We start from the raw sequence: 144179 nt of genomic DNA, 5'->3' as shown, positions 1-144179 counted from the left end.
GAAGATCTCTCACAGTCATTTCATTCATTGTTACCACATCATCTACTAATGCAGCATGAGTCTAGAAGAGACCTCATCAATTATATTACCCTAAAAATTGTGTGCTTTCTTTAATAATAAACAAAGGCATTCTGGAACTTGCTGGATTTCTTTCTCCTCTGCCATAACCAGTTGCATAGATACCAAGGCACCAATGAAAGCTAGGTACGAGTGGGTAGCATTCTGCCAAGGAAGGGCATGACTGGTTCATTTTAATGTGATCTGAGTAGTGAAATCGCCTTTCCACCATGAAGACTGCTGTTGAGATGTATAATCATTGTATGATGTCTCATACACTTGCAGTACCTGCCTTCTTAGGATGCCGTACTATAAGCCCCAGAGGCTGAGTCCACTTTCACTCACTCTGAGAAGGGCACAGAAGGTAGTGCCTATGGAACTTCCAACTGTCTGCAGCGGGTACTCCTCACTTTTTAACCCATAAGTTATTATGTTTGGATCTAAAACACTTGGACCCAGGTTTACTCAATTTTCACACAGTACAGCTCAACAGCCTAAAATGCTGTGTGAGAAGAAGCAAGCAGAAGAAGGCCTCATTTGCAGAGAAATTGTACTCTCCTTCCCTCTCCCGGGCGCCAGCAAAGACATTTGCTGCTGTGTGCCACGCAAACACCTTTGCACCATAGTGCAAGGTTGTTTGCATGAATCTAGCATAGGTTTTGTACTGAAATTATACCTTTCCAATACAAAATACTAATCTTAGACTAACTTTAAATCTGTCTGTGATAGCACCTATTTGAAATGGGTGCTGTTTTTGGACACAAAACCCTGTCTTCATGTTTTAGTTATTTTTTGTTTTTTAGAGTTTTGTGTCAAAAGCCATAGGTGGTCTCATGGGAGCGCCTATGCACCACCCATGGAACACTCCTGTGGCGATAAGTAATGCAAAGCAGCTCTATGCTCTGCTTTGCCTTACTTACAAGTGATTTTTCAGCTCAAAACAAGTTTTGCGCTGGAAAATAAATTGATGAAGAAAGATTTTTCATCGATTTGCATCACTTTTGTGATGCACACATGGCGCAATATCTTAGTAAATATACCCCTTAAGGTGGAAATCCATCTACAGTTATGGTCAATCACATCACCGATTTGTAGCAATTTTTGGGACGGCTGTAAATTAGTGGAAGGGGGCACCTCTGTCATGTTTTAAGTAGGAAATAGTCAACAAAAGCTTCAATCTTTCACAGTAGGGAAAGTGACTCATTCTTTATTAATTTGGGAAGAGATGCCTCTAACATATTAATTAAACACCATCCAGTTGGCTTACAAAACAGTTTACTTAGAAAACTCTGCTCAGCTCCTCGTAGCAATGACACAAGCAGCAGGCTTTCGCCCAGAGAAGGTAAGAACATGTTATGAAGCAAAATGTGACACAAATGGTTAAAACTGACTAACAGAATACGAGACAGGAATGTTAGAAGGAAATGTCAATAAATGCCTTTGTGCACAAGTATGGTATAAAGGTCACCTTTAGCCCATGTGTTAACCAAACAGCAGCCAAAAGCATTTACTCTAGATTCAAAAATTAAAACAAGAAATAATTACCAGCAAACAGTTATGTCTCAAAGAGGCTGGGAGGTCAAGGCAGGTGCCAAAACCATTTATCTTACATTTTTTTTTTTTTATACATTGTTTATTGGTTTTACATAGCAGATAACAGTACAAGCGTTAGTCAGAAATACTACAGGATCACATTTATCTGAATTAATTTTTCGTTTAAACAGCCAAACCCCCCCATTTACACACTTAACTAACCATATATCATTTACAATATTATTGTTTTCTGCTGCGTTGCACATAATGTTGGGCTTGAGCTGGTTATCGGAGAGGCTCCCCCTATGGTTGCTATGGGACATCTGCTGTTTATGATCGCTCCCCAGTGGGGACTTGAGGTGTACATTCTTGCGCTCGTTATAAGTAGGCAGTGGGAGTACCTGGTGTGCCCTGTGTTTTTACTATTTCTCCTATGTCGGTGTGCACACAAAGGTTGACCCCTTTTTAGGAGTGTGGGGATAAGCTCTTCATCACGGTGTGCTTGTCTTAGTCATAACCTTTACTGTTACGACTGGTTATGTTCCGGTGAGTGTGGTTTAAGTGGTGTAGGGGCCCCATCATGGAGGTTTGTCGTCGTTTTTTGCTTCGAGTTTGGATACCAGTGTTTCCCAGGTGTCGCACCCCGTGTGTGTCTGACCTTCTCGTGTCAGTTTTATGAGCACCTGGTGTTCTGTGCGGGCCCACTTCAGTGTGAGGGTATGCCAGGATTTCTGGTCCGGGGCGTTAGGTGCTTTCCAGTGCATTGCTAACAGCCTTTTATACATCACATAGGCTAGGTCTACAAATTTGTGTGTCTATGTTTTTTTGCCCTTGTCCTCATTCCCAATAAGCAAGATCTGGGGTCCGCTTCCAGCACTAGTCCCGTCCAGTCTGATAGTAGCTCCACCACCCTGTTCCATTCTATTTGCACCCGGGGGCATTCCCAGACCATGTGGTAAAAGTGGGCAGCTGATTCCGTGCATTAAGGGCATGTCGGTGCTGTGTCGGGGAACATGCGTTTCACTCTAGCCGGTGTCAGATACGTTTGGTGTATGTAGTTGAACTGGGTATACCGGAATCTGGGGTTCCTCGATATCCCCCGGGCGTGACTCAGTACTTTCGGCCAGTCTTCTTGAGGTATAGGGACGGGAAGAACAGTGTTCCACCTTTCCCTGGCTCTTTCTACGTAGGGTTTTGAAGATTTGCTTAGTATTTTGTATAGCCTAGAGATTGCTTTTGTTTGGGCGTCATCCTGTAGTATGTGGTGTATTGTGGGGGACGTCTCTGGTTCTAGGGCTCCTGTTCCCCAAGTTATTTTAATTACGTGGCATATAGTGTGATACGATAAAAATTGACCAGGGTTCACATCCGTAAGGGCTTGGATGGCCTCAAATGGCATTAGTTTGCCATCTTCAAAATACTCACCCACCAGCCGTATTCCCGCCTCTGACCACACTCGGGACGAGTGCAACGTTGGTGTCTGTTGGTCTAGGAGATATTCCAGTGGGACATACGGGGTGTATGGGACCGCCCGTGCCCTTTCTGGACATACCTCACTCAGCATGTATGTGCCACAGCCAGTAGTGGGTTGGTGGATTCATTTTTGGGGTATTTATTTGCCAGCCATGTTAACAGGTGAGCTCCTTTTATCTGATTCTGCATCCATACAGACTCAGCAGCCGATGGTCTGTGGAGCCATAACTGCAGCCACTGTAGTTGCGCTGCGGAGTAATAAAGCTAGAAGTTGGGGGCCCCCAGTCCGCCCATGTCCACCGGTAGCTGCAATGTAGATAGTGCCACCCGTGCTCTGCTACCCCCCCAAATGAGCTGCAGCAGCGTTGTATTTAGGTTACTAAAAAAGCTGCGTGGAAGGATGATTGGCAGTGCCACAAAGTAATATAGTAACCTAGGCAGAATCAGCAAGTTTGCGATCGCTACCCTGCCCGGTGGGGAGAGTGGTAGTTTGTTCCAGAAGCGTAAGGATCCTTTCATGGAGGCTAGTGCTCTCCCCAGGTTGCCATCTCTGAGGTCTTCCGAGCTGTGGTATATGTGAACCCCCAGATATTTAAATGTTTCAAAGCACCATTTCAGGCGCCCACATGGTGCCACCTCCTGCCTTACTAGTGGCAACTCGACAGTGGGAACACACATGATTTGTCCCAGTTTACTGCTAGGCCAGATATCCTACCGAACTCCGCTAGGAGTGCCATTATAGAGGATAACGACTCTGTGCCCTTCCGGGTATATATAAGAGCATCGTCTGCATATAGCGATATTGCGTGGTATGTTCCATTCCTGATTATTCCCCATTTATCTGCCATGGAGCGCACTTTGGCTGCTAGTGGCTCCATTGCGATCGCAAATAATAGCGGGGAGAAAGGGCAGCCCTATCTCGTGCCTCTTGAAACGGGGAAACTGTCAGAGATCACTGCACCCGTTTTCACTCTGGCTTGCGGGTTGGAGTATAGTGTACGGACCCAGCACACATAGTTAGGACCTATTCCCATCTGTCTCATTGTAGTCAAGAGGAAATCCCACTCCAGCGTATCGAACGCCTTTTCAATATCTAATGACATCACCATTTCGTTATATGCTTCAGGGGGGGTATCCCCTATTACACTCAAGAGACTTCGGATATTTAAAAAAGTGTTTCTCTTCGGGATGAAGCCGTTCTGGTCTTCATGGATTAGGGTATGAATGATGGGAGCGAGTCTATTGGCCAGTATTTTACCCAATATCTTACAGTCTAAGTTCAGAAGTGAGAGTGGTCTATAGGATTTGACGTCCGTGGGGCCGCGGCCCGGTTTAGGGAGTACCACTATCATGGCCTCCGTCTGGGAAGGGGGCAGCAATTCAGTGGTCCAGGCTTCCTCGAACACCTTCAGTAGTTGGGGTTTCAAGCGGGCGAGAATGTGGAGTAATACTCTATTGGGAGGCCGTCTATTCCGGGTGATTTATTCCTGGGCATCTGTGATAGAGCTAGGTCTATTTCCCCCGCTGTGAGGGGGGCTTCTAGTGTGTCCCTGTCTACTTGGGATAATTGCGGTAGAGGGGAGCCCCCTAAGAAAGACTCAAATTGTGTGGCTGTGCACAAGGTGCACTTGGTGTATAAATTCTTGTAGTAGTCTCTGAATTTTTCATTTATCTCTACTTGTGTGGTGGCCATGGTGTGGGCATCCACACGGATGGCTCCAATGGGAGAATGCTGTCTATCCTCACGGAGTAACCAAGCCAGCATTCTGCCCGCCCTGTCGCCCTCCGTTTGCAAGCGCATTAAGTGATAGTTGTAGTCGTGACACCGAAGTCTGCTGTCTGCTTCGTTATATTTTATGCGGATTGCTTTTAATGTTGTGTAGGGGGTTTCCCCCCGTGCAGTTGCTATTTCCGCCGATCTTAGATCCTTTTCAATTTTATTAATTTCCGTGTGAAGTGTGCGCCTTACTCCCCAGCTTGTATTGATGCACTGCCCTCTGATCACTGCTTTATGTGCGTCCCATTCCACGGCGCATGAGTTTGCAGTTAGATCGTTTGTTTCCCAGTACTGTCGTAGTGTGGTGTTTAACGTGTCCACAAAAGCCGGGTCCTGAAGCGCATCTACTTGTAATCGCCAGTTTGGGATCTCCCGTCGACTCCTGCCCCAGCCTAGTGATATTCTCAACGGTGAGTGGTCTGAAAGTGTTTTCGCTAGGTATTCCGTTCCAGTTACTAAGGCGACTATGTCCTGGGTGCCCCACATCATATCTATTCTAGTATGTGTTCTATGAGGGGCTGAGTAGAATGAATATTCCCTTTGGAGGGGGTGTCTTGTGCGCCATATATCATAAAGCCTCAGGTCGCCCTCCCAGTGTTGCAGTGGGGTTATGATGTTTCTCCTTGCTACTGCGCTCGCTTGAGCGCTGGATCTGTCCATACTGGTGTCTAGTATACTATTGAAATCCCAGCCCCAAACTGCCGGAGCTGATGGATTTGTTAGTAATGCCGGTGTGAGGGTGCCCAAAAATCCCACTGTGCCACCATTTGGGGCGTATATACCTATTATTGAAAGTTGTCTACCGTCTAGCTGGCCCTCCATCACCACAAATCTACCTCCTGAGTCTACTCTATGTGCTGTTTGGTGAAATGGGACTCTACTGCAATACATATCAATACTCCCCGTGCGAACGCAGAGTAAGTTGTGCCTACCAGTTGTCTGCCCCATTTCGCACGGAGCTCCTGCAAGTCTGGTTCAAGTAAGTGTGTCTCTTGGAGGATAGCAATGTGTGTTCCCAGTCGCTTGAGGCGTGCGTGGATGCGGGCTCTTTTATTTCTTGTGCCCATACCCCTCACATTCCATGTCATTATGTCGTATTGATTACTGTTGCGGTTATTTTGTGGTGTCATGAGAAAGCGTGGGGTGGGTCTACTTCTGTGCCTCGGTCTTGCTCGTTGGTCTTCCGATGGGTTGCCCCTCCGAATGTGCCATTGAGTATGTTTGCCTATCCCAGCAGTGCTTACATATTTGTGATGGATCTATGGTGTGTGTTTCTATTAATTTACTACTACCCTCCCCCCCAACTAATCCCCTCACACTCTTATCTACTGATATGAAACTACTTAACTCGTATATATATTAAAAAAAACTGTATCCTGCTGGATAACCATGGTGGTGTTATCATGACGGTCTAATGTGGCTCATTTGTGGGGCTCACATCAGACCGTAGACTTTGTCTGCTAATACTGGTGGGCGCCCCCGGAGTGTGTGTCACCCCCCGTTCCCCCCTCATGCCCAGCCACCACCCAGCCCGCAGCCCCGCCAAGCAAGGATGAGTTTATGCAAAAGATACACATTTGTTGAATAGGATGCTGCTTCTCCGGGGATCCGCATCGCGCCTAGGACCTCCGGAACGTCCGGCCGCATCTCCCCAGAGTAACAGAACAAAGATGGTGTCTTTGGGAGTGGTCAGAGATCATCCGCCGCTCTGGGGGTGACCCTCGGCCCTTTTGAGTCATCTATTATAGTAGAAGCAGAGCTGGTCGTGTCCGAGTCCAAGTTGATCTCAGGTAGTTCCCTGATTACTTCAAAGTTGCTTCGTGTCAGCAGGGGGGTTACTTTCAAGACTTTTGCTCTTTCTTCCGCTACCTGTTGGGCAGACGGCTGAACCCTAGTACGCCTTTTGGATCGTTTCCTTGATGTCGAGGTCAACCATTCTTCTCCCCCCTCCGCTTCGTCGGTCATGCGCGCCAGGCCTTTGGCATGTAACCACGTCCAAGCGTCTTCCGGGGAGTTAAATATGTGGGTGCGATCATCTGCTATCACTCTCAGCTTGGCATGAAAGAGTAATGCATATTTAATGTTGATTTCACGCAGGCGTTGTTTGACCTTGATGTATGAGTTGCGTTTTCTTTGCACCTCTTGGGTGAAATCTGGGTATGCATTGATGGTTGCTTCCTCATAGTTGAATGGGCTTTGTTGCGGAATTGTTGTAGAATTGCATCACGGTCTCGGAAGTTTAAGAATCTGGCGATCAATGGTCTGGGTGGTTGCCCAGGGAGCGGGGGCCTGCCCGGGATTCTGTGCACCCTTTCCACAGTGAATAACTTAGATGGGGCCTCGCCTAGCACCTCTTTGATTAGCCATTGTTCTAGGGATATTTCCATGCTTTGTTGTTGCATATTTTCGGGAAATCCCAGAAAGCGAATGTTATTCTGGCGCGTTCTACTCTCAACTTCTTCCGCTCGTTTCCATAGCGCCTTCAATTCCGCATCCATGCATTGAATCTGTTTTTGGTTATCCTGGGTCGTGGGAGATAGCTCGGTCAGTCCCTCCTCCACTGTTTTGACTCTTTCCGATAGCTTGCGGTGATCCACTCGAAGTAGGTTCAGGTCTTGCGATAACGCATCTATTCTACTTTCCAGGGAGGTTTTAGTGTCCATTATCGCTTGTAGTACCCTCTCCAATTGCACGGATTGTGACGCAAGTGTGCTCTCTAACGTTTGTAGAGTCGGATTTGGCTGTTGGTCGGTGGCCGCTGGGCTTTGCGTGGTTCGATCTTGATTCTTGGCTGATTTCAGCCTGTCCGCCATCGTGTACGCCCGGCGGGGGGCGCCGCGGGTCACAGGAAGGCACTCCTCAGTGTTGAATTGTGGCAGGCCTCCCCCCCTTTTGTCCCTCTTCGCCGGCTCAGATTATGGTTCCTTGTCGCCAGGTCTCGTGCCAGGGGGCAGGCTTTAGTTGGACCTAGTTTGCGAGCCTGATGTTCATGGCCTTCCCCTGTTGATTTTCGGGGCGCTGGGGGGGGGGGGGGGCATCCGGTCTCAGTTGCCCCCGGTGCAGGGGGGAAGATTCTGGTCCAGACTGGCTGGAGGCTAATTATGCCAGCTCTTGTTCCTGTAGTGCCCTAGTCCGTTCCCGCCGGCCCCCTGCTCCAGCGCGCATCCAAGGCGGGTCCGGCGCCAGGTGGGGCGCCCCACTGGGGGGGCGCGGGGGCAGGGGGGAGGGGGAGAGAGAGGGGAGGCGCGGGCCCGGCCCCTCTGCCTCACCCGTGGTTGGTAGGCCACGGCAAATTTTTCCAATCCCCCTCTTGTTGTCGCACCCCGTTATGCAGGACAGTCCGTCAGCCTGGAGGGGAGCAGGTCTTTAGGCATCTGCGCCCGCTTCAGCCAGGCAATTCTGCCCATACAGATATAGCGCCTCCGCAGTGGCCGCGTCCCCCACGGGTCCAGGTGGTGAGGGGAGCACCACCCGAGTCCAGAGCGGCACTTACTTTTTTTTTTTTTTTTTTTTGTATTTCTCCCCCGGGCTCCGAGCGGATGCGGGAACCCCCGCGGCGATCCCTCTCCTCGCAGGCTGGCCGTCAGCGCCCCTGGACTCCGGGCGCCGCCTGTAAGCTTATCGGCCCCGAGATGGTGCCCCCGTCCCCGATGCAGAGGGAGGGGGCGGGCTGCAACTCACTCGCTAGTGGCCGCTCCAGCCGGGAGGCGCTACCCAGCCCCGAAGCGCCGCGTTCTCCTGTGCTGCAAGGGTGCGGGAGGTCCCGCGGCAGCTCTCCAGGTCGCGGGCCGAACACTCGAACTCAAAATGGCGGGTGCTCCGCGCTCCGGCTCCCAGTCCGGGAGGAGAGCTCGGGTTGGAAGCTCTCCCCCGTCAATTCCAGGCTCCGTCGGGGTGCGACAGTCGAATCGAGGCCGCCACCGCGTCCCCATCACCCCGGGGGCGTCCTGCAGGATGTTTGTAGCAGATCCGGGATGGAGCGCTCGCACTGGGCGTCCATCCCGGTCGCCATCTTGGCTCCTCCCCCATTTATCTTACATGTTGGTGCACTCCAATGCTTCTAGTGGTCCTGGTGCTCCATGGAAGAGACAGAAGCTGGCAAAGCCCTCTGGCTGCCTGGGATGTGACTAGTTAGGGTCCTGGTGTCTCTCCATCTAGGGCTTCAACAGACTCCAGGGCAATCCACTCCTAACAGAGCAGCATGTTCTCCCACACAGTAAGGAGTCCTTCTTCAGCATTTTGCGCTCCCAAGGAAGTTAATGGGGTGCAGCCAGATTAACCTGGTAGGGTCCAAGAGTTTATGTGGAGAGTCAGGTACACCTTGGGCTTCATCACAGGTAGGTCCAGCAAGGTTCTTCCTTTTTTTCATGTTTCTTCCATGTCAAGCAATGTTTGGAGGAGCGGGTGTCAGGATGTCATTCCTTTCTAGTGTGTGAGCCAGTGAATGAGGATATCCTTCACCTAATTCCTCAACAGTCTCACCAAAGCACAACCTTTACTTTCAGGACGTCCTGTTGTGTTTGAACATAAACCTTCCCAGGGGGCAGAATGCAAAATGGCTGCTCTCAGGCTTCCCTTTAAGGAGCTCTAAGTCTCACCAAAGCGCTGTGGAAATGAGAAACCATCCCTCTTCCTGGTCTGGGAACAGCTTTCACTTCTGGTGTGGGCAGACAAATTCAGAGACACTTTTCCGGGTGAAAAGCATTCTGTCACTTGTCCCTCCTTATAGTATCTTCAAGTGAAAAAGAAGGCTGTTGCTCTCATGTTTTGGGATATTAGGTGTTAGGCCCTCCCACCCACCTCTCCCACCCCCAAATAGTTAACCCAGCTAAGTGTTAACCCAACAATAGTCTTGCCTTTAGAAATTGGTGTATTGTTTTCTGGCAGCACGATTTCACACCGAATTGAAATACCGATTACTGCCAGGAGAGGAAAGGAAAGACAGCAGAACTGGTTTAACTCTGTTTGGCTTCCAAAACTCACAAAGGATGATTTTTAAAAGTCATTTTTCTGGTACAGATGTCAAAAATGTACTTCCACAGCTCAACTTAAGTTTTGATAAATTACCAGAAAATACGTATTAGTAGGTTCCTTCATTTTCAAAGGCGAAATTGTGAAAATTGACTTTTTAATCACAAAGCAGGCCTTCTCACAGCAAATGCAACTTTACATTTATACTAACAAACAACATGTGATAACGGTACACTGTAGGGACAAGCTTTTCTTTAATAATGTGTACATTCGGGCTGCACACCAACTCCAAGAAAAGAAAACTGAAATACAGATTTGTGGCGCTGAGACTAATACTAGCAAGGAGGTATATCCAGTGGTGTAACAAAGGAGCTCCAGGTCGCCCCCTTAGCACAGTACACTGTGGTAGGCGTGGCTGAGTCCAGGGAGGAGGGGGGGCCACTGCAGGTACTTTGCATGGGAGGGGGGGGGCTCATGTTTCATTACATCACTGGGTATATTGCAATGCAATGAACCCAGAGGACCCAGACCTGAAATAACTAAGTGGGAATTAGCAGAGTGGGATAGTATGTCCATGGTTCATACAGCTGCCCAAGTGGCAGAGTATCTGTTGAACTGAGGCAGACTAACAGAGGAGTTCCTTAACCTGGGAACTGAGAATGAGGCAGAACAATTTAGGCACCTGACTTACAGTTAGAAACTATGGCCCTCATTATGAGTTTGGCGGCAAATACCGCCTACCGCCATGGCGACAGCCGCCAACATACCGTCGCCGTGGCTACCGACCGTCCATGGCATTATGACCGTAGATGGAATACCGCCAGAAGGCTGGCAGAATTCCATCAACGGTCATGGCAGCGGACAGCGGTAAGGTGGCGCAGCTGCTGGTTCCATGATACGGCCTGGCAGTGTTTTGCTGGCGGACGCTGCTGCTGGCAGCAGCGTCATGTCCCGTCTCCGGCCCGGAGGACCCCCTGAAAGCAGGTAAGTCGGGTTCTCCAACAGGAGAGGGGGGTGGAGGGTGTTGTGTGCGTGAGTGGGGGTGTGTGTGACTGTGTGTGAATGTGTGCATGCATGTGTAATGGGTGTGTGCATGAGTGGGTGTGAGTGTACGTGCATGATGTGTCGTGAGATTGCGTGTGTGCCTGGAAGTATGTTTGTGAGTGTTGCTGTGAGTGTGTATGAATGTATGAGTGTGTGAGTGTATGTCTGTATGCGTGTGTATGGGTGTGTATGTATGTGCGTGTATGTGTGTAAATGTGCGGGGGGTTGGGAGAGGGAGGGTGGGAGAGGATTCTTAGGAGGGCGGGGAGACCCCTATCAGTGCCAGGGAAGGAGTTCCCTGGCACTGATAGTGCCTATCGCCATGGTTTCAGTGGCGGTACCAAAACCACTGAAACCACGGCAGTGGGTGGGGTCATAATGCCTTGGGCGGCCTAGTGACGGCCGCCGGGCTGGAGACTGAAGTCTCCAGCCTGGCGGTCGTTACTGCTGTGGCGGTCGGTGTGGTACTTTGGCGGATTGGCTTTGGCTAAACCGCCATTGCCATAATAGTGGAGGTAGGTACCGCCAGCCTGTTGGGGGTAATACCTCCACTATACCACTGACCGCCAGGGTTGTAATGAGGGCCTATGCCTCACCACATCACCACACATATTAGTGCTTGATGGGTAGGAATATAAGCTCCTGTATGGTGATTATATTGCTAGTTACACTGCTCCCATGCTCACTTAAGAAGTATGTTGTTTTGATTTGTTACAAAACCAACAGAAATTGTTATAAACAAAAATGCTGATCGTATCCTACATTTATATAGTAAGTACCCACTGAGAGTGACCTAACTAACTTGTAAGAGTAGTTTTTTTCTATGTGGCACAGCACATTTTTGTTTTAAAATGCAGCCAGCCAGGACACAATGTTGTCCTCGGAAATATACATTTAGTCACACATTTGGGTGGTGTAAATAAACACTGTATGTCACATATTAAATTGTACTTCCATGCCACTGACGACAACCTACCTTGGCCTTGTTCATGTGCCAGCTTACCATGTTGGAAAGGTAAATAAGCTGATTGACGGTAACCAGTTTTACTTTATGTTTTTAGAGATAGACTATGTGGACTGTAAGACTGAATGACAGTCTCACACTACCCAATGTTCTGATATCCTGGAAAATCAAACTATAAAAATGTGACAAATCTATGGAGATCACACAGAAAAAAATGACGTCATCATATTAAGATTTTTTTTATAGAGAACGTTTACTTAGAACAATACTTTGGCCCATATTTATACTTTTTGATGCAAACCTGCATTAGAGCAGGTTTGCATCAAAAAGTATAGCGCCGGCTGGCGCCATTCCAAGACGCCAGCCAGTCGCCAAATTTAAGGAATGGCGCAAGCAGGCGCTAAGGCCCGGTTAGTGTCAAAATACATGACACTAACCGGGTAGGGGAGGCGTAGGGAAAACTGAAGGTTGTGTGGGAAAGAATGGTGCTAGTCAGGTTTGAGTCAAAGAAATCGACTCTAACCTTACTAGCGTCATTTTTCTGATGCACAACCCCCATGGATATGACTCCTGTCTTAGTAAAGACAGGAGTCATGCCCCCAGCCCAATGGCCATGCCCAGGGGACTTATGTCCCCTGGTCGTGGCCATTGGGCACAGTGCCAGGTAGGGGGGCCCAAGTAAGGCCCCCCTATGGCACTTTGCAACAAAAAAAAAAAAAATACTTACCTGGACTTACCTGGGATGAGCCCCCCATCCTTAGGTGTCCTACAGGGGTGTGTGGGCTGTTCCTGGGGGCAGGGTGGGTGGGGGTGTCCCTGGGGGCAGGGAAGGGCACCTGTGGGCTGTTCCCATTGTCTCTGACCATGGAAAAAGGCCCACAGGTCCCCTAACGCCTGCCCTGACCCAGGCGTTAAATAATGGTGCTAAGGAGGCTTAGAACCATTATTTAAGGCCCTCCTCCTCCCGTGCGTGATTTTTGCACAGGAGGATAAATAAGGCGCTAGGGCCTTTGAGTCATTTTTTGTGATGCAAGGGCTTAGTAATTCTGGCTCTTAGGCCCTTATTCCGACCCTGGCGGTCCAAGACCGCCGGGCCGCGGGCAATGGAAGCACCGCCAACAGGCTGGCGGTGCTTCATTGCCCATTCTGACCGCGGCGGTAAAGCCGCGGTCAGAAAAGGGGATCCAGCGGTTTCCCACCGGATTTCCCCTGGCTGGGCTGAACCTCCATGGTGGCGCTGCAAGCAGCGCCGCCATGGGGATTCTGACCCCCTTCCGCCAGCCTGTTTCTGGCGGTTTTTACAGCCAGGAACAGGATGGCGGGAACGGGTGTCGTTGGGCCCCTGGGGGCCCCTGCACTGCCCATGCCACTGGCATGGGCATTGCAGGGGCCCCCTAACAGGGCCCCAGCATGATTTTCACTGTCTGCATAGCAGACAGTGAAAATCGCGACGTGTGCTACTGCACCCGTCGCACACCTGCAACACCGCCTCTGTGTTGCAGGCCCTTTCCCGCTGGGCCGGCGGGCGCCCGCCGACCCAGCAGGAAAGTCAGAATGGCCCCCGCGGTCTTTTGACCGCGGGGCGGCCATTTGGCGGTTCCCGCCAGGCAGGCGGCGACCACCGCCCGCCCGGGTCAGAATGACCCTCTTAGTGTCCTTCTCAAGGACAGTCAAAACACAGGTTACCTCTCAGTCCCAAAGAGGTGCCCCTTGAACACTTCTGTTATCTTCCGTCAACTCTCATCTCTTCTCTTTCATTCCTTCATTGATACCTAGCAGGCCCCTCTCTCTCTTCCTACTCGCATCCCCCTCCTTCAGTCCCTAACCACTTGTTGTATGCCCCCCAGTAGTAATTCATTTTTTCAAATGTCTTGTTCTGAAATACGCTTACTTAGTACTTCTGGGTCCGAGCCCACTGCATGTCAATTGGACAGTTCACATGACCAACTTTCTAGCTCTTCCTATGCTGACAGTCAGTTCCACCTTTTCCCTGTAATCTTTTACCCCATCCACTTCAGACTAAAATGTTACTTCTTGTATGTCTAGCTATTCAGATTCAGACAGGAATATAAAAAGGAACAGTCTTCTACAACTAATAAATTAAATGCCCTCATCCAAGAGCCTGAACATCTCTTTGTCTTCTGCTGCCTTTTGGCTAGGTTGGCACAATCGAAATACCATATACATGTACATTTATGCACAAACATATATATCTCCTCACCATCTTGCATAAGTAATGAGGTTCAAACTACAACCAAACACTCATGTTCATCTGACTAGTTCCCAGGCTAGTAACTTTAAATTGCACAGTACTGAAGTCCTGAGAACTCCCATGCATCCAAGGAGTCCTTGCATCTTCCAAGTAGATTTCCCTTCCTATTCCCGTTCTCTCTGGAGCTAGAGAACGTTTCCCTCAAACCGAGAGAAGTGAGCAACTTAGACATGGTATTCATATCAAGCTTGATCCTCTCATATGACCAAGTTGCATAATAGAATCCTTTACTATAAGTTGTTTACTCCGCAACTGTAGATCTTCTATTTCTTATCACATTGAGTGTCATACTGTTCAGACATCCTATACCTTGATTTATTAATCCTTCCAGAAACCTGATTCAATGAAATACATGAATAACTAAGGTAAAAGTGGAATTGCATTGGTTTACAGGAACCCCGCCATTTGCAAACAAATCAGCACTGCAAATTAAGCCATGTTCCAATGCACAGTGGTCAAGATAAAATAATACCCTTTGCTTTCTACCAAACCCTTTGTCATCTGCCACCCCTTGCTGGCACTGAATAATTTGCTGACCAAAGCATTAATCATATGTCTCCCCAATTAATCCACTCAATTATTAACATCTTCTTTGGTGGCCTCAATTTCCGGTCGAGGGACTAGCTTGGCAACTTCTCCAAATGCACCTCTTCCTTCAAGAACAATGCCATAATTCACTGTTGTCCTAAACCTAACCACAAAGAAAGCTCCTTCTTGGATCTCATCACCTCAAAGACATTTTACGAATTGACTGAAGATCTCACTTTAAACCCCTTCTCTCTACCTTTTGGTAAAATCTTGCTCTCTGCCCAACACAAACATGACTCGATCTTTGTTTTCACTTTAAAAAACAGAACCTGAAGAGCAAGATTTGCAAATGTTCGTTACACCTGCCCAACACAAACATTGTCACAAATACTCATGTTTCTCTATAGCAATGTTGTGTCTAAACATCATTGATGATTATACCTCTTTCATTGGTTCTCTGAGGAAATTAATGATGAATAAAAAAAACTAGGATCATTGAGAGTAAATTGCATAAACATTACTCTGCTACTCTTCTGTACATCTAGGAGGAAATACGTCATTACAAAACCACATCTTCCAAGCCAAATCACCCTTTGTAATATCTCATTTATATTTAAGTACCATCCAATTAAACTGTTTAATCAACAAAACCCACTCCCATGGTCTCTCACATTTACCCCTTGTTTTATTGTGGAATTGCAACAATCACCAATGAGATATTGATGAGAGATTCTCCCGCCTTATGTAAGGTTACTTCTCCTCCTCAGTTCAAAATCATCAAACCGATTCCACTACTTCACAGACTATTACCTGTATTTATCCTACAAAACCTAGCAGCCACCACATTGGCCCCTTCTGGACAAATAGTTTTCACTCCTCCCCCAGTCCATGACTAATTTAATGGTGGTCATGGGAAACCAATCATAAACAAAAGCAAATGGAAATCTAAATGTAACAGCCACTGACCAATTAATGGTCTGCTGTTCCTGGACAAAATTATTCGGAGTGACATTACATACCAACATAGGACAACAATCTACTCAACATCTATAGGCCGATTTTCAGCCTAGAGCATTGAAATTACAGTGATACAAATTGTTCAAACTATCAGCTTTTTTGATTAAGGAAAATCACGCCTCCTCATTCTTCTTGATTTGCCCTCTTTTTTTGGCCGTACAGTCTTTCTTCATACACTTCAGAGCTACTTTTAAAGATGAGGCTAAGTGCTAAAAGGTTTATCCTCTTGTCTTAACAACTGCTACCAACTTGAAAAGTAAGGTGACTCATTAGCGCACCTCACACAGATTCCTTCGCCTTATATTTGTAGCTTTTAAGAGAACTACCTCATGAATCTAGCAGAAGGCTATCAGCAATACCCTGACAGCAAGCAGACATACCTGAAATAGCTTCTGAGTCTTTCTTCATTTTGACCCCCCAGCCATGCATAAGTTAAAATTCAAAAGACACTTCTCTTCTACTTCAAACTGAACACACATATTTATACTTTTTTAGCGCCGCATTTGCGTCGTTTTTTTGACGCGAAATCGGCACAAACATCCAAAATTCATTTGTATTTTGGATGTTTGTGCTGTTTTTGCGTCAAAAAATGACGCAAATGCGGCACTAAAAAAGTATAAATATGGGCCTTAATTCCTACTCGTCTTGATGTTTCCAATTCATCAGCCCAAACAAGGCTGACCTTCCCCACATTGTTCAGCTGTGCTCAAACTAGCACTGATAAGGGTAATCTTTTGGCCTTCATATTAGACAGTAGGTTAGTCCAGGAACCACACATGCACACTACGGCCAAAAATGCTCAGTTTCAGCTTAGAATATTGAAAGTCGTCAAAAAAACTCATTTTGGTAGACAAAATTGCTAACTTTTGTTTAAGCCTTACCTTGGATTACAGCAACTCCTTGCTGCTAGGTCTAGAGAGCCTAGAGGTCCCCATCAAAGCCTTGTTACGTGCAGTTGCTTGTTTTGACTACCAGTACATAACATTGTGATCACTGCTTTCCTCTACAATGCTCTCTGTAAGTTTGATACATGTGTAAAACGCCATGCTTCGTCCACAGAATCCTCCCCTCTCAATGCCCCCAGTGCCAGTCTCCACAGTACTGACGTACTGCACCTCGATACTTTTGCTTTCAACCAGCAGTACATCCTCTTAGATTTATTCACAGGTTTGCCCCAAGGATCTGGAATCTCTTTCCTCCATCTCTGTGAGTGGCCCCTGCTCCACTCTGCTTTCAAGAATGGTATTAAATAGCATCTACTCCAACTCCAGCCCACTCTTGCATGGTGTTTCAATTCTGGACAGTCCTTTGAACACCATGCATTCTTATTGTGAATCCTTCAAGAACCCTGTCTTTGTGGATTGTTTTGCTTTATCGTGCACTGATGTTGCATCGATGCACATTAGATTTGTATATTCCGAAAATTCTGTGATCCCCCCGTATTTGTATATTTGCCAAGGTATATTTTGAGCAGCATGAAGATGTATACTGTGTTTTCTGGGTTCTCGATCCTTTTACAGCACGCTATCATTTTAAGTCACAATTCATTTATTTAGGTCTGGCGCTGAACCATGGAGTTTTTAACACCAATGATTACGTAGATATTTTCTAGAAACAAATGTTAGCTAGCAGATCAAATGTTCAGGGTTATTTCTACATAAAACAATATGTTATTGTTCTACACAACAGGGAAAAAAAAATAATTTCTCATACAAGCATTGGCAAAAATAGCAGTTCTGGCCTTGGTAAACTTGTAATAATGTTTGCAAGCCTATACAATCAAAAGGAACATTTTAAAAGTAAAAACGTGGGGCGTTGCTGGGAGCTTGCAAAAATTCAGAAACAAGTAAAAAACAAAGCAAAAAAAAGTTAAATAAAAAAAGACGTTAAAAGAAAGATTGGCCTAACAGTCCCTGGCACTGAAGTGCACGACCTTTCAAGCAGATGTGTACCTGATCTGGCAAAAATACTATCACTCACAGTGCAAGACAGCCAGCCGCTGAAAAGGGCTGAGCCACTGCCCCCTTCTGTCCTGGAGGGAAGTTGAATGTGAATGGCAATTTACAGACAGATGAAGATGTCCGCCACAAAGCCCCGCTAAGTATGTATGCATCTATCCATGTATTTTTCATCATAAGTTGTATTAATACATGAGACTGGCAAGATAGCTGAACTCAAAAAAGCTCTCCTTCAGAACCACGAGGGCAGTACCTGGGGCATTGCGGTGTGTTCTGCTCCCATCAAATTGGCTCACCCTTGTGATAACCAGCCCGGAGAGGGGTGGAATCTGGATCTTAGTGAAGGCACAGAGCACACTGAAGTGACCTCTCCCCTTCGCCCGAGGTCTGCTCCGTCTTCCCCGTCAAGTCAGCAGCACACGACAGCCCGGTAGGCGAGACAGAAAAGGCTTGAGCCAGATGCTGAGGCCTGACTCAACTCGAGATCCTCTTGACTCTCAAAACCTAAACGAGCCAAGCCTTCCGTGCTTACACGTCATTCATGACCTCTCCATCAACTGCTGCCCCTTAATCTAAAATGTAAAACCCCAGTAAGCCAATTTGAACCGCCTTCTGTGTGCTGCTGAGCTCTGCACGTCGCCTTTGCCTCTGTGAACATCTTTAAACGCAGTGGGACACGCATTTGTTTAATAGTAGTACCTGTGGTTACTGAGGTGTTAAACCTCGCCTTATATTAGCCTCGCGGTGAAGTATGAGGAAGCCATTGACAGCAAATTAAAACAAGCACTGGCAAAGGCAATAGGTTTCGCCTTTGTTTTTCTTTTGCATTCTATCTTAGTATCTAACTGGATAATAAATATTACAAAAAGGTTATAATAATGTTTGTTTTAAATACCATAAACCGTTCATAGTTGTTTATGTTGTGATGTATATTTTGAATTAATAAACAACATCATAAACATCTATGAACGGTTTATCAATTTAAAAAAAACATTATTATAACCTTTTTATATTATTTATAATCCAATTCCAGAGTAAGATAGAATGCAAAAGAAAAAACAAACGTGATACCTATTGGCTTTGCCAACACTTTTTATTACAGAGTTGCCACTTAGTTTTAGTTTTTAATAGAGTTTTACATAAAATATTGCATATAAATTTGATTACTTGATCTTGTAGAGCCCCTGTGATGCTATATGCACAGCATAACATAAAACTCTCTATACACTTAAAGCAAACAATATTCCCGAACCATAGAAATTATCTTCCTAATTGGACCATCATGCAATGTGCCTGTCCGAAAAACCTGATTCCCAGTGTCAGCTGTAGCATAATCTAAAATCTATGTGCAGGAAAATGGCTCTTGTTGCAGTTATCCTCCCCCCTTTTTGCCTGATATTGATGCTGACTTGACTGAGAGTGTGCTGGGACCCTGCTAACTAGGCCCCAGCACCAGTGTTCTTTCACTAAAAATGTACCATTGTTTCCACAATTGGCACACTCCTGGCACACAGATAAGTCCCTTGTAAACGGTACCAGTGGTACCAAGGGCCTGTGACCAGGGAAGGTCCCTAAGGGCTGCAGCATGTGTTGTGCCACCCTAAGGGACCCATCACCTAACACATGCACACTGCCATTGCAGATTGTGTGCGATGGTGGGGAGAAAAAGGCAAAGTCGACATGGCATCCCCCTCAGCGTGCCATGCAGACAAAACACTGCCTGTGGCATAGGTAAGTCACCCCTCTAACAGGCCTTATAGCCCTAAGAAAGGGTGCACTATACCACAGGTGAGGACATAGCTGCATGAGCAATATGCCTCTACAGTGTCTAAGACCATTCTTAGACATTGTAAGTAGTGTGGCCATATTAAGTATATGGTCTGGGAGTTTGTCAAAACAAACTCCACAGTTCCATAATGGCTACACTGAATACTGGGAAGTTTGGTATCATACTTCTCAGAATAATAAACCCACACTGATGCCAGTGTTGGATTTATGAGAAAAGGCACACAGAGGGCTTCTTAGAGATGTCCCCTGTATTTTATCCAATCCTCTAGTGTAGGACTGACTGGTCTGTGCCAGCCTGCCACTAGCAGGCAAGTTTCTGACCCCCTGGAGTGAGAGCCTTTGTGCTCTCTTAGGCCAGAAACAAAGCCTGCACTGGGTGGAGGTGCTTCACACCTCCCCTCTGCAGGAACTGGAACACCTAGCGGTGAGCCTCAAAGGCTCAGGCTGTGTGGTACAATGCCCCAGGGCACTCCAGCTAGTGGAGATGCCCAGCTCCCGGACAAAGCCCCACTTTTGGCAGCAAGTCCAGAGGGATATTTAGGAAAAACAAAGAGGAGTCACCACCTCGGCCAGGACCACCCCTAAGGTGTCCAGAGCTGAAGTGACCCCCTCCTTGCAGAATCCTCCATCTTGGTTTGGAGGACAGGGACCAATAGGGTTAGGTATGTGACCCCTCCCCAAAGGAAGTGGGCACAGGAAGGGTGTAGCCACCCTCAGGGACAGTAGCCATTGGCTACTGCTCTCTAACCCCTAAAAACGCCCCTAAAGTTAGTATTTAAGGGCTCCCTGAACCAAGCTAGTCAGATCTCCGACGACCTCACAAGAAGAAGAAGGACTGCTCAGCGAAAACCCCAGCAGAGAAGGAAAGGAGACAACAACCTACTGGCCTGTTTCCTGCTTCAAAAAACCTGCAGAAGAAAAGCAACGCGTCCAACAGGTCCAGCGACTTCTGAAAAACCTCCAGAGGACTGCCTGCATCACAGAGGATCAAGAGCTCCCGTGGACAGCGGCCCTGTCCAAGGAAGAACTGAAGAAGAAACCTCTTCTGAGGGACTCCCACTTCACTCCAGAAGCGTGAGTCCTTACCACTCTGCACCTGATGCCCAGGGCCTGAGTCCAGGTGGCCCAACTGACTAGAGAGGACCCTCAGGTGACAGCGACCAAGTGCCCATCCTGGGTTGACCTCTCCACCCCTCCACGATGACGCCTGCAGAGGGAATCCCAAGGACACCCCTGACCGCGACTGCCCTGGACGAAGATAACCGACAGCAAAGGACCTCCTGCACCCACAGCCCACAGGTCTTTGAGAAATCGACACCCGGTGCAGCGACGATCAACAGGCGGCCCTCTTCCCTGTCTGACCGTTGGTGTGCCCGAGACATCCTCCCAGACCTCGCCTGCAGTGCCTGAGTGACCCCCGGGGTCCCCTCATAGACCTTCATTGGAAACCCGATGCCCTGTTTGCACCCTGCACCCGGCCACCCCAGTGCCACTGAGGGTGTGGGATTGGTGCCTACTTGGGGCCCCTCCAGTGCTGTTCTAATACCCCTGGTCTGCCCTCCGAGCCGCGGGTACTTACCTGCTGGCAGACCAAATTCCGAGTACCCCCATCTCCATAGGAGACCAAGTTAAAATTGCTAAACTTTGACCTCTGCACCCGGCTGGCCCTGTCTTGCTGGTGGTGGGTGTTTGGGGTTGACTTAAACCCCCCAACCGTGGACTACCTATAACCCGGAGACTGGAACTGGAAGTCATGTACTTACCTCTAAAACTGTACTTTATTTTCTTCTTCCAGGAACTGTTCTGAAAATGTAGTGTGTCCACTTTTGAAATAGATATTCTCTGTTTACTTAAAAAACTGTTTTCTTTGCTAAAGTGAAACAAAGTTACATTGATATCTATGTTGAGTACTTACCTGCAACAGTAATTATTTCTGAACTGAATCTTGTGGTTCTAGTCATAAAGTAACAAAATAATATTTTTCTATATAAAATCCTATTGGTCTGGAGTTAAGTCATTGAGTGTGTGTTTCGTCTGTTGCTTGTGTGTGTACAACAAATGCTTAACACTACTCTCTGATAAGCCTAACTGCTCGACCACACTACCACAAATAGAACATCAGTATTATCTATTACTACCTCTGTCAAGCCTCTTGGGGAACCCTTGGACTCTGTGCACACTATATCTCATTTTGATATAGTATGTACAGAGTCATCTTCCTACACTATGTACTTCAATCTCCACAGACAACTAGTTATGCAGTGAGTACTATTGACAGGGCCACTGAACTTATACAGCAGGGGATGACCAAATTATGCGGCAGAGTAGACTAAATTATTTGGCAAAAAAAGCAAATTATGCAGCACTTTTTGATAGTATCACTTCATTATTTTGTAACGTCTACACATAGTAATACCGCTAGGCAAAAAATTATCCTCATTAATACCAATTTAATAGCTAAATATATAAAACAGCAACTGAAAAATGACCAGTTAACATTTGGAAAGTGACCTTTAATGCGTGCAAAAACATATCCCCACTTTTTAGTAACTTATGATTATGCAGAAGATAATGGATTATGTGGCAAATGCACCAGATCCTTAATTAAGTTAAAAAATGCCACAGTCGCAGAATGACATAATTCCAGTGCCCCTGACTTTAGAAAACCCAACACATGTATACTGCACACCTAGAAACAAGCAATAGGGTATCTTCCTGCAATACCCCTCGGTATTGAGCAGCAGCAGTACTGGGGGAATGAGCAGTGATGGACAGGCCACCATATTCATAGGGAGAGCCGAGCCAAAGGTCTGCTTAGTCCTAAGAGCCAAAGCCCGAGCCTCGCCATCGTAAAGCCAAATTATCCCAGACATTCGCTGTTCACTTCCGCCTCTGTCAGAAAATCATTGCAGGGTCGTTGTCTGTCACAGGCCGAGGCTGCAGGCTGGTTAACCGATACTGGAGACCAGGGTAGAGTGTACCTGAGCCACCCGGGGCCTGCATGCAACACAATCTTTGTACTCGGGTATCACTTCTACCTATAAGAAGCGAAACCCTTCACCTAAATGTCTACAGTTCACCAGGGTGTAAGATATTGCTAAGGTCGGTGCTTCTAATATATGAAACTTCTGCAATATTGCCGCTTCAACTTATGTTTTGGTTCTGATATAAATACCTTGTTTCACCGACTGCAGGGGGACGGGTGCTGTGTAGAGTTTAATGGAGAATTTATATTTTGTACTGCTAAAGTCCAAAGGTTCAAAGCATATTGCTTTCAGTTTTTAACTCTGTACTCCTTTATGCGGTCTTTCACCCGAAAAGCCATAACAGCATCTTAACTTAAAAAACAGAATGCATATATAAATGCTCTAAAAGGCAACCCCAACACATCTCTTCTCCCCAGGACCATCGGGGTCATTTACTATGTTTCACCTAATCAATTATTCACCTGACACTAAAAGCACCAAATAAAATACTCTGACAACATTAACAGGAAGAAAAAAAAAACAAGGGAAGGAGAAAGCCCAAGGCCAGGGCAGCATATAAAGTTCCTAATGGCACGCATCGTCTGGAGTTCTACAGTGAAGACATAAGCAGGCAAGCAGGAATGAAGCAAGAAGACAGCAAAGAAAGAAGACAGACCGAAGACAAAAGACACCAGTGAACACAGAAGACGGCAAGCAGTAAAGAAGAAAGAAGACAGCAAAGACAGAAGACGGCATGCAGGAAGAAAAAAGAAGATGGACGGCAAAGAAGAAAGAAAACAGAGAAGAAGGCATCGAAGAAATAAGACGTCTGCTAAGAAAACATTTGGCATGCAGGAAGAAGAAAGAAGACAGCAATGAAAGAAGAAGACAGAGAAGATGGCAGCGAAGCAAGAAGACATCTGCGAAGAAAGAAGACGGCATGCAGGAAGAAAAAAGAAGTACCTTCAGTGTCGCAGCCAGCGGGAAGGACACTGGCCAGTGTCCAATGGGAAGTGACTAGAACGAGTACTTGATCCACAGGCAACTCGAGGGCAAGATCGGGGAAAAAGATGAAAACGCCGACAGGAAGAAGATGAAGACGCCCACAGGAAGTGTCATACAGACAACGTGCTGGCCTATTAGAAGCACATAAATCAGGGCAACATTCGGGTAAGCCAATGGTAAATTCAGGTACGTAAGGGGCTGGTTCTAAGCCCGCTTTAAGTTGTTTTTAATGACAAAAGATTTCACAAGCATGTGCTTAAGCGCAAGTGCAGGCAAAACCTAAAAAACATAGACTGCTCTACCTTGCTTTAACATTGATTTATTTCCAAAAGTACATTTAACTTTAACATGCGCATATTTAATATTCTGTAGTAATTTTGATCCTGAACAAAACCACAAAGCTTTGTCCGTCAAAGTTAAACAAAAGACAAAGGGCCTGATTACAACTTTGGAGGTGGTGTTAATCCGTCCCAAATGTGACGGATATACCACCAGCCGTATTACGAGTTCCATAGGATATAATGGACTCGTAATACGGCTGGTGGTATATCCGTCACTTTACCATCACTTTTGGGACGGATTAACACCTCCTCCAAAGTTGTAATCAGGTCCAATATGATGTCCATCTAGTAGTTAAATAAGCACAGTGTGTAACCAGGAAACTTGGGTTCAAAGCCCGGCTGCCCCTTGAACAAATTGTGTGAACCTGCACATCACTTTACTTCACTGCCCCTTAGTTTAATTGGAAGTCAAACCTGAGGAAACAAAGGGGCAAATTTATTAAAGGGCTCTGTCACTTTGCACCACACAATGGGTTGCAAGAGCGATGCAACCCTTAAAATGCAATTTATCAAGCCACACAAGGCCACCTTGCGTGGCCTTGAGTGGCTTAATAAATCCAGAGTTTTACAATGCAGCCCAAATCGCTGGATTGAGGGACTCTGCCCCAGGAAGGTATTCCATAGGTGGTGCATGGGTGTTACCACGCAACACCCATAGATTTTGACACATTCCCAGATTTACTGCACTGAGTAGACCTGGGAATGCAGCAAAACTGCTTTGCCTCCCTAGGTGAGGCATTACAAGGAGAAATATGTTTATTTCTCCTCCTTTTTTTCTTCTTTCTATGTGTTCTGCAGCACACATAGCAAGAGGAAAATACCTCCGGGGATTGTTTTTGTGTAGGAAGGTGCCCCTTCCTGCACAAAAACAATCCTGCCTACAACTCAGGTACTCTTGCACCATGGTGCAAGAGTGATTTGGTACTAGGCAGCACACTGTGTGCCAGCACTGGCAAAAGGCAGGAATGCACCATATAATGTAAGATAGGGCCAATCCTGCCCTTTCCCTGTCACGCAGCACACTGCAGCACAGCAAGGTGACTTACTGCGCTGTGTGACTTTTTAATAAATGTGCCCCCCAGTTCTGGATGTGGGCTATATAAAGATCTCCCTTACCTAAGGTTTAATAGACACTAAGGTTGCTCCACACAGTTATTGGCCGTATACAGCGCACATGGCAGACTGACATCTCTTGGTTTATTCATGGCAGTGTTGTCAGGGCATCGTAGGTGAAAACAAGTTCAGGATTTAAAATTGTTACTTTTAACTGCTCTCAACGCAGTGATATAATCTAATGTTCTATAGTGAATCACAAGTGTACAAGAAATAACCTATTTTTAAACTTGAACGAGTCTTAATCATATTGTTACTTGACATGTGCTGCTCCACTCACATGGCAAATCTTTTGATGACTCGACTCATTCTTTGGGTAGGGTTCAGCTGCCTCACCTTTACACCCTGGTGGCAGATGCTGATGCAGAGATGGGTATGCGTGCAAGTCACTGGCTCGCCAGGTACAGGAATCTGCTGGAGATGCACGCGGAGAAGGGCAGAGAGCTGTAGGAGTCTTGAAACATTCTCCTTAAATAGCCACTGGAAGAATACGCTGGTGCTTCAAGCTGCTTATTTGACTACGATTCTCACGATCCACTGCAAGAAAGCAAAATATTTGTGTAAAAAACACTTTCAAGGCACTGCATAACACTAGCTCAGTATAGGTCAACAATCGCATCTGTTTTCACAACCAGTCAAGACACATCAGCTCGTCCGGACTGCTACTTGCACAGATTCCATGCATACAAATCCAGATCCAGCCATTGACTCTTTTCTTGCATTTTCAAGTAGTCCCACTAGGCTGTAGGTTCGGCTAGACTCTCCTGGTCAGTGCCAGGATACCCTCCTGGGTGAAAATGCACTCTACAAATCTGCATAGCATATTAGGGATAGGCATTACAAAGAAATTGAGGCCTGCTGTTCAAAGATTAAATTAGCAAAAACTGGTTGCAAATTCTGCACTGACTTTTTGTGATCTGATTTTCCAAACTAATAGGACAGTTCACAAAATATGGAATAACAGGTGGGCACAGAGTGACCTCCCTAATTAATATTCATGAGGCCGGTCGTATTTGTCAACCCTATGTGATTGGTTACAAGCACAGGGATAGTAGCCTGGTGGCCTTCAGGGAACATCAGACTACCTTCCCTATCACTGCATTCCAAAATGCAACACTTTATATTATAAAGCAGCCCTTGTTCCTTAAAGGAACCAGCATGCTTTTGAAAAAACGGTTTTCCATTCCGGAAAACTTCAGGAGGACCTTGGGCTACTGCCTACACAATTCCCAAAGGGGAAGGAATCCTAACGGGACCTAACTCAAAGTTCAGTAAGTCATCACTGATTTGCAATTGAAGTTGCTGTCATAAACCGTTGATACAGACCTTTCTGAATCATATATAGGAGGATGCCCCTTTCCTGCCTCCTCCTATTTGTGATTCAGAAAGGATGTCAAAATTCCTTTAAAGAGGGACTCCTAAGAGTGGTTTAGTGGATTAAAAAAAGCCTTTTGCTGTCACAAATCCTGTAATTTTGGAAATGAAAGGGTTCGCAATCGCAAAAGGACTTTCTACATCAAGCCCTTTATCCGTAAATTCAACACAATATTTTGTTTAGGCTTCCAAATTGTCTTCTTTAGGAAGAATGTAGACATATTATAGATATTGAGTTCAAAGTCCAAAACAATCTAGGTTATCATTATTAGGCTATGCCAAGCAAAATGCTTAGTACAGAAATAAAACTTAATGCCGAAAATGATGCCTTACCCCGACACAAGTGAAGAAAGAAGTCTCATTGTCATTATGACACTCATAACTATAAATTACCACAAATTATTTTGGTAATTTCCTATGATCGTTAAAAAGACATCGAAAACTATAAATATCATGACCTCTTGTAAACGCTGGAAATTTGAATTACTGAAACATATGTTAGCCAGTTTACCCACTGCAGATCCCTCTATGGGGGCAGCGGCATTCTTGATTCCTTCAGTTTAACCAAAATCAGGACAGTCCCCATGGCCGTAAACTACCTGTATCAACCAGATTATGAAAAACAAAAATGTGGATGTAAAAAATGTGAATTCCACATTAGTATTTTTAATGCTGGTAAAACTATTGTGCAATCATTAATCAATATGCACCTATTCTGCATTGTTCACATAAAGTAAAGAATAATACACGAATAAAACACTAAAATACCCATAAATCAGAAAAAACAGTGCCAGGTCTAGAAAAGGGAACATTTGCTAAAAGGTCTTTTCGTTGACACGATTACTAGCCACATGCAGGACTGTGATCCGTTGGATACCACCGCAGGGCCTCTCGTACAAGAACATCTCTGGCTACAAGCTGAGATCTGGATGAGAATGTTGTTGGCAGATGATGAAGTACATGATGACTTTCAGCAGTGGTGCAAGATGTCAGATAAACTCTCAGCGAGAGAGGAAGTGATAGCTGTGTCACAAATTTATAGAGGATCTCCTTTACAATCTGGATATATATGTAAAATGTACGGGATAAACACTTCTGTTTGTGTCCAAAAATGCATTTACATTATATTCTATGTGATATTCCCACAGTATTGTTTTAACGTGCAGTTGCTGATGAAAAATATGTTTGGGAAAAAAACACAGTAAAAGCCAGCAGCAGCTCGCTAGGGCTACAGGGGGTAGGGCGTGGTGGCGCGCGCCAATGGGGTGGGCGGGGAGTGGGGTAAAGAAATTGTAATTACAAAAAATAATAATATTAAAAACTTACCTCTGCACCACTTCTCGTAGCACCACTCCTCTCTCGTCTGCTACCAGTTTGCCCTGCGCCAAGCAGCGTCAGGATTGGCTGGGAAGACTGGAAGCCTGTGCAGGGCTATACAGTTGCTGGGCTGGAGACAGCCTTCTGCGCATGATTGTTTGGCTGGCCCGCCATGGCCAGCCAAACATACATACACAGTGAGGGGAGTGCACAATGCACTCCCCTCACTGCTCGTCACCCCATGGCCCCGCCCCTTTCATACGGTCCCTTCCTTGTGAAAGGTTTGCAGCTTCTGCTGCTGTTGTGGGGGGGCGACGCTCCTCCGCCCAAATGGAGGAGCCATCACTGGGTAAAAACAATGCCAACTCTACAGTCTGCTTATCTCCTGCAATTCGTAACTGTGAAACGTCTATGTCTGAGCACATGTCCTTTTCATTCTACAGCTAGTCGCTAGTACATTGCTCCTGTCTTCAGGGCCCTGCACTGGCTACGTACTGCAAGAAACATCTTCCCAAAGCTCTGCTGTACCCATCATGGGATCTACAGGACCTAAGGGATTGATGCCCAAAGCCCATTTGCAGTTGCAAAATGTGTGTTTTGTAAAATAACAGGGTTTGCAGGTGTAAAATGTTTTTATACTAGTTATTAACCCCCTTTTGCAAATCCAAAATGCCTCTCCAGTTCAAAAGTGGGTTTTGCGACTCATTACGAAACACAATTAGGAGGGGGAACGAAGGGGGCCTCTACTAATTGCAATTTGCAATGACATATATCAGTAATGCGCAACTGCAATTGCAGACCATTGATTAAACAATAACAATACCCGAGTTTTCAAGAGGGAAGCTATCCCCTTGGGACAGCTTTCCCTTTGGAAATCATGTTGAATGGAGCAGATATTTGCCAAGGACACAACTGCCTGCTCTTCATTGTGCCTTCCCAAATAGGAAACGCTAGATTTTATGCCTTCAATGGAAATAGGTTGCTTTATTGAGAAAAAAAGAATGTTTCCCGTTCACAAATACAAACATCTGGATGGAGGTCTACTGTCTCTTGCTGTACTCTATACCTGTATTTGTAGCCAATTCCTTGAAGCGGCCTGCCAAGTTAATATTCATTGGCAGTTCATTTTGGTATTTTTCCAAAAGGGCAATTTGTACACAAGCTATTAATACAGAAGTGGCAAAAATTGGTTCACAATTCGCAACCATGCCTGCATACACACGAGGCCATACATTCCCACAAAACAGACTCAGAATTTACAGTCAAAGAAAGGATGGCAGGTCAAATCCAGATTACTGTGTTCTTGATTGTTCTTCTTTCAGGAAACCTGTATCAGTGGGAGCTTCATCTCTGTCCAAACATTTGAAGTCTGCAACACCCTTCAGAATATTATTGTCTGATTCTTGATAGACTTGAAGGCAAACCCTCGAGAAGGCTAGAAAAGGTGCTTCTCAACCATTTCCATGAACCCCGGCACTTCACTATAGAAGAGCGCATGCTGGAATAGCATCCACGACAACACCAAGGAAAGGCTGTAAATAGAAGGGCAAAAATGGGCATCTAGGTATAAAGGGTTTAATGTTCGTCTGCTGTCTACCCATATGTGGAGAATCACACCTGTGACGGATGTCCTTATTATTGATATTCTATTTCCCCAGATACAACTTCCAAAAGTGACATAGTCATATTATTCTAGAATATCATATCACTCCTACCACACAAGGATGCCCAGAAGCGGGTAGTGAAGTCACAGAGCAAAGTATCAGCAGAAGAGGTATAATTGTGTAAGTGGCAGAGTCAATCGTCAGTAGTCAGTCTTGAGATCAGTACAGTTGTCAAACAAGTGAAGAACCCATATGGAAAAGCAGTTGGCATACAAACAAGGACTTTAGAACAATAGTCAAGTAGAGAGCACAAAAAAGAAGGCCTGGAAAATACCTATAGTAATGTCAGGAAAGAATTCATGGAGCAGGCAAAGGTCTGGCACAGTTGTTCAGAAGGAGGCATTTACAAAGAGATGACTCTTTAGCAGCACAAATGCTTGTGCTGATGCAGCTCATCACTGCCTGGACTTGGGCCTCCCATTCCTGTTTGCTTACTGGTTGCCAGTATGACGTGTCCAGGAAGGGGCATGACTTCATGTGTGTGTATGTTATGCGGTGTTCCTTTTGGGGCTCTCTGGCAGTGCCCTGAAACAATGGACGCCTAAGCCAGTGTATCGGCATTAGGGCTATACCCACCAGTTGCCAGGTTGGAGAGTCTTCGCAATATCATAGCTCCATGGCACCACCCATCATACTGATACCCCCATAAGGTGGAAGAAATGGATCTGGTGGTGGTAGGGTGACGGTGGGTGTGTGGTAATCAGCAATTACTTAAAGTTCAGAAAAGCAGTACAGACCTAGCCATACCCTAAAACATCATTTCAAGTGATCTCAGGCAACAGGTAATACTGGTGTCCATACACAAGTTGTGATCTTATCTCACACTCTTTTGCTCCTCCCCTCATTAAATAAATTAAGAGCTACTACGTGCCAGGAGCTTTATGGTTGGTGCACACCTTCAAATACACAACCCCAAGGCATATTACTCATTAGCTACCACTTAACCAACATTCCAGCAATACAGAACAAAGAGAGTAGCTACTTAATCATTGGCCTTTGCAGTGGAAGGCAAGTTCTGTGATAATGCAGCTACATTAAAATCCAGTCCAGCCAATTGTCTTCTACTTCATTGGCCTGGCTACCAACATGTTTGAAGGCCTCTTTGTATATACAACAGTGTTGTTATTTACAGAACAGGTCTGACTCTACCAATTTCCAAAGGGTACGGTGACCTCAGTCTTTCATAGAAGATTGATCTAGACCTGTTTGTCAGTAATGATGAACATCTTGGAGAATACTGACGTGGCAACACTGTTGAGCTCTGAGGAAATGATATTGCACACACGGAGGTGAATGATACCAGCCTACATTGCATGCTAACTGGAAGCCCCACTGACCATGGATACCACTGTACCACTTCACGTCGGTGATATGAAGTGGCTAACTATCCTACTCCTCCTAGATTGAAACAGCAGTGAATACTTTAAATTTGTAAGAGCCTGACATACCAATGCTGTGCATAAAAATAACTACCCTGTCAGGTTGAAATGAAATAAGCTGTGTATATCCCCCCTTGAATATGGCATAGACCTATATCCTGTCTGGGGGGTTTGCTCGAAAAATAGTTTAGCTCCGGCTATGATTTCCTTTAACAGGAGATCATACCTTTCTAGTTAACAGGACTAGAGTTGCCTGCCATCACATTACTACTTTTTGAAAGTTTCCTCTGGCAGATATCTTTCAGAATATGTTAGCAGTCTATCTGGACAGTGAACATTTTACTCTTTGGTCACTAACCTTCTACCATTCTACTTTTCATCTGAGTAGTATTTCTTTAAGACAACTTCTGCCTCGCACCATTCATAACTCTTACTCCGTGGTACTAAGGGAGTCAGGCATTCTGAATAATACAAATACTCTATCACTCATTTTTATTCACTCTGTCCTTCATGCTATCACTTGAGTCAGAATCTTAGAGCAAAACTTTCTATAAATGGTGCTTGAATAGGGATACTGGCAGTTTACCTATGATCATAAAGCATATCTCTCGCATCCTTCTTGTCAACTTCTTTGCGGCATGTTTCTTCAAATAATAGTGGCAGTTTCTGCTCTTCATAACGCTGCCTTCTTTCTGCTACCACACCTTGACCCCAAGGCATAAGATCCTGGAGCAATGTTTTTCTATTTCTAGCCCTCTACCCAATTAAATGAAATATGTAATCCGGGGAAAAACACAATATCCCCCCCCCCCCATCCTTTGCACACCCAAATACCCCAGGAGCCTTATAAAAATGATGAATGCCCATCATTTGATCTGTTTACATTAAAAATAGTTCAATATGCTCTCCCAAACTGTTTCTAATACTAATGTTTCACTGATGAGCTGGACCAAGGAAAGGGGAGGATGGAGGCATCCAAAAATTGTTAAGGAAAGTGATGCGTACACCGTGGCATCCCCACTTAATGAAGTTTTCCCAAGGACTTGTGCTGACATGGGTCACAAGGAACACTTTGAAGCAGCATGTTTTGTTTTACTAACAAAATAAGAAAATACATGCTAAGATAGAAAGGCCCACTAGAAAGATGGAGCGATGTCTTTAGCTGCCATGTAGTCTTTCTTTGCAACTTTAATAATTTTTCTATTTAAGACATCTACTTTTCTTTTGTAAAGCAGGTGCCATGATGAGAGAGCAAAGGATGGACTTCCTTGTTGTTTAAGTTGAAGCCTACCAGGCAATCCAGCTGTCTGGTTGCTAAAGACGTCTTGGGGACATTCTGAAAGATCACCCAGGAATGCACTCCATCCATTGTTTACCATTGGCTTTGTGATTTTTAACTCACATGTGCTTGCTTTCTATTTGCTGACTTTATTTGTTTTAGGCTGTCCAGCATGTCTTTGTCCCTCCTGTGGAACATAGCCTGCTTACCACTTCTTTGACTCCCTACTTATATTCTTCCACCAGTGCTTGCTTTCTGTAAAAAAAAACTTAAAATGTTGTTCTTATCTTGTCACATTCTCTGCATTCAAAGACAGAGGTTAAATGTCAGCCTCTGTCTTCTGAGGGAGCCTGGTGTTTACTTTTCATTCTCTGATGTTAAGGTAAGAGGAATTATGTGACAATCAGGGAGTGCATAAGGCTTTTTTCTAGCATACAGCAACATTAAAATGTCTGTAAATGAACTATGGAAATATTTAAGAATATATCAGAATTAGGAAAGAACAAATGGAGCATGCTTTGTGAAATTCTGGTGTGGTTGAAACAAATATTTGAATAACTTCAAAACAAACTAATGCACTAGGTGATGCAATTTCCACACACTATCATTTGTGCGCTGTAGCATTTTATCTGTAAAACTGTATGTCTGTGCATTTGTAATGGTAATTTCAATTGAAAATGTGTTACCTGTAAAGGTAGCATTATTGTTTGTTGTACCACACTATGGCCCTCATTACAACCCTGGCGGTCGGTGATAAAGCAGCGGTAATACCGCCAACAGCCCGGCGGAAAACAAAATGGAATCACGATCATGGCGGAAACCGCCAACATAGACAGCCACTTTAAAACTCCGACTGCCACAGCGGTAGAAACAAACACCGCGGCGGTCACCGCCAACAGACAGGCGGAGGCCAAAGTACCGCCCACACTATTACAAGAGGCCTATCCGCCACCTTTTCTGGGGCGGTACCAACGCTATCAAAAGCACGGCGGAAACAGGAATTGGAACGGAAACCACTCACCTCTCAACACCCAACAAGGAACCAGGACGCCATGGAGCCCGAACGACATGTCCTGCCTATGCTGGTCTTCCTCCTTCTGTATCAGGAGCAGGAAAGACGCCGTCGACAACCACGGAGAGTGCTGAACCTACAACACAGGGGAGGGTGGGAGGGAAAGGAGATTGACGCACACACGCAACACACAATACCCCCACCCCCACCCTCACCCACAACACCATACACACAAATACATGGAGCAACATTACATATACACCTCCTTACCCCCTAGAAGAACGCAAGGACAAAAGGAAATTATTGTAACAAGTGTAATCTATTAAATATCAGATAGTGCAATGTCAAAAATCAGTATATACAAATAAGTACACCAACTACACAAGTCCGGATATTAATCAAACATCGTCCGTGGATCAGTGTCCCAAAATGCATGGGCAAAGCCCACACAAGATACCTGATTAGAGACGGAGAGAACACTGCAGGGGCATCAGATCGAAATGAAACAGGCACCTCAGGGGGAGGGGGAAGGGGGCACCTCAGACGGATAAACGCATGACGCCACTGCTCCACGAGGGGGCTCCATGCCCACTGATTGGTCCTGGGGAGTGCAAAGCCACAGTCTCACAAGTCTTTCCAGTGGGTGGTTTGCCCACTGCTGTATCCTGGGGAGTGCAAAGCCACAGTCTCTCAAGTCTTTCCAGTGGGTGGTTTGCCCACTGCTGTATCCTGGAGAGTGCAAAGCCACAGTCTCTCAAGTGGATAACAGTCTCCACTGGTTCTGGAGTGGGCTTGATGCCCAGAGTGCTTCATCCTGCCAAGGACTGAGGTACTGGATGTATCTCTCCACTGGTTCTGGAGGGGGCTTGGTGGCCAGAGTGCTTCATCCTGTCAAGGACTGAGGTAGTGGATGGATCTCTCCACTGGTTCTGGAGTGGGCTTTGATCCCAGAGTGCTTCATCCTGCCAAGGACCGAGGTAGTGGATGTATCTCTCCACTGGTTCTGGAGGGGGCTTGGTGCCCAGAGTGCTTCATCCTGCCAAGGACTGAGGTAGTGGATGGATCTCTCCACTGGTTCTGGAGGCGGCTTGGTGCCCAGAGTGCTTCACATGCAGTGTGGCAGGTCACATTCCCTCACATGGGTGTGTGTGCCACAAGATTGCCTGGGAACAGGTAGCATGATACGCCATGGAGGCAGAGACGCAGAGACACACTCCACCCTGCTGCGACTTCGCCTGCCACCTGCAGGTACAAACAGTGCTGGGAATCATGCCCCATGGACGCTGGGCAGGGTCCAGGACGTCTCCTGCAGCCTCAGACGGCTGCCCACTGGGGATGATTGCCATGTCAGCTGTGGTGGCACTGCCTGAGCACGTCGCAGGGCTGGTGGCGGTGGTTGCAGCGGTGTCTGTGGCGGAGATGCTGGTGGTGGTGGATGTGTCTGCACCTCTTGAGGGACACAGCAGGACGTCCCCTGCAGCCTCGGACGGCTGCCCACTGGGGATGATGCTGGGGACTGTTGCTGACGTGCAGGTGGTGGTGCTGGTGGCGGTGCAGGTGGTGGTGTCCACTGCCGTACAGGTTGGTGTAGTGGTTCACAGAAGGGGTGACTCTGGTCCCTCAGTCGGAGCCACTGTGCCCTGTCCTGACCTGCTCTTCGGCTTGTGTCCCTTCCCCACCTTTGATGTTTCTGCTGGTGTCTTGCCACTGTCCCCTTTTGGTTTGGAGGAGCCCTTGCTTGCTGGTAGGTGTGGCTTCTCCCTCCGGCATGTGGGCACCTTCTTCACCTTGGCAGGTGGCGGAATGGCCTGCTCCTTGACCTCGCTAGGTGGCACACTGGCAGCCCTGATGGGTAGCGCCATCGATGAGACCGGAGTTGCTGGGACCACTGTGCTTGGGGATTTGGTGGCTGAGGTGCTGGGCTGGGACCTGAAAGCCTGGCCCTCGGGGGAGGACGGGGGGAGGTGTCGGGAAGAGGTCAATGTTAGCCAGGAAAAGTTTCTTAGACACACTGGGACAGGAAGATGGAGGGGGTTGGGAGTGGAGGAAGAGGTAGTGGTTGTAGAGGTGTATATTTGCTGAATTTGGGTGAAGGTGCATGGGCCGGAGGCTGTTGTGAGGTGGATGGCTGTTGGGTGGGTGTGTGCCTGCGTTTGTGTACTTTGGAAGGAGGGCTCACAGACACACTCAGAGAGGACACAGGGGATGTGTGTGGATGGTAGTGGGGGTGGTGAGTGCACGTGAGCGGTGTGTGGTGATGGGCGTGCTGGTGATGGAGGTAGTGGCTGAGGATGTAGTGCATGCATGTGTGAGTGGAGACGAGACAGGGAGGTGGAGGAGGACGTGGAGGAGGGGGACACAGTGGAGGCAGTGGATGTTGGTGTGTCTGCATGGAATGGTGCTTGTGTGAGTGCCTGTGGGATGTGTGGTACTTATGTTTGCCATGTCCACTCGTGTGTTGATGAGTGTGCATGCTGGTCTGATGGTGTGCTTGGGATAGGCTGAGGTACAGGGGATTGGGTCTGGGTGGAGGAAGTTGGAGGGGGGAGGCTGGACACAGGGACAATGGCTGCCATCAGTGCTGAGGCCAGAGCCTGAAATGCTCTCTGTTAGGCCGCCTGCCCAGAATGAATGCCCTCCAGGTATGCATTTGCTTGCTGCAAATGCCTCTCAACACCCTGGATGGCATTCAAAATGGTAGATTGCCCAACAGTGAGGTATCTCAGGAGGTCAATAGCCTCCTCACTGAGGGCAGCAGGGCTGACTGGGGCAGGGCCTGAGGTGCCTGGGGCGAAGGAGATGCCCACCCTCCTGGGTGAGCGAGCACGGGAAACACGCTGAGGGGCTGCTGGGAGGGCGGTGCTGGTAGGGGGGTGGTGTTGTACCTGTTGATGCAGTGGGCACAGAGGTGCCCGCCACCGCAAAGGACCTCCGATCAGAGGAGGAGTTGCTGTCGCTGGTGTATGCTCCTGTCCCCGTCGTGGAGCTCCCCTCTCCCTCCGTCCCACTGGTGCCTTCAGACTCTGTTACTTCACCCTCCAGGGCCATGTGGGATGCAGCTCCCTCCTGCTCCGGTGCCACTGCTCCTCCGCCAGATGATGCTAATGCACGCAAGAACAGGGGGACAAAACAAAAAGGGGGGAAAGACAGAATATACACATGGTCAGTGCATGCAACACCACTACCGTTGGCGGACACAACCCACAGGGAGCAGCCCTATGCACTAAGCCATGCACTAACAGTGCTGGGGAAAAGCATATGCCCAAGGGGGACTCTGTCTAGACCCATTTCATGCACAGCTGGCACCCATGGGAGCCTGACTAGGTGTAGAGGACAAATACCACCTTTGGGGGTGGACAGGGAATGAGGCTGCAAAACAATGGATCTACCTTTGCGCGTATGCCCTTGCCTAGGGGAACCCACAGGCCACCACCCCCACCCAGACACCTCGTCAAGCGCGCAGAGTCAGCTGAATGAGAGTGTACTTACCCCCTTGTGGCTGCTGTGATGCCCTCAAGCGCCCATACAACTCAAGATATGCCACCGCCAGGATCCGGTACATCAGGGGGGTCATGGTGCGACGGGCACCCCTTCCACGTTGGGAGGCCATCCCCAGCTGCGCCTCCACCGTCTTCTTGCTCCAGCGGCGCAGGTTCTCCCATCTTTTCCGGCAATGGGTGCTCTGTCTATGGTAGACCCCCAGGGTCTGCACTTCCTTGGCGATGGCACGCCAAATACCCTTCTTCTGGTGGGCGCTGACCTTGAGGAAAAGTGAAGTTATAATGGATGTTACTATCCCGTACAGTTCTTCTCACGCATTGCCTAAAAACCTCCCACCCTGGCCCAGACATACATACACACACACTATCCTAACATGCTGGCCTGTCCACCTCCCCTCCCTCTTCCATCCACGACACTCCATACAATCATGTGCCATCCACCATGCTCACACTGTACTCATCTGTTTGTCTGGAGGACCGTACAGTTGCGTGTACTGGGGGAGGACCCCATCCACTAGTTTCTCCAACTCCTCCAAAGTGAAGGCAGGGGCCCTTTCCCCAGACACTGTAGCCTTCGTCACTTCCAGACACAGGTCACAGCAGCACTTGCAGTGTAGGTCCTCTCCTGTTGAAAGTCAGGTATCAAGTGATTGAACATTTAGAAAATGGCGGCCACGTCCGCAGAGGTGCGTACCGTCACCGCCGGCGTACATCATCATTGGCTCCTTGAAACCCATAGGTCCCAATGTTAACCAATGCTGAATTGCATCGCGGTCTTCGACCGCCTACTGCAACGGTGTACAACGCCAGCGCAGTTACCTCATTTCCCCGTGTCCCACTTTACAGGTCAGGCAGCCGCCATTTCAGGGGGCCACATGGCAGCCCAAATAACTGTGCCACACCTATTTAGGCCAGGAATACGGACAGACAAAGGCACATGGAGAAATTGTAAAGTTTTCGAAAAAAACATTGTGATTCCTAAGTGTTGTATTACCCACTGCTCACCGTTCTCCTCCATAGGGCACGTCCGCTGGGGCAGATGATGAGATGGCGACATCCTCCGGTGTATAGACCCCGGTGGACCTGTCGACAATAGAAGAGAGACACATAATTATCACTTATAGACTTGATCGTGCTACAATCCAGGAACTGTGTGCCGAGTTGGAGCCAGACCTGATTTCAGCTATCCGCCATCCCACAGGAATACCCCCTCTAGTGCAGGTCCTGTCTGTACTCCATTTCCTGGCCAGTGGGTCTTTTCAAAGAACAGTGGCCATGGCATCAGGGATGTCCCAGCCAATGTTCGTGTTGTCCAGAGTGTTGTCTGCCCTTCTGCAACACATGCGCAGCTACATTGTTTTCTCTCAAGTGGAGGATTTGCCCAGAGTGAAAGGTGACTTCTATGCCCTGGGACATATCCCCAACATCATTGGTGCCATTGATGGTACACATGTGGCATTTGCCCCCCCCCCCGCAGGAATGAACAGGTGTACAGAAACCAGAAAAGCTACCATTCAATGAATGTGCAGATGGTGTGTTTGGCAGACCAGTACATCTCCCATGTGAATGCCAAGGATCCTGGCTCAGTGCATGACACTTACATTTTGAGAAATAGCAGCATCCCTTATGTGATGGGGCAACTCCAGAGGCACCGTGTGTGGCTAATAGGTGAGCCTTAAGTCCCCACACAGTTTCATTTGCTGTCTGGGTATGGGAGATTCCTTAATGTTTGGAGGATGTCTAACAGTTGTCCCTCGATATTTGCAGGTGACTCTGGTTAACCCAACCTGTCATGGCTACTGACCCCAGTGAGGAATCCCAGGACAAGGGCAGAGGAATGCTACAATGAGGCACATGGGGGAACTAGGAGGATAATCGAGCGCACCTTCGGCCTCCTGAAGGCCAGATTCCGGTGCCTCCATCTGACAGGTGGATCCCTATACTACTCACCGAAGAAGGTGTGCCAGATCATCGTGGCCTGCTGTATGTTGCACAACCTGGCTTTGCGACACCAGGTGCCTTTTCTGCAGGAGGATGGGCCTGATGGTTGTCTTGTGGCAGCTGTGGAGCCTGTGGACAGTGAAGAAGAGGAGGCAGAAGAAGAAGATGTTGACCACTGAAACAACAGCATCATGCAATACTTCCAGTGAGACACAGGTAAGAAGATGGAACTGCTTCCCACATCTCATACTATTGTAGGACCTAGCAAAAGTCTGTCTTTTTCACTCTGTGTATGGACCCTGACTTGTCACTTTGCCTCTCCATTTCACAGATCTGGGTCCCAATTTGTGCCCTCTGCTATCTTTACTCCTGGCCTACAGCTGTGTAACATTGGTATGTGAACAAGTACATTGACATTGCTATATTCCAGAGAATTAGCAATTACACATTTGTGAAAGAACAGACTGACTCCAGATCGTTTTGTGATTCAAGGGTGTTTATTTCTGGGCAAATAAGTGGAGGGGGGGTGAAATGGGCTGTGGTGATGGTGGAGGAATGTACATGGCAGAGTCCAGTCTCTTGGTCTCACTGGTGCATTGTCCAATGGGGCATAGGAAGTGGAGCTATGGCAGTTTAAGGTGGACAGGGTTACAAAGTGGGATAGAAGGGTGACATTCAGGAAAGTCTCATTTCCTGGCGGGGTCTTGGCAATGTTCTCTGTCTTGTTCCTGGATCTCAAGGACCGTTTGTGGGGTGGTTCTCCTTCTGCAGGGGGTGGGGTGCTGGTGGCCTGTTGGTTCTGTGGCAGTGCCTCCTGTCCACTAGCACCGGCGGAGGTGGAGGGCTGTTCATCGTCCAGGCTAGTGTCAGGAGCCCTTTTGTGTGCCACTGTGTCCCTCATGGTGTTGACAAGGTCTGCCAGTACCCTTGCAATGGTGACCACGGTGGTGTTAATGGACTTCAAGTTCTCCCTGATCCCCAGGTAGTGTTCCTCCTGCAGCTGCTGGGTCTCCTGAAACTTGGCCAGTACCATGCCCATGGTCTCCTGGGGATGGTGGTATGCTCCCATGAAGTTGGAGAGTGCCTCGTGGAGACTGGGTTCCCTGGGCCTGTCCTCCCCCTGTCGCACAGCAGTCCTCCCAGCTTCCCTGTTATCCTGTGCCTCTGTCCCCTGAACCATGTGCCCACTGCCACTGACCCCAGGTCCCTGATTGTCTTGGGTTGGTGGGTTTGCCTGGGGTCCCTGTAGTGGTGGACACACTGCTGATTCACGTGTCATGGGGACAAAGGGATGGGCCCGCTGGGTGGGTGCTGTGCTGGTGTTTCCTGAGGGGGGAGGCTCTGTGGTGGTTTGGGACTGTGTCAGGGGAACCGACTGTCCCGAGGTCCCTGATGGGCCGGGATGGTCATCTTGATCCAGGCATGCAGAGCTGCTGTCATCACTGTGGGCCTCTTCTGTGGGGGGACTGGATATGTCTGGCACCTCCTGTCCGGTGACGTTGGGTAGGGGTCCTGTTGGGGTGTAAATGCATAATTTTAGTATCTGTGTGTGCCATCTTGTGCATTGGGTGAGGTACCCTCTACTCCTGTGCTTGTGTCATTGTGTTAGCCCTTTTGTGATGGTTGTTTTGGGGTCTGTGTGGGTTTCTGTACTGGACATGCTTTGGTGACGATGGTCCATGCATAGGTGTTGCATGCAGGGCCTTGGTATTGAGATGTGTGGGTTGTGATAGTGGGACAGATGGAGTTGATGGTGTGATGGGGGTAAGGGTAAGAGTGGGAGTATGTGATGGCATGCAGGTGGGGTGGGTGGGGTGAAAGTAGTAAAGATATGACTTACCAGAGTCCAGTCCTCCTGTTACTCCTGCGAGGCCCTCAGGATGCATGATCGCCAAGACTTGCTCCTCCCATGTTGTTAGTTGTGGGGGAGGAGGCGGGGTCCACCGCCAATCCTCTGTACAGCAATCTGGTGTCTGGATACCACAGAACGCACCTTCCCCCGTAGGTCATTCCACTTCTTCCTGATGTCATCCCGTGTTCTTGGATGCTGTCCCACTGTGTTGACCCTGTCGACGATTCTCTGCCATAGCTCCATCTTCCTTGCAATGGATGTCTGCTGCACCTGTGATCTGAATAGCTGTGGCTCTACCCGGATGATTTCCTCCACCATGACCCTGAGCTACTCCTCTGAAAACCTGGGGTGTCTTTAAGGTGCCATGATGTGGTGTGGGTGATGTGAGGTGCTGTCTGTTGTAATGTGTGGGGGGATGTGTTGGTGTGTGTTGTTTGAGGTGCATGGATGTTGTATATGTGATGGTGTTGTGTGTCTGTGGATGCTGGTGTTATGTTAGCTAATCTCTCTCTCTGGCCTTCTTCCAAATTTTTGGTTGTAAGGGTTTGTGGGTAATGTGGGTGTGTACTAACCTTTAGAAATGCTGAACAGCAGCCATGCTGTGTACAGCAGAGCTAAAACACATTGGCAAAGTCAAGACTTATATGCTTGTTTCTTTAGCTGTCTGTGCACTTGGTTCACACAGGACACCACTGCTTCCCCATCGGCCCCTGGAGTCAGAGGTAAGTTAACTACTCTAAAACACTGTATTTTTTTTAAAGGGGGAAGTGTAGGAGGCTGGACTGGCTTGTAGTGAGTACCAAGGGGTACTTACACCTTGCACCAGGCCCAGGTATCCCTTATTAGTGTAGAGGGGTGTCTAGCAGCTTAGACTGATAGAAAAGGTAGCTTAGCAGAGCAGCTTAGGCTGAACTAGGAGACGAGTGAAGCTCCTACAGTACCACTAGTGTCATATGCACAATATCATAAGAAAACACAATACACAGATATACTAAAAATAAAGGTACTTTATTTTTATGACAATATGCCAAAGTATCTCAGTGAGTACCCTCAGTATGAGGATAGCAAAAATACACAAGATATATGTACACAATACCAAAATATGCAGTAATAGCAATAGATAACAGTGCAAACAATGTATAGTCACAATAGAATGCAATGGGGGCACATAGGGATAGGGGCAACACAAACCATATACTCTAGAAGTGGAATGCGAACCACGAATGGACCCCAAACCTATGTGACCTCGTAGAGGGTCGCTGGGACTGTAAGAAAACAATGAGGGTTAGAAAAATAGCCCACCCCAAGACCCTGAAAAGTGGGTGCCAAGTGCACCTAAGTTCCCCAAAGAGCACAGAAGTCGTGATAGGGGAATTCTGCAGGAAAGACCAACACCAGCAATGCAACAACGATGGATTTCCAGACGAGGGTACCTGTGGAACAAGGGGACCAAGTCCAAAAGTCACGATCAAGTCGGGAGTAGGCAGATGCCCAGGAAATGCCAGCTGTGGATGCAAAGAAGCTGCCACCGGATGGTAGAAGCTGAGGATTCTGCACGAACGACAAGGGCTAGAAACTTCCCCTTTGGAGGATGGATGTCCCACGTCGTGAAGAGTCGTGCAGAAGTGTTTTCCTGCAGAAAGACCGCAAACAAGCCTTGCTAGCTGCAAGGGTCGCGGTTAGGGTTTTTGGATGCTGCTGTGGCCCAGGATGTCACCAATTGCGTGAGGGGACAGAGGGGGCGTCCAGCAAGAGAAGGAGCCCACTCAGAAGCAAGCAGCACCCGCAGAAGTGCCGGAACAGGCACTACAAAGTGGAGTGAATCGGTGCTCACCCGAAGTTGCACAAGAGAGTCTCACGCCGCCGGAGGACAACTCAGGAGGTCGTGCAATGCAGGTTAGAGTGCTGGGGACCCAGGCTTGGCTGTGCACGAAGGAAATCCTCGGTGAGTGCACAGGAGCCGGAGTAGCTGCAAAACACGTGGTTCTCAGCAATGCAGTCTGGCGTGGGGAGGCAAGGACTTACCTCCACCAAACTTGGACTGAAGAGTCACTGAACTGTGGGAGTCACTTGGACAGAGTTGCTGAGTTCAAGGGACCTCGCTCGTCGTGCTGAGAGGAGACCCAGAGGACCGGTGATGCAGTTCTTTGGTGCCTGCGGTTGCAGGGGGAAGATTCCGTTGATTTCTTCGGAGCTTCTAGTGCAGAGAGGAGGCAGACTACCCCCACAGCATGTACCACCAGGAAAACAGTCGAGAAGGCGGCAGGATCAGCGTTACAGTGTCGCAATAGTCGTCTTTGCTACTTTGTTGCAGTTTTGCAGGCTTCCAGCGCGGTCAGCAGTCGATTCCTTGGCAGAAGGTGAAGAGAGAGATGCAGAGGAACTCTGATGAGCTCTTGCATTCGTTATCTAAGGAATTCCCCAAAGCAGAGACCCTAACTAGCCAGAAAAGGAGGTTTGGCTACCTAGGAGAGAGGATAGGCTAGCAACACCTGAAGGAGCCTATCAGAAGGAGTCTCTGACGTCACCTGCTGGCCCTGGCCACTCAGAGCAGTCCAGTGTGCCAGCAGCACCTCTGTTTCCAAGATGGCAGAGGTCTGGAGCACACTGCAGGAGCTCTGGGCACCTCCCAGGGGAGGTGCAGGTCAGGGGAGTGGTCACTCCCCTTTCCTTTGTCCAGTTTCGCGCCAGAGCAGGGCTGAGGGATCCCTGAACCGGTGTAGACTGGCTTATGCAGAGATAAGCACCATCTGTGCCCATCAAAGCATTTCCAGAGGCTGGGGGAGGCTACTCCTCCCCAGCCCTGACACCTTATTCCAAAGGGAGAGGGTGTAACACCCTCTATCTGAGGAAGTCCTTTGTTCTGCCTTCCTGGGCCAAGCCTGGCTGGACCCCAGGAGGGCAGAAACCTGTCTGAGGGGTTGGCAGCAGGTGCAGTGAAACCCTGGGAAAGGCAGTTTGGCAGTACCCGGGTCTGTGCTAGAGACCCGGGGAATCATGGGATTGTCTCCCCAATACCAGGATGGCATTGGTGGGGCAATTCCATGATCTTAGACATGTGACATGGCCATATTCGGAGTTACCATTGTGAAGCTATACATAGGTAGTGACCTATGTAGTGCACGCGTGTAATGGTGTCCCCGCACTCACAAAGTCCGGGGAATTGGCCCTGAACAATGTGGGGGCACCTTGGCCAGTGCCAGGGTTCCCACACACTAAGTAACTTAGCACCCAACCTTTACCAGGTAAAGGTTAGACATATAGGTGACTTATAAGTTACTTAAGTGCAGTGTAAAATGGCTGTGAAATAACATGGACGTTATTTCACTCAGGCTGCAGTGGCAGGCCTGTGTAAGAATTGTCAGAGCTCCTTATGGGTGGCAAAAGAAATGCTGCAGCCCATAGGGATCTCCTGGAAACCCAATACCCTGGGTACCTCAGTACCATATACTAGGGAATTATAAGGGTGTTCCAGTAAGCCAATGTAAATTGGTAAAATTGGTCACTAGCCTGTTAGTGACAATTTTGAAAGAAATGAGAGAGCATAACCACTGAGGCTCTGATTAGCAGAGCCTCAGTGAGACAGTTAGTCATAACACAGGTAACACATACAGGGCACACTTATGAGCACTGGGGCCCTGGCTGGCAGGGTCCCAGTGACACATACAACTAAAACAACATATATACAGTGAAATATGGGGGTTACATGCCAGGCAAGATGGTACTTTCCTACAGGAAGGAGCTGCTTTCAGAAATTGAAAACAGCTTGGGATAGCGGACACGTTTACTTGCTTAGTTTAAGTACAGCTGTAAAGCTTGGCATACTACAGGTGCTTTGACAGAGGATTTCTAGAATTGAAACATTCAAAGGGCTAGGGAGGCTTAAAAATCAACTTGTACGTCTTTGAGTTGGCAATCAAGTGAAGCTGGTGGGGCAACACTTTAGCAGGATTCTTTTCAACACCAAGGCCAACACACAGGCTAACTGTCCCTGCCTGCTCCAAAATAGTGCCCACAAGGTTAATGGAATCTCATGCACCCCACTCTAGATTTGGAACATTCAATTATGTGCACCCATTCTTCTTCTCCTTTTACAGATGCATTTAGCAACATACCACTACACACACAGTAGTTAAGGAACAGTATCCCTAGCGAATGCCACAGACCCCACATTTCACCTTACAGAACACGAACGATCTTACCAGACCCTCTTGTTTTTTAAATCTTCCTACAAGGAGGCACCAATACAAGAACCCAACCTGAAGCAATTGTAACTGTTTTCCTCTCCCTCATTCCATGTATAGATGACTACATACAGGTAAAGTGGAGCTCAAGTAAATGAGAAGGTCTACTCACAGACATTAGAAGTCTTTCTGACAGATCTCACCGACCCCAGTAAGAGCTAAATTTTCATCAGGAGCCCACCTCTGTCAAGGAAAAGCCTTCCTGTGGGAGAAACGTTATGGCCAAATGATGAAACCTTGAGTGGGTGAGGGTTCATCATCCTTCTAACTCATAATATGTGAATAATATCACATGCTTTTCTGTCTTTGGGACAGAACCATCAACGATAACCATATCTCTTTGGTGTGAAGAACTGATGAATGCCAGTGGACTGGACACCTCTCCAGATATGGGCAAGCTATCTCCATTAACCGTGGCTATGAAGGAGGGAGCTTCTTTTGATATGGTGGTCAGAATGGTGGTTGAGGTCCTGGATATTGGCCTGCCCTCAGCAGCAGTCAAGATTAACATCTTGACAGAGGTGCTTCAGCCGGGAGGGACCCTTTCAGAATCGCTTCTCCCTTTTAATGAAGCTGTTACAGATGTTTTTCTTGGGAACTGGTCCAAGCCCAGCACAAGGGCTCTGTAAACAGGACAAGTGCCCACTGCCATCACCATGCCCCATGGGACTCCACTTTTCTCACACAGCACCCTACCCCGGAAAGCATGGTGGCCCAGGCCTCCACTTATGACGTAAACCCTAGTTCATTCTCTACCACTCCACCAGATAGGGAATCCAAGAGGCTGGACACCTTTGGCAAGAAAATGTTTTATTCCAGCAGCCTGTCACTGTGGTCCATGAACACCATGGGCCTTTTGAGCCGGTACTCTCATGCACTGAGGAATTTTGTTGCACGGGTGCTGCCCATGCTCCTGGAGGAGGCCTGGGCCATACTCTCCCAAGCTATGGCAGAGGGGAGGGACGCAACCAAGCTCACTATCAGATGTGAGCTGGATACGACCAACTCGCTAAGCAGAGAGGTTTCTTCAATTGTGGCAATATGGGGCCACGGCTGGCTGCGAACAACTGGCTTTACAGGGGATGGCCAAGCTTCACATATGGACACGCCCTTTGATGGCTCCCATCTCTTCGCTGACAAGGCGCACTCAGTGCTGGAGCGCTTCAAGGATAGCAGAGTTATTGGCCAGGTCCTTGGGCCTTTCCATGGCTACCTTCAATCCCAGTTCACATTTCACCCCTCTCAAGGCCATGGAAGGGGCTTCCAGTTGTGTCCTTACCCACCCTGCCTTCCTACAGTTCTGGTACCTTGTATTCCCAGGACATGGACCAGTGGTATATACGATGGGCCTAATTCCTTCTTCAAAGCAACCTTCTCACGAACCAGGTCCCAAACTTTAGGAATCCAACCAGTAGAAGTTGTTGGCAAATCCCTTATTCCTAAGGTGGCAGCACTGGCGGATGATTTATCATCATGAAATTGCTGAAGCTCCTGTAAGACAGTGAGATGTTCATTTATGTCAAAAGGTGTATCTGCTGCCACCAAATCAGGGCCATCTAGATCTGGGACATACATAGGTATCCCAAAGAGAATCTCATAATAAGTGCGTCCTCCCAACGACCTCCTTGGCAGATTATTTAGTGCTCTCTGGACCCCATATAGGTGATGAAGTCAGCTGCTGCCAGAACCTAATACTCTTGCTGTTAAGGATTGCTTTAGATCTGAATTCCTCATCTCCACAACTGAATTTCCCTCGGGATGGTAGGGTGAGGAGTAAGGGAGTTCAACACCAATCGTTCTCATGGTGTCCCTGAATGCCTTAGAGGCAAAGGCTGGGCCCTGGTCCAAATGGGATGCTACAACCACATATCTCCCTTTAAAGATCAGCAAGTCTTTTGTAACAGTTTGAGTGTCAGCTGACAAGTGAGGGCCATACCCACAGGAATCTAGAACAAGAATCTATCTACAGTGACTAAGGTGTATTTGTATGCACCATCAGGTTGAAGGGGACCACAATGGCCCAGGTACACACATTGTGGTGGCCTATTGGACACTAAGAGGGATGACTGTGGTGGGCATTTGATGTTTGAGCCCTTTATCTGCTGACATATGTCACAACAAAGAACATATTGCCTGATTTGTTTGTATAGACCCAGCCACCAGAAGCATTTCTGTAAGAGTGTTATTGTGGCTGCAAATCTCTGGTCTTAGTTGGGGATCACTTGATCTCCCCCCCCAGGAAGTATTGCATAGGCAACATTCTGTGCACTGATGTGGTATGAATATTTTTAGGGTATGCTTTTGCGAGAGGCTTGCCTTCAGCTGAAGCTTTCACAGCAGCCAAAATGTCATTATCCAATCTCATCTGGGAATGAGTCCCTGCAGCAACAGAAGCCGCAGCTACTGCGGGTTTGGCTGCTTCATCATCCAAAGTATTGCCAATAACTTGTACACCTACAAGTTGGTGGCCGAATGTATGGAGTACATGAGCATTAGGTAGCTCATCCTTATGATCAGCCACCCTTCCCCACAGAGTTCTGTGTTTTATAGTGTTCCCTTTGGAGTCTCTGAACCCATTCAATCGCCAATGATTAAGATAACCATTGTAAGACTGGACGCAGTAATACGAATCACAAACAATCAACGTGAGTTGTCCTGGATCTGTATGTTCTAGCGCTAAGATAAGGGCTTTAAGTTCAGCCAGCTGAGCTGTGCAGTTCCCCAGGGTCTGTATGTAGGTATTGTGAGGGTGGAACATACCATCCTTCATCACTCCACTCACAGCTGCACAAGTGGCTGAGTATTGATGTTTAGTACCTACAGCTGGTTGTGCTGAACCATCAGTGTAAATGACAGTATGGTATCTGTCAAGAGGCAAGATGTCTAGAGGTGTGGGGTACTCCTGTTCGTATTGGAGGAATCGTGTCTGAACTTTCCTGATCAACGATATAATCAACATCAGTGGCAGTCAGCGATGTTGCCCATAGAATCCAACATGGGTGTAATGCTTTAGCATAAGAAACACTAGCTATGCTGACTGCCTCTAAGGCTGGCACCGGGGTAACAACAATAATGTATTTCCCTTGGGCAAGTGGCCTCTCCTTGATGACAGCCATCTGTACAGCAGTCAGAATTTTCCTGTGGAAGCAAAGCTTGTTCTGCATTGGAATATAAATGTAATTTATCTGCTATGGGCACCGTGTCACCTTCGTTAGTGAACCCAACAGCACCGTCAACTATTTTGATGACCAAATTTGTTTTACTGTCACAGGTGTGTAAGTGTTTTGCTTCTAGCATGTTCTGTTGCAATCCTCCCAGGATGCATGTGTGTTCTACTGTCCAGTGTCTGCTAGAAAATTAGGGCATGTTAACTCATAAAGTGGCTTGATACGTTGTGCATAGTCAGGAATGTAAGTTCTGTCAAAGTTAAAGAAACCAAGTAAAGACTGTAGTTTCTTGATAGTACTTTGTGGCTGGAGCTGAGCACTTTTTTCTAAAAAGTGCAGGCCAAGCTCTTGCCCTTGTTTGATAGCTCATATCCCAAGAGCAGTACGCTGAGAAAGGCTATTTTAGTTTTCTTAAAATGTAATTTGTAACCAAGGGCTGCGAATCCCAGAACGATCCGACTGACCCTGGCAAGATGAATGTTGAGGTCGTCATCTGTGAGACAGATGTCATTCACATAGGACAATGCCTCAGGATCAATAACATTCAATATTGATGTTACACAGGCTGAGAACAGCCCTGAGGTGTTCTTGTAGCCTTGGGGCAAACAACAGAAGCGTTTTTGTGAGACAAATGAGAGTTTTGGCTGAAAAAAACATTGGAGCTATCCAAGGTTGTTTTGTATTTTTTATGCACTATGTTATTAATTAGTGCTGTGCTGTATGAATTTTGTATTACGTATTTGCGTGTATGAATGTTTAAGTGTCTATAATCTAAGACTATTCTATATGAATGACGGGTTATTCAATGCAGAGACACAGGGCTCAACTACTCCCTGGTACTCGAGCTGAGTGAGGATCTCTCTCACTGGAGCTTTGGCTTCATGTTTAACAGGGTATTGTGGCTGAGGCTTGAGTGTAGACCTAATTGGTATTACATGGTAAGGAGAATCCTTATCCCAACCTACATGATTGTGGCATACTGCCAAGTGGACAGCGTAGGCTTGTTTTACCACTTCTGGAACAAGATCAGAAGAAGCAGGCAAAATGACATCTTCCCTATGTGGGATCTTACGGACGTGCTCTGGTGGATTTTCCCTTTCGGCCAGTAGGATATCTCAACTAAGTTCATCCCAGAATATCACAATAATGGTGCGCTCTATGTCTCTCTCAATTTGGATATTTAAATAATAAACCCTGTCGGGTGGGAGGACGCACCCGTCTGCAGTCTCGACTGCAATAAAGTCACTAGTTGCTGTCGCATCCAGATGATCTTTCAGACTCTGGCAACATATTGTGATAGCTGCCGTGCTCTCCAGCAGTGTTACTGCCCAAATCGTGTTCTTCAGCAATGTTCTCAAGTTTACTGGCATTTTAATTGACAGTGTTGCCCCCTTTTTCTTTTTAAACTGTGGCTTTTGTTGTGGGGACTTGTCTTATTTTTTATCTGAAGACCGTTGTGAGTCTTTCTTCTGTTTCAAGTAGTCAGGACGTTGCTCTGACCGTCCCACTCTTGCACTATGTCTATCCGGTGCGTCCTGAAAGGAACGAGAGGGACATGAATCAGTATATCTGTCAGGAGCTTTTATATTATCTTTATTTCTGGGATTATATCTCGTTTTGGAGTTCTCTGGGAGTGGAGAATCTGCTCTCTGACTTCGTCTGTCTTTAATTTGCTTTTGTTTATCCCAGCGCGTTTTAGAACTCTCCTGTGCTTGTTTTGTACCTTCCTTAGGGGTGGTACTTTGGCCAATACTACTGCTTCACCTTTAATGTTACTGAGTATTATTGAGGTGACTGTGTCAAAGTTACGCATCAGTTTCATCCCCAAATCTAGGGCTGGAGCTGCTCTGTGTTTGTTATGAATTTGTTTTAAAACTTCCAGTAAATTGGCAAGTGTCTGGGTACCATGGCCCTCATTCCAACCGCGGCGGTCAATGACCGCCGGGTTGGTGGACCGCGGGAGCACCGCCGACAAGCCGGCGGTGCTCCAATGGGCATTCCGACCGCGGCGGTAAAGCCGCGGTCGGACCGGCAACACTGGCGGTCTCCCGCCAGTGTACCGCCGCCCATTGGAATCCTCCAAGGTGGCGCAGCTAGCTGCGCCGCTGAGGGGATTCCGACCCCCCCTACCGCCATCCAGTTCCCGGCGGTTCTCCCGCCGGGAACCGGATGGCGGTAGGGGGGGGTCGCGGGGCCCCCGTAAGAGGGCCCCTAAATGTATTTCACTGTCTGCTGTGCAGACAGTGAAATACGCGACGGGTGCAACTGCACCCGTCGCACAGCTTCCACTCCGCCGGCTCGATTCCGAGCCGGCTTCATCGTGGAAGCCTCTTTCCCGCTGGGCTGGCGGGCGGCCTGAAGGCGGCCGCCCGCCAGCCCAGCGGGAAAGCAGAATTACCGCCGCGGTCTTTCGACGGTATTCTGGCGGCTCCCGCCGGCCGCGCGGTGACCGCGGCGGGCAGGAGTCGGAATGACCCCCCATGTGTGGTAGTATGATTGCAGCGAAGACTGTACCCCATGTGGCGCAGTCATCCACTGAGGGAACATCCCGAAAAGCAAGAACATTGTGAGAATTCTATGTTTTTCCTGTGGTCCCTTATGGGGAAACACAGCTTCCAGCTGATAGGTTTTCTGGGCTATCCAGAACAGGATTTTCTCTCATTCTGCGGACACTTAGCCCATGATAGAATGTACTGTGTGTGAGTTGATCCCAGTAGTGGCCAATTGGTATCCAGCAGATGCTGGTGGTGCTAGACGCACTGGTGTTGTGTTCAAAATTTGTATTACGAACTGAACAAGTCATCTATATAGTGTTACTAGCTCAATGTATAGATTGTGCAAATCTGCTGCCTGCATGTTTTGTACACTGGGGTGAGGTGTATATGTGGCAAACATTGGCCATGTTGGTCCTTCATTACCCAAGAGACCTAATCTTGCGGGTTGTATTACATGTGGGAGGGTGTCATTAAACCATTTCTGATGTTCTTGATAAGTAATCGGTATTTCAAGATACTGGTATGTATGGTACCGTTGTGGTACGTTTGAAATTCTGCATGTGTGGAATGTAAATATGCTTGTCTTTCACAGGAAAGTAAACCCAGGAATAGAATGTTTGGTAAGCTTCATTAGCTTCTACAATGAATGTAACACCCCTGCCCTCATCTGACAAGCCATGCACTATTTGGTGGAGTGTTGATGCATGTCTGACATTCTTGAGAATGTCTATGGCACTAGCCATATTGTGAAATGGGTGAAGAGATGGAACACCAAATGGGGAGTAAGTCCTTTTAAGAGTTTGAGCTCAAACAACCTACAGCCTAGTTAGTTGCTCCCTGTTCAGCTGAGGAGGACTATCCCAAAGACCACGGACATCTCCGTATAATGGTACTTGGGGTACCTGTTGTGTGTGAGACAGAGATACTCAGGGCATCCGTAAATTAGTGCCTAAACACCGCTGGTGGCGCCAGGTCATAGTTGGACTCTTGCTCTAGGCAAGACTGCTGGTTTAGGGATGACAGCACTTTTGTTTGAATCCTACAACAAGTCGCAACTGTCAGCCCAGCCATCCGAGCTCACAAGCAGTACCTCACCAAAAGCCAAATGGTAAAAGGTGATTTGCGGTAGCCTTTACGCATGGACTCAAGAGTGCGACATCTCAGGGGAGTCGTGGTTAAACGGAGATTACCCTTTTCTCACATAAGCAACAAGTCTCAGTCACACACAGGCAATGAAGCAGATGCAGTAAAGTTTTGAATAGGTTTTAATAACAAGACTACAATCTACTGTAAGTTGCATGGGCTGCAATGATTAGGATAAGGAACAATGCAAGAAACTGAACTGTAAAAACGAGAGCCATGAATACAAAGACCCCCACCATCTTGCAACAACATAAGATGTATAATAGATGTGAAATGAACCCTAATACCTTAGCATGATGAACTTCATCTCCAACGTAAAGACAGCTAGGTGTGTTAAACCTGATCTGCCAGTACCGTGTCCATGAGGAGAGCCTCTGAACCCTGTTACCTTGGAATGGGTCTCTATATCAGACTCCATGGCAACACGAAGGCTGGGTTTGCATGAAGGCGCAGTGTAGCATAGATAGCATTGATGGCATCTGGTAGGAATCCCTTTGATAACCCTGTATGTGTGAGATGTATTTATACAGATCTTGTAGGACCCCTGACACAGGTATGTTCCCAAACAATAGATAAGAAGGCTTGCTTGGGGCGGCAATTGTTTAAACAATTCCATGAAAAGTACATTATGTCACTGTCACACATAAGTGGGAAAGTACATGATGTGAATACCTACGTATCTCATTTGTGTTTGAAGCTGATAGTGACACCTTCACAGAGTGGCACTGATAACGTGAAATCAAAACATCTTCCTAACTATAAACATAGCAGCCATTCTGGAAGAAATAATTAAATAAATGTGCTAAAACAGAGCAATCTAAGTAGGTTAAAAGTCACTACGTGATGGGGGCACAGGCCTGCAAGCCAGAAGGCTATTCTAAAATACTGATTCCCATTAAAACTAAATAGGATCCACTACAGGTAAAATCACTCTCAATCTCCCATGCCACACTTGAATCACACCACACCTGAATGAGCTCTACTGGCTCAACATATACAAAGGAGCACAATTCAAGCTTCTCACCCACACTTTCAAGGCACTACATAGCACTGGCTGAGATTACTTCAACAATCACACCTGTGTTCACAAGCCTTCCAGATACCTCTGCTCAGCTGGACTCCTACTTGCACACAACCCCACCATATGGAAAACCATATCCAGCTAGATGGCTAGCCTTTTCCTACATCGCTCCTAAAGTGCAGAACGACCTGCCACAGCATATAAGAGCCTCTTTCTCACTTGTTGAATTAAAATGTTATTTCCAGGAACGTGGTTCTCTTATAAGAGGTTTTGTTTGGAATAAGAAGGCCCCAAGGTTAAGTATGTCGTTTTGCAACTAGACAAGGCTCAGGGAGACTTGGTGCTCCCCCACATGCAGACACATTATCAAACGGTGCTACTGGATCTAGCTGCAAGATTACTGGAAGGCAAAGGAGTATTAGATTACTTCTTGGGGAAAAATGGTGCAGGAATCCCCAATTTAATTGCCAGCTTTTATTAAAACTTCAAAATTGCCAAGAAGATGAGGTACAAGACACTTCAGGAGTTAGGTAGCTGGTTCGCAGCCTTGTTTAAATAGATCAGATCAGATGGGCTATATTTACTTCTAGGTTCAGGAGTGCAATTTCTTTGGTGTGTCTGTAAAAAGAGCTGCACCGCGATCTGGGGTTTCCCTGGGTTTTTTGTAATAGGGTAAATTCATCACTTGTGATGAATTCATTTCGAGATGTTGGGCTCAGTGTAACCTGGGTAGGTTTTTGCAGTTCATCCATTTTGTCTACAATTTTCATGAAATGAGTCAGGAACCCCAGCCGCTGTGTGCTCACTTGTTAAGAGTATGCTCACAGGTATTGGCAAATGGTATAGGTTGCTACGTAACCATTCGACTCAGGGATTTATTCCTGTTTTTTTGGAGAACATTTTTGAGAAAACCCAATGCAGATTATCTGAAGGTGATCGGCAGACTATTTTGGAGATTGGCTACAAGTCTTTGAGGGTGGCAAATTTTAAAAGAATGTCCTTTTTGTCCCTATGGCGGCATACTACACCCCTAATGTCCTCCATAAAATATTTCCAGAAGTCCCCGATCAATGCTTTTATTGTCAACAGAAAGGGATCGGAGGTTGGCTTTACATATTTTACCCATGTTCTAAATTTGGTTAGTTTTGGGAGGGGTTATTTGCCACTATAAGTTAGGGTGTACCGACCAAGATAGTCCCAGATGCAAGCTTAGTGTTACTTGGGGTTTCTAAAGAGAGTCGGAGAATCAATAAGCCGTGCAGTTTTTCCTCTCTATTGCACTAACAATAGCTCATTAATTGATTCTCCAAAATTAGAGGACACAACAGGTTCCAACTTTACTGGGGCTGTGGGATTTTTTTTTTAAGGAAGTAGAAGTTTGAAGAAGCATATGCAAAACTTATTTTGGTGGCATCAAGAGGTTTGAAGCTATTTGGTATCATTCAGAACCCCTTGAAACTAACCAGGCTTTGGCCTCCATTATGTATTCCTGCTAAGGGTTTTATGACGTTTTTATATTAATTTTTATTTCAATGTAGTTTTTTTTTAGCTTGTGCGCTGCACTTTGTTGAACTGCACTTTGCATTCACACTTTATTTACACTGCTCACCTGTTATTTGAAAAGTTTCTGAATCCTTTGGTATTAAGCACCTGGGGACAGATGTATAATTTTTTACAATAGTGATTGCCTTATTGTGATTTTTAGCGAATCACAATTAAGTGATCGCTATTGGAATGTATGAAACTCCAGGAGTTTCATACTGCGATTCGCAAGGGCTCGCAAATCGACCTACCTCATTAATATTCATGAGGTAGGTCGCAATTTACGAGCCATTGTGAATGGCTACAATCACAGGTAAGGTGGCCTGCTGGGCTCAGCAGACCACCATGGCTGTGATTAATTTTCAATAAAGCAATCTTTTTTTTTTTTTAAATGCAGCCTGTTTTCTTTAAAGGAAAACGGGATGCATTTAAAAATGAAAAATGGAAAGTTTTCTTTTCATTTTTTAAGAGCAGGCAGTGGTCCGTGAGACCACTGCCTGCTCTTAAAAAACGTTTTCGATGCATTTACAAAGGGGAAGGGGTCCCGTGGGGACCCCTTCCCCTTTGCGAATGGGTTACCACCTACTTGAAGTAGGTGGTAACTGCGATTGTTTCGCGACCGCATTCACGGTCACAAAACAATCATACATACCTCTGCGATTCAGTATTAGGAAGGGACGCCCTTGACACACCCCTTCCTAATACCAAATCGGTATGTAGTCGCAAATCCAAATTGTGATTCGGTAACAAGTTACCGAATCGCAAATTGGACTTGTTACATACCAAAACGCATTTTTGTGATCGCAAACGGCCCAATCGCAAAAATGTTTGATACATATGGCCCCTGGTTACTTTGATGGTTTCTAAATGTTTTCTTTTACTGTGTTTGACTCAACATGTGCTGCATTTTATTACTACAGATTTCATGCTGCCCTTAGAAGGAGGATGTTTCAGCCCACTATTTGCACTTTATTGCACTGCATTTTGCATTTGCAGTTTTATTTATGCTGCTTACCTGGTCTATTTGGAATGTTTTGAAATATTTTGCTATTAAGCACTTGGTCACTTCAGGGTTTTAAATTGTTTTTCTAGTACTGTATTTGATTCAACACACACTGCTCTTCATTTGAAATAGTAGTTATGAAGTTGCTCTCATTAGGAGGATGTTTCTGTCTACTATGTGGTGATCATCATATAGGAAAGAATGGACTGAGCGCTGTCACCTTATCTTGTTATATAGGATATATGGTATAATGGTGGTAGGTGGAAATGTTTTTCTGGTTTGAAAGATGAATGGCATTGTTTTTTATAGGCATCATTACAATGTATATTTTCTGTTGCTTATAAATTGCATCTCTAGGTCCCCTATATACATGTGTATGTTGCGCTCCTGCCTTACTTGAAATTGAAATTGTTTAAAATAATTTGTAATTTGTAACTACATGAAATTATTTACTCGCTTTTTTTTTTATATAATGTTTTTTGGTTTGTATTCTACTGTCTTTCAAACTCAATATTTTATTTTAACTTGTTGAATTCCACAAAAAGCTAAAAGTCTGGCTTTTTGAGTAGTCCCACTGGGTCCTAGGTATGGCTAGCCTTACATGGGCAGTGCAGGCCCCCCGTGGCCCCATTCCTGCCTTTCTGATACACTTTTCATGGCAGTGACCCCGCTATAAAAAAGACTGGCGGAAAGGCAAGGCATGATCATCACGATGGTGCCGACATCAGCATCACTGTGGTTGACAATGACTTGCACCATTGCCAACCCATCAGGATCCATGATCCTGGCGGAGGTGGTGGTCTCCTGGTGGTCCGAGAACCAGGATTGTAATCTAGCAGTTGGACCACCAAGATTGCATTGGTCAGACCACCACGCAAGTACGGCGGTCTCACAACTGCCGCACTCGTAATGTGGCCCTTAGTTTGTTTGAAAAGGCTGGCAAAAACTAAAGTTGTGATCAGCACGGCGGTGCCAAACTCGGCTCCGCCCTGGCTGACCAAGACTTTAACCAATGCCAACCCATCGGGATCCCTGATCACATCAGAGGAGGTGGTCTCCTGGCAGTCTGACCGCCAGGATTGTAATCTGGCTGTTGGATCACCAGGATTGGCGGGCTGACTGCCACTGCGAGTTTGGTGGTCCTAGGGCCGCCAAACTCGTAATCAGGCCCTTAGACTTACAAAAAAAGAAAGAAGTCGTGGTGAAGGAAAACAGTATATCCCAGTACCACAGCTTTACTTCATTCATATGTGGGTTTACACCTAGCACTCACCCCAATCAGGACTGCGCATCTGAACGCTCCTCCTGACTTAATAGTGCTATATTAAGATTCTTTGTGATTAACTAGGGAAAGCTTTCCAGAAGCTGAAGGCAAGGTGTGCAATGTATGTCGGACGTAGTGAAGAGCAAACCTAACTGGACAATTTGCAGTAGTCTCAACCAAAGTTCATGACGCACCGTTTTTGTATTGTGAAAAATGAATCACAGCCTGAAATATTTAACGCAAACATCCGCATTTACACTTACATCAACACTTAGGACTTTTCTTTAAACCACTTTAATGTGCCAGCAATTCTTGGAACTGTTGGCTGCAGGTGCACCACTTGACCACCTCCCTCGTTAAATTATCTTTATATCAGTTGTGCTTGAAATTCAGCCTTTTTGCTTCTATTCCATTATCTTATTAGATTTTTGAGACCCAAGTGTGGACAGTAATAGTTTTCTCTGACTCACACAGAGTGCTGGGGCTGCAAACCACAAAAGACCCTAGTAATCCACTGCTTTGTAATCCTCTGCACTCTAGTTGCGACCTATGCTACTTTGAAACCCGGGGCTGATCCTGAGATGACCGTGGTGGGAGACTGGAGCAATTTCAAAGCTGCGGCTTCTGGGGGCTGACTCCAGGGCTCTGTTCACTGAACTGCAGACACACATGCTGCTCAGTCTTGTCTTAGAGCTACACGACTGAGCAGGACTTGGAGCAGGCTGCCTGTGTTCTAGTTTCGGACACCCCGCTGCTGTAATGCAGGGCAACTGTCGTAGTCACTGTCACTACCTGCTTAGTTCACTGAGGCTCAGCACACACAGGTGGCTAAAGTTCTAAAAATGCATCATAATGCATTTTAGTGCTGTGATGTGTACCACCACAATAAAATGTGTTAGTCTAACACCTGATTCGTGGTACTTGGCAGGACTGTTAAGACTTTGAAGAAAATTTATAAAACAGGGGACAACCCCAAAACTGTTATTTTGGATGAGGGAGACAATCCTCTGTTTGAACATCCAGACTCCATTGAGTGTGGGCCTCCCCTTTGTTGATGAATATAAAAAGCCTAAAATTAGCCAGGTAGGCAGAGGCACTAGGTGCAAAATGAAGGAAGAATGCCCAGAACTGGTTATTTCTGGTAAAGCGACGATGACACTGGTTTTGGATGTCAAGATTGCAACATTCTTGAGTAGCCAATGTTTCCCTTAGATAGCTTGCTGCTGCTCCTTTTTCTCAAGATTCACTTGTGAAATCACTACATTAGGTGCTGGCCTAAACACACCGTTAGGGTGAGTTAACACTTCTTGATGCTAATCCACAACTTGGCACAGCTCTCCCAACAGACCCTAAATTATGTGTGGTTTGAACATTTCCCTACGCTATCCAGTCCTGAGGATGGTCTTGAGTGTTTAGTGCATTGAGAGACCAAAACGTTGACAATGACTCCACTTCTTTCTTTTCTCTGATAATCAATGTGGAAACTAATCTATTAATTAAATGTTTCACCTTATGAACTGTCCACTTTCAAGAGTGGATTAAACACTTCTCATAATCTAAATTCACAATAATTGTACAAGACGAATGTATGGTTTTTGCTGGTTTTGTAACCCATGAAGATTTATTCACTTTCATCATAAAAATAACTCAAATGAATGAATTGCTTGTATATATGTATCCATATTTTTCTGTTTGTTTTGATTGATTCAGTAAGTCTCTCTGATTAGACTAACATACAATTTACTAATAACTGAACAATAATTGACTGAAATGATTCCCTTGTTGCTGATGTACTCTAGTTTATTCTTGAGTAGATGCTGTAAGGACCCTAGAATTGGTGTTGACAGGGCATGGGCCTCTTTTCAGGGTATATTATTGGATACTCTGACTCAGGGGACTCCATCCTTTCTGTAGTGAGGGCTACTTTTGGTCAGTAAAAGTCATAGTGATTAACTGAAATCAAAGCAACTCGCATTAGCTTAATTAACTTTAAACCTAATGTCCATAGAACCAGATACTGTGGTTTGAACAAAATACCGTGACTAGAGGCACTATGACAGGACTGCTATGTGTGTCAGTAACAGCGTGGTCTGGATGTATGAACATGTGTGTATAAATGAGATATATGTGTATGCGTGGCTAATAGTCTTTGTGTACTTGTGGCACAGTACATACCTTTCGCAATGAGTGGCATTGGTACATCTTTTATACAAACATACAACCATTTTTTAAATGTGAGAACTTTAAAGTTCTGAAAAATATTCTGCAAAAGTGTTCATAATTTGGAACATTTCTCTGCACTTCAAAGATCCCCCACTTAAAATAGTGGCTGTATTTTGCAGTTATAAATAAGGCACTGTGTCTACCAGGCACTGGAAGAATGGTGCCGGCTATGTGTAAGGGGGACACTTTAAAATGGTAAAAAATCAAACTGAAGGGCTAACTTTATGTTTATATGAATTCCATAAAACTCATCATCTAAATGTTCTCCCATTTCCAAGTGTCACATTTACAACCTCTAGGCATTTTACTCCCAGTAGTCTGAAGACATGGTGCCATATTTACAACATAAAAAATACAGCCATTTGCTAAACTGGGAGTAATTTTAAGTGAAGAAACATGCTTCATAAAACATTAACACTTAGGGCCTCACTACAAGCGTGGCAGTCTGAGGACAGCACACTCGTTGTGATAGTCATACCGCCACATTCCAGGCGGTGCAACCGCCACATTACAACCCTGGCATGTGGACCTGCTAAGGGCCCACCGTCACCACCAGGAACATTGTTCCAGACAGGCGGATGGCGTCCTCCCCGCCAGTTACCCGCTCAGCTCGTCCAACTGCCAAACTCATAATGAGGCCATTAGCTCGCTTAATTGGAAGTAGAGAAAGGCATTAAAGCCTGATTATGAGTTTGGCGGTCTTAGTACTGCCGTGTCGGCGGTGTCGGAATCACGCTGCAGCATTGGTGGTCCAACCGCTGTATTACAATGCATGCGGTTACATTGACAAAAGACCATTGGTGTCCCACTGCCATTGCTAGTCTCTCACCACCTGCATTGACAGCAGTCACAGGCTACAGCGGCTGACAGCTGGAGTCCAGCCTCTGTTGTCACCGGCAGTATTACGAAGTGGCTCACCGCCAAGCCGACTGTGGCAGAAAGATCTCCATACTCGACCTGGTAGAAACAAGAGAAATAAGGTAAGTACTCACCTTATGTCAACTTTCTACTCCTTTTCTCATCAAGGAGACCCTCAACAAGGTCCTCCCTTTGCTGCAGACGCTTGTCCACTAAGAAACTCCACACTGTCGGGGTCAACTCCTAAGGTAAGCCACTCGTACATTTCATCACTGTTACAATGGCTGTGGGTCCAGGCTGTTGGACAAGGTATATTTTTTATAGGTGAAAAACATATATGTGTGTTTTCAGACTTGCTTTGTGTACATACACACATATGTATTTGCACTGTGGAACAATGCCTACAAAAAGTGAGGTTCCTAGCACAACAGTCCACCTCTGTGGGAAGACCGCCATCATTAGACCGTCGGCACAACAGAAACATTGTAATACAGCTGACGGACGACTGGCTCAGTGGTCTTCTTAGGACCACTGCTGTGGCAGTACAGCGGTAAGACCGCCAAACTCATAATCAGGCCTTAAGGCTTATGGCCTCATTATTAGTTTGGCAGTCCCAACATGGGACCGCCAAACTCGTGGGGAGGACGCCACCGCCATGATAGTGGGGTCACCCCCACCCTATTACAATGTTCCTGACAGTCTGACCGGTGGAAACATTGTAATGCAACGTTCCAGCTGGTCAGACCGGTGGGAATAGTGCTACGAGATAGCACTCAGCTCCCTTAAAGGAGCTGAGTGCTATCTCGTAGCACAGTGGGGGCTGACCAGCACCCTCGGCATTGTGCACTTTCTGCAAAACAGACAGTGCACATTCCGACGGTCCTGAGCAGGGGGGCCCCCAGCACACCCATGCCATTGATACAGCCATGGTAAGGCTGGTGGTGAGAGGAGTTGTAATCAGCTAGGTGGTGCTGAGTTCAGCACCTGGCTGAGTACAACTCAGACCGCCATCACCACGTTGGGAAGCATGTTCCCAGCCGGGATGGCAGTCCCCTGGCGGGTCCACCTGCCAGGGTTGTAATTGGGCGGTCAGACCACCCGGATTGCGGCAGTCTGACCATCTACGCAAATGTATTGTATTGTATTGTATTGTAATGGTATTTATATAGTGCTTACTACCCCTGACGAGGCGTCGAATCGCTTTTCTGCGAGTAACATGCTACTCCGGAACCCAAAAGGAATTAGTGGTGAATTAGTATAGGGAAATATGAGTACAGTTTTAGTATTATTATGAGTTAATTTGAGGCGCGATTTGTGAGTTTATTAGTTGGATTGACTGGAGTAATGGAGGGGTGGAGGAGGGAAGAATCCAGAAGTGTTAATTGGGAGTTTATGGTAATAGGATTCAGGCTTGGGATGAGTAAAGGGGGATGGAGGAGGGAAGAGTCTGTGGAAAAGGTTAGGGAGATATTAGTAGCAGGGTGAGATAAATGAGGGAGAATTTAGTAGGGTTATTTAGGAGATCATAGTAGTAAAGTGAGTTTTGGGTGAGTTAGATGTGGAAGAGGAGGGAAGAGCTTAGGCAGGGTTATTTAGGAGATGAAAGTAGTAGAATGGATTTGGGATGAGTCAGAGTGGGAATGGAAGATAGATTGATAGAGACATGATATATGGTGATGGGTAGACAAAGTGTGATATAAAATGAGAGAAGGGATTCATAAGTATCTAGTATAACAACTTATCTAGGTCTTATGCAATGACCTATGAACATGTTGAGAATAGAATAACATACATATATATATATATATATATATATATATACACGCACACATGAATACACACATGTGCACACATAAATGTACATGCATATCCATATTTAAACCATGAGTAAATATACATTAGTTAAACAGGTTTAAAGAGTATGGGTGTAGTTTATTGTTATGACATAGTAGCGATACATATTTTCTAAAGAACTATATATAACTAGAATATACACATAATCAAGTAAAAATTATTTATCAACATAGGCATATGCAGTCCATAGCTGTTTGAATATGGTGGTTAAGAAGGAAAGAGCCAACTCTTGAGTAGTTTTCTGAAGACGAGATAGTTATCTGTGGCTCTTATAGTTTGGGGGTAATGAATTCCATAGTTTGACTGCTTGAACGGAGAAGGATGTACCACCTATAGTCTTTTTCTTGTATGGTGGTGTTCTAAGGCAGGGTGCCAATCTTGAGCAGTGGTTTCTTTGTTGAATGTATTTGGATATTTTGTTTCTGATAAAAAGTGGTCCTGTTCCATGTATAGCTTTGTGGGTGAAACAAAGCAGCTTGAAGGTGCATCTTCTGGCAACGGGTAACTAGTGTAGTGCTCGCAACACAGGGGAGATGTGGGCTTGTGGCTTTACATGTAACAGTAGCCTGTCTGCAGAGTTCTGAATACGTTGTAGCTTTTTCATAATAGATAGAGATGATCCATGGTAGAGGCCATTGGCATAATCCAGTTTGGATAGTACAAGCGAGACAGTAGCTTGCACCTTGTGTGGAAATCTGAGGTGGTGGAGGATGCGTCGTATAGACTTCAAGGTGATGAAGCTTGTTCGTGCTAATTTGTCCACTTGGGCCTTCATAGTTAACTTGGAGTCCATGGTGATTCCAAGGTTTTTAACTTCCTATGATAATTGAGGAGGTGGTCCGAGATCGTCAGGCCAGGCGCACAATGGGTCATATTTTTTCCAGTCACCACATATGAGTATTTCTGTTTTGGAGGCATTTAGTTTGAGATGGCTCCAAGTCATCCACTGATCAACAGCTCTGAGGCAACTGAAGATTTGAGTTTTCAATGTTTTTGTGGCACTCTACCTTAAGTAGTATTTGTGTGTCATCTGCATAGTTGTAGCATGTGAGATGAAAATAATTGATCAGTTCTGGTAATGATATCATGTAGATGTTGAAAAGCAGAGGTGAGATGATCAATCCTTGGGGGACCCCTGCTTTTGTGGTGGTTAAATATATAGCTTTGAAGCAGGAGCGCTGGCTGCAGATTTTGGGTGACTTACTTCACTGCAATCCTCTTGTGGACCCACAAAGCTGACATTAGGAGGGTGCAGGGGGTGTTAATGGGGGCGTAATGTTTAGCTTCCCCCTATATGCCACCACATACCACACTGCGAAGACAATCCTCTTTCGGGATTGCACTCTGTGGACACAGAGAATAGGTGACCTCATGTCAAATGTGACTTTAAGCCATGTGTGACATTTTGCACATTGCTTTGTCTTATGAGAAATGTAGTCCCAGTGCTATTAAATGTGTGCCAGTACCTACTGCTTTTAACCACCTGCACAAAAACCCTAAAAAGAGGGTAAAGCCCACCTATTAGTAAAGCAACACTTACTATTGGTGGCCTTTCACATTACTCTTGTTTCCTTTCTAAAAACACTTACAACGCAATAGATCTTGCATAGGTGAAACCTATTGGCTTTGCCAATGCTTGTTTAATAGGACTGTTATTATTTTTTAACATGTTAACATCCATAGGGTGCAAAATTTGGAAGTACTTCCATGGCCCAGCAACAGCTTTACAGTGAAACACCCAATTATCCACCTTGACTCCCCAATCCATTTCCTCCCCTGTGGACCATTTGCGAACATAAAAGTAAATGAACATGAAAAATAACTCACAATACACCTAGGATTATTCATACATCAGCCAAAAATTACTATATGGTTGGGGCAACCTAGCAGTTACACAAACTTCAGTCTCAAGACTATCGAATTCAGTCATTGTTTGCAGTGAAAGGTCAGGTGGGAGACTTTTGAAGCAGTGGTTAGGGGAATAAGAGAGCTTGAAAATGCAACTGGGCCCCTTTCAGACCGCCACACTATTAACCAGGCCCTTAATGTTTCCTAGAAGTATTTTTCTCCACTTTAAATTGTTTCCGTTTATGAAAAAAGATTGCAGTTTCCAGTTATACATATGGCACAGTGTCTGCTGGCCACTAGGACCAAAAGGCCTGCTGCTTGTAGATGCAACACCTTAAAATGAGAGAAAATTCAAATGAAGAGTTACTAATTAAGGTAACTTTTCAATTTAATTTTGTCCTTATGAACTCAGTATTGGAAGGTGAGAGCAAAATGATTAATGTTACTCGTACCCTATGCACAGCTGAGAAGGTGTAAAAGACAGGGGATAGTTGGACCTGGACGTAGTTTCTAGTTGAGACTAGAGGGACATTTGTTTAATTGTCAATGTAACCGCAGGGTTTTCTTTTGAAAGGTGCAAGTAGTTACTGTTTCACATTGATTCTGAGCTTAATGAACTGGTGGGTTCCAATGTAGGTGTTAATAGCCAAGAACTGTTGTTTAAGGATGATTTTATCAAGGACATTGGATGGTATATGTACAAGCCCTGGACAAAGTGCATTCAACCATAACACAAACCTTTGGTTGGGTCTTTTCCTGGGCTGAAGAATATGGGGATAAATGTGTTTCACCTATAAAATTTCAAACAACAAACTATATAACAATTCTAAAAAAAAAACAGTATTCTACCAAACTAAAATTAAACACACTGAACGAAGTGTTCCACTTACAAGGCAGAAGGCAAAATGTTGCAAATCCAACCTAAAATACATTGCAAAAACTAGCAAATATAAAAAGGTGTGCATTTACTATCCCCACCTCTATCTAACCCACATTGAGCAAAGTATTGTTCTTTGACTGTGGTAGATTTAGTGTTCCCACTTCCATCTGAGCAATACTGAGAAAGGCACTGGATGTTGAGGGGGGTAAATTTACTATTCCCACTCCAATCAGAACCACATTGGGAACAGTATTGGCTTTTGAGGGGGTAACTTTACTATTGCCACTCCAAACTGAGCCATGTTGGGGAAGGCACTGGATACTGAGGGGAGGGATTTTCTATTCCCACTGCAATGTGAGGCTCACTGGGTAAAGCTTTGGATTTTGGTAGGACAGATTTACTATTACCATGCCAATCTGAGCCACACAGGGGAAACTGCTGAGGGAGTTAGATACACCACTCCCATTCTAGTCTAAACCACATATTTAAAATACAAAACCTTGTAAAATACAAATAAAATAATTTTATTTAATATAAAACACACACACACACATATGATATATATTAAACAAATACCCAATACAATGTAAAAAATATTTTTTTAGAACAAATATAAGTCAAAAAATCTTTAAAAACAAGATGTACTGTTATGAAATAAAAGATTAAACTAAGCTTCTAATAACTTCAATACGTGATTACATGAAATAAATTATAAATTAATAAATTAACTTCCCAAAAACAGTTGAAAAATAATAATATAACATTTCTTTAAGTATAAATTAAAATACTGACACAATTAAAAAAATTAAATGTAAAAAAATGTAATTAATGATTTTACTAAATTTGAAATACATTTACATATTTGTACTTAAATAACAAATAGTACCTAATATGAATGTACAATAAAAATATATAATGAGGAGAAAATATCCAATACTGTGCATGAATCTAAATATAAATATCATTATAAAAATTTAAAACAAGATTAGACAAATGAAAATAATTTATTAAAAATTTAGATTCCTTAAAACAAATTGAAAATGTAAAAAAAACCTAAAATATTATAATTAGATTTAAATAAATACATGTATTTGAAAAATAATACCTAAAACTCCCCAACCAATTTTCCAAAAACACAAAGATCCCACTCCTAAAAAAATTCCACAAATATAAATAATATACCATAAATATAAAAAATATATACAAAGTGAAAATATTACATAAAAATAGAAATTGGAAAATTTAAAACTACATCACAAACTACATATTTAATCACAATATCATTAACAACAATATTAAAAACACCCTATGATATTCTTGACATCACAATATTTTTGCAACAGCGTTCTTGTCCCATGATATTTTTATTCAATATTTTGGTAGAACACCAGGATGGAAACTAGTTACCAATGAAAAACAAGAATTGTTGCAGAAGGAAGCAATTACACTGTGTCTTCTACCCAGCAGTGGCTTTGTCAGCAACATAATTTTGGTTCAGAAAAAGAACAAAAAATATTGGCTGGTGATAAACTTGAGAGATTTTAAACAAACATTGCTTTATTGCCATTTCAATATGGCAACAATTATATATCTCAAGAATATTCTTCTGCCGGGAGACTGCATGAGCCAGCTGGATCTAAAAGATGTGTACCTAAAACAAACGATATGTCAGCAGCACAGGAAATATCTGCAAATCAAGTGGCTAGGGCTGGTGTTTATGGTCAGAAACCTCTATTCGGGTTCGCTTCTGCTCCTTGGCCCTTAGCCGAGCTGTTAAAACCTTTGGTGCTGGCCCTCAGAGGCCAGAAGCAGTCGCTCCAGTCACTGGGTTTGGTTATCTATGTAGAGAAATCAGAATTGATGCACTCAAGAAGGATGGAATTTTGGGGTTTCTTGTGGACTCAGGAAAGGAAATCCTGTTGTTACTGAAATGAAATTTTAGTTTTGGAATTGAGGGAATTGAGATTAATGTTGGGTCATCAACCGATTTATCTACACCAGTTGGCAAGGGTGGTGGGCCTGCTCTCTTCCTCAAGTCGGAAATTTTTTACATGGCTTCTTTATTACAAGGCCTGTTAGTGTCTGAGATCAGACTTCTACAGAGGGGTTTAAAATATAGGTCATTCCTTTAGATAATTAATCATGAAAGAAATAAGTTGGTGGCCAAATCTCAACAACTCCTGGAACAGTCAACCCATCTTCGGTACCCCCACCAACTGTATGAGGATGGCACAGGAGGGAGGTGTCAGTGCACATAAACTGTTTAGAGTCTTTAGCAGGCCGTTTTGCAGCTGAATGTATGGTTTTAAAAAAACATGGCAAATTGCACAGTCCTCCTTTGAATGGACAACCTCACAGTGATCATGTACATAAATAGACAAAAGGGAATGAGATCAAGGCTGTTAGCAGAGCTGGCCAGATCTAACTGTGAGTTTTATTTTCAGAAGAGGATTCCTCTAGTAGCAGAATACTATGGTAGTGAATTAGACCCTGTACAACAGCAGCGAGTGCAGTCAGAACCCTCAGATACTATATATCTTTTATTCATATAAATTGTTTTGCTTCATGGCTGACAGTTCAGCTATGGAAATATTTCAGCTGGAGACCAGATCCAAACTGATGCTTTTTCTACAGAACTAATCATGTGGAAATCTCAACCCTTTTCTACCTTTTGTCATGATACCAAGATGTATATCTCAAACCCACAGGCAATTTAGCAAGGGTCACTTTAGTAACACCACTATGGAGGGTACAACTTCTGCATCCCTCACATTGGTAGCATGGAACATTTCAGGATGTTTGCATACATGCCAGAACTTTCAGAGTCAGCTTCAGGATATATGAGGACATCAATCAAGCAATCAATCAAACATTTATAGAGCGCGGCTAATCACCCGTCAAGATCTTGAGGCACTGAAGCTATATGCTACTGAATGGAGGTATGATTATTTGAACATCCAGGTCTTTAGTTCCCTTCTGAATTGCTGAAGTGACGGTGCAGTCCTGAAGTGTAGGGGGAGGTTGTTCCTAGCCTTGGTTGCCAGGTGTGAGAAGGAGCATCCTCCGCTAATGGCTCGATGGATCCATAGGGTATCTGTGAGGGAGAGGGAAGCTGATCGGAGGTGTCTGGTCAGTTGGTGGAAGGTCAGGTGTTTGTTGATGTATGTTAGTCCTTCGTTGTGCAGGGGCTAGTAGATGTGGATCAGCATCTTCAACTGGACTCTTTTCTGAATTTGGAGACAGTGTACTTTTGTGAGATGGGGTGTGATGTGGGTCCTTCTGGGGAGGTTGAATATGAGTCATGGTGCTGAGTTCTGTATTGTCTGAAGTCTCTTCCGAAGGTGTGTTGTGATTCCTACGTAGAACGTGTTTCCGTAGACCAGTCTGCTGGTGATGAGGGCCTGCAAGACAGCTCTTCTGGTGTTTGCTGGTAGCCACCTGAAGATCTTGCAGAGCATGCAAAGGGTGTTTAAGGAGGCGGATGAAACTGAGTTGACTTATTTCTTAATGGATAGCTTGCTATAAAGGATGATGCCAAGGTTGTGGGTGTGGTCTGTAGGGGTGGAGGGTGCCGAGCTCTGGGGGCCACCATGTGTCAGTCCATGGTAAGGTGTTGTTCCTAAAGATGAGGACTTCTGTTTTTTCAGTGTGAGTTTGAGCCAGTTGTCCTTCATAAAGTCTGCTACGTTCATCATGCATCTATGAAAGTTAGCTTCTGTGGTGGACGGATCTTTGAAAAATGAGAGGATGAGCTCTGTGTATTCGGCGTAGGAGATGATGTTAAGTCCATGTGATCTGACAGTAATGGCAAGGGGGGTCATGTAAGTGTTGAGGGTCGGGCTGAGGGACGGTCCTTAGGGGACTCGACAGATAATCTTCTTGGGCTCTGAGGTGAACAGTGGCAGACAGATCCTTTGGGTTCTGCCGGTGAGGTACGGGGTGATCCATATGAGGGCGTTTCCTTGAATCCCAATGTGGTGGAGTCTGTTCATCAGGATGTATTAGGAGACGGTGTCAAATTCAGCGTACAGGGCCAGGAGGATGAAGGCTGCTGTTTCCTCATGGTTCAGGAAGGCTCTGATGTAATCTGTGGCTGCACTCAGGGCTGTCTCAGTGCTGTAGTTAGCTTGAAATCCAGACTGAGAGGGGTCCATGAGGTTGTGGTCTTCTAGGTGTTAGGTGAGTTGCTGGTTGATCGCTTCCTCTGTGACTTTTGCTGGATAGTGGAGTAGGGAGATGGGCCACTAGTTCTTCAATTTGGCTGGGTCGGCAGATGGTTTTTGTATCCTAGCCCGAAGGTACAACAAGGGCATATAGGTCAGCATGGGATGCCTCGAACAGCTGGTGTGGAACAAGGTGTTGCTCCCGTTCTTTAAAATGCCACAAATGTTCTACATTTTCTGGTGATTCTGTCAACTACCAGAAGGCCTATAAGACTATATGATAATGGCAATAGGTCAGCTATATTAGCGGGACATCAGAAGATGAAAGGCAGACTGACTGATGAACATCTGTTAGTTTGCAGGTTAGTGAAAGGTATTAGGTTTTCCAACCTTCCTAAGCCTAGGTATTATAACTTGTGTGACATGAATATGGTACTGCAACTTTTTCAATCATTGAAAGACAAGGACAAGTGGTCAGCTATATACTGTTGTCCAAAAATTTGGTGATGTTACTCTTTTGGTCTCTTGTACGGGTGCCAGGTGTTCGGGATTTGGATAGTTTTTCCATGCATTTTTCACCTGTGGGGGATCATTTTACGGTCACAAGGCGAACCAAGAATTCTTCCATTGCAAGTGAATTTTTAGCTTCCCCATGACACCCTAAGGTATGTGAGGTAAGATGTCTCAAGAAGAACACACAGGCAGTTGAAAACCTCAGAACATCTGATCCACACGTTTTGATAGTAGTATGTTAACATTTTATTCCACTATCTTCAACTACCCTTAGCAGGTGGGTTAAAAGGTTGATGGTCGTGGGAAGGTAGATGCTTTGAATATTGTGGGAAAGCTTTAAATGTGCATAATTTAGCCTGCTATCTTGTAATAAATGTTCAGATTCTTTAAGACATTTGTTGAAGGGGAGTCCTGATTTTATTAAAGACAAAGGAGGCAAATACTGTCTTGAAAGACCATCCCGGTCCACCCCCTACTCCCATGGACCTGTGGTAACATTTTGTTTTGATTATTTTAATGCCAATTTCAACTAGCCAGGCAACAGATGCAATCTTTTAAGCATATCTTTTCTGAAAGGAGAGGTATGGTGCGGGTGGAAGGCACATCTTGGTAGGATGGTCATCAACAGAAAGAAAACGTACCTTTCGCTGCTTCTTGTATATTTTTTTTGTTTGTTTTTGTGTGTTTCTTCCATTGATTATGGTCTCTAAACCATCAAGAAAAGAACAAGTTAAAGATGGACAGCTCCTATTTATAGGGGACGTGTCCTTCTTTTGTGTTTACCCAGAAAAGCAGAATTGTGGCAACTGCAGTGTACCTTAAATGTGCTGTGCAAATAAAAGGCAAGAAGCGAAACTGCATAATATTCGCCTCCTTTATCTTTAATAAAACAGGGCTCCACTTTAACAACTATCTAGAAGAATCTGTGGTTGTGTGGCACACATATATGCTCAGCTTTGAAAAAATGCTTACACTGGGCGCCGAAACAGTATTCATTATGTTGCTGTTTACTTGGCGAGTGTGTTCTTTGTTCAAGTTGTTCTGGTTTAAAAGTCCATGGCACTGTTTTAGAAAACGGTAATAGGATTACATTACAGCTGATACCAGTGGTGAGACAATCTTTGCAGTTTTACTAACAATCATGTCAGCTACATGCTTTTGCTTTATTGTTTCACTTGGTGCGTGAATGCAATGCATGCATGGTAAAAGATGAGTTGTTCTTCATAAGAAACAGGTGCTGTTTGGAACTCCCCCTTCTGTCTGCTTGCAGACTAGAGACTTATTCAGAGTTTAGCAGATGGGATAGTCCGTCACGAGCATGGCGTATGCCCTTCCTGTTCACTGTATTACAAGTGCATTATAACCTATGGCACTTAGTGGGGTTTTTTTGCAGTACAAATGCAGGATAACATATATTGCAGTGATAAAGGGGGACAAATGAAACATATGTACATAGAATATCTAGAACAGTTGGTAGTTTACTGCATACAACAAACCTGACAACGACCACAGGCAGAAAGTAAGCATTATGTAAAAACATTAGCAAATATTTAACAAACCTTTTAAAACCTTACCTAGAATTGCAAATACAAACTTTCCAAAGGTCACTCTTTATAAGACTGGTATATATTGTGCAAAGTTACTTATTTAAAAAAATGCTTCTGTTTCAATCATTTGTCAAAAAGACTTCCTCGTAAAAAATGTAAACGCGTCACTACGGGTTGATCTCGCACACTGTTACAGCACTCTTAACTAAACGTAATAAACAGATTCAGGACATTTACAACAAAAAGTATTTGTCCACATCATTAAAAAACATTTTTTTCCTACCCGTGCAGAACGGCGCCACCAAAAAGCATAAAGAAGCCGACAAATCAGTACTGGCAGCCAAAAGACAAGATCTATTGGCTTTGCCAGTCCCTGTTTAACACTTATTTTATATGTGGATAACCCTCCCCCCCAAGGAGACTCGTCAGATAGCGTGGGAACCCCCTCTCTGGGTGGGCAGGGACAGCCATGGTGGTCTTAAGTTTGGAGCTGCGTCTGCTGCGTCAGAGATAGTACTAGGCCCCAAACCGAGTTCTGTCAGCTCAGGCGAGGGCAGGAAGCTGCATGAGGTCGCGTGCCCCTCTGTGGCCACAGCCGTGCGATCACCGCAGCAACGGAAAGAACAAGTGACCTAAATAAATATTTGAAAGGTCTTCTTTCCGTCCACCTCTCCCCCTCGCCAACGCTCAGCATCATCTCAATGTACCTCCCAGGGACGGCTCTTGCCTAATTATTACCGGCACTCACAAATAGCTCAGCCAGCGCACCTCAACCCTGGTGTTGCATGCACACCCCGCCGCCAGTACCAGTGAACATCTAACAGCCTTTCCACGGCACCCCTCGTTCTCTGCAATTTTAGTGCTGAGATTTGCACGGATCTGGCAATATACCCCCAGTTTGACCCGCAGCGTCTCGTGGCACGTGCTATTCCAGTACTGAGCCCCACTGTCGGCTCTGTCACAGCATCGGAACTGTGATCTGAAGCTTCCAGTACCGGAACTCGCAGACCGCTGCTGAGGTTTCTTGCGTCTGTCCTGCTCACCGGCGCTCTGCTGTTGCCGTACCGGAAACTATACTAATTTCTACCCTCCGGACCTCAGCGCTCACTGCTTTCAGTATAGGCATAGGTCAGCCAATATACCGCAGTCTACCCAAAGCGCCGTTTTTATCTCATTAAAGGGACTGCACGCCACATCTCTTTTAATCTTCCCATCAATCACATTTGCTCACCCCACTAAGGCTGGTGGAGCTAGGGCGGGGGTCAGTCTTGTATAAATCACCTCATCGTCCCGCTTGGCCCTTTCAGATACAATCATTAACTCTCAAGTTTTACCTGTGTGGGAACTTTTTAAGGCGTGAACGAGAGAAATTAAAGTGAGGGTGCCTTCAGTTGCCTAAGCAGTAATAATATACAAAGTGCTGCATGTTTTTAGACATATACATTTAGAACAAGAGTTAATTAGACTCTAGACTCAATCACGTAGTAACATAGTGTGCCAATTTCGATTTTATCTTACAATATAAACATTTATGACTGTAGCGCAAACCATATGCCTGGTACACATTTTTAGACCCACATCTACATAATGTATGTTTTTTTACGACATAAACATGCCTTAAAAGGATCAATGAATGGGCTTGGAGGGTTACGATTCAAGGTAGTAGACATCAAATGAGGTTTTTAAATAGTGCATTACACGTATGAACAGTATGAGGAACAAGAAGATTGAGTGATTTTTTCCAGAGTGCCACATTAGTAAAATGCTAAAATTGAGATTAGAAACCAGATCTCCAGGTCCCAAAGTCAGCAAATGAGCCAATAGACATGTGCTCGTGTACACTGCCAACATCCCGGATTCACAGATAGGAAATAACATTTTATTGTATTTTAGTAAAATAAACCATACATACATACAGGGAGTGCAGAATTATTAGGCAAATGAGTATTTTGACCACATCATCCTCTTTATGCATGTTGTCTTACTCCAAGCTGTATAGGCTCGAAAGCCTACTACCAATTAAGCATATTAGGTGATGTGCATCTCTGTAATGAGAAGGGGTGTGGTCTAATGACATCAACACCCTATATCAGGTGTGCATAATTATTAGGCAACTTCCTTTCCTTTGGCAAAATGGGTCAAAAGAAGTACTTGACAGGCTCAGAAAAGTCAAAAATAGTGAGATATCTTGCAGAGGGATGCAGCACTCTTAAAATTGCAAAGCTTCTGAAGCGTGATCATCGAACAATCAAGCGTTTCATTCAAAATAGTCAACAGGGTCGCAAGAAGCGTGTGGAAAAACCAAGGCGCAAAATAACTGCCCATGAACTGAGAAAAGTCAAGCGTGCAGCTGCCACGATGCCACTTGCCACCAGTTTGGCCATATTTCAGAGCTGCAACATCACTGGAGTGCCCAAAAGCACAAGGTGTGCAATATTCAGAGACATGGCCAAGGTAAGAAAGGCTGAAAGACGACCACCACTGAACAAGACACACAAGCTGAAACGTCAAGACTGGGCCAATAAATATCTCAAGACTGATTTTTCTAAGGTTTTATGGACTGATGAAATGAGAGTGAGTCTTGATGGGCCAGATGGATGGGCCCGTGGCTGGATTGGTAAAGGGCAGAGAGCTCCAGTCCGACTCAGACGCCAGCAAGGTGGAGGTGGAGTACTGGTTTGGGCTGGTATCATCAAAGATGAGCTTGTGGGGCCTTTTCGGGTTGAGGATGGAGTCAAGCTCAACTCCCAGTCCTACTGCCAGTTCCTGGAAGACACCTTCTTCAAGCAGTGGTACAGGAAGAAGTCTGCATCCTTCAAGAAAAACATGATTTTCATGCAGGACAATGCTCCATCACACGCGTCCAAGTACTCCACAGCGTGGCTGGCAAGAAAGGGTATAAAAGAAGGAAATCTAATGACATGGCCTCCTTGTTCACCTGATCTGAACCCCATTGAGAACCTGTGGTCCATCATCAAATGTGAGATTTACAAGGAGGGAAAACAGTACACATCTCTGAACAGTGTCTGGGAGGCTGTGGTTGCTGCTGCACGCACTGTTGATGGTGAACAGATCAAAACACTGACAGAATCCATGGATGGCAGGCTTTTGAGTGTCCTTGCAAAGAAAGGTGGCTATATTGGTCACTGATTTGTTTTTGTTTTGTTTTTGAATGTCAGAAATGTATATTTGTGAATGTTGAGATGTTATATTGGTTTCACTGGTAATAATAAATAATTGAAATGGGTATATATTTTTTTTTTGTTAAGTTGCCTAATAATTATGCACAGTAATAGTCACCTGCACACACAGATATCCCCCTAACATAGCTAAAACTAAAAACAAACTAAAAACTACTTCCAAAAATATTCAGCTTTGATATTAATGAGTTTTTTGGGTTCATTGAGAACATGGTTGTTGTTCAATAATAAAATTAATCCTCAAAAATACAACTTGCCTAATAATTCTGCACTCCCTGTATGAGACGTAACCCACAGATATATTTCTATGGAAAGTTAAAAGTAAAGCTCCATTTAAAATACAAGCAGGTTCATTCTATGGAGTCACCCAGTCCATTGCACGGAAATAAGATGATTATGAATTTACCCTGCAAGCTTTACAAAGTGAGGAGCTAAGAGATCAACAATGCAAAGTGCGCATTAATGAAGCAGTAGGCAGCGACCCTTTTTCACAAAAGCTCCAATGCATTAATCAAGGTGCTACACTGCACACAACTAAGTTTTCATATGCTTTTTTCCTCAACTGGAGTTTTTACATGTCAAGCTGGTGTGTCTCAACTCAATATCACTGATTTAGCAATATCTAAACTGACAATCTCAGCACGAGTACCTAACTCACTTGATGGTATTTCATGCTACATTTTTGTCAGACTCCTCAGTGTGATCACGTAAAAATGCAGATGGGTAATAAAACAGAGGAAGCGATGAGATAAGATGGTGAGAATAACGTGGAGCCTTGTCAGACAAGTGGTTTTCAGCTGTGGCCCGTCCTTACAGGCGGATGGGTCACATACCCCTACCTTTTTCCCAACAAGAAGAGTGTCTGTCAGGCTGAGAAAAGCCTAACAGACACTCATCTTCCTCAGACCAGGCAGCCAGAAGCTAGACATGTGCTAAATGTGCAGACTCCTTGTTGCCTGAGTTGAACTTTGCTAGGTTGAGGATGTCACAGCTCCTGTGGATGTGACCTCTTCAGCATGGCAAAGCACCTCGAGGCCCTCACCCTCACAAGGCTGGACTGGCCGTACCAGGCATTTGCCTGGAAGGCTGAGGCGAAGGAGGACTTTTTGTAATTTTTACTGGAGGACGGTTTTGCAGCAGTGCTGCAATATCACCCCCAAGTAACAAAATCAGCAAGGCAGCATAATCACTCATTTCTCACTCTTGCAGCAGAGCTCCTTGTATATCCAGCAGTTTTGAGGCAACAATAGACATGTCAGGATTAATATCTCTGGTGATTAATCTTCCTGCTGGACAGATATGGAGTTTTGTCTATTGGCAGTTTTGACTCATCCGAAGTAGTGCAGAGTGTTAATATACCTGCTGCAAAGAATGTGTGTCACGCAGATTACAGAACTGAATTTAATGTGCATAGCTCATTGTGTTACTGCTTTTGTCACAGAGAACCTTTTATTGCTTTCAGTTCATAACTTGCAAACAAAATCCAGCACAGTGAGCTCATAACTGCCAACAAAGAGCTGCATGCAAACTGCATGGTATAGGTTTGAAAAGTATGTTTTTTCCTCAGTCTTTCATCATCCAAATGTTGCTAAAATGGGCTTGTCTGGCAAGAAATACGTTCTCATTAGTAACTCCAACCCCCAACCACTGTGCTACGTTTTGATTCCAGGGCTGGCTCTATGGCAGTTTGACTGGTGCAGCCGCACCTGGCTCTAACCTGGAGGGTGGGTGGTGGGGGCGGGGTTGTGCCGTGTTTAGAAATAACACAGATTTTAAAAAGCACCTGCTGCAGAATTCCTGGGGTGTCCAGCAGTTTTCAGGCAACAATAAAAATGTCAAGTTAACTGATGATTAATGCTCCTACTGGAGAGAAATCGGAGTTTTGTCTAATGGCAGTTTGCACTCATGACAAAGTAGTAAGGATGATTACTATCCCTACTGCAAAGAAGGTGTACCACACAAATCACCCAACTGTATTTTATGTGGATTGTTCATGAGATTATTGCTTTGGTAACAGAATTCCTTCTGTTACTTGCAGTTAATTTGTTACAACTTTAATATAGCACAGTGAGCAATGAACTGGCATCAAACAGCTGCATGCAAACTACATGGTATAGGTTAGAACGTTATGATTTTCCCCCAGATGTTCTTTATCTTAATGTTGCTAAAATGGGTTCGTAGTTTCCTGAGTTTGTGCTTTTCCAGACCAAACACTCTTTAAAAATACAGTCTACTAGAATCAGTGACGTGTGACTCCTACACCTTGTAATCTTCATTGTTTTATGTAACATTTCCTATAGACTGATTTACACATGTATGATTCTTTGGCTCTGTATATTGTGAGTGTGATGTAAAGTGCTCTAACACCCGACACCGGTATGAGTAGTGCTATAAAATACATGAAATGCACGTAAGAGAGGGGCGATGGAGAGATGAAGGGCAATTCTGGAGGGTTATGGTGAGGAAATCATTAGGATGCCCCAACAAAGATGTTCGTATCCTGGTGCACTGTGATGTCATCATTTAATAGTGTTTAAAAGCAAATACAATTAAATTTATAATACAGAATGTGCCAAAGAATGCACCATTTTTGCCATTTTCCCCTAAATTTACTCAGGGGGAGAATCCATCAAACCTCCCTTGTAGTGGTTAAGCTTGCTCGCTGAGTGCACTCGCTATGAACTGTATAGGGGCTGGTCTGACAAAATTTGCCAGGGCTCCTTTAAGTTCCCAGTCTGGCCCTGCCACCTCATGACGTGGAGGAGCATAATTGATAGCCTGGGACATGGGTAGTTCAATTTTAATCCCTGAACAGGCCGAGTGTCTATCACTGACACTGCATCACAGAGTGGGCTGGAGTCCGCAACTCTCACTGACCCCTCCCACTCTATAATGAGGTCCTCGGAGACGACAGTCCCATGCCTCCTGGGACCTTCGAGGCTTCCCTGCCCAAGAGCCAGCTGCAGCAGGTAAGTGTAATATTTTTTAATGCTTAGCATGTGCATGTGTGTATGTATGAATATATAGGAGTGAGTGTTGTGAATATGTGTGTGTGTGTGTGTGTGTATGTGCGCACACATGTGTGAATGCATGGGTGTGAGTATATATGTGCATGTGTGCCCACCCATCTACTCCCTCTTAAAATTAAAGGCCGGCTCTGGTGGTTTTCTCAGCAGTCTGGTACTGTACTAGACAGAGCGATAGTGTTTGAGCTTTAGAACTCTGCATATATAAATCATAAGTTCCCTCTGAAAAATCAGCTTTTTAAAACAACTGCATATTGTGCAATAAAAGCACCAAAACATGTAATCAGACACATATATATTATATATTCAGATATCTATAGCTTTATATATATATATATATATATATATATATATATATATATATATATATATATATATACATGCACACACAGACATCTATAGCTTTATATATATATATATATATATATAACTAATTTGTTTCATGAAAAGACATTCGCATATTTCCACAACAACATTGAGTTTTCATGCTGAAAGCGCGCCGATTACAATGACAGTATGAATATGCCCAGAATCACTACTGCAACTGGGACTTTTAAACTATAAACAACACCGTTTAAAATGGCAGCGCTCTTAGCCGAGTGATTTATGGATGAATTGAAGTCCTTTCTCACTGATGACTAATATTGAAACTAACAATAAAGGGAAACTATTTAAACAGCCAAATACGAGTGTCTTTTTATTTTGCTGGCATTTGAGAAAGGCATTTAGCCGAAACGCGTCATGCTGGGGAAATGAACTTAGCTGCAACGTGGAGAGTGCTCCTTTATGGCTTTGAAGGAAAGCCGTTTTTGTTGGTATATGTATATATATATATATATATACAGATATATACATATATATCACACATGTATATATATACACAGACCTGTCTCTCTTGGCGTGAGCACAGGTGTGAGAGGGTGCCTCTGGGTGTGAGAGTGGGTGTGAGACAGTCTATGTGGGTGTGAGATTGGGTGTGAGAGTGTCTATCTGGGTGTGAGAGTAGGTGTGAGAGGGAGTCTCTGGTTGTGAGAGTGACTGTGAGTGGGTGTGTGAGTGTCTGTGTGGGTCTGTGAGTGGGTGTGTGAGAGTCTGAGTGGGTCTGTAAGTGGGTGCGTGAATGTCTGAGTGGGCCTGTGAGCGGGTGCATGAGTATCTAAGTGGATCTGTGAGTGAGTGCATAAGTCTCTGAGTGGGTGGATGAGTGGGTCCCTGAGTGGGTCTCTGAGTGGGTGCATGAATCTCTGAGTGGGTCTGTGAGTGGGTGCGTGAGTGTCTAAGTGGGTCTGTTCATGGGTATGTGAGTGTCTGAGTAGGTCTGTGAGTGGGTACATGAGTCTCTGAGTGCATCTGTGAGTGAGTGCATGAGTTTCTGGGTGGGTCTGTGAGTGAGTGCATTAGTCTCTGATTGCTTCTGTGAGTGGGTGCATGAGCCTGAGTGGGTCTGTGAGCGGGTGCACACATGGCTGAGAGAGTATGTGAATGGGTGCGTGAATGACTCAGTGGATCTGTGAGTGGGTGCACGAGTATCTAAGTGGGTCAGTGAGTGGGTGCATGAGTGTCTGAGCAGGTCTGTGAGTGGGTGCATAACTGTCTGAGTGCGTCTGTGGGGGGGTGAGTTTCTATGTGGGTGTGTCAGGGCTGTGTGAGTGACTTAGCCACAAAGGTACCTCACCTGCCCTTTTGTCCAACAAGAGTCCACAATTTTGCACAAAATATCTACCCAAGTGGAGTTCTTTCTGAGTCCTTGGGTAAATGTCCAGTATGTATTCTACACCACAGCTGTGTACTGTAGCACAAGGAAATGTCATGATTGTTCCTGGTACATCTTTCTCTAGAACTCTGTGATAACATGAATCCTCCTATAGAGAGGCCAACAAGACTACAGAGACGTAAATCTCCACCAAACCAGGGTCCTTATTTTTATCTATATGAGGTAAGTGCGTCTTTGTTTTGTGGAGATGTCATCATATTTGGAGGTATCAAGAACGCACAACCAAAATCAGCAGAAATTTAAATTTAAATAGCAATTTAAAGGGAGAATCATGGACTCTGCTCTCACCAAGAGAGGACAAGAAAGAACCCACTCATCACAGTCACATACAAATTGCACTCCAATAGATCAAAGATGCATTCGCCTCCACAAAGGCTTTCAGATTTTAATACAGGAGGGGGCTGTGCAGCCCCCCTCCCCAGGCCCATCTTGGCCCTGGGGCCCATCCGCCAGCCTCAATTCAGTAGGGAATGGGGCCGTGCAGTCCCTTCCCCAGGCCAATTTGGCCTCAGGGACCCCATCCCCTGGGGCCAGAACATGTCTCCTGGGTGCCCCCCAGGACACCCAGTGTGCAATGGGAATGCGAGGTGAGCCTGAAGGCCCCTGTGATCCCAGTCGGCTACCTGCCTCCTGCAGGAGCCAGCACTGCTCTTACATACAGGGAGCTGCTTAACATGCAGCTCCCTGTGTGTGAGAGCCATCCTTTCATTTGTTTCCCCGCCTGCATCTCTGTGGGCAGGGAAACAGACAAAAAGTAAACTCTCAGCAAGCAAGAGCTGTTTGACTGCTCTAGCTTCCTGGAAGCAGAGTTCCTGTTTTCTCTGACTTGACGGGGATGGAAGAGAGAGAGAGAGTGACAGGACTGCGGGGAGAGCCTCAAGGCCTCCGTGGTCCTGGCTGGCTCTCCACGTCCTGTAGGAGCCGGCATTGCCCCCACAAGCAGGGAGCTTCTTTTAATAGCAGCTCCCTGCTTATGGGAGAAATGTTTTCATCTGTCTTCCCTGCACGCATATTTGCATGCTGGGAAGACAGATGAAAACTCTGCTTTCTGCAAGGGAGAGTTGTTTTCTTTCTCTTTTGCAGAAACTGGACTTTGTTTTCTTTTGCTTAGCAAATGGCAATGCCCAGGGGGCAGACACCCTGAAACATAGCAGGAGCCCGCTCTGGGGGGGTGGCGGTCCCCATGGCCATCATTGGCTCCTTAAGGGGGGCCGCGCAGCCCCCCACCTACAATTATAGCCCCAGGGAGATAGTGGTCCCTGGGGCAGCAGAGGGGGTGCGTGACCCCCCACACTGAGTAGCAAAGAAGCCCCGGGGAGGTGGTGATCCCGGGGCTGTGGGGGAGGCCGATGGGCCTCACTCACGCCAATAATTATTTTTGACCCAGGGAGGTGGTGGTTCCCGGAGTGCAGGGGGCCATGCACCCCCCCACACATAATTTCTGGTTTGCCCCGGGGAGGTGGCAGTCCTCTGGGGCTGCGGGGGGGGGAGCAGATGCCCCCCCACCACTCATATCAAAGAATGCCCCCAAGACTTGGCCCACCCAACTTTGGTGTAATTCTGTCCAGTAGTTTCGGCGCTAATGCTGTTCAAAATCCCTATGGAAAAATAAATGGGGAAAAAGTGTTTTGGGATTTCACCACTTTTTCTCGGCCTCCCCAGACGAATCACCCCAAAACTTTCAAGACAGCAGCTGATGTGACTGGCAAATATTTGTAGAAAGTTTTGTGAAGATTCGTCAAGCGGTATCAAAGATATAAGCAAGTAAAAAAATGCTTTTCATATATAAACTAGGTCCTAACTATAGCTACCTAGTGGCGACCACCACTAGTTTATATATATACTAGTATATATATATATATATGTCACTCTGGGTGTGAGAATAGGTGTGAGAGGATGTCTCTGGGTGTGAGAGTGTCTGTCTAGGTGTGAGAGGGTCTAGGTGGGTGTGAGAGTGTTTGGGTATGAGAGAAGGCGTGAGAAGGTGTCTCTGGGTGTGAGAGTGGGTGTGAGAGTGTCTCTGTGAGTGGGTGTGTGAGTGTCTGTGAGTGGGTGTATGTGAGTCTGAGTGGGTCTGTCAGTGAGTGTGTGAGAGTCCGAGTGGGTCTGTGAGTGGGTGCGTGAATGTCTAGTGAATTTGTGAGTGGGTGCATGAGTGTTTGAGCGAGTGTTTGTGTGCATCTGTGAATGGATGTGTGAGTGTCTGTGTCGGTGTGTCAGTATCTGTGTGAGTGGCTCAGCCAAACAGGAACCTCACCTGCCCTTTAATCAAACAATAGTCCAAAGTTTTGCACAAAATTTCTACCCAAGTAGAGTTCTTTCCGTCTCCTTGAGTAAATGCCCAGTACGTATTCTACACAACGGCTGTGTAATGGAGCACAAGAAAATGTCACCAGTGACCTTGTGTGCGTTTTGGCAATAGTATTGCTCCTGGTGCATCTGTATCCAGATTTATGTGGTAACATGAATCCTCCTATAGAGTGGCCAACAAGACTACTCAAGGCGTAAATCTCCGCCTAACCAGAGTCCTTCCTGTTAGGCATAAGTGCTTCTTTCTTTTGTGTGGATGACCAAATATTCCTTGGATTTAAGAACGTGCCAAATCAGTAGAACATGCACTGGGGGTCCTGTGGTAAGCTGTCCATCATCCTGGCTAAAGGCGGGAAGACCTTTGCATACTACTAAAGTGCAGTGCGGGGCCAAGCGAGCGGAGCTTCCAGGTGATTTGCACATTTGCATTCTTGTAGCAGTTTAAAGGGAGAAACATGGACTCTGCTCTCACCAGTAAGGAACAAGAAAGAACCCACTTGTCACAATCAAATTCAGATTGTGTTTCAATCGATCAACAATGTATTCACCTCCAAAAGGATTTCAGATCTTTTTTTAATATGGAACTGCAGAGAAGAAACACTTAATGGGGGTATGAGGGCCCGCTCCCTGGACTGAGTTCGGCCCGGGGACCCCACCCCCAGGGGCACAGTCAAGAACGAATGGGGAGAGGGACCCCTCCCTGGGTCGATTTGGGCCCTGGGGGCCCCATTCCCTGGGCCTGGCCATGTCTCCTGGGCCCCCTTGGCACCCAGTGTGCAGTATCAGGACCGTGGGGTAAGCCTCAAGGCCTCCACAGTCCTAGCCGGCTACCCGCCTCCTGCATTGCTATTGCACACAGGAGCTGCCGAATATGTAGCTCCCTGTGTAAAAAAAACAATTGTTTCATCTCTTTCCTTGCCTGCATGTCTGTAGGCAGGAAAAGGGTTGAAACCTCTGCTTCTAGCAGGCGGGAGCACTTTCACAGCTCCTGCCCGCTGGAACCGGAGTGTTTGCTGTTGAGGGGAGCTGTCAAAACTCCTGCCAAGCAAAAGCAAACAGCTACGTCCCAGGCATGGAGACAATGGGACATAGCAGGAGCTAGCCCTGGGGAGTGGCGGTCCTCAGGACCATTACTGGCTCCGTGAGGGGGACTTTACTTTCCACGGCCGGCCCTGGGAGGTGGTGATCCCCGGGGCAGTATGTGGCCCGGGAGGGAGGAGCACAGCGCCCTTCCCATTCTTTTAAAAGTATTTGGCCCCAGGGAGGTGGTGGGTCCGCGGGTTCCCTTTACTAGATGCTATTTAGCCCCAGGGAGGTGCTGGTCCCTGGGGCTCGAGGAGGGTCCACCCGTCCACCCCATTACTTTTTCTTTAGCCCTTGGAAGGTGGTGGTCCCCTGGGGCTTATAGAGCCTCACGAGAGAGGTTCCATGCTACCCCCTCCTTTTTTATAAATAAAGCCCCGGGGAGGCGGTGTTAATCGGGGCTCCAAGAGCCTCAGGAGGAGGGGCCCATGCGCTCCTTTTTTTTAAACAATGCCCAAGGGACGTAGCCCACCCGGGGACTACAATTAAAACATGTCTTTGCCGCAAATTTCCAGAAATAAAAAAAAAAAGCTTTTTTACCCTGCTAGCGTCCCTCTGGGACCCCAAGACCAGGGCTTTGGGTCAGGATATTTCTACCCTGACCACTTTTCTGTTTTTTCTATTCGTGTGCTGAAGCCGAGTCCCAAGATGGCTGACAACACTTCCTGGTTGAAGTGTTGGCAGCCAATCAGAGCTATGCATTTCCCTGCATGAGCTTGTTATTCTTCGTGCAGTTGTTGCGGAAATACCGAGGCCCAAGGTATACAAATTTGTATTTCCCTAAATTTCTCAACAACTACTGAATGGATTTACATCAAATAACCAAATAACAAAAAGCACAGTCTGCAGAACAAAATCTACCTTCCTACCAAATTTGTAGTAATTCAGCCCAGGAGTTTAGGCCGTAGTCGTGTTCAAAACTCCTATGGGAATTAACATGGGAAACACATCCCTCCCCTTTTTTTCTCAGCCCCTGCTTGATGGATCACCCCAACGAGCAACAAGAATTACCAGCACACTTTTTTGGGAAAATTTTGTGAAGATCCTTCAAACGGCATCAAAGATATAGGCAAGCCAAAAATGCTTTTTCTATGGAAACATGGCCCTAACTATACCTACCTACTGCCAACTGCCAGTAGGTCATATATATATATATATATATATATATATATATATATATATATATATATATATATATATATATATTTTTTTTTTTTTTTTTTTTTTTTTTTTAACCCAGTGGCAGTTGCCACTGGGTAGAATGTAGTTAGGATCGTGTTTCCGTAGGAAATGCGTTTGTTGGTTTGCATATATCTTTGATGAGGTTTGACAAATCCCCACAAAACTTCCCAAATAAAAATGTGCACTTCAGCTTCTTCCTGAAAAGCATATGGGGGTGGTGGAGCAGGGTAGGGATTCCCTGACTCTCTAGGCCTGGTGGTGGGGTCCCCGAGGGGCCGAAACCTTTTTTTAAAAAAATTCTGTAAATTTGCAGAGGATCCTAGGCTCCCACACTTCTTTTAAAAAATCCCCCAGAGTGAGCCAGGGCCAGGGAGGTCAATACAAAATGTTTATATTGAAGGGGACACTTGCACCCCACAGAGCCTCTGTTAGGCCCTAGGGACACCATCCCCTGGGGGCGAGGTACAAAATTAAGTAAGGGTGGTGTGTGGCCCCTCTCCTCTAGCCTATAACTCAGACTCTCGCCGTGCACTGTTAATTTCCCCACATTTTACATCACTCATGACATCTTTCATGACATCATTGATAATATCACTACAACATTTGCAAAGAAATTATTGATAAGAAAACTGTGCATGGCTGAGGACTGAGTTGTAGTTACCTTAGGACAGAAGTTTTATTTACCAGAGCTAGCTATAACTGGTGAATTTCACTGGTTTTGTACATTTAAAGCCTAACACTGTCTCTGAAATTGTCACATAACTATAACATAAAAATATTTATATATAATATATATATATATATATATATATGTATGTATATATATATATATATATATATAATATACCTGTGTATATGTATGTGTGTGTGGATAGATAGATAGATAGATAGATAGATAGATAGATAGATAGATAGATAGATAGATAGATAGATAGATAGATAGATAGATAGATAGATAGATGTGTGTGTGGCAGCAGAACCATACCCATATATTCAGGACACCCAAAGCTCAGATTACCCAAAATTCCACTCCAGACTGTTCTTACCCAGGTTGATCTTGCCCAAAAGGCACCCTCCCCAGCCTCAATTTAGCAAAATAACAATTATAAATAATTCAGACCACTCAATAATTGACTTATAGATTAGAGAAAAGTTAAAGGGTTTTGGTACAAAAATCTCAAATCAAACTGTACAGGATAAATGCCAGAAGGCTTTAATGTAAAGTTATAGCGAGTAATTAAAATTCAGAAATCATTCTCTGTCTCAGTAAACAGCAAAATTCGGAAAGAATTTATTAGCATCCTTAGTAGAAAAGGAAAGTCTTCTAAAATCTGGCTTACCCCCAGAATCAAGTATTTCTTTTACAGAATTCTTGGATAGCAAATTAGTCAAACAACAGACACACAATGGCATGATCGCAAGTAACAACTATTTTGGCAAATCAAAATAAAACACATAGGCCATCATTATGATATTGGCGGTAAAAACCGCCTACTGCCGTGGCGACAGCCGCCAAAAGAGAGTCGCCGCGGCTACCAGCCGTCCGCCGTATCATGACCACAGCCGGATTTCCGCCAGAAGGATGGCTGAAATCCGGCTGTGGCCATGCTGGCGGATGGCGGGAAGGTGGGGCAGCAGCAGCGCCATGCCAGTAGACCGCCGCCAGCCGTATTATGGAAAATAATACGGCCTGGTGGTATTCTGCTGGCGGACTCTGATGCTGGCAGCAGTGCCCCATCCTATCTCCTACCGGAGGACCCCCACAAACACCGGTAAGTGGATGCTCCGACAGGGGAGGGGGTGGGGGGTTGTGTGTGAATGTTTGTGCGTGCGTGTATGCGGGTGTGTGTTACGTGTCGAATGTGTGTGCATGTATGGATGTATGAGTTCATGTATGTTGTGTTCTGTGAATGCGTATCTGCATGTATGTATGAAAGTGTGTGCGGATGTGTGTGTGAATGGATGTATGCATGCGTGGATGAATGTGCGAATGGGTGTGTGCATGCGTGTATGAAGGTAGGGACGTGAATGAATGTGGGGTTTGGAGAGGAAGGGGGGTGGGGGGAATATGGGGAGGGGGTGGGGAAGACCTCTATCAGTGACAGGGAAGGGATTCCCTGTCACTGATAGTGCCTACCGCCATGGTTTTTGTGGCGGTAAGGAAGCCACAACACCATGGTGGTAGGCAGGGTCATTATCCCGCAGGCGGTACAGTGACGGCCACCGGGCTGGAGATTGATATCTCCAGCCCGGTGGTCGTTACCGCCTTGGCAGTCGGTGTGGTACATTGACGGTTTGGCTTCAGCCAAACTGCCAATGTCATAATATGGTGAAAAGTACCGCCAGCCTGTTGGCAGTACTTTTCACTATATTACAGCCAACCGCCAGGGTCATAATGAGGGCCATAATTTCCTAAATATATAAGCAATGTTCCAGTTTAGACCAGTTTAAGAAAATATCCAGCATCGTCCATGGTACCCCCCATCCAGAGATGTTCAACCTAATGTGAAACATTTCAACAACGATGCTTCACACAAGTGAATAAGACTAAGCCCAGCAAGGGAACTAGGGTAGAAGGGTCTTGAAAACTGCTACAGTTAGGAACACTGAAAGGTTTACTCAAAGCAGAACAATTAAATGTCCGTTATGTCAACGTCAATACACCTCAAACATGCATACACCTTTCACAAATCAATTCACTCTGTTCATATTTACACTCGAAATCCTTAAGGAATGCATTGCAAGCCACCGCCCAAAAAAACTCCTGCACAGGACCCGCTGGCAGAGTTCAAGAAAATCAACTATTCTTTAGGAATAGGCATTAGGGACTGAGACAACCTTTTGGTGACCCCTTAAAAAGAGCAGGTGCACCTTCACCTTCTTTTTTGCTTTCCCTCTCTTCCAGCTTTCTCTGTACGTCTTCAAATCACCCCAGTCTGTTTTAATTAATTAAATATTTCACATTAGCTCTCAGTGATAAGCCCATTTCCTTAATTTCATCATGAGGCAAATCTATTTTATAATTTCGTTTAACATTTTTCATCCTACTGGCGTACAGCTTCCAGTTATCAGCTAACTCTTCTAATGCTTCATTTGCACACCTGACTGCTTCTGTGAAAAAATATCTCATTTCATTGATATTGTAGTCAAACAACAGAATCTTCATGGCACAATCACTAATAAGAACTATTTTGGCAAATCACAATAAAACATGTCATTACCTAAATACATAAGCATTATCGCATTTGAAGAAAGCATCTAGCATCCTCCACACTACCTCCATCGGAAGATCTTTGAACTATTATCACCATGATGCTTCTCATAAATGATGAATAATACTAGCCCTTCCACCCCCCTCCCCTTCCCCCCACCCCCCACCACCAACTGAACTAAATGGGAACTGCAACAGTTAGAAAACACTAAAAAGTACATTCAAAGCAAAACGTAAAACGTCCATTTTATCAGCTTAACATCGCTCTGCTGAGCTTGTGATGAGAAAAGATGTGCAAGGAGACAGGATGTGAGGGGGTGAGTACAGGAGTGAATGACAAAACAGCATCAATTTTATCCAACATGGTGCTTAATACAAATATGGCACACCTAAATTACATTAATAAGCACTCTTCGGTAAATCATATTAAACTGGTTTCAATTGTAATAATGGTAGCTCATGATTGCATATTGTATCCATCATAAAAATCATTATTCATTACTAATATTTTTCATGATATATAAACACAGGAAAAACTCTATTTCATGTGGGTAAGTTTATATATTCCAGAGTTGCAATAGCACATCTGTAGTTAAGGATGACACCTCACTCCATAGAAAAAGCCCTCATTTTACCCCTTAAACATCTACCACTCCAACCAATTTGTGCAAAATATATGAAAAATTGCATTTAAAATGCAAGTCTTTAATATACCAATAGTAGTGTGCATTGGTTAAAGGCTCAAAAGTTAGAAAGAGTTTCTAAAATGTCTTATTTTTAGTCTGGCTTGGCATCACAGCTGTTTCTAAAAAAAACAATTGTTACTAATACTTTAACATATACATACAGTGGGTTTCAGCTCGGTTCAGAGGACTATTACTCTCTCATCCGGTGCCACTGTTTGTTTGGATGTACCTCTCCTCTAGCATTGCTAAGTGTGGGGAACTATTTTATTTCTAAAATCAGATTAAATAATGACACATTCAAGTCTTGAAGTTATGTATGCATCCTATATATAACGCAATGTTTAATGTTCATTTTTAATTTAAAGTTGCCTTTTTATTGTCATTATTATTTTTGTGTTAGGTCTGGTGTGCAAGTATGTTACTACGTTAACCCCAGACCTATTGGCTTGTGGATTTCCCCATAGGAAAATTTGATTGCGCACAAGTCTGAAACTGCAAAAAAAAAGAAAGGTTAACTGAATTGTAATGGTATGGCAGCCTTTCGGTTATTCAGTGCCTTCACTTGGTTTGGACTAGCCATTCCTGAAAAATAAAGTACAACATGAACATCTAATGTCCATGCACCAGTGCTGTATATTTTGTGGCAGGTCACAACCTTGGGATTAAAAAATGTAGATTCCATTGCAAACACATGAAAAACTATGCTTGTGCCACTTAGGCCCATGTATAGTAGACACTGCAGCTCATTCCCTGTGCATATAACAATAGGCAAAAAGGTACAAGAAAAAGCTGCTCAGCTAAGACAGCGATACTGCAAAGGTGGGCGGAATTTGGCACAACCCTTTATGTAAATCTCTCCCTCTCCTGCAAAACAGGTTATAGAGTGACAGAAGGGAGAAAGAGTTTTAGTGCTACCCCTCTTAGCCTGATCAGGACAAGGGAGCTGTACATACTTTTTGGCTTACTAGGTTACTGTGCATAACAGTCAAGACTTCCCAGCCTTGCAGAGCAGAAGGTATGTTTGACATCCTCATCTTTCCCAATTGTAGAAGTTTTCATTTTTTTCCCTTCTGGGATTTACCTAATGTAGGGGATACCTTGATACCTCTACTTTGCCCTCGTGCCCCATGCCGAAGGGTGAGAGGGAAATTTCTTAATTAATTGGCGTTCCATAACAACTTCTCCGACTAGACTTATGGAAGGGAGTGGTTGTTTTGCCCTCAACTACCCTGCCCCTGCATTGCTGAATGGCAGGAAAGGAACTGTTTCCAAATCCACTTTGTCAAAAAGGCCATAGTTGTAGTTTTGAAACTACTCTGATCTTGGCGCGAGGGTGAAGGTAGTGTATGACCCTCCTTCCTCCACACATTGTCAAAGGAATGTGGGGAGCAGATTTAGGGAGGGCGGTGCGGTTTAACTACCCCAGTCTTTGTGCCCCATCTTTCCTTTGCCAAGGACATGGAAGTGTTTAACAGAACAACCTTTGTATCCGCCAAACTTTAAATAACTCCCTCTAAGTTTAACTTTTAAATTTGTGTTCTATGTTGTTGATAATTAAAAATTAACTTTCATGTTAAATGTGTTTGAAAAGCGTCAATTATAAATTTCTCGTCTCATGTTCATTGGATATATATATTTTTTTTTATCCCAAATGGCCAGCGTGCAAATGCATTTCGGCGTAACTCGCATGCCTCTTCTTATATCTGGGTCAAGAACTGAGTTTAGATGTTACTGGAGGCCATGTATGGGCCAAAAATGAAGAAGCGCCTATCAAATGGTCAGGTGGTAAGTTCTGAGTTTAGCGTTAGTGCCCATGCCGCCAGAACCTCCCTTGTGTCTCCGTGTCTGCGGCCACCGGGAGGGGTGCTTCGGGGGCTGTTTTGCTGCAGTTGCCCGGCAGTCGGATTGACGGATGTGCTCTCGGAGAAAGATGTCACGCTTGAGATACTTTTTTTTCTCCTGAGCTCATGCCACGGTTTCCTCCATAATGAGGACATTGTTAAGCTTTTTAGCAGGCTCTTTCCAGAATTGGCGCTAAGTCCAGCAGATTTTGGCAGATTTCTATTTCTGTTTCTATTATGGAGATTTATACAGGGCATGGCAACTCAAGGGGTCCCCTGTGCTAAGGAAGAAACCAAATCAGCCACCTGAGCAAACGACACCTTTTAAAACATCCAAATCTACAGATGTTCACGGATTAGTGCCTCTGTCGGAGTGAGGCAAATGCAGAGGCGAAAGGAGTTCCATAGTTTTGGTGCCACATGTCTGTAAGAACGCCCCCTCTTTCTGGTGCGGCGAATCCGCGGTAACTGAGCCAGCCTAAGTAAGTGGCAGAGAGCAAGGACCTAGAAGCAAACTAAAGAGTCACACGCTGCTTCGGATAAGGAGGTCCCGCTTGTCAAAGTGCTTTATAGACCAAGTAAACTGCTTTGAATTCCAGTTCCAAGAGACCAATTCAAGATGATTATTTACAGTTGAAGAGTGGACCAATTCAAGATGAAGTAAGGCCTTTTTTCTATGATGTCAGTTCCTGTTGGACCATACACAAGGAGGCAGTTCTACGTAGAAGGTGCGTCGCAACACATATATTCCCGTTTTTGCTGTGTTTTTCATTCCTGTGTTTCCACTTCTCTCCCTGATTTTCGCTTATTGCAACTCAAACTTCTGCTGGATTCGTATCCTAATATTTGACTTGGCTCTTTTCATTCCCATTCCTTCAAGAGGAGTCTGGTGCTAACCATTCCCATCATTACTAACCTTCTTATACAATTAAGATTCATGAGACTGCCAAAGCATTCTTTTCCTTTTATGGATTTGTTCATCCTATTTAGGCCCTCTTAAAGAGAGAGTTGGCACCTTTTATGGATGCCATCTTGTCCAGGGTGGCACTGTGGCTACCTGGAGATTTGTTTTTTTCCCTCAGGCGGGCTAGAACGGGTTCAAAAAACCATTTACGATTTCAGTCATTGACAGATATTCATCAACGTTTTTCAATTAAATTGTTAAAAACAATCTATTGTAACCGTGCTCACTGGGGTCTAAGAAACAATTATATAGTGTTTGTAGAATATAAATTCATTAAAGCACCTGGAACAGATCACATGTATGTATATCTACCTAATGCACGTTATTTGATATATAAATAAAAGCCTAATATACTGTAACCAGTTCCAGTTATTAGTTTGTGACCAATAAAGCTATTTGACATGCATTTATAGGACTTGTCAATGTATGTGAGAGTCATTCTGTAGTTACTCTCGTATAAACATTTGTATAAAGGTTCTCATGCTGCTTACTCTTCATGTGTATTAACACAATAGTAATCCAGGATATGCCAAGAATATACGTCAATATAACTGTCCAAATTTCATCATACATCTTCCTTACTAAGGATGAGCAGGAGTAGATCACATCATAGTTCCCAGTTGCGGAGGGTGACAATGAGTGACTTTAGTAAAAGGTGATGCATTGTACTTAGCATGTTTTGGTTAGCCAGGTATAGACGTGGCAAAAGACCATCAGTTCATTTCAAAACCCCTCACCCCCTTGCAGGCTGCCTTTTGGAAAGAGTACCCAAACCTTGCACTAAAACTGGGAGTATGGTAATGGAAAAATTATTTATGGGAATCAGGACACGGACACTGGGAAGTGAGTCCAAAGCTGTGCATTAAACACAAGATAACAAGATTAGTGTTGCCACGAGTGGGGTTTCCAATCTGTGAACACTAGACGGCAATGTAACCCACTCAGGTTACTGAGATCTGCGGTAGTGCACGTCTCACAGGAGCCAAAACAGGAACACAGCTTTGTAAATTCAATATGGAGCCATCATTCTGTTATGGATTATTTTCCTAAATACTCTGGATCACTTTAGAGGTAAACTAAGTTTGTCAAGTTCGAACAGTGTAGTGTGGAGGGAGACACGCTTCATAAGGGAGTTGTGCAGTTTCAAGTAAACTAGACTCCAGCTTTGAAAATCCATATATTTGTTAACATATTGTCTAAAGGGAAGTGCACAATACAGGGCAACGAACTTTGATAGGTCTTGCAGCAGTGGCAGCATAAATCAGGGTGAAGGGACAATCATTTAACCTTTTCCCTCAGGAGGAGATGCCTACAGCCCTGCAAGTCTCCCCTCACTAGTCTTTCATTCCCATCTGTATGGGTCACAAATGGCATGGCTATGCACACTGATTGTAGCACAGGGTGAGTGTGGAGCCATGTACACGTTGGGTGGAGAAGGTAATTCGTATAGGTTTCAGTATGTGTGCATGGCAACAGAACATGGAGGAAGGAAAGGCTGTCCCCGTCTCTGCTGACCTGGAAGCTTGGACCTTTGCATCTTTTCCCTTCCCCCAATGTCTTGCTGCAGAGGGTTAGAGTGTCCTGTGGGTCAGAGTGTCAGATGCCTCCGTAAGTGCATTGCCTGCAGTGCCCCATTGTAACATACTCTATACTCTGTCCACTCCTCCAGTCTGATCTGCCTCACAAAGGATTAGGTCTTCTGTATGATAAACATCTACACCTGAACTACTTGGAACCAGTCCAGTAAGGGCTCCTCTCGTCCATGGCTCTGGCATGTCGTAATGATGCAGTGGCCAGACACCCTTGCCTCCAGGACTACCTGGAGAAAAAGTGTCCTGGCTGTTACGAGAAAGGGTTGCTGGACTGAATCCTCAAGAGAAGAACTGGCCTGAAAGCCGTTCATCTGAGTATCCCTTTAAGGATATTTATTGTGAGCTCATCTGCCCCGATCTAATCATAGACAGGGAAACTGCTGGTGTCCGGTCTAGTTTACCCCATTAAACATTGAGGAATTCCTCCATCTCCTTTCCAGGTTTCAAGATTTGGAGAGATTGATAAGTGAGGCTTCACTGATCTGAGATCTGCAACCCACAAAGACGCAGTAGTATCAGAGGTTGAAGCCCCAATTTGTGAAAATGTAGTTGCCTCAAACCCATGCCCATGGAGCTGTGGGCATTCCTCTGGCCTGGGAAAAACTCAACTGTGATAAGAGTCTTTAAAGATTCAACACATTTTTATAACACGATCCGGCATAGGAAAATACAGCTGTCACAATACCATATTTTATAGATTGTCAGCCTAAAACCATGAGGAACTTGATGTATAGACCCTGGGACTACCTGTAATCTCTCATTTTTATTGTCTCTTTGTTTCGGTCCTGAGTGGTCTGCACACAGGCCCTGTGACAAGCTGCAGCCTTTGAAGTGGCATGTCACTTCTTTAGTACAGTCGAATAGGCTCCTACATCTCCACGCGCAAAGTGTTAACTGAAAGTGTGTAACCACCTGAACTGCATATGAAAGGACTAAGGGTATGCCTGTGCGTTTGACTATTGGGTTCCACAGATCCAGTTTCAGGCTTGTGTTTCTGTTATGCACCATAGTAAGAGCATTGCCACTGAGACAGCATTAACAGGAATGCTGGGTTTAGCATTTAAACACCTTAAATGCATTTGGAGTCAGATCTCTGGCTAGGAAGGGGCTCGAGAGTTCTGGCTTACGTGGTAATTCTCAATTTATGAGTGTTACATAGCTTCATGTGTAATTTAGTGCTTTCTATTTTTTAAGTAAGGCACTAACTGCACATCACTGTATTAATGGGTATATGGATCTCTTACTGTATTCTCAGTTTCATGAAAACAGTACCTCCTATCAGTCTTGGTCTGCTCTTCCTCACTAGTCAGAAAGAATCAAGTGCTTAAGTGGAGGAATTGGTCATCCATTTGTGGCCCAATAGTACAAGGAACTAGGATACGAGTGGTCAGTAACCTCAATTTTCACAATTCAAACCCAGTTACCTCAAACTGCACACCACCAAGATGCCCGCACACACCATCAGATGCCCACACACATCCATAAACCCACAGAGTTCACTTGCCTTTCTGCATCCTCTTTGTCCCTTTATTTCTTATTGCTCCTTTAATATCTGTGGGGAAAAACTGCTCATGACACTAGAGAACACTTTGCAAATGGCCCACAGAAGAGAGAGTAAAGTAACACGGCTTAACGCTGACCTAGCAGTTTGTTCTCAATAGCAAACAGGACCTTGAAGCAGCTGTCGGCGGGCCTGCTCTTCCTTGACCCACAAGTAGGTCTAGGGTAGACGACAGATGCCCAAGCGCACTATCTGCAACAGCAAAAGGGGCAGCAGGCCAACCGTGAGCTCCCACAGGCCTCCACTTAAAAAACAACAACTCGAGAATGAAGCACACCCTGTCTGCTAACCGGTGACCCACGGCCCTGTTTGCTGGAGACACCAAGGTAGCAGGGCAAGTGGAAGCTGACCAGGTTTGGTTAAGCTGCGCCATTTTGCAGCCAGCGTCAAACGATGCATCACACACAAAATAAACACCATACATAATGTGCGTCAGGGTTTACATCTATAATGAATATACATGGAACAATCCACACTTTAAAGTAGATCAGAAAAACACAATGATACAATAGCATTTGTATTACCATATTCTAGCATCTAAGGAGTATGTTAAAGATGCCTCACATTTTAACGTAGTCTAACCCTTGCCATACATTCTTAATAACATGAAACAGGTTTGCACACACAGAATACCATATGATAAATTTTTCAATCTCTGGATTTTCATATAAATTAATTACATATGGAAAGAAAAAAATAAAATCTAATTTTGAACGGCAAAAGTGTGCACCACCAATGTACAATACATAAAGTACCATCATACAGTGGCACATGAAGTATGTTATACGTACAATAACTCATGACTATAACACAACGACCAATGATGTTCTCATTGTTGGTTGCACGGTTTTTGCAAAACGTCATTATTGGGGAAGCTTTTGGGCCCTTGTCAGTATAAAAAATGGCCAAATAATTGTGGTCTAAAAGCAGTTCACATTGCCATCGTTGTCCCTGACACTGAAGAGGGCGATTTTGTGTGTCAATGTACTCCCTGTGAAATGGAAAAGCCTGTCACTCACAGTGAACTTAGCCAGTGGCTGAAGTTGTCTGGCCCATTACCATAAGCTCTATGTTGTGATGTGTGGAAGAAAAACGTGAAGGACACCTTTACAGCCCAATTGATGAAGAGGGCTCCATATAGGTAGTATCTTAATTATATATATATATATATATATATATATATATATATATATATATATATATATATATATATATATATATATATATATATATATATATATATATAACATTTTAATAAAATCAAAAGGACTGGACTAACACCAGACCTAAATGACATACCCTTTGTGCATGCGCTATGCAAACACCATTGTCAATGGATTTTAAATAAGAAATCATTCATACAGCATATTACCAGTTAATTGCTCAAACCCATCTGTATCAAATTTGAAATGCTCATAGAACATACGTGGACCAGTGGTGTAGTCCAAAATGGATCAAAACGATCCAGCTTGGCGTTGAGGCTTTTGCCTCTACAAGGGGTTTGGGGTCGGTAGGTGCTCTTTGTGGGCCTGGTCATTTGGGGCCGGAGTTGTTTGGACGGACTGTCTGAGGGTGGGGGGTTGTGAGGGGGGGTCTCTGGGAGTTGATGTTGTGGGATGTTGCTGTAGTTGCAGGATTGAGGCTGCTGGATCTGGAAAGCATTTGCAGTGCACTGTGGGATGTGAGCGTGCAACTTCCTCTGATGAGATGCTCACTAACTGGAAGTTAATAACCTGGAATGTGCAGGGTTTGGGGCAACCAGTATGTGTTCTCCCTATATGCAGATGATGCTTTGATATACCTGCAGCAGCCTGCATACTCGGTCCCTATCATGCTGGCTGTCTTGTCTGAATTGGTGATGTGTCAGGGTTGAATGTCAATCATAACATATCTAAACTGTTTCCAATTGGGGGGCTGGCAGGGTGACAGGTGTGATACCTACCTCGGTTGGGTCTCTCCTGGGAGGTTACAAGTGTTTGTCACCTCTGGATCAAACTTGCACACACGTTTGTGAAGTTTGAACATCGGCAGAGTGCTAGAAAGGCTCAGGCCCAAGGTGAAGTTTTGAAATACCCTCCAGTTGTCCTTGATGGGAAAGCTGGCATTGGTGAAAATGATAGTACTGCTTCTCTGCTTGTATGCTTTCCAGGGGGGCAAGTCTGAGGTCCCTCGTAAGTATAGTATTTTGAAGAACTTGATAAACTGGTGATTGAGCTACTATGGGCCACAGAGAGGAAAAGTGTTAGCTTAGCGATTCTCAAGACCACCTGGCAGAATTGGGTGGGGCTTGAATTGCCATGGCTGGATCTTTACTACCTGGCAGCTCAATTACAACATGCAGTGCACTGGTTTGACGAAAGGGAGAATAGGGAGCAACATTTGTTGCGGGGTCCTTGAGACAGAGTTGGTACTTGATGTGAGGGGCAGGGGTTTCAGAGACTTTGCTGTTTGTGGTCAGACAGGTGTACAGAGCCTGGAAGAGGGTGGTTCATTGGGTCCTGCATGTAGCGTATTCCCCATCATGGTACTTGCTGAATGACTAGGCCACACACAGAGCTGTAGATCATATATATTTATTCCGTGGAGTGCACCTGTGAACTCCAAAATTCTAAACCAGGCCTTCATTACATTACATTCTAGGGATTATGTCACACTGATACGTAGTCCTCGGGGAGTCAGAACGGTTGCATTCTAAATCATGCAAGGCACTACATATCCCCCTCTCAAATGAAAAATTGAATTTTTTTTGCGAAATCATTAGACATACACAAATAGATATATACTTAGAAACATGTACAACTACACCTCTTTAATTAATCTTCTTGGCGCTTTGATCTGTCGACCTGATCTGGTTCCTAGAAGCTGTAAATGGTCGTCTTCAATGTGATAGATCGCCAATGATGGTGAGGAATCAGTGACAGTCACTGAGTTTTCAGAAACACCCTTTCTTTCACCATCTTGAGTTGAAAACCAATACAGGCCTGAAGTGAGAAGAGTCTCTGGTAATGAACTTCCCAGGTTGTTAGGGAGTCACCATGTGTCCTTTGGGAGACACTACTTGAAAAGGTTCAGTATCATAAGGAGCATCAAATGTTCTCTTGCGTATCTGTCGAGTGATCGCCAAATCTCCTTGCTTAAATGAGAGGTCTTTCACTTGTCGCCTCTTGTCTGCAGAGACCTTAATTTTCTGTTTTTGAAACAAGTCCCTTGTATGAATCATGTTTCACTACTATTTCTTTCTGTGGCCCATTAAGGTAACTTGGTTGCCATTGCTCTCCTGAACATCAAAGTCACAGGACTTTCACCTGTGGTCAAGTGGGGTGTCGAACGATAAGCTCTAAACGGTGACCTGTAAACGGTAAACTAGAGTTCAATGCTAATTCAAGAGTTGCACTCAGCACTGTTTTCTTTAGCGTACTCATAAAACACTCAACAAGTCCATGGGCCTGTTGCCATAGGGGTGTGATCTTCTGATGCTTTATGTCCCAATGCTCCAGAAATTCTTTAAATTATTTACAGTTGAAGAGTGGACCATTGTCAGACTTCACAATGGCTGATAAGCCCCACGTTGCAAGAATTATCTCAAGTTTTTCGATTACTCGCTCACATGTCATGAGTGAGAGACCTTCGATTAAAGGCAAATGTGAATATTCATTTACAATCACCATTAAATGATTTCCATTGTTAAGTGGACCAACAAAATTGATGGCTATTCTCTCCCAGGCATGTTTGGGGTGTTCTGACATGTTTACAGTATGTTGAGTGACTTTGGTTGACGGCAATTGCATTTGTGACAGGCTTTAGGTTCCTTTTCAATTCTTTCGTTTAGGTATGGCATGGAAACCAAACTTGGGCCCTCATTACGAGTGTGGTGGTCTCAAGACCGCCACACTCGCGATGGCAGTCGGACCGCCGCAGACAGGGCGGTCCGACCGCCCTATTATGACCGTGGCAGATGTGCCACAGTCCGACAGCCGGCACCATCAGATTGCTGCCTGACGAAAGCCTGGCAGTCTTGGCGGTCGCAATTCGCCAGGGCAGTGCTGCAAGCAGCGCTGCCCTAGGGATTACAAGTCCCCTTTTCGCCAGCCAACGCCATGCAAAGGCTGGCAGAAAGTGGGTGTTCGGAGCACCCATGGACAGCCATGTTGCACATTTCACTGCCCGAATTACGGGCAGTGAAATGCACAACGGGTGCTGTTTCACCAGACACACCACAACATTGCAGCCGGCTCGATTACGTGCCAGCGTCAATGTTGTGGTAAGTTTTCCGCTAGGCCAGTGGGCGGAAATGCTGTTTTCGCCCGCTGGCCCATCGGAAAACTCCTAATAGGGCGGGCAAAAGTCCTCCAGTCCTCCAGTACTGGCGGTCTTTTGCCTTCAGCGGCTTCGGCAGTCCTGTGAAAGGACCGCCGAAGTTGTAATCAGGTCCTTGGTCTCAGAGAGCTCTCTTTGATACAACAATACCACAATGTCCTTTTGAGCCACTTCTATCACCTTTTTGTCGTAGACTCTCTGGAATCAGGATCCTCAGTTCTTGCAGTATTACTCCTTCCTGAGTTATGGACAACTCATTGTGACATTTTTGAACGTTTGATACCTTCCATCATTACTGAGAGGTCAAACGTGTTTATTCCATGACTGATGTGTTATTATGGGGGTCATCACAACCTCGGCGGTCTTTTTTGAAGACTGCCGAGGGACCACCGTTGTAGTTCCCATCATTCAATTTGCGGTGGCATCTTGGCTTTCAGATTGCTGAAGATGGTCAGCAAAGCTTGATGATCAGTCAGTAGTGTAAAAAGATTTCCATACAGGAATACATGGAAATGTTCACAATCCTATACTACAGCCAAACCTTCTTTCTCAGGCTGTGAGTAAGCATGTTCTGCTTTAGGCAAACATCCACTAGCATAGGCCACAGTATGTCATCTTGCATTTGGACGTCCACTATGCTGTGCAAGTATAGCACCTAACCCAACAGGGCTGGCATCAACCACAATCCCTGTATGAAGCTTTGGTTTGAAGTACGCCATTTCTGTAGCACTTTTTGTGGCCTGTTTCATTCTCTTGAAACTCTTTTCAAATTCTCGTGACCATTTAAAAGAAACATTTTCTTTGTTAGCTCTCATACTGGAGCACTGACATTGGCAAAGTCCTTTATCTATCGTAAACAGTAGCTGCCTATTCCAAGATAAGAGCATAGCATGGAAACATCTTGTAGAGGTTCAGCATGTGTTTAAGTTTGTACTTTTATAAGATCAGGCGTCCTGCCCTCATCCGAAAAGATATGACCAAAGAACATCGGTTTTGTTGAACTCACACTTGTCTGCATTTAAAAACAAACTTGCATCATTGAGTAATTGACATACTTGTGTGAGGACTCGATTGTGCTCATTTTGTATAGCTCCAAAAACCAATGTCTCTAGGGGCTAAGTTTATAGCTGCAGGTTTTCTGGCCTAAAGATGGCTGGAAAAAAGACAGAGACACTTGGTGCATGTTTGAAAATGCTTTATTTAGAGATGGTTGTCACAATGATTTATAATGCTTTATTGAAAAGTGTTCTTCGTGACAGTTTGGCACTACTTTCTTTCAAAGTATTATGTACTGTGAGTCTAAGCAATGCTCTTTTCAAAGATGTCAACAATGCCTTACTCAAATGGTTGTTGATGCTGCTTTTAATCCAAATTCCTAGGAGACTGCAATGTTTTAGTAGTGATGGTATGGGCACATGATTGCAGTGTTTGACTATTCTTAATAAGTGCAGAGGGATTATGGTTACTGAAGTCAGTGATGGATTGAAGTATTACCATAACATGTGATTCAAATCTTGACATGATACAACATTGACTTAATATAACCTGAGACCCCCATTAATGGTTATGTGCTGTATTGTAAACAAAGGAGGTGTACTGTGAATTTCGTGGCCATGGCCATTTAGGGCTCAATGTAATGTTGCTAAAGATATTTTCACCAGCCTTAGGCATATTTGTAAATTACTGCATAGTATTGGGCAGTGGGTGTGTAATAAATGTACTTTTACTTTTCTTAAGGAAAAGCACAGACTGGCCAATTATTTATTGAGTGCTATTATTGCATGCCAGCGAATGGTGGTTACCAGACCACACCATTTCCTTTGAGTAGGCCTTGGACTGCTCTGCTCAGCTACCCTGAGAGAGTCATTCGCTACAATGTGGTGTTTTGTTCCCCGTGAGGGGCGAATGTGCACCCATTACTTGTGCGGGCCACACAACTAATGGCCTGTTTCCTCACAAGACTTGAAGAAAGATATGGCCCAAAACATTCTGTGATGCTGATGGAAGTAGTCCTACGCAGAACTAGTGTGACCTTAGCAGCACATCAACACACCTCAGGGCTGGTTGTATGTAGTCTTGTTTGTTAACTTTCAAGCAGTATTAGCTTGTTTCAGTTTCTTCATCATTTTGACTTGTTTTCGGAAGCTCTGAGTAACATCTGTTGTAGTGTAGTCAGTACTTAAACTACTGCCCATGTCATGATGTGGTTCCGGTGGAAGTATTACTATGCAGATCGTTTTAGTTGGTAGTGTGGTTCCTTGTGTCTTCACTGATTTTGGGTGCAAGGAAATGCCTCTTTTTGCCTGTTCATTCCCACATTTTTGGACTGATGCTGCTGGTTATTTGACTCTGAGTGTGCACTGAGGCCTGCTAAACAGACCTCAGTGCCAGTGTTCTGAACCTATACAGATTGCATGTCAAATTGGTTACATCCAATGAGCAAAGACTGACTTACTTATAGGCCCTTAGTATATGGTACCCAGGGCATCCTGGGCATGTAAGGCAGAGTGTCCACTCAAGGCTGCAGCACTGTTTGTTCCACCCTGTTTATGACAATGTACAAAATGTCTTCCAGTCTGTCACTTCAGACTGGAAGGACAGTGTTTACACTGCCAGCTCGACTTTGCCATTCAACCCATTGCCAAAGCCACTCTTTCCCTTAACGGTATATGTAAGCCTCTCCTAAGGAAGGGATATAGAGCCCTTTGGCAGAGAGCTGTGTATTGTTAAGTAGAACAAATAACTTTCTTATGACTTAACCGCAACACTTCTAACTTGTTATTTTGCTGTGGATAAGTTAGTAGCCTCATTGGCTTACACAGGCTAACTTCTGAATGGGACTACCTAACTGAGTCATGTAAGGTTTCAAACTAATTGCATCAAACCCGACCTGATGACCAGGTCGAATTTAATACCACAACTAAACTTTAGCAACTTTTACTCCAGCTAGCCCAGCGGCCTCACATAGGCCCTGACACACAGACAGCTTTCTGTCCCCCTGGGGAGACATGTGAAAGGACTGCACCTGCAGCACTTTGGGCTAGTAATGATTGGACTGTGCCTGCCACTCCTGGCTCAGGGAAAAGTTGATTTTCAGTCCCAGATCAAAGCAGTGACTCTGAGGATCAGTCGACTGATCTCCTGGAACCAGCTCCAGGGACATAAGAGCTGAAGAAACCCATACCAACAAGTTGGTATCCACCGCATAAGTTTTGCTACTACCAGTCTCTGGCCACCCAAAAGGACAAATCCGCGATAGCCAAAAGTTGCACCTGAGTATGCCTGATCCAGGAGTGCTATCCAAGAATTTCAGCCCAACCGTGGTGCAAAGGGACCAGTAGCCCAGCATCCGCTGGCCTGCTACTACAACGTAGAGGATTTCGAGGGACCACAATCTCTGTGTCCAAAATTTCCCCACTTTACCCATGGACTGCGGAGCAACCACAAAGACACCCCCATTGACTGCAGCACAACCGGATCATCCTTTGAGCATCTTTTGCCTGAATCCTCAGCATCAGGACCACTCCATTGATGTCTATGGCAGTTGTTCTGTGAAATTTGGAACTTGCCTTCAAACACCTTGGTGGCCAAGTAACTATCCAAAGTGTCCGCTCTGCCCCATATATCTCTGTCCAGTCAGAAGCGGCCATCCAGTCCGGGCCGGAGTAGTCAGACTAATTTTCCAAGCTTTTCAAAGGTTTACAAACTTTTGGTTGCCCAATGCTTGTTTGCGGTTGCTTTTAAAAGTGATAATATCTTCTAAAATCTGTATCTCTGGAACCCTCTGGTGGATTCTGTTCATTGAAGTCTCTAAAAATTCATAAAAATGTAATCTATTTTTATAAATTGGTGTCCGATTCTTGTGTTGTGTGACTTTCTTATTTTCTTGTTTAGTGCTGTTAAATGCTTTACACTGTTTCTTTACTAAGCTTTACTGCTCACAGTTTCAGCTACCCAGGGTCGAGATTAAGTTTAAGTAAATGAGTCTGACTGGACCCAAGATGATATTTGAAAGTTTACTGTACGACAAAGGCCCACAGCCACATAATATGGTACACCCAAATCCTCACATTGGGGTAAAGAAAATGTGAAGATCAATCACAGGTTCATCACCTTGATCAGAGAATAAGACTATTGCAGTGATTGCATCCGGCAAATATTAGATTCCTATATGGTGAATTGCCACCTAGAGTTAAGTATGTAACTGCCTTATTGAGGCAGAGTAACTTATATGTAATGTATTGTGCTGTGAATGTAATACCAAAAAATCAAAGGAGAGTAAAACCTTGCTATTCTAGTTCCAGAGTCTCACCATAAAGATCCTTGGAGACCCTCAACCACTAGTTCTAGCCAGTGGTGTATATAACCTCCACTGCTGTACTCTAGTGAACAGCTTCATCATAGGGTTCCCTAGCTGAGCATGAGGTAGTCCAGGTAGGTAACACCTTCACCAAGAAGGAGAATATCAGGATGGAGAAATTAGGTGGAATGTGTGGGAGTAGTTAAAAGTACCTCCTATACCGAAACACACAAATGTAAATATACATTGGAATAGGGGTAAGGTTAAAAAACCTGGAGTTGTATGAGGCATGCACTATTTATACTTCACATCTCACATCGGCGGTCTACATGTTTCAGCCATCTATGTCTTGTTTCAGCCATTTATGCCCTGTTAGGTCTGTTGGCTTTTGTCAGGGCCTTAAGAGATCAGATCCCTTTACCAACCGTGGGAACAAAGCCTTCCGGTACTTTTCAAATGTCCAGGTAAGCACATTCGCCTATTTAATTCAGTAATATTGTTTGTTGCCAATACCCTAAGGTAACAAGGAGAACAATTTAGAAAAACTTAATTTGAATATAATCTAACAAGTGGTTACGTTCAGTGTTTGCCCGGTATTTTGGTCCACCTTTTGTGCACCCAATAACAAATAGTGCAAAGTATAAATAACGTTCACCATTAGTGATGTGGATATATCTTATTGTACGTATCACATGAAGCAATCTTATGGTGAAAGAGGCTACGTTCTATATTCAAATTCATTTTTTCGGAATTGTTCTCCTTGTTTTCACAACGTATGGGACAAACAATATCTCTGAAGATACGTAAGTGAATGTCCCTTCCTAACCACCTCCTATTTTGTATTAAATATTCCCCAGTTTCCAGCTACTCCTTCAGGTCCTTCTCACATTTACTACCAAGTAGTAAATGCATGCATTTGGAAATATCCCCATAGAAAAGATGGGAAAGGTGGAGGTAAAGATTTCCACATTTAGGTTTTTGAGTTGCATTTTGTTGTAAGCAAGTGGTACCACTGTTGTACTAATTTATGTACTACAAAATGTAGTTTGTAAATCAATCCCACTGTATGGAAATTGCACAAAGGTTAATTTGTTGCTGCAAATGCACATGTTGGTCTGAATGTCTATAAGTCAGAGCAATTGTACATTCACTGTGAGGAATATACATTACTTAGTAAGATCTTTTTCCATTTAGGAAATATTCAGTGTGATCCCACTAACGATGAAGTGGACAACCTATAATCTATGTTAACTGCTTTGCTTGCCTTTACCTTCATGTTGTTACGAAATTCGAGTTCGTAATAGGTTTTTGGGTACTGTTTATGACATATTTTCCTCACACTGAACAAATATGGCATTGTTTGTTCTGTGCACACCCATATTATAGATTAATCCAGCTGTTATTAACAGTTTTTGGTCAAACAGAGCTGTATTTTTTTCATCTTAATATAAGCTTTTATTGCCATTTAAGAATGACTATGTTATTACAGCACAGTATGCAGTTCAGAAATGAATAGAATAACAATCCACCCACCCTACTCTGCTCCATCTGGATGATTAACAATCACACAAACCATTTTGAGGAGAGAACACATCACATGGATGAGGAAAGGTTAGGGGCCCACAAAATGCACATAGGTAGTATTTTGAAAGCCCTGTTCCTTATTCAAGGGACTGTATTTCTCCAACTCCATTGTTACCAACCCCCTTAGTTCACTGAGGCAAGGCATCTGGGAGCTCTAGAAGCTCACCTAGCATTACCCCCCCACCGCCTGCAGTTTGTCTGCCAGTTTATTGTCCCTACAAGTGCACCTCCTGTGACACTCCTCTGCCCCTGCTCACTCAGTCATATCATGCAGGCAGTCAGACACTTTCGGGGCTATAGGGGGACATACATCTAATGGCTACTCTAATTTTGGTGAGCACCAAACCAAGAAGGATAAACCTCCTACTCTGCTTATTTTCTTCGGAGTCAGTATCATCCCCCACTGGCATTGGCCAATATCCCTAGCTATAGTGACTGAATTCAAGGTCTCCAAGATGGTAAGCCAGTATGAAAATAGTAGGGGCGTCCCAAGAGCATATGAATAAAGTCTGCCCCCTACTGGCACAGCTAGCACAGGAGGAGCAATGTGCTGGATAAATTGCATACAGTGTGTTTGGGTGAGGTACACCTGGGGGACAACATTGCATTAGAGTCATTTGAATCTTGAGTTTGTAGACGTTCCATTCACCCCCATGTGGACGCCCTCCCAGTCTTTAGCCACAAGAGGAGCCCCCAGAATCTCGTGCTGCCTGTCATGCACAGGCAAGGCGCCCAGAAGCAAATTCTCCTGCAGTGCTCTATAGATATGCGTAGTCGATGACTGACCCCCAGCCATGTTCAGCAAAGTTCCCAGAGTCTGAGATTCCTGGGGGTCGTCAGGGAAGGACAGTCATATCCTGTGTGCCATCGCCACTATCTTGGCAAACTGTAGGAACTGACCCATCCCTAACGCAAAAGAGTTCACGTCATCAGCCAAAGTGATAAATCTATCATTGGGGTATAAATCACAAAAGGTGTCACAACCTCCTGCATGCCATCTGTTCTTTGACAGCGACCTGGCACTGAACGCAAATGGACATAGCGTCCAGATGCACATATCAGGAGAGAAAGGAGCCCTACGCAGTCTTGCATGATTTAGAACAGAATCTTTCTGATTCCCCGAGGACTCCATATCAGTGTGACATAATTATCATAATAGAATGTAATGAAAGCTTGGGTTAAAATGTTGGAGTTCACAGGTACACACAGAGCAATAAAGATGTGTGATTTACAGCTCTGTGTGTGGCCTAGAAATTCAGCAGGTACTAGGCTGGGAAAGAGGCTACAACTGGCAATGAGATAGGAGATAAGTAATCTGGAGAAGAAAGTGCTCTCCTGGAGAGTTTGCCGAGGTCCAAGCAAACTGCTTGTAAATGACAAGTGTGACTTTGTCAAAGTGCTGAGGCGATGTTTGACATATGTGAAGTCAAAGCGCAACTCCAGCCAATGTGAAGTGTGTAAATGGAAAGAGAGCTTCATGGAAAAGTCTCTGCATCGTTGGTCAAGAAACTACAACCAAGATCCTGCAAAAATGTATTGAACTGGCATGTGAAATAAAGTTATACATTAATGCTGAAGGCGGATACAAATAGGCTTATACAGTACGGATAAAGACAATTATAAGTGCCATATATTACTAAGAATAACAGTACTGGCTGCCAGAACAAGCAAAAAAAGAAGCATACTGCTGTTACTCATACCAGTGTCTTGCTAAGTAGAGCATTATGACCTCATGACCAGGGGGTAGACCCAAGAGAAAGCACTAGGGTTGTCCTTACTGAACTGTCCAATACCTGAAGCGGGAACTCATTAAAGCTGCTGGGTGGCGGCTCGGAACAACTGCTGAGGTCTCCATGAGTGACGGGGCTTTAATGGAGGCAAAGAACAAGGTCAAAACTCCAAAGACTGTCCTGGATGACCCGGCGGCTGAAACATCGTTGAGCCTCAGTGATGATGCAGATTCCCAGGGACTGTCAGCAGTAGTTCACAGAGCTCCACCCTTGAAGTAAGCCACTCTCATGGACAGTTACAATGCTGCCACCTTCCTAAAACCCCCATCACCATTTGACACCGCCAAAAAGCAAAATATTGGCTATAGCTGGACTGCAGGAACATTTGAAGATTTCACAGATGCCTTTGAAGAAACTGATAACACGAGGATTATCAAATATCTCCAAAATCTTGCTGTTGATGTGTGAAAGAAGTCATAAAGATAATGCAAGAACTGACGAAGAAGTCACATACTGTCAGATTAAGAATGCTTTGAATCTCAAGTTTAATCCAGTATCAAATGTTGACTACAAACAATATGTTTTCAGTTAAGTAAATCAAAGAGTTGGCAAGACAATCATTGAATTTGTGGAAAAATCGACAAACTCATCAAACACTGTAAGTTCAACTAATTTAATGATGGAGAAGCTAGGAGGCTTAGAGTGATCGATGGATGCTTGTACGGTTCATTCAGAAAACAAATGCTGAGAGAAACTCTTAGTCTGGAGTGATTGTTGATAGCAGCCAGAGCTGAGGAAATTGTCTCGCCATTGGCCAGATATGCAAAGGCTGTGGTGAAGAGCACCATTTTTTGACGATGCTCAGAGCGAATGTAAAAGTAAGTGTGTCATGGTGTGAAGACAAAATGGCCACCAGAACATTCCAGAAGCAGCATTTGACGGGTTATTAAAAGGCCAAGCGACAACAAGTGTACACTTGGGTTGCATCGACGGCCATGAAGAGTCGAGGTCTGTCACTTTTGCACTCCATTATCATATAAACCAAGCAAAAAATTGCATTACTTCCAGTGGGGATCCCCAGGCACTGCACTAAACCAACAGGTACAAGTCAGACCTACCCAAAACTCGCTCCTGTTATTATTGCTCAGACCTATATCAGGAGCATACCTGCTGTCCCCTTGCGTTTAAATGCTACCCTCATCATTTAAAACGCCACAACGTACAGACATACAAAAGCTACAATCAGAGGGACTACAGTTCTATATTACACAGTTTTTCCCTTTTTTTTTGTTTTCCCCTTTCTTGTTAATGCATATCAGCAAAGTGAATTTTGTTTGCGCAGTATGAAGTACATAAATATTAGAGAATATATATAAGTGAAGAAACTGCACACTTTTCTTTTTTGTAATAAATATAATGCATTGTCAGATTTTGCACCTTGTTCAATAAACAGATTAAAAAAAAAACGAAGAGTCGAGGTCTGTTTATAACAACAGTGAAACATAAGAAAACAAAAGTACAGGCATCAATCCATATGCTTCAAGGTACAGTGGAAAGTGCCTGCTTGCTCAGTTTCAACACAGCTGTTGACACAGGACTGATTTCAGTGAAATACAACATGAAAGCATATCACGAAATAGTAAGATGATTCCCTTCATTGTTTCAGAAAGTAAAAGACTTTGAAAGTAAAATTGCATATTAATGACAATGTCTGTCCAGTTGCTCAGAGACATAGATGAGTTGGTTTTCATTTACAAGAAGCTGTTGAAAAAGAACTTGAAACAATACTTAACCATGACATTATTGAACATTCCACTGGTTCAATACCATGAGCTTCTCCCATAGTAGTAGTGCCTAAAAAGGACCATGAAAGAGCTGTGTACATATGCATTGTCATGCCCCTGGCAAACAAAGCTATTGAATGAGAATGACATTCAGGACTGCACATTGATGACATGATCACGCAATTGAATGGTACCAAAGTCTTCTCTTCACTGGATTTGAATAAAGGTTATCGTCATTTAGAACTTGAAGAAAGCTGCAGATATATTACAACCTTTCCTACACATGTTGGTTTGTTTACATACAAGAGACTTAGGGCCTGAATACAACCTTAGCGAATGGGATACTCTGTCACAAACGTAACGGATATCCCGTCTGCCATATTACAAGTTCCATTTTATCCTATGGAACTTGTTAAAAGGCGGACGGGATATATGTCATTTTTGTGATGGAGTATCCCATCCACCAGAGTCGTAATCAGGCCCTTAGTTTTGGTGTGTCAGAGGCTGCAGAACTTTTCCAAGACATCGTATGATACATCATGCAACCTGTTGTGAATGCATTTAACTGTAAAATGTAAAAACTGAGCGCTTGGAAATTTAGGCAAGACTTGGGATGGACGTCATTTTATAGACCCGCCAGACTTAGGATCAGTTCTTTACAAAAGATTCTTGGGCGGCATTGGGGGAGCTGCGGGGCTTTCCATCCTAAGATGCTTTAGTAAATTTCAGCCCCGCAGGGCATTATGGGGTCCTCCCTCGGAAGCGTACATATGTCATTAGTGGCTCCAGCCACTGCCTCTGTTATGTGACGGGACCCTCCGCCACAGGGCTTCATTTTCATGTTTTTTTATTTTATTTTAATTTCTTGGTGTGCTTAGTCCCACATGGGCACCCAGCATGCTGCCAATGTTTTGGGTAGCCCAGGGAGCCCATCCCTGTCTGCCTGTGCCAGTTTTCCATACAGGCAGCATTTCCTAGCGCTTCTCTCTCCCTGCCCGCTCATACGTGTAGGCGCTGGCTGATGTGATGGCCGCCCACTCCCCTCAGATAAGGCACTGGGAGTAGGGCAGGTGCACCACAGATGGGGGGAGTATGGCGGCCTCCCCTCCTCCCACCTCACCCTCAACCCAAGCCACCCCCTGTCCTCCTCTTCATGGTTTGGGATCCTGGGCCTCTCCTCCTTTATTCGTGGGAGCGCAACAGTGATTTCCCATGAAGTGGTGTATGTTGGGCCCAAAGTAGGGATTTGAGGCTGGCCTCTCAGAGGGGCACAGTGGCGCTTCCTGCATCCTTGTAGTGGTGAGTAGGGCCCAGAGTTGGGGGTCCTAGTCTCCATTATCAAAATCCTGTCCGGGGGTTGGGATCCCTGGGCCTATGGAGCTCTGGAGAGAGGGGGGGTCACACGCACGTCCCCTCCCAGGGCTAATTTTCGCAAAGATTCCTCATGGAGACCCCTGGATCCTATCCTAGCCTGGTGGTTTGAAGGATTTGGGCAGTGGAACTCCATGTGCTCTGTGATTGCGCTGGGGGAATCAAAAGTAAAATCCTTCTCCTGCTTATATCTCAGGCCCCAGGGACCGTATTGTTTTATCCCTGGGTCATTTTGCTCCTGGTGGTGAGCCCTTCCCACCTGCAGTGCTTTCTCCTTAGGCTTCTTGGCATCTAAAGTGGCAAAGTTCACAGGGAGCTGGTTTCACTGGCTCCCTATGCCAGCCTTTCTCCTTTTTCTCCTCTGGTGCTTCTCTCCTTCTCGTCGCAGAAGTCCAGTTCTTACACCAACTAGTCCTCAAGGAGTATATGGTTATCAGCTTCCCCGGTCTTGGGAGAGCACTGCTGGTACTTGGGGCAACTGTAGTTAGAATCCTTAGTCCAGATGGATATCAGGGTGCTCTTCCTTCCAGTTGTCCATGTCTGCCGCCTCCAATCCGTGTCCAGCAGAAAAACACAACCAAGAGAGAGAGAGCTTTCCCCCTTGTGTAAGACCTTTTAAGTGGGGGCAGAAGGTTCTAAGAGCAAGGCACCTTTGACTTATCCTGGGTTGGCTTATCACCTCACCGCCCTAACCATCCTGCACAGCATGTCTGAACAATTAAAAAAGGCATCACACAGGAGTCACTGGTCACATCTCCTTTGGGAACCTCAGTTCTGCCCCTCACTGACATCACTGCCAGGGCCTTTCCAACCAAATTTTCAAAGGAGAGTCTGGTCCTGTGTTGGGCGCAGAGATCTGAGCTACCTCCTGTGATCAGTTGGTTTGTACTAGTCCAGGCCTGGTACAATGTGACAACTGATTGATTGATGCAGATCCTTCATTCCACACGCCTTTCCTCCTCAGGAGCTGAGTGAAATACTGATAATTGCTCCCTTTGTGTGGGGAAGCCCTTGTTCCTGCTGCTGGAGAGAATGTAATGAACTTGGCGCAGCAGGATGACAAAAGGACTAATAACATCTGATGTTAGATGTTATTTATTGTGTTGTATGGCTTTGAATTGACTGTGCTAGGGCACACATCTGTTATATTAGTTTCAATATGGCATTTCCTGGGCACCCCATGTATTTAATTGAAAAAACATAAAGAAGGTTACTTTCAGGTTCTCAAACTGTGCACAAGTACACTGTAAGGACCTACAAACGCCAAGTACCTGGGGCTTGCAATGAGGTCCCACTATTAAATAAAATAAGAAGATCCCCATCACCTCCTGCCCAAGAGCACCATGTGGTTGGGCACAGCCTACAGCAACAATCAAGCACAGACAGACCGTGCATTAGTCTCCATTCACACAAGCCTGGTTAGAGATTGGGCTCAGATAAAGCATTGTTGCTCCTGACAAAGCAACAAAAAACGAATTGTGCTGTTCGGCTTGACTCAAAATCCACAAAATCAATCATCTAAGCCAGCCTGGCACTACAGATGCCCCCTTCCCCACACCACCACATGCTGTCAAGTTTACCGTAATACATAAAAGTAACCTACTGTCTGATGCTCGGAAATAAAGGACAATTGATAAAAGTAGCCATGGCTAGTCTGTTATTACAGGGGGGTCTACCTTCCCTCAGGGACGCTAGCCCAGCCCCTGGCAGACACCACACAGTCGCTTTGCACAGGTATCCACCGTGTCCCCAGTTAGAGCCTTACCTATAGAAGTTACAGCTGCAGACCCCTGGCCGGAGCGGATCTTCATCCCACACAGCGCCCGTCCCTAGACTGAAGCAGCAGCACTTCTCACCACATCGCCTGCCCAAAGGCTTCCTGTCTGCAGAGGACGCTTCAGAGAGCGCAGCTCTGGTCACGCCTCCTCCTGTCAGGTCGGCCTCGATGTCTTCAGCACCCAGATGTCCCTGCTATCCTGCAAGACAATGGAGTCCTGCGCTTAAGACTCGGCATAAAGCTGCCTTATTACAAACTAAGCTCGTGCTTTGGGAAGGAAAATACTTGAGTGGCAGAACTTCAAAGCTCTTCGTGTGTGGTCTAAATGATGACGTCTTCATTAAAAACACTATAACATTCCACAAGGGAGGAGCCAGAAAAATAAAATGTCCCCCACTTTGAACCACATGGCTTTAAACTTGCGAACAAACTGAGAGATCGTGGCAATTTCTAAGTAGATCTTTTAAAATTGTTTCCCCTCCCTTGTGGAAAAAAATGTGCAAAATGGTGCTTTTTACAGCGCGGTTTTCAAAGAACTTAGCCAAACGCCTGCATGTTTACGAGACCTTCCCTACTTCGTTTCTTCCTGCCTTCTTAACCTTGTGCTATCCTTTCTTCTGTGGCCTTTCTTTCCTTTTATGCTGCATTCATTTTCCCTTCTCTATTTTCTCCGTTACTCATTATTATCTTCTATCTTTTTACCTCTCCTTCTTTATATCATGATATCTTTTCTACTATGATAGTCTTTCCGCTCTTCACCTCGCTCTCTTTTAATGATTTCGATCTTGCTTTCCTTTTGACCGTTCTTCTTTGCTTCCATCTCTTCTAGCTATTTTTCTGCCCTTCTTTATTTCATTTTCTTTCCCCCTCACCGTCTTTTCTTCCGTCTCATACCTCATTTATTATTTTCATTCCTTACTTGTCATTTTCCTGCACTTCCCACTCCTCTTCTTTTCATTGTGCCTTTCTTTCTTTAATCCATTCTTTCTCTTTTTCTACTTTTCATTGAACTTCCTACTTTTTTCACTCCCTGCCTCTCATTCCTTATTTCCATATTTCTGTCTCTTTATTTCACTTTGGTTTCCTGCTTTTCTTCATTCTCTCTTGTTTTTTTTATAATTTAGTGGTTACTTCCTTTGCTTGCGGCCACCATTTTTTCTTTTAATTGCATTCTTTCCCTCTATTTTTATTTCCTTTCTCCCTTAATTTTTATTTCAGCCTCTCTTTCCTTAGATGTTTAATTTGCGCCGTCTTTCCTTCTTTCAGTCATCGTTCCTTTAATTCTGACCATCATCCTAGTTTGCAGTCTTATTTTCTTTTCTGTTTCTTGTTTTCTCTGTACATTAGCCTTTCACCTTTTTGGGGCATTGCCATAATTTCGTTTTCTTTCTGCCACTTGTTTGGCCCTTTTGGCTCTCCTTTGCTACACCCTACATGTTTGCTATGTATTTCCTTTCCTGTAATATTTATTAACTCTGCCTTTATCTTGTAACCTGCAAATCACAGAAAAAGGCAATATTGGGCAACAAAAACAAGTTATTGTGACCTCCGCTGAAGCTGATATAGCGGATGCTTCACTTTGCACGTGCCACTTCATAAAGTAAGTGAATAAACACACATTTTCGAATTCAACTACAACTAAGTTCCATAGTTCTATCAACCTAGAGAGCAGTACAGGCTAAATCAGCTTCAAGAGAGCCAACACCCCAGTGACCCAGAATTCAAAGCATTACAAAGTGACAGACAGGCGACAGCTACAGAGATAATCGCTTAAGAGCCAGCTCCCGACAAGCATAAACAAGTCCCAAAGAACATTAATGGCTACAAAGTTGTCATGTAGTGACTAGTGTCATAACCCCGACTACACTGCCTCTCTTCATCCAATTTATAGGTCCTTTGAGACAATTATGCCAGCAAATGTTTTTGTCTCCTAATTACTCATTAATATTAAAAACAATTAACTTTGACTACCGATAAACACATTCAATTGAGCACCCAAATGTCCACCTGCCTCCACAATCGTGAGCAGTGCCAATCTCAGAGGAACGGCTGAGTGAAACTTCCGAATATAAAACTCTGTTGTGAGTGAATACCTTGCCTTGAAACTTCACACCTTTATAATGTAAGAGTTTCGAAGATGGGGCAAGGTGGGTGTGGGACGGAGAAGTGGGGAACCTAAATGGAAGACATAACCTGTCTGTTGGGCTCAGTCACAGCAGTGGCCCCGACTCCCAGAGATTCCAGGTTCTGCTGGGCGCGGGCGACCGCGAGAGCGGCTTCCTTTTGTATAATGCAAAGGAGCAGTTGAGGCCCTGAGACTGGGAAGTCTGTATCCAGCCTCCATCTTGTACCCTGCGAAATTAGCGGCCAACCAAAATGGTCCCACAAGTCCACTGGGACTGTGAAATACCGTTAGAGCCCTTTTTAGATTCAAATATACCTGCCTTAGGCAACTATCACCACAATAGTTCTTACTGTAGTTTGAGTTGAAAGGTGGGTTAAAGAGTCGGGAGAAAGTTACAAAACGATTCATTATGCTTACCATACCTGCATTTGTAGAACCACTTACAGATCACATTTCTTTAACCCCTTCACTGCCAGGCCTTTTCCCCCTCCTGTGCCAGGCCTTTTTTTGGCTATTTGGGGCAGTTCGCGCTTAGGCCCTCATAACTTTTTGTCCACATAAACTAGCCAAGCCAAATTTGCGTCCTTTTTTCCCAACATCCTAGGGATTATAGAGGTACCCAGACTTTGTGGGTTCCCCTGAAGGAGGCCAAGAAATTAGCCAAAATACAGTGAACATTTTTTTTTTTTTCTTAAATCGGAAAAGGTGGCTGCAGAAAAAGGCTTGTGTTTTTTTCCCTGACAATGGCATCAACAAAGGGTTTGCGGTGCTAAAATCACCAGCTTCCCAGCTTTCAGGAACAGGCAGACTTGAATCAGAAAACCCAATTTTTCAACACAAATTCGGCATTTTACTGGGACATACCCAATTTTTACGATTTTTTGTGCTTTCAGCCTCCTTCCAGTCAGTGACAGAAATGGGCTTGAAACCAATGCTGGATCCCAGAAACCTAAACATTTCTGAAAAGTAGACAAAATTCTGAATTCAGCAAGGGGTAATTTGTGTAGATCCTACAAGGGTTTTCTACAGAAAATAACAACTGAAAAAAGAAAATTTGAAATTGAGGTGAAAAAAACAGCAATTTTTCTCTACGTTTTACTCTAACTTTTTCCTGCAATGTCAGATTTTTGAAAGCTCATCCTCTCCCTCACCAAAGACCCGCACACCGCCAAGTCCAACCTCCGCGAGGGAATGCAGGCCGTTGCCAAATGGATGAGAAACAGCCACCTGAAACTGAACTCTGACAAAACGGAGGTTCTCATCCTCGGACCCAACCCCTCCGCCTGGGACGACACCTGGTGGCCAACATCCCTAGGAACCCCACCAACACCGACCAACCACGCACGCAATCTGGGCTTCATCCTCGACTCCTCTCTCTCCATATCAAAACAGGTCAACGCAGTCACCTCCTCCTGCTACAACAATCTCTGCATGCTCCGCAGGATCCACAAGTGGATCCCAACAGACACTAGAAAAACAGTGACGCCGGCCCTCGTCAGCAGCAGGCTAGACTACGGCAACCCACTCTACACAGGCATCCCGACAAAACAACTACGGCGCCTCCAACGCATCCAAAACGCCTCCGCCTGACTGGTCCTCAACGTACCCCGCCGCAACCACATCACACCCCACCTGAGTGACCTCCACTGGCTCCCCGTTGACAAGAGGATCACTTTCAAGCTCCTCACCCACGCACACAAAGCACTCCACAACACCGGACCTGCCTACCTCAACAACAGACTCAGCTTCTACACCCCCACCCGCCAGCTCCGCTCCGCAGACCTCGCACTCGCCACCGTCCCCCGCATCCACCGAAAGACATCCGGCGGCAGATCCTTTTCCTACCTCACCGCCAAAACATGGAACACTCTCCCAATCAACCTGCAACGGAACCAGGACCTACTCGCCTTCAGAAGACTCCTCAAGACCTGGCTCTTCGACCAGTAGCAGCTTACCCCCCCCCCCCCCCCCCACCCCCCAGCGCCTTGAAACCCTAACGGGTATGTAGTGCGCTCTATAAACAGATTGATTGATTCAATATACCGTTACGTCTGCTGGACTCTTCTGGTTGCGGGGATATATAGGGCTTGTAGGTTCATCAAGAACCCTAGGTACCCAGAGCCAATAAATGAGCTGTACCCTGCAGTGCATTTTCATTCTATACCGGGTATACAGCAATTCATTTGCTGAAATATAAAGAGTGAAAAATAGCTATCAAGAAAACCTTTGTATTTCCAAAATGGGCACAAGATAAGATGCTGAGGAGCAGTGGTTATTTGCACATCTCTGAATTCCGGGGTGACCATACTAGCGTGTGAATTAGAGGGCATTTCTCAAATAGACGTCTTTTTTACACACTCTCTTATATTTGGAAGGAAACAATGTAGAGAAAGACAAAGAGCAATAACACTTGTTTTGCTATTCTATGTTCCCCCAAGTCTCCCGATAAAAATGATACCTCACTTGTGTGGGTAGGCCTAGCACCTGCGACAGGAAATGCCCCAAAACACAACGTGGACACATCAAATTGTTTGACAGAAAACAGAGGTGTTTTTTGCAAAGTGCCTACCTGTAGATTTTGGCCTCTAGCTCAGCCGGCATCTTGGGAAACCTACCAAACCTGTGCATTTTTCAAAACTAGAGACATAGGGGAATCCAAGATGGGGTGACTTGTGGGGCTCTGACTAGGTTCTGTTACCCAGAATCCTTTGCAAACCTCAAAATGTGGGTAAAAAACAAATTTTCCTCACATTTCAGTGACAGAAAGTTCTGGAATCTGAGAGGAGCCACAAATTTCCTTCTGCCCAGCGTTCCCCCAAGTCTCCCGATAAAAATGATACCTCACTTGTGTGGGTAGGCCTAGCGCCCGCGACAGGAAATACCCCAAAACACAACGTGGACACATCACAATTTTTGACAGAAAACCGAGGTGTTTTTTGCTAAGTGCCTACCTGTAGATTTTGGCCTCTAGCTCAGCCGGCACCTAGGGAAACCTACCAAACCTGTGCATTTTTTAAAACTAGAGACCTAGGGGAATCCAAGATGGGGGTGACTTGTGGGGCTCTGACCAGGTTCTGTTACCCAGAATCCTTTGCAAACCTCAAAATTTGGCCAAAAAAAACACGTTTTCCTCACATTTCGGTGACAGAAAGTTCTGGAATCTGAGAGGAGCCACAAATTTCCTTCCGCCCAGTGTTCCCCTAAGTCTCCTGATAAAAATGATACCTCACTTGTGTGGGTAGGCCTAGCGCCCGTGACAGGAAATGCCCCAAAACACAACGTGGACACATCAAATTTTTTTAAGAAAACAGAGGAGTTTTTTGCAAAGTACCTACCTGTAGATTTTGGCCTCTAGCTCAGCCGGCACCTAGGGAAACCTACCAAAACTGTGCATTTTTTAAAACTAGAGACCTAGGGGATTCCAAGATGGGGTGACTTGTGGGGCTCTGACCAGGTTCTGTTACCCAGAATCCTTTGCAAACCTCAACATTTGGCTAAAAAAACAAGTTTTCCTCATATTTCGGTGACAGAAAGTTCTGGAATCTGAGAGTAGCCACAAATTTCCTTCCACCCAGCGTTCCCCCAAGTCTCCAGATAAAAATGATACCTCACTTGTGTGGGTAGGCCTAGCGCCCGTGACAGAAAATGCCCCAAAACCCAACGTGGACCCATCACATTTTTTGACAGAAAACAGAGGTGTTTTTTGCAAAGTGCCTACTTGTAGATTTTGGCCTCTAGCTCAGCCGGCACCTAGGGAAACCTACCAAACCTGTGCATTTTTTAAAACTAGAGACCTAGGGGAATCCAAGATGGGGTGACTTGTGGGGCTCTGACCAGGTTCTGTTACCCAGAATCCTTTGCAAACCTCAAAATTTGGCTAAAAAAACACATTTTCCTCACATTTCGGTGACAGAAACTTCTGGAATCTGAGAGGAGACACAAATTCCCTTCCACCCAGCGTTCCCCCAAGTCTCCCGATAAAAATGATACCTCACTTGTGTGGGCAGGCCTAGCACCCGCAACAGGAAATGCCCCAGAACACAAAGTGGACACATCACAATTTTTGACAGAAAACAGAGGTGTTTTTTGCAAAGTGCCTACCTGTAGATTCTGGCCTCTAGCTCAGCCGACGCCTAGGGAAACCTACCAAACCTGTGCATTTTTTAAAACTAGAGACCTAGGGGAATCCAAAATGGGTGTGACTTGTGGGGATCTGACTAGGTTGTGTTACCCAGAATCCTTTGCAAACCTCAAAATTTGGCTAAAAAAACACATTTTCCTCACATTTCGATGACAGAAAGTTCTGGAATCTGAGAGGAGCGACAAATTTCCTTCCACCCAGCGTTCCCCCAAGTCTCCGGATAAAAATTATACCTCACTTGTGTGGGTAGGCCTAGCGCCCGTGACAGGAAATGCCCCAAAACACAACGTGGACACATCACAATTTTTCACAGAAAACAGTGCCTACCTGTGGATTTTGGCCTCTAGCTCATCCGCCACCTGGGGAAACCTAGCAAACCAGCCCATTTTTGAAAACTAGAAACCTAGGGGAATCCAAGATGGGGTGACTTGTGGGGCTCTGACCAGGTTCTGTTACCCAGAATCCTTTGCAAACCTCAAAATTTGGCCCAAAAAACACTTTTTCCTCTCATTTCGGTGACAGAAAGTTCTGGAGTCTGAGAGGAGCCACAAATTTCCTTCCACCCGGCGTTCCCCCAAGTCTCCCAATAAAAATGGTACCTCACTTGTGTGGGTAGGCCTAGCGCCCGCGAAAGGAAATCGCCCAAAACACAACGTGGACACATCAAATTTTTTCACAGAAAACAGAGGTGTTTTTTGCAAATTGCCTACCTGTGGATTTTGGCCTCTAGCTCAGCCGGCCCCAGGGGGGGCAGAAATGGGCTAAAATAAATTTGACCCCGACCCCCCCAACCATCCACCCGGGAGCGACCCTTGCCTTCGGGGTCGCTCCCCTTGCGTGACATTGGCGCAAAAAAAAATCCCCGGTGCCTAGTGGTTTCTGCCCCCTTGGGGGCAGATTGACCTAAAATCGGCCCACCTGCCCCCAAGGGGGGCAGAAATGGTCTAAATACAATTTGCCCCCCAGGGGAGCGACCCTTGCCTAATGGGTCGCTCCCCATCTCTAAAAAAACTAACACAAAAAAAACACACAAAAAATAATTGCCCTGGCGTCTAGAGGTTTCTGCCCCCCCTGGGGCGCAGATCCGCCTAATAACAATAGGCCGATCTGCCCCTGGGGGGGGCAGAAATGGCCTAAAATAAATTTGCTCCCCCTGTCCCCCCATACCCCCCGGAAGTGACCCTTGCCTACGGGGTCGCTTCCCCTGCGTGACACTGGCGCAAAAAAAAAATCCCCGGTGCCTAGTGGTTTCTGTCCCCATTGGGGGCAGATTGGTGTAGCAAAAATCGGCCGATCTGCCCCCAAAGGGGCCAGAAATGGCCTAAATACAATTTTCCCCTCCAGGGGAGCGAACCTTGTCCAAGGGGTCGCTCCCCATCTGTAAAACAACAAAAAACAAAAAAATCCCCAGTGCCTAAGGGGGCAGATCGGCCTAATCAAAATAGGCTGATCTGCCCTCCTGGCCTAAAATAAATTTTCCCCCCAGGGGAGCGTCCCTTGCCTAAGGGGTCGCTCCCCTTGCGTGAAATTCACGTAAAAAAAAACCTCCCTGGTGTCTAGTGGTTTCTGTCCCCCTTGGGGGCAGATTGTCCTCATAAAAATAGGCCAATCTGCCCCCAAGGTGGGCTGAAATGGCCTAAATATAATTTGCCCCCAGGGGAGCGACCCTTGCCTAAGGAGTCGCCTCCCACCTCCAAAAAAACAAAACAAAACAAAAAAAAATGATCCCTGGTGCCTAGAGGTTTCTGCCCCCCCTGGGGGCAGGTCAGCCTAATAATAGGCCCCAGGGGGGACAGAAAAGGCCTTTCAAAAAAATGCCCCCCCCCGGGAGCGACCTTTGCCAAAGGGGTCACTCCCTTATGCCAATATCTAAAAATAAACAAAATCCCTGGTGTCTAGTGCGCGTTTCAAAAGCCGGATTGCTTTGCAATCCGGCTTTTGAAACGCTCAGAGAGACTTTAAAGGGAAATGCTTTGCATTTCACTTTCTATCGCGCTGGAAGCTGAGCTTCCAGCGCGATGGGAGGAGGCCCTCTGTGATTGTCAGCGCGCGTCACAGGGGGGTGGAGGAGTCGGGGGGTGGAAGGGGAAGGGCTTCCCCTTCCATCCCTGCCTTGGGGGGGTGGGTGGGGAGCTCATGGGGGAGCACTAGCGCTCCCCACAGTTCCCGGGTGCAGGAACCGGTGCCTTGGACGAGATCACCTCGTCCAGAGCACCGTAGGGGTTAATGTTCTAGTCTGGGCCCAGTACCATCCTGCTCATGGATAGGGTTGACCCCTCATGATGAAAATACATGGTGGCTTAATGCCCTGGTGGAAGGGAAGCAACCTGGAGAACCATTAAGATTTGCCAACCAGACATATTCCTGCAGGAAACCCACCTGATAAGAGAAGGATGAAACATAGGAGTTGCCCCCTTGCTTACTATTCCTCCGCAATAGGGAAACAAAATGTTGTGCCGATTTCTTCCTGCAGAGGCCTCCCTATGACCATCACCAGCACAAATACAGACAAAGAAGGCAGATTTTTCATAATCCTTTTAGATGGTCTGCTCTCACTGTAGCCACAGTATATCTCTGCAACTGCAGCACAGGACTCTTCTTATTGCATTTCTTGACCACCGTAGCGAAGTTCACAATTGAGGATATTATTCAGAGAGGTGCTGGGACACAGCCCAAGGGCAAGTAGTGGAGTATCTTTGTTTAATTCTGATCAAGGGCCAAGCAGCCCTTTTGCCAAAGAGCCAGGAGCCATCAAAGGGCATATTCATCTGATATACTTACACATCTCACAGACACCCATGGAACTCATTCAAACATGTTTGCGTACGGTCACAGAAGAAAGTCTAGACCTGGCCACTAAATCTGCGGTACTGAGACCAAATCACTTGGTCGCCCCTGTGAGAAAGCCATCCTTTTTGCCCTGATCACCCCCATTTTTTGACTCGTATTGGTGGTTACTGACTCTGACTGTGCCCTGGGCTCTGCTAACCAGGCCCAGGACCAGTGCTCTATTTAACAGGTATATGGTAATTAGGAATAATTACAATTTGCTCTGACAACTACCTATAAGTCCCTAGTATATGGTAGGTCATGTATGTTTAGAGACCCTGGTGCAGTTAAGGCGCTTAAGAGTGCACTGCTGTTATTTTAAATTCAGCCCTGCTTTGCAGGCTGCCTTTAAAATAAAATTAAGCCCGTATACAACTTTGGAATTAAAAGTACTTCCAAAGTCGTCTCAAACTACCTTATCTGTACATATAAGTCACCCTTAAGGTATTCTCCATGTGCCACAAGTGTAGGGTGCATTGTAATTATAAGCAGGGACATTATAAAATATGTATTATATGCCCCAGTGAGAGACAAAACAGCCAATTTCATGTTTTCTCATTGGAGTACTGCTAGCCCCATAGGCTAACAGGGGAAGGATTTACTAAACATTAATAAAGTCATAATGTTTGATAGGAATGGACTAGAACAGTGATTCAAAGTGTCAAAATAATAGTTAAAATAAAACCAACAACTTGTCAAGGTTAGAATTATTATAACTATTACATGAAAAGAGTTTTAGAACTCTTTCTTGAAGTTACCTCAAATTAGCACTGTAGCAGCCTCTTCTGAATGGTCAGCCTTTGACAGGCTGAGCCAAACTGCTCTGATAAAGTTTAAAGTGGGCTGGGCTGAGGCAAAGGGACCATCTAGTGAGAGGAGACCTGCTGCTGCAAATGCCAGGACAGGAAGGGGGCTGGGTAGCCAAGCTGGTCTTCATAGGGAGAAGGACAGATAGTGTAGGGCCCTGCCCCACCCCCCACTTCCTGCATCCCCAGCCATATGGCAGTCTCTCTAACTAGATTTGGAGAGAGGCTGGAAGGGGCGTGAAGGGAAAAGTTACCCACACTCGTGGGTTGGGTAAGCCAGGCCTGAACCTCCAGGAGAGGTTTCTCCATCTTGGAATTTTGAAAAACAGTGCTTTCTGGGACAAACATGTGCCACCCTTCTAAGGAATTGGTCATCACTGAGGGTTGCAGCCTATACCCCATGGGCCAGTGGTGCCCCCTGCTTGCAAGCTCAGAAACCTGTATAAAAATGGTAGAGATGCTGAGTGCCTCAGATCCCTGCTGAAAGAAATCTGAAGAAGGAGGACTACTCTGCTGGACCCCTGGTCTGCACCACAAGAGGCCTGGACCCCCAAGGACTGCACCTGGTGGAATTCGAGTTGGTGGAATTCTCTTCCTCCACAAATCCGGGCCATTGATGAGCTCCTTCAGTTTAGGCGGGCTATTAAGACCTTTTTATTTGTCTAAGCTTATCTGTTGTGTTTTGTCTTCTTTTGCCCGCTTTTAGTGCTGTGTTGTTTTTACCTTCTCAAAGCGCCGGGACGCCCCTTTGCTGGGGCAGCTGTGCGCGGTACAAATAAAAATAACATAACATAACACCTGCTGCACACTCTGGGCTTCACCAAAAAAAGACTTTGCCTTGCTTCTAAGACTCAGGAATGGCCCATGTAAGCAACAGGTAGAAAAGAGCTACCAAGAGTCCCCTGTATCAACTCCTCCAAGCTGACCAGCGTCCCGTGGACCTCTAAGGATTTGATCAGGTGCATTATGGGGATTGTAATGTTATCACTCCAAGGAGCATCTTGGAGCTAGCTTCTAGAACCTTGGCTGATGTTGTGGACACTTCAAGATGCCAAAAAGCCCTTCTGGAAGAAGATCAAGAAGTTTGGAGATATTAGGAGAAATTTTGTGAAAAAACTCCATAAGTTGACCGACCCCTAGTCGAGTCAGGCTGCCGACCTGGAACCACCACTTGGCCTAGATTTCAGGTTCATCTATCTGAAAGTTCCAGAGCTCCAGGACTTCCAGGACTTCAGAGGTCTCGCGCTGAAGCAAGCCGCTGTCAGTGATTCGAAAGCCAGAGACCCACTCGAAGACAAGAGAAAAAGAACGAAAAAAGGGCAAAGGTGAAAGTTTGACCAAGGCTTACCGCTCAGTGTATTTGACCTGGCTCTATCGCAGTCGGCCTCAAACTTTGACTTTGACCCTGTCAGTTGCAACCAGATAGCCACGGTGGGCACTTTTCACTTTAAAGCACTAGAAAGGACATTATTTTTTTTAAACTTTAAAAGTTCATATCTCTGGTTCCCTACATTGGGTTTTTGTTGTCATTTTAAAGATAAACATATTTCATATTTCTATAAACTTGTGTTGGATTTTTATTGTGTGCTGTGTTTACTTATTTACTGTTTTATTGCTATTAAATGCTTTACACACCTGTCTCCTAAGTTAAGCCTGACTGTTGTGAGCCAAGCTACCAAGGGTTGAGCAAGGGTTAATTTACTGAGACCTTGACTGGAACTTATTTGTGATTGTGGTGTTATTACTAAGTGTAGGTGCCTACTTGCCCTTACTAATAAAGCACTTACCAAAAGCCCCAAATAAATGGTCCCTATCATATTCTGGTAAAAGTGTATCCACATGTATTCCATTCCCTAAAGAGCATAGGAGTAGCAGAGGTTGTTGCATGATCGTAGAGCCAGGATCCCGGATGAAAACCCTTTCTTTCTCACCATCTCAGTTCATTTCGACTCTATACGGTAGAGCGGAGCTGAAAATAATTCAAATTAAGCTTAGAGTAAGAAGAAAGCGGAAATAGTAGCCCCTCAGGCAAAGGAGTAGAGGACAAAAACTTGTGCTTTGCCTCAACTGGGCCCTGATGATAGGTCATATGGGACCGGACAGCCGTGGCAGAGGGCACCGTATTCCAAGTGGACAAAATAGGATCTAGGGTGACTTAATTGATTGGCAGAAACTGGGCTGGATGATTTCTGCCAATAGATTGGCTTTAACTTCTGCAACTAGCAAACCAGTTCTAGAATTCGGGCAGCCTTGAATCTAATGCATTAAAGAAAAGATTAAGAAGAATGCGAGCCAGTGATGTTTTGGAGACCCAAACAGAGACCACCATTGGAGTGCGAATAAGAGAGAAGGGCATCCGCCTTGCTATTATCCCCTTTATCATGAAAGCCCTTGTCTGACACTTGTATGCCATTGGCAGGAAATTCAAAGCTGGACTTCCCACTGTGTTCCACCTTGGCCAAAATAGTCTCGGTCCTTGAAAACTCTAAAAGTAGATCCAAAGCAGGTACTGTGAATGACATCAACACCAGTGTTAACACAGAAACAAAAGGTAAGGCCTTAGGCAACAAGAGGTGGTCTGCCAAGTTCAAACAGCAACAGGAATATCAATGGGGTTGACTATCATTGGGGTTGAAGCTGGTTAGATCTATATGAGCCTTGAGGTCCGAAGATGCATCTGTGGAAGGTAGAGGAGATAGTAATATAGGCAGCAAGGCCTGGGTGAATGTCATCACTTGAGTGGGGTCAGAGGCAGGTGCTGCAAAAGCTGAGAGTGGGTCAGACAGCTAGTGTAAGCAATAGAGTGAGGCACTGGTGCTGGGCTTAAGCCCTCCAGAACAGGAAGTGAACCCAAAGATGATGCTGAGGTCAGAGTAGTGGGTGGCCTTGCTCACCAGACAACTGACTCTGCAAATGCGAATGATGTTAAAAGGAAGAAGTGTCCCTCATTCACTACTTAACATAGTTGGTGTGGGAGGATTTGCCAGGAGATTAAGAGGGTCATTTTGAACCTGGCGGCCCTGCCCGCTGCGTCAGTGGTGGAGGCCAGACCGCCGACAGCGTGGCCGTGCAGGGCCGCCAAATGATGACCTTTGCAGTGAACTGGCTGCATTGCAGCCAGTTCACTGCCTGTACCACCAGGGGGGTGGGACTGCCTGGCCGAAGTGTGACCACCTTTGGCCCGGCAGTCCACCTAACACCGCCCACAGTATAATGAGTATTTCTACCACCAGGGATCCTGTGGCGGCAGCCACCCCACGATATCCCTGGCGGTAAGGATACTGGCGACAGGAATACTAATTCCTGTCACCACTGCAGGACTCCCCAACACCCCACCTCCCTGTAGGAGCCCCCCACCCACCCCAACCCCATCAGGAGCCCCCCAGCCCCAAGCAGCAATGCCCCTACTCCTCCAAACCCTGTACTGCCCACTCTCCCCCAGATCCCTGTACTGACCCCCTCTCCCCGATCCCCGTACTGACCCCCGATCCCCGTACTGACCCCCAAACCATGCACCCACCACACACACAGACATACACACACACATCCAAACATACATACATACACGCACACATCCACGCTCACTCATTCACACGCACATGCACACAACACTCCCCCCATCCCCTGCATACATGTATTCACACAAGCACAGACACTTGCACACACATGCACACAAACACACATAACAATCCCCCACCCACCTCCATTCACACACACACACACACACATACCCATTCATGCACACAACACTCAACACCCCCCCTACCCTGTCGGTCTATCACCTTCCTGGTGGTCGTCCGGAAGGGAACGGGGTCCATGGGACCTGCTCCGCCCCGTCACCACAACACCGCCACGCTGATTACAAAGTTGTAATACGGCATGTGGTGTTGTGATGACGTGGATGTGCCAGCGGAGCAACCTCCACTAGACCGCCAACTGCCAGTATGGCTGCTGGCGGCTCTCCACCCAATTTATGGCAGAGAGCTGCCAGGAGTCATAATATGGCGGTCTCAAGACCGCCATCACTGGCAGTCTCCTGGAGGCCGTGACTTCGGCGGTCAACTGTTTTGACCACCAAAGTCATAATGAGGGCCTATGTCTTCCTATTTACCTGTCTTGAGAATGGGATCTTAAGTGAGACCTGGAGAGGTGACAACTTTCTTGCTTGTTGGGGGCTTCAGACATAAAAAACACCCTCCGTTTCAGCCTCGAGACATGCTCAGGATAAATATTCCAAAGCCAGATGTCATGAAGATCAGAAATGGATCCTTAAGTGTAGCAGTATCAACTTTGTTCGGTGGTGACAATTTCCTAAACGCCACTGCAAATGCCAGTTTGAGGCAAACATTCCCATGAACAGCAACTCCAGATTTGAGTTGAAGGGCATAGAAAGAAAGGAACTGACATCACACAGGATTGGTGGAGTCATATATGGGCCCCCACTGGAATTAAGTCTGAGTTGTTGTACACTCTTCAAGTGCAGGAAAGCTGTATCATCTTTTCCAGATCTAGTCTGGTAATGAAGGAGGTTCAAGAGAAGCAGAATCTGCAGGTAGACGTATCCATCAGAACAACACTCAATGCAGCCAGGTAACTTATACACAACCTCATATACATGCCACTAACCAGCACAGCCCTTCAAACTACCAAACACCTACTCCAAATCATGCTCATCAATACACGTTCTGCAGTATTACATGCCCTAGACATTGCAGACCTCACCACCTATCATAACCTTGACACAGAAACACGACTAAAACTCACATCCTAAACATCCATGTTCTTGCAGGTTACAGCATCCAATGCGAAGCCTGTGCTCCTGATACAAGAAGAGATCTCACTTTCATTAAGTACTCCTGGGTTTTCACCATTCACATGCAGGCAACACTCTACTCAATAGAGCTCTTGTCCACAATCCAGTCTGCCACATTCAACATTATCTACACGCCTCCTAGTCATATACAAATTATTGACTGTTCTTGCCACCTCTTCAATCCACAATGTCCACACCACCTTCCGTTGCAATTTCAAGAGGTAGCCTGCTCACCCTAATCAAGACACTCATTGTGACATTATGTCACCCAACCTACACACTCAAAAGGCCACATCTTCAATTTATTTGTCCCAACATCACAAACTATCAGATGGAAAGGATCCATACCTTTGGATTTGCTCAATCACCTTGCCATCCCCATCACCCTGCTCAGAGTCCAAGCATCATGATGAGGTCATTCCAAAAGAGAACATACTTTTAGATCCCAACCTAAGCACAAGCATATCCTTTGCCCAACCACCTCTACCCCAAAAACTTTCATCATCTCCCTTCCAAATGACTACAACTCATTTCTGGATGACCATGGGAACACCCACACTCCATGCAAAACATATAGGTGCAAGCTAAACCCATCTGTACCTTAGTACTCAAAAGACCTTATTGAGAACAAACATATGAAACAGAAGAAAAGCAGAACGACTGACAACTATGTACTACTAAAACCCATGCGTGCCACAAGCTAATCATATCAGCCAAATTTAAGTACTAGAGCAACTTCATCAATAGTGCAGCCAACAGAAGCCAAAATCTCTTCAAGGATATCTAGGTTTGCATCAGTTGTTTACTATGCCCTTCAATCATACTGTCATACCCAATTTGGGGTGGGGGTGGAGGGTCACAGGGCAAACAGGGGCTACTGAGATCTACAATGGGGGCTGAGGTTGTTTGTCACTATTGCCCTGGATCCATCCTACTGTGGCTTTGGAAACTGGGCCAAGTACACCATTTGTGCACTTGACTCTTAGGGTAGTGAGGGCAGGCTTTTAAAAGCTCTTCAGGGTACTAGGTGTGGGGTAAGAGCTCAAAACTCAGCACTAGACAAACAGACAAGATAAGGTATTGACCATGTGAGTGATTATTTTTTTTATTAAAAGAAAGTACTTTGATTATCCAGCACAACTTAATACTGCTCAGTGCAAAATGGGGATACAGGCACTGAGTAATAATGATGTTTGCAGTCATCTGGGATGCTTCAGTACCCTCCCCTTGGTAACAGAGTAGCCCAGCATCTATGATTTCTCCTGTAACATGAGACAAGGTTCTAATTAGGCAAAGTTGACTTACCTTTCACCTCTTTAAGCTTACTCTGTAAAAATCACAATGTTTGTACCACAGATCTTGGTCTGCTTCCTCAGTCACTCACAATTTTAAGTACCCTGGCGACCTGCATTTTTGTTTCTGTGTGGGTGGTGCAGGACACATCCTTGCAGTGATCTGACTTCTGTAGCAGCAGCTCTTAAACAGTACTGGCTGCTGCAGCCATGCTCAGAACTTGACATGTGGGAGACAAACGAGAATAAGCTCCCGCATGCAGCAGCACAAGTCTTTCAGTTCTACAGCAGGCCGCTGGTCACACACAGTGCTTAGTACTCTTATATAAGTTCCCAATTCAAAACGCTTAGTGAAACTAGGGGACCCACCCACACCAGTCACTTCTGGCATCACTCCTTGTAGTCTCTTGCTTTTGCTGGTCATTTGGCATGGTGGGAATGGAATGAGCTTTTCCTCCGGGACAGACTTTCCTGCTGCAGGGCTAGGTTCACTCTTTTCCACTCTTACCAGGGAGGCAGGCTTGAAGGTCAGAGGCAGACCCTCAGCTCTTCCAGCAGAAAGTACAGACTTCAGGTGAAGTTCCATCACCTCATCTCACCTCTGTGAGACTGACTGTCATAAAGACACCATCCCTCATCACACATCGGTACTTTGAGTAGTCTGGGGGAGTATGAGTATTCTGGGGGAGTACTGTCTTCCTTGGTAATGAAGAAGACCTGGGAACTGGAACAATGTAGGGGTGGGTTGGATCTCATTTTTATACACATTATCCAGACAGGAGAAGTGGAGCCGATAAGTGAATAATTTCTGCACACTTCAGACAAAGTGACAGGCCTTACCGAGAAACTTCCTGACCTTTAACAACAATTTAAGTCTCACCACCCACCCTTACCATCTGCCGAATGGCAGTGTTCAGGAATAGCTAATAAGGAGTTGTTTGGTAATACCAGACCCTCATTGAATTTATAAGGGTAGCGCTGTCTCCCTTGTCCTTCACTTGAGTGTCTGGGGCTCCAACCTCAAGAATGTCATCAATACCCCTCCATCCAGTTGGGGAATCTATATCCAGCCTCCGTCCTGTGCCATACTAAACTAGGGACCATGCAAAATGAAACCCAGAGGACCCAGTACTCTCATCACATACAGAATCCTACTACTATATATGTGCTACACAACTCACAGCCTATAAACACACTCAACACGCACAAGGGAAGCCAGCGCAAGGAGATGAAACTCACACAACTGTAGTACTTTAAAGGAGACAGGTCAGCAGACCACATTCTCCTGGACACTGAGAAAAAGGTCTGGTCACTCTCCGTTCATTAAAAAAAATGTTTTTTATTAATTTTGTTGCAGAACAGGAAACAAAAGTATTGTCTTTCTAACTAGTAAGGTGTTTAACATATTATCATCAATAGATTCAGGACATTTCACTTGGAGGCAAAGCACAGGAGAGACAAATCATCACCAGATGTTTAAAGCACAGTGTTGCATAGCCCAGAGCAACCCCTACCTCGATGCACTACCTTCTCTGTCTGCTGGCACCAATCCATGTCTGTTTTCTAGTGCGTAGCCTTGGGGAGGGAGGAGTGGGGGGAGGTATAGTGATGCCCCATGCACGTGACACATTTTATTCGGCCTCCACAACTCATACTATTAACCACAGTTTTGGGTACTTGGGCCACGCTACCACACCCTCTATATTGAGTAAACGCCATTTCATCCCCAGCGGAACCTCCAAGTTCTGTTACCGCCCCATTTATCTGAGTTTCTCTCTCACAGAAGGGCAGAATGATTGGGAAGTCTGGTCACACTGTTGATTCATAAAACCTCGGTACATTGCCACCACCACTTTATGTGATTCACTCCAGGCAATGGCAATGGCCCTAAGCCCACAATGAGGGTACTCTTTGTGCACGCCCCCACCAGGTCACAGAACAGGTTCTGGACATCAAACTACCGGGATTGGGCTATGCCTTTGTGCATATTCAAAATTAGTGTAACATCAAGGCCACCCTAAAAGCCAGGATATCACTTTCAAATACAGAGGGGGCCCCCAGGGCAGGGCTAAATGCTGTTTTACCATACAGGGGACTTTTTCAATCAAACACACACATTACATGGGCAAGTGCAGTGAAATGATCCTCTTATTCAATGAAGTAACATAGAATATATGTCAGCACATCGACAAAACCAAGCATACTTCTTATCTTACACCCATCCGTCTGTGCTGCATCCTACAATGGTCATCCTATAAACTTGCCTCGAGTTGAACAACATTCTTAACTCCCTCAAAGCCATCTATTATTGTCTCATAATTTATCAAAAACTTCTCAGGACACAGTCATCACTACTAAACATTGTTATACTGTTGTACATCCCACCCTCAAACACACCCTGAAAACTCAAATGGGATTCACCGGCAATAGCCTCCACTGGTTCTCCTACTACCTCGCCAGCCAACACCAAGTTGTTCACCTGGGGTCCTCCAGATCCCAGAACCTTCCAATCACCTACGGAGACTCCCCCAAGTATCTGACTGTCCTCTGTAATCTTCAGGCATATATCCCTTTGAAACTCTACTTGCTGATGACTGCATCAAACTCGATCAATCAATGTGCTAATGAGGCACAACTACATGAATGTCTCCTCTGATAAAGCCTCCCAACACCTCAAGTGCTGCCTGCGTCTCACATCCAGAACGGCTTTCCTGCACTAACCTGAAACTTAACACAACCAAAACTGAATTCCTCCTATCCAGTAACAACAATGGGTCAAAATCTGTCTCGTCAAAATAAAACTGAATGGATTCTAAGTGCAACTTTCGACCAGTGGTTCACGTCAACACGAAAAACCAAAAAGGCCTTATACTAGCTCTCTATAGAACAGAAGTGAAATTGGTCCTTGCAGAAAACAAGTTCAGTACTGTTGTAAAAACTCTTGTACTCTTGCATTTGGAGCGTGGCTTCACAGCTTCCCGTACTCCAAACTGCCAGTGCCAAGAGCATCCTCCGTGCTGCAAGATGCCTCATCAAAGGCCCACGACCATCCTAATGGAACTTCACTAAGTACAACAGCTGCACAACATTCAAGGCCCACTAGACCATCCACAAAACTATAATGAGCGGTACCCTGGCCTATCTGGCTGACATACTCACCAGCGACAATGGGTTTCAGTACCCCCTGAGCCAGGACGCTATCTGACTGGCGTGCAAGAAAGAATAGACTCTTCAACTAGCCTTCTCCATCTATGCACACATGATGTGGAACATCTCTTCATTCATCTTGACTGTCCCATCCTCCAATTTGGGAAAGACCTAAAGAAACACCTATTTGAAGAAGACTACATCGTGACAGCAAAAGTCCACCTATCCTCTTAGAACCCAGCGCCTGCACCTAAATTCGCTATCAGATTGTATGTCAGGCTTTAAACCTGTACTGTGTTCCACAGACTTACAGCTGGGTTTGTGCTATAGAAATACCATAAGCATATATACTTCACCCTTATCCATTTGCAACTGTAGATATGTTTATCAGACTATTACTAGTTAGATCTCGTTTGGCAATCAAAAGGGGTGAGTTTTTGAGGTGATATGCTTGACCAGATAGCTCGCATTATTTAAAAAGAGGTCACATTAATTTAGTGAGTGCCATATTTATATTGTTCATGGAGAGCAAGGTTTGCTCTGGTAGGTTGAAGAGCTTGAGTCCCTTCAAAAATAGATGAATGGCTAGTACTCTAAAGAAAGAGGGAATTATTACCCTAATCTTGAGGTAGGCCAAAAGCGCCACTAAATTTCCTCAAATAGATGGGAAATTTAAATGTCCACACTGCAATCTGACAAGACTGGAAGAATTTACTGTGCTGGGTTTAGATTGGTGTACATGTGTCATTGAAGTGACAAAGAAACATAGTTTTGCTGCCTCGATTTACTTGTTGCAACATGTTGGACTACTAACTTACTGTGTTTTAAAGGAGCTATTGTTTGTTTATTCGGGTAGGGGCACTAGCTCTGTCCTCTTCTTGTTTGATGAAATGAAACATTTCTGCGCTGTTGTGCGTCAACACCAATATTACAATTCCTTTTGCGTATTTGGCACCAGGGACCCCATCTTTACACTACAAGGCTGAAGTTCTGAAGAACTTTGCCAGGATCCCTTTGGCCCCTGGTAAATAGCTGATAACTAGATGAAGCAGGAGCACCCCAAAATCTGTATGAAGAGTCTGTAATGATGATTGGGGTGGGGGCTAGATCTGTAATCTGAATTGAAGGTTGCTCCGTAGATTGAATCTCTACAGTTGCCGACTCCCTCTGGGCTTGTGGCCACTTTCTGGTGTTCCGCACCCGAAGTGGCCTCAGAAAGCGACAGAGAAAGCGGAAATTGGCGAAAACATCAATATCAGACACTTCACTAGTCCTCGCTGCCAGAGACTGAGAAAGGGAATGAGAGTTCAGAAACGCCAGGAATCTCAGCTGTTGGACTTGCTACCGTTTCCACCGATATTTACCATCAAGAGTCTCTTGTTAAGTTCAGGTTGAGTATGATTTTTGAAGATTCACTGCGAATTCCAACAGTAGTTCTATGCGCTTGTTAAAGCTTTGGCACCGCTGAAAAGAAGTAGCCTTCCCCAACCAATCACCATGACATGCATGCATAGATTCACACCCTCAATGTGCTGCCGCTACCCACGTGCACTTTGTGAACTTGTGGAGTAGATCTGATTACACATGATAGTACCAGAAACCAATAATGCTTGCTACATTCTTCAAAGCAAAGAAAGTCCCTGTTTTTTTAAATGAATAAAAAATGATGAAATAAGCATTTAGCAGTTTGATCATAGACAGGAAACCACGTGCTTAAAGCAGGTGAATGATATCCTGCAGTTTATCATTTTGAACTTTGCGCTGCATCCTCTGGTCAGAGGCGATGTTGTGCCCCTAATGGTAAAATAACCGTACCCTGGTCCTAAATGAGTAGGATGATTAGGGACAATGAACACTACATCACATAATGGAAGGAAAAGAACCCTTTCAGCTGTAGCCTCCTACAGTCCCTTTATCTCAAAGAGGCATATATTGGCATGTTGCCAGGAGGCGGGAGGTTGCTGGCTCCGCCTCTTGGACAGAGGTTGGTGGAAATCCTTGGGGCCCACACTTCACTCTTCTTTGAGGTCTTTGTGATGGAGGGGCAGCCCTGCAAAGGGAAAGACAGATCATCTTGTATTTGCCCAAGTGTTTGCCCAAAGAGTTGTGCCCTATCAAAAGGCATGATCATTTTCCAAATGTGAACCTCAGAATGAAATCCAAAAATGCATAGTAATGAGTGCATACAATGGAATAAGCCAATGATCAGATGTCTGCTAGAAGTGTTTGCCGAGTCAAGGATGAGTGAATTTAGGACAGGTTTTCATTATCACCTGACACAGTTCTTACTGCAGCCTCTTATACCCATTAGAAACATGCAGAAGGAGCACTTTAATGTCTTCCCAATGTTGTTGACCACTATTCTTTACTAATACCTTGAAGAAGGTTGTGGGATTGGGGAAATTCGAATTTGTGATTACCAATTAATCCACCTCAGTGCATCCAGCTCTTCACACTGCTCTCACCAGGTGTAGCAGCAGGACTGCTGTGCAAGCCCACATTCTCATGATGGAAGACTCTTGCATCACTGGTGAACTAATGCCCATTTGATAAATCACCTCATTGGGGAGCAAATCATGTTAATATATCGAAAAAACAGAACATATTTCACATATAAAGAGTCGTTGATTCTCCAGTATCAAATATTCATAAAACAAGACCTTATTTTAAAACCATGATTATAAAAGTACTGTCATTTCACAAGGTCAAACGACCTCCTATCACAAGGATGGTTGCACAATATCTTTAGCATTGTGTTGCTTAAAGTAAATACAAATCATTGAATATTCCAAGGGAATACTGTGGTCAAGAATTATTACATGTGTTACTAAATACCACACAAAGAATATGAAGATTTTTAGTGCTTTGAATAAACAATGGCATGTTTTGAGAAGAGACAAACTGATGGATACATGTAATAGAGCAGAAACCCTAAGGAATACTCTAATTCTGAGGGAAACACATAGATATGTCAATACTAGCAAGCTGCAAGGGTATCTGCTGTAAATCTGTAAAAGATGCAACAAAACCCTTTTTAAGTGAATATGGTTCAAATTAATTTACCATCAGACATTTTATTAACTGTAATACAAAAGACAGTATCTATAATATTATTTGTGTGTGGAAAACATATGGGTTCTACAAAGTGACCATTAAAAGAAAGATGGAAAGAGCAAATTAATGTTATTAAAACACGATAAAAATATTAATTGACTATACACTTTAATAATAATAAATGGAAGAGAATGATAAGATCACTATTTTAGGTATTGAACACATTCAAGATTGTCACAGAGGAGGTGATCATAGCACAGGTTAAAACTAAAGCAAACACATGGAGCTGATACCATGAAAAAGTAAAACAGGGGCCACATATAGATAATGAATACTATGCCACAATTAGCATTGGGCTGGTAACACTCCCAATGAAGGTATAGGAGCTAGAGGAAATATTGTGTTATAAAGCTAGGAGCACAATACGTGGATGATTGTCTGTGTACTTTTAAGGTTGGTTTTTATTTTGTAGTGAATGTTTGTCAGGTAATGTACAACTATATTTTAAACTAAAAGAGTAGTGACCACTTGTGGACATCTCCTTGTTTATACCAATCACATTTAATCTTTAGCATTCTTTATATTGTGCTGCATACATCTAGAAATAGTGGAAATTCATGACTGGGATAGGTAAAATGTGAAGGGTCTAGATGGAGATAGCTTGGGAAGTCTATAGTTTTGATATAGGAAGCATCTTGATGTATATATAATTATGACAAATCAGAACATATTCTTTAATGTATCCCTTATAAGTCTGATGCCTCTTTGTTCTTTAGACCATAATTTATGATTGCTTAGACAGAAAAAATGAGTTTTGAACTCTTGGATCGATATAAGAAGACCCCTAGTTAAGATTTCATATTATGAAATTACACAATACATACAATTGGAATATCTCTAAAACATAACATGCAAAAAATGTGTTTTGAAATGTTAGATCACTGTTTGGTCTGATGGTTGGCACTTTAATCCTGTTTATGTCCTTACCTAGCTTGCATTGAATGAAGAATTGGGTCAGGCATATCAAGATACTTGGGTGTTTACGGGGACACTTGTAACATGGCACCAACATAAGTATGCGCACACCTGAAATATTGTACTTATGAGGTGTGTATTTTAAGTAAAATGAATGTAATGTAAAAGAAACTGAATTCTATGTAGCTATTATGTCTATATTTAAGTTTGTTAATATATACTGGGATGAAACATGACTTAATCAACTTAGCTATAGAGAACAATGTAGCAACCCATAAGGTATAAATATATAAGCTGGTTAGTCTGCTAACTTGGATGGGTTTAATTGGGTATTGCATTTGAAATATTGGTATAAAATAATCGACAATATGTAATCTTAGAGAAAATCCTTTTTGATGTACTTAGGTGCGTATTCAATATTACTTTTTAGGTCGAGCGTACAAGCGCTCTGACGTGTTGTAATCTATCTGTGGGCTTTTAACAACGGCCACCACACGCCCATCACTATCACTCGTTCCTGGGCTTGCCTTTCAAAAATCCTTTGTTATCATCGGTAAATACTTTACGTTTGTCCCTCTTTGGGTCAGTTTTGTTACCGCCTTGGCCATCGACCCTGTTACATAGATAATTACACTTTTGCTGATACGTTTGACTGCGAGCATACTTATTTTTCCTTTGGTGTCTCTCCTTCGCGCTCATGCTCATGGCAGCTGCGGCACTTTCAATCGGCTTGCTTATGTCAACTTTTTTACTTTTCATTTTCAATTTATGTGGCAAGAAAAGTCTAGTTAAGAATTTACAACGCTAATAGCTCTAACTCGAGCAAATGCGACACCCATTGCATTGCAAATGCGACACCCATTGCATTGCAAATGCTTGTTTCTTTTGTAGTATTGTGTGTAGTCAGAAATTTGTCTATTTCCTAATTTTAATGGGTGTGGTTGAGTGTTAGTTTCAAAATGGTTGTATAAAAAAACACAAAAAATTTGATCTTATTAAAAGCGGTAAATCTCTATAGATTAATTCAGTAGTTGTAGAGTGTATGTATTTAGTATTGCTTTTTATTTTCAATGTAATAGTTTGTGTGTAAATACAGAGACCTGAAGAAGCATCAGGAAACCGCAAAAAACACGTGTTGGCTCTATCTATGATTGGCTCTAGCTGCCCGGTGTTCATATTATTTATACGTATTATGATTTGTTCTGACTTCAAACAATGCAATGCTAAATATACTGTGTAGCCAGCCTTGGATTAGAAGAACTATATGACCTTATGAAATGAGAGTACATTAAAGAAAAAAAAGTTTTGTTTTATGTGTATTTGACATTGGAAAATTGAAGATTTTTTGTATGTGAAATAAAAGTTTTGTTTTTTGCTTTATTTCCATTTAGGTGATCCTGACTTTGCTAGAAAGAAGAGTAACTGGCTATGAGAGTTTGAGGAAAGTGCAGGCTACTAATATTGGTTTAACCCTTATTTATAATGTAATTTGGATTCTTTTGGCATGACTAAGGCCCTCATAACGACCCTGGTGATTGGTGATAAAATGGGGGTAATACCGCCAACAGGCTGGCAGTAACTACTACCAAATTATAACCATGGCGGTGATATCTCCGAAAGACAGCCAATGTACCACACCGACCACCAGGGTGGAAACAACAGCCACCGCGGCGGTAGACACCTACAGCCAGGCGGAAGACAAAGTTCCGCCCACCATATTATGACATAGCAAACCGCCACCTTGTCTGGGGTGGTACCAACGCCATAAAAAGCCTGGCGGAAACAGAGCACAGAAGTAACACGACTCACCACTGGAGACACAGGGAAGAACCACACCGCCATGGAACCCGAACTGCAAGTCTTTCTGATGATCTTACACCTCATGCTCCACCATGAACAACAATGCCGGCGAAGACAACGACGGTGAGTACAGCCGCCTAGCACACTAGAGAGGAGGGGAGGAAAACAACAGTGACACACACAAGCACAACACACACCCCACACACACACACCATACACACAACCAGTTGCACAAGAAAAAATGTGTCCCCGGTAATTGGCTGAATAATGCAAGGACAACAGGCATTGACTAAAGTGATTGTAAGAAGATCAACATCAAAAATAATACGTCGATATGGCAATGCAACAGATATGTACAAATGTACAAAAAAGGGACACCTCCCAGTCCACAGGGGCCACATGGCCACAGGGCAAAGTCCAAGACCCCTCTCGACCCCTGCACCAATACGGAGAGAACACTGCAGGGGCATCAGTTGGCAAACAGCAGGCACCTCTGGGGGAGGGCGGGCACCTCAGCCGGATGCGGAAACAAGGCCACTGGTTCTGGAGGGACCAACATGCCCAGTGCTTTGTCCTGGGGAGTGCAAGGCCACAGTCTCTCAAGTGGGTGACTTGCCCACTAGTTCTGGAGGGGGCAACATGCCCATTGTTTGTTCTGGGGAGTGCAAGGCCACAGTCTCTCAAGTGGGTGACTTGCCCACTGGTTCTGGAGGGGGAACCATGCCCTGTGCTTGGTCCTGGGGAGTGCAAGGCCACAGTCTCTGAAGTGGGTGTCTTTCCCACTGGTTAGGGGGAGGGGGCAACATGCCCTGTGCTTGGTCCTGGGGAGTGCAAGGCCACAGTCTCTGAAGTGGGTGCCTTTCCCACTGGTTCTGGAGGGGGCAACATGCCCTGTGCTTTGTCCTGGGGAGTGCAAGGCTACAATCTCTGAAGTGGGTGACTTGCCCACTGGTTCAGGTGGTGGCGGGCACACAGTAGCCCATGGAGGCTGGATCATATGGCGTCTGCCGGTGGTGACAGCTGCACTGTGGTGGTGGTTGTGGGAGACTCCTGCTCAGCCCCTGCACCCTCCCATGGCTGCACTGTGGTGGTGGTCGTGGGAGGCTCCTGATCAGCCCCTGCACCCTCCGATGGCTGCACTGTGGTGGTGGTCATGGGAGGCTCCTGATCAGCCCCTGCACCCTCCGATGGCTGCACTGTGGTGGTGGTTTGGGGAGTCTCCTGCTCAGCCCTTGCATTATCTAATGACTGCACAACAATGGCTGGCGGGGGGGCTCTGTGAAAGCTTCTGCTGCAGGCTCCTTCTTGCCAGCTGGTACAGGCTCCTCCCCCTTCTTGCTGGCTGGTGCAGGCTCCTTCCCCTTTTTGCTGGCTGGTGCAGGCTCCTTCCCCTTTTTGCAGGCTGGTGCAGGCTCCTTCCACTTCTTGCTGGCTGGTGCAGCATCCTTTCCCTTCTTGCTGGCTGGAGCAGGGTCCTTCCCCTTTTTTTGGCCTGGAATCCTTTCCACCACGAGTGGGTACTGCTGAAACTGGGCCCGTGGACTGTTTGGCTGAAGTGCTTGGCTGGGTCCTTGATACCCTGGCCATACGTGAAGGACGGGGGCGGAGGGGTAGGGAAGAGGTCAATGGTGGAAAGGAAAAGCTTTTTAGGGACATTGGGGCTGGAAGAGGGAGAAGTAATGGGAGTGGAGGATAAGGGAGTGGTTGTTGGAGGTGTTTGTCTGCTGGATTTGGGTGCAGGTGCATGGGTGGTATGCTGTTGTGAGGTGGATGGCTGTTGGATGTCTGAGTGCTTGCATTTGTGCACTCTAGGAGGGGGAAAGACACAGTGGGAGAAGACAAAGGGGACGTGTACATGGATGTTGTGGAGGTGTCTGCCAGTGAGGTGTGTGTTCTGCTTGGTGTGGTGATGATGCTGGTAGTGGATGATGATGTAGCGCATGCAGGTGTGAGTGTGGACGTAACTGGGTGGGAAGTGGAGGAGGAGGAGGGGGAGACAGTGGAAATAGTGGATGTTGTGTCTGCAACTGAATGGTGTTTGTGTGAGTGCCTGTGGGATGAAGTGTGGTGCTTGTGTTTGCCTGTGACACTCTTGGGTGTTGTCTTGTGTGCATGCTCGTTTGGCTGTGTGCTTTGGATGGGTTGGGGTTGAGAAGAATGGGACTGGGAAGTGGAAGTTGTAGGGGGGACGGTAGAAACAGGGACAATGGCTGCCATCAGAGAGGAGACCAGAGCATGGATCGATCTCTGTTGGGCCGCCAATCCACTGTGAATGCCCTGTAGGAATTTATCAGATTGCTGCATCTAGGCTGCCAGCCCCTGGATGGCATTCACAATGGTTGATTGCCCTACGGAAATGGATCTCAGGAGGTCAATAGCCGCCTCACTCAGGGCAGCAGGGCTCACTGGGGCAGGGTCTGAGGTGTCTGGGGAGAAGGAGATGTCCACCCTCCTGGGTGAGTGGGCACGGGCAACTCGCTGAGGGGCTGCTAGAAGGGCAGTGCGGATATGGGGGTGGCGGCTGTAGCTGGGTGTGATGCCATTAATTGTGTTTGACCAATGACTTTGTGTTTCACCACTGCGCATATTAGTTCCTCAATGTTCACCAGTAGCACATTATGGGGGTGATTTTAACCTTGGCGGACGGCGGAGGCCGTCCGCCAAGGTACCGCCGTGAAATGACCGCACCGCGGTCAAAAGACCACGGCGGCCATTTAAACATTTCCGCTGGGCCGGCGGGCGCTCTCCGAAAGAGCGCCCGCCGGCCCAGCAGAAATGCCCCTGCAACGAGGACGCCGGCTCAGAATTGAGCCGGCGTAGTTGCAGGGGTGCGACGGGTGCAGTTGCACCCGTCGCGTATTTCAGTGTCTGCAAAGCAGACACTGAAATACTTTGCGGGGCCCTCTTACGGGGGCCCCTGCAGTGCCCATGCCATTGGCATGGGCACTGCAGGGGCCCCCAGGGGCCCCGCGGCACCCCCTACCGCCATCCTGTTCATGGCGGGTTTCCCGCCATGAACAGGATGGCGGTAGGGGGTGTCTGAATCCCCATGGCGGCGGAGCGCGCTCCGCCGCCATGGAGGATTCAATGGGGCAGCGGTAAACCGGCGGGAGACCGCCGGTTTACCCTTTCTGACTGCGGCTGAACCGCCGCGGTCAGAATGCCCTCGGGAGCACCGCCAGCCTGTTGGCGGTGCTCCCGTGGTCGGTGACCCTGGCGGTCACCGGCCGCCAGGGTCAGAATGACCCCCTATATGTTTTGTTCAGTTCAGCTGCTTATTGGCTTTGACATGACATTAGCCATTACATTTTGTATTCAGTTCACCTGCCTATTGGCTTTGACATGATATTAGACATTACATTTGATATTTAGGTTAGCTACCTATTGGCTTTGACATGACATTAGACATTACATTTGATATTTAGGTTAGCTGCCTATTGGTTTTAACGTGGGGTTAGACATTGCAGTTGAGACATTGAAGATGAGCTGTGTTTTTCCAAGCTGTGTTTTTCCACAAGATGGACCAAGCTGTTTTCTTCACACCAGACCTTAGCTGATAAGAGCATGTAGATTTTGTGTTTACCTCGCAATCCAGTCTGAGAGCGAGAGAGCTCAGGAGAATTGGCCCCTCTCCAAGGTTATTTGGCTCTCACACTGAGTTTGCTTTTAAGGATGACTCTGGGCTACAGTGAGTTAGATTTGAATCTGCTTGACTTCAGACGGGAACTAGACGTTAGTTGCCCGTCTCCTGTTTGGGTAGAGAATCTCTTTCTCATAGAGTCATCAACTTGCAGACCCCAGAAAGATGAAGCTGAGTATAGGCCCTACCGCCTTGCCCATACGGTGATGAATTTAGACTTTTATGCTTTGCTTTGAAGTTATGATCACATCTATTTGCTGTGTACATTGCAACTGATAAGTACTTTGATATATTTTGCTTTCATTGCTGCGACTACTTTTGAACGTGTGCTTCCAATCTACTAATTTCGTCTCTCAGGAACTTGTGGGTGGGGAATTAACAACAATAAATGTCTTCTTTAAACTCAGAAGTGCATTCCAGAGAGGTTCTTTAAGCTCAGTTATGAGATAAGAGGGAAAGCAGAACACTGGGGTGGTCACAGAAGTGCCGCCACCACCAGGGAGCTCCCATCGGAGGAGGTATCTGAGTCTGTATTATCCCCTCCAGTCTCTGCCGTGGTGCTCCCCTCTCCCTCCTTCCCACTGGTGCCCTCAGCGTCAGTGGACTCCTCGGTCCTGTGGGATGCAACATCCTCCGTCACCGGTGCCTCTGCTTCTCCGGCAGATGATGCTAATGTACATAAGGACAGGGTGACAAAACAAGAGAGGTGGGGAGAGAGACAAAGGATACACTGGGTCAATGACTGCACAAACACCACTGTTGGCGTACACAGCACCCTCACACACAGGGAACAGGCCTACGCACTATGCATTGCACTACCAGTGATATTGCTAGCCACCAAGGCATGAGGAGGCGCACACACCGCCAACTGCAGCACACCTGGGACCCATGCAGCCCTGAACAGTACTGGATGCTAACAAGCTAAGTAGGCAGTATATCCCCTTCTGACCATTAGCCACCAGAGGACCTATGCTGCTATGTCTGGCCTGGCCTAGGGGCATCCACTGACACACACCCATCACCCGGATACCACCCCTCCAGCCGTTTCCTTCAAGGATGGCCACTGTACTCACCCCTTGTGGCTGCTGTGATGCCCTCAAGCGCCCATCCAGCTCTGGATAGGCTACCACCAGTATGCGGGCCATCAGGGGGGTCAGGGTCTGACGGGCACCCCCTTCCTCAATGGGAGGCCATCCCTAGCTGTGCCTCTTCGGTCTTCCGTGCCCAGCGTCTCAGGTCCTCCCACTGTTTGTGACAGTGGGTGCTCGGCCTGCCATAGACCCCAAGGGTCCACACCTCCTTGGCGATGGCACGTCATATACCCTTCTTTTGATGGGCACTGACGTGCAGAGGCAATACGGACAGGAGAACACCATTAGACAAACAGTCCAGCCAGTAACACGAATGTCCCAGCATACCCGTTTCCATCACTATTGGCACACACATAGCCCAGCACTCAAAGTGTACCCAGCCAAGAGTACATCCCTCCCCCTTTATACGATGCCTTCTCACACCTCCATGCATTCATGCCACATGCATCATGCCCACAGTGTACTCACCTGTTGGTCTGAATGCCCATACAGCAGTCCGTACTGGAGTAGGACCCCATCCACCAGTCTCTCCAATTCCTCTGAAGAGAAGGCTTGGGCCCTTATCCCAATCATACGGGCCATGGTAGGTTCCAGACACAGTTCACAGCAGCACATGCAGTGTAGGTCCTCTCCTATCGAAGGTCAGGAAACAAGTGAGGAATCAGATAGAAAATGGCGCTCATGTCTGCGGCGGTGCATACCATCTCCACCAGCGTAGATCCTCATTGGCCACTGTACCCCATAGGGCCCAATAATAACCAATGAGGAATTGCCCGGCGGTTCACGACCACCTACCGCCACAGCACACAACGTCAGCGGCATTGCCTCATTTCCTCCTGTCCCTCCACACAGGACAGGCGCACACCATTTCAGGGGGGTTGACAGGCCCATGGAATAATGCTGCGTCACAGGATAAATAGGCACATACTTGACAAATTGCACTGTCCCATTACATGTTTACAGATTGCAGACTACTGTTGTGGCTCCATTGTTCAGTTTGTGACAGTCTCCTCACTCTTTTGTCCCTTAGATACCTACCGCTGCGGAGGAGATGGAGACTTACCCTCATGTACAGACCCCTGGTGGACTTGGCTACACTGGAGGACAGATACATAATACTCACCTATAGACTGGACAGGGCCACAATCACACAGTTGTGTGCCCAATTGGAGCCAGACCTAATATCTGCTATCCGTCAGCCCACTGAGATCCCCCCTCTTGTGCAAGTGCTATCTGTTCTCTATTTCCTGGCAACTGTTTCTTTCCAAGTGGCAGTGGGTTTGGCAGCAGGAATGTCACAGCCAATGTTCTCCATAGTGCTGACTGCCCTGATAAAACACATGTGCAGCTACATTGCATTCCCCCAGGTTGAGGATCTGGGCACTGTGAAGGCCGGTGTTTATGCAATGGGACATATCCCCAATATAATTGTGCGATTGATGGAACACATATAGCATTTGTCCAGAATGAACAGGTGTTCAGGAATTGTAAGAGTTTCCACTCTATGAATGTGCAGATGGTGTGCTTGGCGGACCAGTATATCTCCCACGTCAATGCTAAGTATCCAGTGTTGGTGCATGATGCCTTTGTCCTGAGGAATAGCAGCATCCCAAATGTGATAGCATAACTATAGAGGGACAGGGTGTAGCTAATAGGTGAACCCTGGTTCCCACCCAGTATATGTTGGTATATGCCTATGGTGTAGGCCACATAGGATAGTGTGTGGCTAAATGTTGTCCCTCAATATTTGCAGGTAACTCTGGTTACCAAACCTATAATGGCTACTGACCCCTGTGAGGAATGCCAGGACAAGGGCAGAAGAACGTTACAATGAGGCACATGGGCGAACCAGAAGGATCATTGAAAAAACCTTTGGCCTCCTGAAGGCCAGGTTCTGGTGCCTCCATCTGACAGGTGGATCCCTGTGCTACTCACCCAAGAAGGTCTGCCAGATAGTGGTGGCATACTGTATATGTTGCACAACCTGGCCCTCAGATGCCATGTCCCTTTTCTGCAGGAGGAGGAGACTGGAGTTGCCCCTGTGGCAGCAGTGGACCCTGTGGACAGTGAGGATGAGGAGGCAGAGGATGAGGATGTGGACAACAGAACATCTGTAATCTGTCATTACTTCCAATGACACACAGGTGAAACAGTGCAACTTTACATTTCAATTACATTGGTTGTATTCTGTGCGGCATTGACATGCTGGTAGTTCTCAAATCTATGCCCACTTACTGTTACCTCTGGTTATTCATCTTGCAGATGTTGGTGATTTGACAAATACTCCTGGTGTGATCACAACAGTCAGCTACAGGTCATTGATTCTATGCTCATTCTTTGTACAGTTCATTTGCACTGGTTGTACCCGTTTCAATCAATACATATTTGAAATACATGACATACTCGAAATCAATTCATATCAAATGGTGTTTATTGTAGTGCTAATATTTAGAGGGGGAAGTGCAATGGGATGGGGTGATGATGGAGGAAAGTCCAGGGTATTGTTCCAGTCTGTTCGTAGCACAGGTGCATTGTCCAAGGGGACATAGGAAGGGGAGCAACGGCAGTTCAAGGTGGACAGTGTGACTGAGTGGGACACAAGGGGGACAATCAGGAGAGTCTCATTTTCTGGTGGGGGTCTTGGCAAGTGTCTCAGGCTTCTTTCTGAATCGCAGGGAACGTTTGCGGGGTGGTTCATCATCTGCGGGGGAGGGGTGCTGGTGGTCTGTGAGTCCTGTGGCGGAGCCTCCTGGTCACTAGCAGCAGCGGAAGTGGCTGTTCAAATGACTTGCTAGTGGCAGGGGCCTGCTGGTGTGACACTGCCTCCCTCATAATGCTGGCCATGTCTGCCAGCACCCCTGCTATGGAGATCAGGGTGGGGTTGATGGCCTGCAAGTCCTCCCTGATCCCCTGATACTGTCCCTCCTTCAGCTGCCTGTTCTCCTGCACATTGTCTAGGATCTGGCCCATTGTGTCCTGGAAATGTTGATAGGCTCCCAGGATCTCACAGAGCGCCTCCTGGAGAGTCGGTTCCCTGCTCCTGTCCTCCCCCTTGCTCATAGCAGTCCTCGCAGTGTCCCTGTTGGCCTGTGCCTCTGTCCCCTGAACCGTGTGCCCACTGCCACTGACCCCAGGTCCCTGATTATCTTGGGTGCGAAGTGTGGCCTGGGGCCTCAGTAGAGGTGGGTACACTGCTGGTTGACGTGTCCTGGGGACAGAGGTTTGGGTACGCTGAGTGGGTGCTGTGGTGTTGTTTCCTGATGGGGAAGGCTCTGTGACTCTGTGACTGGGCTTGGGTAACCGGCTGTCCAGTGGTCCCTGATGGGCCAGGTAGATCGTCCAGATCCTGAAGACCAGAGTTACTGTCATCACTGTGGGCCTCTTCATTTGGGGGACTGGATAGTGCTGGCACCTCCTCTCCAGTGATATTGGCTGGGGTACCTGTGGGGATGTAAATGCTCTATTGTGCTTCATGTGTATGACATATTGTACATCCCTGTCTTCCCCTCTATGGATGGTGTTGCCTTGCCAGCTTTTACTTGTGTATGTTGGTGTATGGTAGATTTGTTAGTTCTCTATGCTGTGCATGCTTTTGTGATGAGTGTCCATGCAGGGCTGTGAGGGGTGTCCATGCATTGGTACAGCATGCAGGGCTTGGCATTGGGATTAGAGAGATGTGATGGTGAGTGTGTGGGATGTAGTGGAGGGATGGGAGCGAGGGTGAGGGTATGTGATGGCATGCAAGTAGGGGGGAGGGAGTGATAATTGTTGAAAGTTGATTTACCAGAGTCCAGTCCTCCTCCGACTCCGGCCAGGCCCTCAGGATGCAGTATTGCCAAGACTTCTCCTCCCATGCTGTGCGTTGTGTGGGAGGAGGTGGGGGTCCACCGCAGTCCTCTGGATAGCGAGCTGGTGTCTTGTTGCTTTGGAACGTACCTTCCCCCGTAGGTCGTTCCACCTCTTCCTGATGTCGTCCCACTGCATTGACCCTGTCCACGATTCTCCGCCATAGCTCCATCTTCCTGGCTATTGATATCTCCTGCACCTGTGCTCCAAATAGCTGTGCCTCTACCCTGCCAGTTTCCTCCACCATGACCCTTAACTCCTCCTCAGTGAAATGGGGGTGCCTTTGTGGTGTCATGGGTGTTATGTGATGTGTGTTGATAAGGGTGTGTTTGGTAATGTGTTGTGGTGTGTAAAGTGGGGTGCGTGAGGGATGTATGGGTGTACTTGGTGTGTGTATGTAGTTGTGGCAGTGGTCTTGGTGTCAGTCTTGTGCCAATGATTTGTAATCGTAAAGGGTTGTGGGTAATGTGGATATGTGTTTTATAGTGGTGTGGCTGTGTGTATGGGTGTCAGGTGTGTGTTGTTTGAATTGTCCAATGTGGTGTTGTTTTGTCTGTGGGTGTCCAATGTGAGTGCGGCGGTATGTACCACCAATGGTTTACTGCCAATGAATGTCCGCCGTGGTGATCCGTGGGTCATAATGTGGTGTGCGTTGTTCTGTTGGCGTAACGGTGTGGGTTTTGATACCGCCACTTTATCACTGACCTTTGGGCTGGAGGATTTGTGTCTGTGGCTGTATTCTGTCTGATTGGTGTGTGTGTGTCATAATATGGTGAACGGATATCCGCCACCACTGCGGTAAGTTGGCAGCCGTCATCGTGGCGGTAAGAGGGATTTACCACCAGGATCATAATGAGGGCCTAAGTGTCCTTTTCCTCCTTGGGAATCACTGAGCTTGCTGAAGTCAGTATCTAGACAATTTGGAACCCCTGCTGCTGATCGGGTCTCAGCATCGCAAGAATGGATTCTTGCTCTGGAAAAGTGTATGTGTTTCAACCAGGAAGCAAGAGGAGCCTTCTTCCTACCACCAGGAGCACTGGTTTTCATAAAACAGCATTTTAGGAGCAAAATGAATCCATTGGTGAGAGGTGCAGTTGTTATGATTAAATACATGGAAAGAGTCTTTGTCAAAGTCTTACTAGATTGTTTTCTTTACATAGCCCTCATGTTGTGGATAATGAGAACCCGGCCCTAAATCAGTCTGTGTGTATACACAGAACAGGCGTGTGCCAATATCATATTGTTGCTTATGGTTGTCAAGAATCAGCGTTTGGGTGCTCCAAAATACTGCTCTGGCTTTTTTCAACTCTGCTTTTAGGTAAAGAGTAGGGGCTTAGAGACTCCTATTTCATGCAGTTTGAAATTCGTTCAACGTGGACCAACATCTGTGTGTGTTGAAAAAGTATGGCTTCAAAAGTTGTTCTTTCTGGTCAAGAT

The 144179-nt window shown here is 45.5% G+C and overlaps 1 long non-coding RNA gene across 1 annotated transcript; it reads right to left on the bottom strand.

Annotated features, from left to right (window-relative positions):
- Positions 1 to 23311: 23311 nt before the first annotated feature.
- LOC138285781 (uncharacterized) lies at positions 23312 to 109305 on the bottom strand. The gene is made up of 3 exons (XR_011201643.1): positions 109172 to 109305; positions 25144 to 25344; positions 23312 to 23484 (listed from the first exon to the last, which is right to left on the bottom strand). It is a non-coding gene; the product is annotated as an uncharacterized lncRNA (long non-coding RNA).
- Positions 109306 to 144179: the final 34874 nt, after the last annotated feature.

Source organism: Pleurodeles waltl, chromosome 3_1, assembly GCF_031143425.1.
Source record: "Pleurodeles waltl isolate 20211129_DDA chromosome 3_1, aPleWal1.hap1.20221129, whole genome shotgun sequence".
Taxonomy (NCBI): Eukaryota; Metazoa; Chordata; class Amphibia; order Caudata; family Salamandridae; genus Pleurodeles; species Pleurodeles waltl.
The sequence above is the reverse complement of the archived record's forward strand: the minus strand, read 5'-3'. Positions and strand labels throughout refer to the sequence as shown.